Source organism: Notolepis coatsorum (assembly GCF_963971535.1).
Source record: "Notolepis coatsorum genome assembly, chromosome: 5".
In the NCBI taxonomy this organism is placed as follows: domain Eukaryota; kingdom Metazoa; phylum Chordata; class Actinopteri; order Aulopiformes; family Paralepididae; genus Notolepis; species Notolepis coatsorum.
In genome coordinates, this window is record NC_140169.1 from 9,703,668 (window position 1) to 9,825,044 (window position 121,377).

Consider the following 121,377-nt stretch of genomic DNA (forward strand, 5'->3'; position numbering starts at 1 on the left):
ACAAACGTCTCTACCTCAGTATGTAACTGTTTTTATTTAAAACATGATCACAAACCTCTCTACCTCAGTGTGTAACTGTTTTTTTATTTAAAACATGATCACAAACCTCTCTACCTCAGTGTGTAACTGTTTTCTATTTAAAACATGATCACAAACATCTCTACCTCAGTATGTAACTGTTTTTTATTTAAAACATGATCACAAACCTCCCTACCTCAGTATGTAACTGTTTTTTATTTAAAACATGATCACAAACGTCTCTACCTCAGTATGTAACTGTTTTTATTTAAAACATGATCACAAACCTCTCTACCTCAGTGTGTAACTGTTTTTTATTTAAAACATGATCACAAACCTCTCTACCTCAGTGTGTAACTGTTTTCTATTTAAAACATGATCACAAACATCTCTACCTCAGTATGTAACTGTTTTTTATTTAAAACATGATCACAAACCTCCCTATCTCAGTATGTAACTGTTTTTTATTTAAAACATGATCACAAACCTCCCTACCTCAGTATGTAACTGTTTTTCATTTAAAACATTATCACAAACCTCCCTACCTCAGTATGTAACTGTTTTTCATTTAAAACATGATCACAAACCTCCCTACCTCAGTATGTAACTGTTTTTCATTTAAAACATGATCACAAACCTCCCTACCTCAGTATGTAACTGTTTTTTATTTAAAACATGATCACAAGCCCCCCTACCTCAGTATGTAAATGTTTTTCATTTAAAACATGATCACAAACCTCCCTACCTCAGTATGTAACTGTTTTTAACCCTTTGATGCGCAAGATATGCAAACCCCCACTAATGCGCAACATGGGTCAAAAATGTCCCGTATTATTTCCTATAGTATTTCATGCATGGCTGGGTATTTCTTTGCTAAATCTTTTTAAATCAATTTATTTCATAATTTAATATTCTAATTATTCATTAAATATGTTGTTTTTGATTACCACAAATTATTATTAAAACGTTCCCTTTTTAACTTTATGAACAAACAGTTTTTACATAACTACATCAAGATTACACTAGGGATGTCCGATATTATCGGCCGATATCGGCATTAAAATGTGATATCGGAAAATATCGGTATCGGTTTTTTACATTTCTATAACCTTTATTTACCCATGCAAGCAAGTAATAACAAATTCAGATTTTATTTATTGTCAAAAGTATGCATAATGTTGTGTTAATTCCACAACAAGAGATATGTAATGTTAATTACCTGAAATTATTCCATTTTGGGGGGGGGGGGGGGGGGGGGGGGGGGAACCCTGCATATATCGGTATCGGTTGATATCGGTTGATATCGGTATCGGAAATTAAGAGTTGGACAATATCGGTATAGGTAAAAAAGCCAATATCGAGCATCCCTAGTTTACACCCATGTGTGCAAGTGTGATTTATAAATATATTAATACTTTTGTAGAAATAATTATTTTAGCAGTGATTTGGACAAAAACAATAATACATTTCATATTATAAATATGTGTATTTGTCACTTTGTCACACACCAAGTGGTGTTTCTCTAGTCACAAAGCACTGGTCCACTTGTTATCAAACCATATGAATCTGTAGATATCCTCAATTCCTCATATCTCCTGTTTTCCATGGTGGTCTTGTACATTAGATATCTTCATATCTATGTCTTCCATGGTGGTCTTGTACATTAGATATCTTCATATCTATGTCTTCCATGGTATTATTGTACATTAGATATCTTCATATCTATGTCTTCCATGGTGGTCTTGTACATTAGATATCTTCATATCTATGTCTTCCATGGTGGTCTTGTACATTAGATATCTTCATATCTATGTCTTCCATGGTATTATTGTACATTAGATATCATCATATCTCTGTCTTCCATGGTATTATTGTACATTAGATATCTTCATATCTATGTCTTCCATGGTGGTCTTGTACATTAGATATCTTCATATCTATGTCTTCCATGGTATTATTGTACATTAGATATCTTCATATCTATGTCTTCCATGGTATTCTTGTACATTAGACATCTTCATATCTATGTCTTCCATGGTATTATTGTACATTAGATATCATCATAACTCTGTCTTCCATGGTATTATTGTACATTAGATATCTTCATATCTATGTCTTCCATGGTATTTTTGTACATTAGATATCTTCATATCTATGTCTTCCATGGTATTCTTGTACATTAGATATCTTCATATCTCGGTCTTCCATGGTATTATTGTACATTAGATATCTTCATATCTATGTCTTCCATGGTATTATTGTACATTAGATATCTTCATATCTATGTCTTCCATGGTATTCTTGTACATTAGATATCTTCATATCTATGTCTTCCATGGTATTATTGTACATTAGATATCTTCATATCTATGTCTTCCATGGTATTCTTGTACATTAGATATCTTCATATCTATGTCTTCCATGGTGGTCTTGTACATTAGATATCTTCATATATCTGTCTTCCATGGTATTCTTGTACATTAGATATCTTCATATCTATGTCTTCCATGGTATTCTTGTACATTAGATATCTTCATATCTCTGTCTTCCATGGTATTATTGTACATTAGATATCTTCATATCTATGTCTTCCATGGTATTATTGTACATTAGATATCTTCATATCTATGTCTTCCATGGTATTCTTGTACATTAGATATCTTCATATCTATGTCTTCCATGGTATTCTTGTACATTAGATATCTTCATATCTATGTCTTCCATGGTATTCTTGTACATTAGATATCTTCATATCTCTGTCTTCCATGGTATTCTTGTACATTCGATATCACAATGTACTGTAAACAATGCATGCTCATTCCAGTGAGACCCTTTTTACTCAATTAGACTGGTTCCGAGTTTCCTCTTCAGAGGACTCATCACACAAGTCTTCTATGTCATCAGAGGAGAGCTGGGAGAACTGCATTCTGAGGTTTCAGACTCAGAACCAAGGATAGCCTCATCTTCCTCATCCCGTTTTTCATGCAGAATATCTATGACCATTTCAGCAGTAAATCTGCAACGACTGGGACCAGCCATACTAACACCCTGGATAATCGAAAGCACAAGAATATTTTCAAATGCACATCAATATATTGTTCTATTTTGAGTTTTATTTTGTTGACCTTTGTTGACTCTTAGCTAGCTACAATAGAACATGTCAACTATACAAGTACTACCATGTACTATACATGCTGAGTACTATTATATACTATACATGCTGAGTACTACTATATACTATACACAGTGACTATCACTATATACCAAACACACCGAGTACTCATGTACCATTTACACTAAGTACTAGCCTATTATGGTTCCCACCTCCCTAAAACAAGCCAGAGTCACACCGCTCATAAAAGAAACAACCATGAACCCCACCGTCATAGACAACTATCGTCCCATCTCTTCTTTCCTTCCTTTTTAAATCACTTGAACGTGCTGTATCCAACCAACTTACTGACCATCTCTTACAGAATGATCTCCTAGACCAGTGGTTGGCAATAGGCGGCCCGTGGGCCGAAATTGGCCCGCCGGCATTCATATCTGGTCCGTCCGATTATTTTGAGAATATGATTTATTTGTTATATATATCAGACGGACTATAGTCTAGGCTATATATTTAAGCTATAATGTCCAAACAGAGAAACTACCACCACCTAATGAATGCTTATTATACTTTGTTTTATCCATGTTGAGAGTGATTAACAGGTATAGGCAGCGAGGTGCAATGTAGCGCTTGCTCAACATGAATAAAGTCGGTGGAGAGCGCCTGGTTCTGAAATAGCAAACAGGCAGCGTGGTATGAAATTAAAACACCAGTTCAGTAAGTCATTCAAACTTTATCTTTACTTATATATGACTGTGACGGAACCACACATGTGAACAGTAACAATGCAATTAAAAGAGCAAAAAAAAGCTGAATCCGCTTCAAGAAGACGCGCTACATTAAGTATATAAGAATTACAACGAGAGATTCATTGACTAAATAAAAAATACAATTTGGCTTTTAACCCTCTAAAGCCGGGCGCAACACTAAACATGTTTTGCAAAACATTAAATATATTTGGATCCGTTTGTGATAAAGACTTGCTTTATTGTATCGGAATAGGGAGATTGTCGCCCGTGCACTGCCTTGCCCACTGGCAGTGTGCGGAAGTAAAGCATAGAATCTTGAAATATCTATATTGGTTGTTTTCTCTGGACTGCATCTAATCCGCTGTATCTATCTATTTATCATATATCTATGTCTGTCACTATAGTCAATGGAAATGCTAGAAATGGTCACGTGGACAGGGAGAACCAATGGAAAATTTCTATAGTTTCTCAATAGTCATGTCCGCTGCACAGAGCGGGCCGTCAGGCACTGGTTGTGCATAATGTGGGATAGACCGATAGAGAGAGGCGCTTGTCTCTGGTTTTATAATAGAATGGCAAAAAGACAAAGGTATAATGTTCAGTGCAAACATTTATTATATATAATAATGAAAAGTAGAAAAAACTGCTCGTTTACAGTTTATTATGCCACCTATGCAGCTTGTTTATTTTGATCCATTGTCTGCCTCTGCCACAAATGTCTGTCTTAGTTATAAGGTGGTCTGTCATAGGGCTGGGCGATATGACCAAAAACGTTATCGCGATAAAATTATAAAATTATTTTCATATAATTCGATATCGATAATTATCGTCGATATAATGTCTGTCAAGTTTAATTAACTTCTTATGCTGTTGCGAATGTCTCGAGTCGAGTTGATGTCGTCATCAGTCCGCGCACGTTAGCAGTTAGCCGACAAGCGGAGTATCTCATGACAATGTAATAAATATGACACTAAAATACTCTCTTCCGCCACAATATATTGAAACGACGTCCACTGTATACCCCACACTACTATAAACGTGGCCTCAGAATTCACGCCACACACATACTCGGCACGTAAATATATAAAACAGCGCCGTGCAAGCTAATTAGCCTAGCAAGCCTTGTTGTTGAGTGAGTCCTACCTCTGGGTCTCCTTCCGGGTCTCCTTCGCTCTCGGCCATCTCCTTCACTGATTGGTTGTTAGTGCGTGTGCTCATATCCAAGCTTGGAAAATCGATATATCGAAACTTTGCGACCACGTTTCATGTTTATTTCGAGGAAATAATTTATCGCGATAGTTATCGTTATCGTTTTATCGCCCAGCCCTAGTTCTGTCAGTTAAAAAAATGTCACTATCAATTTATTAAATTATCCATATAATGGCTTGGAAAAAGTTTGGCAAGAAGCCAAACTTAATTGCCGACCCCTGTCCTAGACCCTAATCAGTCAGGCTTCAGGACTGGTCACTCCACAGAGACGGCCCTCACAGAGGCTCTTCACTTAGCAAAAGCAAAGGGCCTCTCCTCTGTCCTGATTTTCCTGGACCCGTCGGCAGCCTTTGACACAGGCAACCATCAGATCCTCCTCGCATCCCTCGCAGGAATGGGAGTGGCTGGCTCTGCGCTGGCATGGCTGACATCCTACCTCGACGACCGCTCCTACCAAGTGTCATGGAGAGGGACCCTGTCAGCCCCCCACCCCCTTCGGATGGGTGTCCCCCAGGGCTCGTTCCTTGGACCCCTGCTCTTCTCCCTCTACACCAAATCTCTGGGTAACATTATCACGTCTCATACCTTCTCTATCATTGCTACAGTATGCCGATGATACTCAACTCTTCCTCTCCTCCCTCAGATATCCATATCTCTGAGCGAATCTCGGCCCGTCTGTCCGACATTTCCACCTGGATGACGACCAACCACCTCAAACGGAATCTAATCAAAACAGAATTGCTTCACCTGCTGGCCAAATCCTTCCCACTGACTGACCTTTCCATCACAGTGGAAAATTTAGCCGTGGCCTCGTCCCCGACCGCCAAGAACCTTGGTATAGTCCTTGGCGATCGGCTGAACTTCTCCACTCATATCACCGCAACGACCAGAACCTGCAGATTTCTCCTGAGCAATGTCAGAAGGATCCGCCCCTTTCTGACAAAAGAAGCCACTCAACTCCTTGTCCAATCAACAGTCATGTCTCGCCTCGACTACTGTAATGCACTGCTTGCTGGTCTACTGACCACCGCCACCAAGCCTCTTCAACTCATTCAGAACGCAGCCACCTGTCTGATCTATAACCTACCAAAGTCAGCCCATGTTACCCCACTTCTTAGGGACCTGCACTGGCTCCCCATCGCCGCACGAATCCGCTTCAAGGTTCTCGACCCGGCATATTGGGAACGGCTCCCACCTACCTCCTGTCAGTGGTCTCTAACTACACACCCTCAAGACCCCTCCGCTCTACATATTCTGGCCGTCTCAGACCCACTCCTATCTGAGCTCCGGGAGGGTCATCAAAGAGAAGCCGCCTATTCTCGGACCTCGCTCCACAATGGTGGAACAAACTTCTCACCACAGTTAGGACAATCTTTCGCCGTTGACTAAAAACACACTTCTTCAATCAATATCTGAATGAAAAATTACCTTCTTACTGTCTTGTACTATCATGCACTATTCCTACTATACTAATATGTCTCTACTACTATGCACTCAACACTGCAGGACCCAAGTTTCAGCAGTTTGAACATTGTTACTCAGCTGATAGAGTTGTACCCTTCCTGCTGACTTGTCGTACAGAACTTGTAAGTCGCTTTGGATAAAAGCATCAGCTAAATGACAAAATGTAAAATGTTGATTTTTGTGGTAATCAAAAACAACATATTTAATGAATACTTGGAATATTAAATGAAAAAAAATTATTTCAAAAGATATAGAAAAAAACACTCAGTCATGGATGAAATAACATTGAAAATGTATACGGGTCCTTTTTGACCCATGTTGTGCATTAGAAGGGTAGTGATACAAAAATATTTGTATTAAAAAAGGAAGGAAGGAACATTTTAATAAGGATTTGGGATGATCAAAAACAAGTTAATTGAGGAATACCTGGAATACTGGATCATGGAATTCATTTATTTTATACTTACTTACTATACTTATTTTATACTTATCTATTTTTATCTAGCACAATCTCTGGAGCAAAATAGAAAGAAGCATTTTATATAAAAGTATTCTGTACTTCTGTATGACAACTAATAAAGAAACTTGAAACTTGAAACTATTGCAAAGATATAGAAAATACAAACTCACTGACTCGGGTCACCTTTGACCCATGTTAATGTGATCTCTAGTTTTTTTCTCTTTTCATCTGTGTTTTTATCCTATTTATGCAAATGTAGGTATCCCTTTTATATGTATTCTGAACTGTTTGTATTTGTGATCTTGACGGCATTGCAAATTATCGTATGTAAAGGAATGTTCCTTTTTTGAGAATAAATAAAAGGTTTCAATCAATCAAAATGCGACTGACCCCCATGTGTCGGCTGTTTGGGTCAGTGTCCAGGAAGTGGGGGTTGATGTTGAAAGGCACCAGGCCCAGGGCGCAGAAGGAGGGAGGGAAGACTATAGGCATGTCGTTGGTGGTGTTTATACTGACGGTGGACACATTGGTCCCTGCACTGGAACCCATGTAGGGGATACCATCCTAGAGAGAGAGAGAGAGAGAGAGAGAGAGAGAGAGAGAGAGAGAGAGAGAGAGAGAGAGAGAGAGAGAGAGAGAGAGAGAGAGAGAGAGAGAGAGAGAGGAGAGAGAGAGAGAGAGAGAGAGAGAGAGAGAGAGAGAGAGAGAGAGGATAGAGAGAGCAGGCAGACAATAGAGAGAGAGACAGAGAGAATCAGGCAGACAATAGAGAGACAGGCAGACAATAGAGAGAGAGAGAGAAAGAGAAAGACAATGGAGCGAGTAGGATAGAATAGAGAGTAGGAGACACAGAATAGGAGAGAGAGAGAGACAGGCAGACAATAGAGAGAGACAGGCAGACAATAGAGAGAGAGAGGAGACAGGCAGACAATAGAGAGAAACAGGCAGACAATAGAGAGAGACAGGCAGACAATAGAGAGAGGGAGAGACAGGCAGACAATAGAGAGAGACAGGCAGACAATAGAGAGAGAGAGAGAGACAGGCAGACAATAGAGAGAGACAGGCAGACAATAGAGAGAGAGAGAGACAGGCAGACAATAGAGAGAAACAGGCAGACAATAGAGAGAGACAGGCAGACAATAGAGAGAGAGAGACAGGCAGACAATAGAGAGAGAGAGAGACAGGCAGACAATAGAGAGAGGGAGAGACAGGCAGACAATAGAGAGAGACAGGCAGACAATAGAGAGAGAGAGAGAGACAGGCAGACAATAGAGAGAGACAGGCAGACAATAGAGAGAGAGAGAGACAGGCAGACAATAGAGAGAAACAGGCAGACAATAGAGAGAGACAGGCAGACAATAGAGAGAGAGAGACAGGCAGACAATAGAGAGCGAGAAAGAAAGAGAAAGACAATGGAGAGAGTAGGATAGAATAGAGAGTAGGAGACACAGAATAGGAGAGAGAAACAGGCAGACAATAGAGAGAGACAGGCAGACAATAGAGAGAGACAGGCAGACAATAGAGAGAGAGAAAGAGAAAGACAATGGGAGAGAGTAGGAGACACAGAATAGGAGAGAGAGAGAAAAACAGGCAGACAATAGAGAGAGACAGAGAGAAACAAGATAAGAGAGAGACAGGCAGACAACAGCGCACGAGAGAGAGACAGAGAGTAGGAGAGAATAGAGAATAGAAGAGACAGAAAGAGAGTATGGGAGATGGAGAGACACAGAATAGGAGACAGAGTAGGAGAGGGGGGGAGCAAAAGAGAGAGACAGGTAGGCAATAGAGAGAGAGACAGAGAGAAACAGGCAGATAATAGAGAGAGACATGCAGACAATAGCGCGCGAGAGAGAGAGAGAGAGAGAGAGAGAAGAGAGAGAGAGAGAGAGAGAGAGAGAGAGAGAGAGAGAGAGAGAGAGAGAGAGAGAGAGAATAGCGAGAGAGAGAGAGAGAGAGAGAGAGAGAGAGAGAGAGAGAGAGAGAGAGAGAGAGATAGTAGGAGAGAATAGAAGAGACAGAAAGAGTAGGAGACGGAGAGACACAGAATAGGAGAGAGAGGGAAGAAAAGTCAGAGAGAAAGTGTAGGAGAGAGGGGAAGAGAGTAAAAGAGATAGAGAGTAATAGAGATGAGAGAGACAGAATAGGAGACAGAGAGAGTAGAAGAGACAGAGAGTAATAGAGATGAGAGAGAGACAGAATAGGAGACAGAGAGAGTAGAAGAGACAGAGAGTAATAGAGATGAGAGAGAGACAGAATAGGAGACAGAGAGAGTAGAAGAGACAGAGAGTAATAGAGATGAGAGAGAGACAGAATAGGAGACAGAGAGAGTAGAAGAGACAGAGAGTAATAGAGATGAGAGAGAGACAGAATAGGAGACAGAGAGAGTAGAAGAGACAGAGAGTAATAGAGATGAGAGAGAGACAGAATAGGAGACAGAGAGAGTAGAAGAGACAGAGAGTAATAGAGATGAGAGAGAGACAGAATAGGAGACAGAGAGAGTAGAAGAGACAGAGAGTAATAGAGATGAGAGAGAGACAGAATAGGAGACAGAGAGAGTAGAAGAGACAGAGAGTAATAGAGATGAGAGAGAGACAGAATAGGAGACAGAGAGAGTAGAAGAGACAGAGAGACAGTTATTCAGGTTAAGATAAGATACGAATGTTATTATCTCTGAGGGGAAACGTCATTGTGCTCAGAAGAACCAACCAGCGATAAAACACAATACACAACAGTGTGTGTGTGTGTGTGTGTGTGTGTGTGTGTGTGTGTGTGTGTGTGTGTGTGTGTGTGTGTGTGTGTGTGTGTGTGTGTGTGTGTGCGTCACCTCCAGGACTCTCTTCCTGATCTCTGTCACCACCTTGTTGTCGTAGAGACTCTTGAGAAGACGGAAGGTGTTCCCTCCTCCTGGATGATGAACACAAAACACCACCAACCCTGTTTTACAATACAATTTTATTTTTTATGTATCCTTTATTTATCCAGGAATGTCCCATTGAGATACAAGATCTCTTCTTCCAGGGAGTCCTGACCAATCAAATGATTTTAATTTGCCAAAGTACATTTTCACATAAACCAGGAATGTGTCCCCTACATTAAACCCACCCTAACTATTAAAGGAACACACCAACATTATGGGAAATACGTGTACCGTCCTCTCCAGAGAGGAAATTGGTATCCATCTTCTCGTCTGACTCTGAAAAGATGGTGAGCACATTTCCTATAATGTTGGCGTAATGTTCCTTTAAGGTCCTCTCACCTATAAAGATGGCCTGGGCCTTCCGGACCGCATCTACCGGGTCTGAAGACTCATGGATGCTATCCAGCTCATAGCCTGCAAAAAACACACACACACACACACACACACACACACACACACACACACACACACACACACACACACACACACACACACACACACACACACACACACACACACACACACACACACACACACACACACACACACACACACACACACACACACACACACACACACACACACACACACACACACACACACACACACACACACACACACACACACACACACACACACACACGCCTCCCATGTCTGGATCAACAAAGAGAGTTAAACTAGTCTGCAGACCTGCTCCTACCCAGAGAGTTAAACTAGTCTGCAGACCTGCTCCTACCCAGAGAGTTAAACTAGTCTGCAGACCTGCTCCTACCCAGAGAGTTAAACTAGTCTGCAGACCTGCTCCTACCCAGAGAGTTAAACTAGTCTGCAGACCTGCTCTTACCCAGAGAGTTAAACTAGTCTGCTGACCTGCTCTTACCCAGAGAGTTAAACTAGTCTGCAGACCTGCTCTTACCCAGAGAGTTAAACTAGTCTAGAGACCTGCTCCTACCCAGAGAGTTAAACTAGTCTGCTGACCTGCTCCTACCCAGAGAGTTAAACTAGTCTGCAGACCTGCTCTTACCCAGAGAGTTAAACTAGTCTGCAGACCTCCTCTTACCCAGAGTTAAACTAGTCTGCAGACCTGCTCCTACCCAGAGAGTTAAACTAGTCTGCAGACCTCCTCTTACCCAGAGTTAAACTAGTCTGCAGACCTACTCTTACCCAGAGAGTTAAACTAGTCTGCAGACCTGCTCTTACCCAGAGAGTTAAACTAGTCTGCAGACCTGCTCCTACCCAGAGAGTTAAACTAGTCTGCAGACCTCCTCTTACCCAGAGTTAAACTAGTCTGCAGACCTACTCTTACCCAGAGAGTTAAACTAGTCTGCAGACCTGCTCTTACCCAGAGAGTTAAACTAGTCTGCAGACCTGCTCTTACCCAGAGAGTTAAACTAGTCTGCAGACCTGCTCTTACCCAGAGAGTTAAACTAGTCTGCAGACCTGCTCCTACCCAGAGAGTTAAACTAGTCTGCAGACCTGCTCCTACCCAGAGAGTTAAACTAGTCTGCAGACCTGCTCCTACCCAGAGAGTTAAACTAGTCTGCAGACCTGCTCTTACCCAGAGAGTTAAACTAGTCTGCAGACCTGCTCCTACCCAGAGAGTTAAACTAGTCTGCAGACCTGCTCCTACCCAGAGAGTTAAACTAGTCTGCAGACCTGCTCTTACCCAGAGAGTTAAACTAGTCTGCAGACATGCTCCTACCCAGAGAGTTAAACTAGTCTGCAGACCTGCTCTTACCCAGAGAGTTAAACTAGTCTGCAGACCTGCTCTTACCCAAAGAGTTAAACTAGTTTGCAGACCTGCTCTTACCCAGAGAGACTAGTCTGCAGACCTGCTCTTACCCAGAGTTAAACTAGTCTGCAGACCTGCTCCTACCCAGAGAGTTAAACTAGTCTGCAGACCTGCTCTTACCCAGAGAGTTAAACTAGTCTGCAGACCTGCTCTTACCCAGAGAGTTAAACTAGTCTGCAGACCTGCTCTTACCCAGAGAGTTAAACTAGTCTGCAGACCTGCTCTTACCCAGAGAGTTAAACGAGTCTGCAGACCTGCTCTTACCCAGAGAGTTAAACTAGTCTGCAGACCTGCTCCTACCCAGAGAGTTAAACTAGTCTAGAGACCTGCTCTTACCCAGAGAGTTAAACTAGTCTGCAGACCTGCTCTTACCCAGAGAGTTAAACTAGTCTGCAGACCTGCTCCTACCCAGAGAGTTAAACTAGTCTGCAGACCTCCTCTTACCCAGAGAGTTAAACTAGTCTGTAGACCTGCTCCTACCCAGAGAGTTAAACTAGTCTGCAGACCTGCTCTTACCCAGAGAGTTAAACTAGTCTGCAGACCTGCTCCTACCCAGAGAGTTAAACTAGTCTGCAGACCTGCTCTTACCCAGAGAGTTAAACTAGTCTGCAGACCTGCTCTTACCCAGAGAGTTAAACTAGTCTGCAGACCTGCTCTTACCCAGAGAGTTAAACTAGTCTGCAGACCTTCTCTTACCCAGAGAGTTAAACTAGTCTGCAGACCTGCTCCTACCCAGAGAGTTAAACTAGTCTGCAGACCTGCTCCTACCCAGAGAGTTAAACTAGTCTGCAGACCTGCTCTTACCCAGAGAGTTAAACTAGTCTGCAGACCTGCTCTTACCCAGAGAGTTAAACTAGTCTGTAGACCTGCTCCTACCCAGAGAGTTAAACTAGTCTGCAGACTTGCTCCTACCCAGAGAGTTAAACTAGGCTGCAGACCTGCTCTTACCCAGAGAGTTAAACTAGTCTGTAGACCTGCTCCTACCCAGAGAGTTAAACTAGTCTAGAGACCTGCTCCTACCCAGAGAGTTAAACTAGTCTGCAGACCTGCTCTTACCCAGAGAGTTAAACTAGTCTGCAAACCTCCTCTTACCCAGAGAGTTAAACTAGTCTGCAGACCTGCTCCTACCCAGAGAGTTAAACTAGTCTGCAGACCTGCTCCTACCCAGATAGTTAAACTAGTCTGCAGACCTGCTCTTACCCAGAGAGTTAAACTAGTCTAGAGACCTGCTCCTACCCAGAGAGTTAAACTAGTCTTCAGACCTGCTCCTACCCAGAGAGTTAAACTAGTCTAGAGACCTGCTCTTACCCAGAGAGTTAAACTAGTCTAGAGACCTGCTCCTACCCAGAGAGTTAAACTAGTCTAGAGACCTGCTCCTACCCAGAGAGTTAAACTAGTCTGCAGACCTGCTCCTACCCAGAGTTAAACTAGTCTGCAGACCTGCTCCTACCCAGAGAGTTAAACTAGTCTGCAGACCTGCTCTTACCCAGAGAGTTAAACTAGTTTGCAGACCTGCTCTTACCCAGAGAGTTAAACTAGTCTAGAGACCTCCTCTTACCCAGAGAGTTAAACTAGTCTGCAGACCTGCTCCTACCCAGAGAGTTAAACTAGTCTGCAGACCTGCTCCTACCCAGATAGTTAAACTAGTCTGCAGACCTCCTCTTACCCAGAGTTAAACTAGTCTACAGACCTACTCCTACCCAGAGAGTTAAACTAGTCTGCAGACCTGCTCTTACCCAGAGAGTTAAACTAGTCTGCAGACCTGCTCTTACCCAGAGAGTTAAACTAGTCTGCAGACCTGCTCTTACCCAGAGAGTTAAACTAGTCTGCAGACCTGCTCCTACCCAGAGAGTTAAACTAGTCTGCAGACCTGCTCCTACCCAGAGAGTTAAACTAGTCTGCAGACCTGCTCCTACCCAGAGAGTTAAACTAGTCTGCAGACCTGCTCTTACCCAGAGAGTTAAACTAGTCTGCAGACCTCCTCTTACCCAGAGAGTTAAACTAGTCTGCAGACCTGCTCCTACCCAGAGAGTTAAACTAGTCTGCAGACCTGCTCTTACCCAGAGAGTTAAACTAGTCTGCAGACCTGCTCCTACCCAGAGAGTTAAACTAGTCTGCAGACCTGCTCCTACCCAGAGAGTTAAACTAGTCTGCTGACCTGCTCCTACCCAGAGAGTTAAACTAGTCTGCAGACCTGCTCTTACCCAGAGAGTTAAACTAGTCTGCAGACATGCTCCTACCCAGAGAGTTAAACTAGTCTGCAGACCTGCTCTTACCCAGAGAGTTAAACTAGTATGCAGACCTGCTCTTACCCAGAGAGTTAAACTAGTTTGCAGACCTGCTCTTACCCAGAGAGTTAAACTAGTCTGCAGACCTGCTCTTACCCAGAGAGTTAAACTAGTCTGCAGACCTGCTCCTACCCAGAGAGTTAAACTAGTCTGCAGACCTCCTCTTACCCAGAGAGTTAAACTAGTCTGTAGACCTGCTCTTACCCAGAGAGTTAAACTAGTCTGCAGACCTGCTCTTACCCAGAGAGTTAAACTAGTCTGCAGACCTGCTCTTACCCAGAGAGTTAAACTAGTCTGCAGACCTGCTCCTACCCAGAGAGTTAAACTAGTCTGCAGACCTGCTCCTACCCAGAGAGTTAAACTAGTCTGCAGACCTGCTCTTACCCAGAGAGTTAAACTAGTCTGTAGACCTGCTCCTACCCAGAGAGTTAAACTAGTCTGCAGACTTGCTCTTACCCAGAGAGTTAAACTAGTCTGCAGACCTCCTCTTACCCAGAGAGTTAAACTAGTCTGCAGACCTGCTCCTACCCAGAGAGTTAAACTAGTCTGCAGACCTGCTCCTACCCAGATAGTTAAACTAGTCTGCAGACCTGCTCTTACCCAGAGAGTTAAACTAGTCTAGAGACCTGCTCCTACCCAGAGAGTTAAACTAGTCTAGAGACCTGCTCCTACCCAGAGAGTTAAACTAGTCTTCAGACCTGCTCCTACCCAGAGAGTTAAACTAGTCTAGAGACCTGCTCTTACCCAGAGAGTTAAACTAGTCTAGAGACCTGCTCCTACCCAGAGAGTTAAACTAGTCTAGAGACCTGCTCCTACCCAGAGAGTTAAACTAGTCTGCAGACCTGCTCCTACCCAGAGAGTTAAACTAGTCTGCAGACCTGCTCCTACCCAGAGAGTTAAACTAGTCTGCAGACCTGCTCTTACCCAGAGAGTGAAACTAGTCTGCAGACCTGCTCCTACCCAGAGAGTTAAACTAGTCTGCAGACCTGCTCTTACCCAGAGAGTTAAACTAGTCTAGAGACCTGCTCCTACCCAGAGAGTTAAACTAGTCTAGAGACCTGCTCCTACCCAGAGAGTTAAACTAGTCTGCAGACCTGCTCCTACCCAGAGAGTTAAACTAGTCTGCAGACCTCCTCTTACCCAGAGAGTTAAACTAGTCTAGAGACCTGCTCTTACCCAGAGAGTTAAACTAGTCAGCAGACCTGCTCTTACCCAGAGAGTTAAACTAGTCTGCAGACCTGCTCCTACCCAGAGAGTTAAACTAGTCTGCAGACCTGCTCTTACCCAGAGAGTTAAACTAGTCTGCAGACCTGCTCCTACCCAGAGAGTTAAACTAGTCTGCAGACCTGCTCCTACCCAGAGAGTTAAACTAGTCTAGAGACCTGCTCCTACCCAGAGAGTTAAACTAGTCTGCAGACCTGCTCCTACCCAGAGAGTTAAACTAGTCTGCAGACCTGCTCCTACCCCGAGAGTTAAACTAGTGTGCAGACCTGCTCTTACTCAGAGAGTTAAACTAGTCTGCAGACCTGCTCCTACCCAGATAGTTAAACTAGTCTGCAGACCTGCTCCTACCCAGAGAGTTAAACTAGTCTAGAGACCTGCTCCTACCCAGAGAGTTAAACTAGTCTGCAGACCTGCTCCTACCCAGAGAGTTAAACTAGTCTGCAGACCTGCTCCTACCCCGAGAGTTAAACTAGTGTGCAGACCTGCTCTTACTCAGAGAGTTAAACTAGTCTGCAGACCTGCTCCTACCCAGAGAGTTAAACTAGTCTGCAGACCTGCTCTTACCCAGAGAGTTAAACTAGTCTGCAGACCTGCTCTTACCCAGAGAGTTAAACTAGTCTGCAGACCTGCTCTTACCCAGAGAGTTAAACTAGTCTGCAGACCTGCTCTTACCCAGAGAGTTAAACTAGTCTGCAGACCTGCTCCTACCCAGAGAGTTAAACTAGTCTAGAGACCTGCTCCTACCCAGAGAGTTAAACTAGTCTGCAGACCTGCTCCTACCCAGAGAGTTAAACTAGTCTGCAGACCTGCTCCTACCCCGAGAGTTAAACTAGTGTGCAGACCTGCTCTTACTCAGAGAGTTAAACTAGTCTGCAGACCTGCTCCTACCCAGAGAGTTAAACTAGTCTGCAGACCTGCTCTTACCCAGAGAGTTAAACTAGTCTGCAGACCTGCTCTTACCCAGAGAGTTAAACTAGTTTGCAGACCTGCTCTTACCCAGAGAGTTAAACTAGTCTGCAGACCTGCTCTTACCCAGAGAGTTAAACTAGTCTGCAGACCTGCTCCTACCCAGAGAGTTAAACTAGTCTGCAGACCTCCTCTTACCCAGAGAGTTAAACTAGTCTGCAGACCTGCTCTTACCCAGAGAGTTAAACTAGTCTGCAGACCTGCTCCTACCCAGAGAGTTAAACTAGTCTGCAGACCTGCTCTTACCCAGAGAGTTAAACTAGTCTGTAGACCTGCTCCTACCCAGATAGTTAAACTAGTCTGCAGACTTGCTCTTACCCAGAGAGTTAAACTAGTCTGCAGACCTCCTCTTACCCAGAGAGTTAAACTAGTCTGCAGACCTGCTCCTACCCAGAGAGTTAAACTAGTCTGCAGACCTGCTCCTACCCAGATAGTTAAACTAGTCTGCAGACCTGCTCTTACCCAGAGAGTTAAACTAGTCTAGAGACCTGCTCCTACCCAGAGAGTTAAACTAGTCTAGAGACCTGCTCCTACCCAGAGAGTTAAACTAGTCTGCAGACCTGCTCCTACCCAGAGAGTTAAACTAGTCTAGAGACCTGCTCTTACCCAGAGAGTTAAACTAGTCTAGAGACCTGCTCCTACCCAGAGAGTTAAACTAGTCTAGAGACCTGCTCCTACCCAGAGAGTTAAACTAGTCTGCAGACCTGCTCCTACCCAGAGAGTTAAACTAGTCTGCAGACCTGCTCCTACCCAGAGAGTTAAACTAGTCTGCAGACCTGCTCTTACCCAGAGAGTGAAACTAGTCTGCAGACCTGCTCCTACCCAGAGAGTTAAACTAGTCTGCAGACCTGCTCTTACCCAGAGAGTGAAACTTGTCTCTGGCCGTCTTGGCGTAGGACTCTCGGTCATGAAGAGCATAAGGGACAAACAACACCCGCTTCACATGTCTGAAACACACAGCACAGCGGTTCTGTAGAATAGCACAGAAAAATAATAACATAGAATTGAATAACACAGAATTGAAAATCATAACATAGAATAGAATAACATAGAACAGAATAGAATAGCATGGTATGGAACAGAACAGAAAATAATAACATAGAATAGAAAATAGAATGAAAGAATAGAACAGAATATAATAGAAAATAAATAGAATAGAATAGGATAACATGGCTTTCACACAGGTTCTGCTTAGTGTGGTTGCAACAATACTTCCTCTAGACCCCTACGCTCTGCATCTTCTGGCCGCCTCAGACCTACTCCTATCCGAGCTCCGGGAGGGTCATCAAAGAGAAGTCGCCTATTCTCAGTCCTTGACCCACAATGGTGGAATGAACTATCCACCCCAGTTAGGACAGCCGAAACCCGTCCAATCTTTCGCCGTCGACTAAAGACGCACTTCTTCAACCATTATCTGATTTTTTTTTTATTACAAAAATAAAAATAAACATAAAAAGATCATATCTGACCCTAACTAACCTTACTGTCATGCACTTGTCCTAATAAACTAACCTACACACTGTACTACTCAACACCTTGATGAACATTGTTACTCAGCTGATAGAGTTGTGCCCTTCCTGCTGTCTTGTCGTACAGAACTTGTAAGTCGCTTTGGATAAAAGCGTCAGCTAATAATGACTAAATGTAAATGTAAATACTTAATCAAATCTAGCTCTTGGGAGACATAGAAAACGTTTTAAACTAGACTACAACCTACATTTATTTGAATCGTGGTAGAATAGTTAATCACAAGAATATAGAAAACAGAGAATAAACAGTCTGTGTCACAGAGTATGATGCTAGAGAATAATATAACAAACTAACTTAAATCTTACTTTCCGAAGAAGTCTTTGATGGGCTGTTGACAGTGTTCCAGGTAGCCACCGCCATGGAGGGTGGAGTTGGACACCAGCAACAATCTTCTCTTCATGTTTGCTGCAAAGACAAGACGGAACCACTCTGTCCAAGATCTCACTTCTGTTTTTGACAGCTGGAAGCCTGGAACAGAGGTCAAGGTTCAAAGTGAGTCAATTCGCTGACAGAGCTGTTTAAAGTCTATAAATCATAGCGTATTGGTGAAGTTAACGACATCTTTCACAACTGATAACGAAGGTTATTCTATAACCCTAGTTATATGATTACTGGCAGAGCGCCTTGCTCCGCCTATTGGACTATGCACGCGCCTATTGCGCACGCTGAAAGAACTTGTCATGCACCTTACATCTACCTAGCCACGCCCACTTCCGTAGTATATAACCAGGTGTAGTGGCCATGCTCACCCTTCCGAGCCCAAATTTCACGCGAAAAACGGGCTGGGGTCATCACGGCCGAAAAAGCAAGATGCTTTGCCAGTAATCATATAACTAGGGTTATAGAATAACCTTCGTTATATTTCATACTGGCTTTGCGTCTTGCTCCGCCTATTGGACTAATGGGTGATGAGCAAGCGCGTAGCCCCGATAAATGTACCCCCTGAGGTCTCTTTAAGACCATCGAAAACGGGGAGGGTCCTAGCCCCACACTCATCCTAACGAGGAGCATAAGGATAGAACCACAGACACCGTGCGTAACAGGGCGCAGCTCACTAAAACGCACAAAATGTGAGTAAACCGTAGTCTACATCAGTGGTTCTCAACTGGTCTCGCCTCGGGACCCAACATTTTCCTTAGTCATTAAGTCGCGACCCAACATTTTGAACCACTATGATTTATGTAAAAAAAGAATATTTGCAGTAATACGCAATCTTTCAAAACATGAAATAAACACAAAAAAGTGCAACAAAAGTGCAACTATTGCTAAAAACCCAATGAAATAAAAGAATAATAAATAATGTATGCTTCTTAGCAGATTTCTTAGCTTAACATAACAGACCTAAATTTGGGGGAACTAATGGGATAACTGAGTTTGCAACAAAAGTGCAACTAGGGCTAAAACCCAATGAAATAAAATAATAATAAATAATATGCTTCTTAGCAGATTTCTTAGCTTATCATAACAGACCTAAGTTTGGGGGAACTAATGGTAAATGGCTGCTTTTTTATATAGCGCTTTTATCCAAAGCGCTTTACAATTTGTTACTCACATTTTACCCATTCACACACCGATGGCGGAGGCAACCATGCAAGGTGCCAACCTGCTCATCGGGAGCAATTAGGGGTTAAGTGTCTTGCTCAAGGACACATCGACACGCTGCCTGGGAGGAGCAGGAATCGAACCGGGAACCTCCGGATTGCCAGACGACTGCTCTACCTCCTGAGCCACTGTCGCCCCTAATGGGATAACTGGGGTTGCAACAAAAGTGCAACTAGGGCTAAAAACCCAATGAAATTAAATAATAATAATAAATAATTATGCTTCTTAGCAGACTTCTTAGCTTAACATAACAGACCTAAGTTTGGGGGAACTAATGGGATAACTGGGATTGCAATAAAAGTGTAACTAGGGCTAAAAACCCAATGAAATAAAATAATAATAAATAATATGCTTCTTATCAGATTTCTTAGCTTAACATAACAGACCTACGTTTGGGGGAACTAATGGGATAACTGGGATTGCAATAAAAGTGTAACTAGGGCTAAAAACCCAATGAAATAAAATAATAATAAATAATATGCTTCTTATCAGATTTCTTAGCTTAACATAACAGACCTACGTTTGGGGGAACTAATGGGATAACTGGGGTTGCAACAAAAGTGCAACTAAGGGCTAAAAACACAATGAAATAAAATAATAATAATAATAATAATAATAAATAATATATCCTTCTTACCAGACTTCTTAGCTTAACATCCCAGGGAACTAATGGGATAAATGGGGATGTTGTTTGCTCCTGACAAGAGTCTCAAAGTCTGGGGTGATGGTAGACAAAGCAACTCTGAGGTCGTGCTCAATGTCCAATCTGTTCCCCCGCTTTGTCTTCAGCTGGACCAGAGCTGAGAAGCCACTTTCACAAAGATAGGTAGTGAAAAAAAAAATTACTTTTTTTTTTAATCTTTTTTTTTTTTTTTTTAACACACATCCGCGACCCACTCAAAATGGCCCCGCGACCCACTTTTGGGTCGCGACCCACCAGTTGAGAAACACTGGTCTACATCACACATCCCAGCCATTTACAATAACAGCGGGATGACGATGAGTTCCCAGCACTAAGGACCACATGAGAGACAGAGCTCTCAGTCATGTCCATCAGATAGAACCTGACAAAAGGACCCAGGGAGGACCACTGCAGCGCAAATGTCCTCCACAAGACCCCTCTGAGCAAGGCAGAAGAGGCTGCCACACCACGAGTGGAATGTGCTCGGATACCCGCGGGGGAACCTGTCCAGCCAAGGTGTAACAAAGGGCGATGCCCTTGCACAACCAATGTGACAGGCATTGTTTCGACAGCGCCTTACCTTTGTTAGGGCCACCGTGACTGTCAAGTTGTATGTATTTGACCTTGTGCACTGTCCCCAACTTGAAAAGGATGTTGCTTGTTCACCCGAAGGGTTAACTGGGTTTTACTCAAAGAACCAGACCGAATGACCTTTCTCCCTTTATTGATATTTAAAGGTTTTATATTCATTCACCCATTACTTCAGCCATTTTTAGCCAGTAGGAGTGCCAGCAGGGGGGGGGGGGGGGGGGGGGGGGGGGGGGGGCGCACGATTTATCGCTTGAATGCCAGCATTTTGAGACAGATTTTCCAATATTTCATTATTTTCGCGGAGCTATTTCTATATTCTATATTATGGCTATGTGTCTAATACGCCTGTCGCTTATCAATGACTTGCTTGCAGTCAACATGTACGAAACGGATTGTTTTTTCATCAGTACATTTCCGTTTTATACCGTTTTGAGAAACTGACGTTTTTGGAAATGTATAGAAAAAAATTTAGATTCCGCTGAAAACGCCCTTTAGTGGATATCGCTAATAAAAGCAATAACAATTAAATAACAAGATTTCTCGTCGTTGGCACTCAACTCATGGCGGCGAACGACGAGATTTCTCGTTGTTGGCACTCAACGCATGACGGCGAACAACGAGTTTCTCGTCGTTGGCACTCAAAGTGTTAATAGTTCTAGCATTTAGCTTAAAAGGGACATGCATTGCTATTGCTATTCCTAGCACTATTTTGGCAACTTTACACAATTCCTGTGAGTCTATGGAACACCTCTGTAAGGTTTTATTAAAAAAAAATCATTGTTTTATATTTCTAATTGTTGTGAAGGGCCAGATTAAAACTGAGAATCTACCTTTATTGTTTGATATACTTTGTATATTATTTATATATACACGGAATATCCCTTTACCTGCGTTCAAACCAGAGTAATATTCGCTCTCCTTATTGGACAGCGCCCTAGGCGCCACCTCGCAAGCCCCCAACGTCAGGTTCAAAGACAAGTTCAGGCATGTCAGAACATGCCCGGAGACAGCGTATTGATCCCAGACAAGGACTGCGGTTTGGGACTAGATAATCACTTAAGTATATATACGGCGCAAGGTGCGCACAGCAGCAGTTCGTCTAAGCAGATCACCTGCTTGTCCATCTAAACAAGCCAACGTAGTTCATCGTGTAAATTGAGCACTCGTGCGTTGAGAACATGTGCAAATAGAATAGTAAAGTGTCAGAGTTTAATGCAGTAACGTCAAGTTCGACCTAATCTAATGTGAAGTAAATAGTCGTTCATTTATTGTATATCGTGCAACCACAGTTCGTTCATGTGTAGCATTACCCAGCGGTTCGTCGTGTTTTAGCTAGTGTACCTTAGCCAGGGTGTGTGGCCTAAATACGTCGCCCGCACCCGAGGAGGCCTAGTCGGAGAACCGTTGGACATGTGCACAGGAGAACCAGCGTCGGCGATTGCAGAACCATTACTGGTTGGATTATATTGATTTGGAACGTGTTACCCGGAGAAGAGCCTCGTTGATTTCCACTGTCGTTTGGGATTCAACCTTGTGAGGATTACAACTCGGGCTGGCCTCATGGACAGAGGCTGGCTAGCTGTCATCAGTGCTATCGAGCATTTGGATTACAATTATTGCTTTGCTGCTGATCGTTGGATTTACAAGGACCGACTCCTGTACGTGGAGTCTCTTTATTCTTCATTGAATCAGACTGAGTATCCGAACATTCCTCTACCCTCCAGGTCTTACACCCCGGAGGGAACCCATTGTCTCCAGGCGGTACCAGCGTTGCCTTATATAGTTGCTATTATACGACAGGTGGCGTCAACTTAGACCCATCGTAGGAATCCTGCTATTCTTAGTGACTCATGCTATTGACTGACTTTACGCATATTCTTCGCCATACAAGCGCAACCCTAATTCTCATTCTGTAACCTAATGTTGCATAATAATAAAATACCCTCAAATACTATTTCTTTGTCAATGCCGTGTTCTTGTGAGTGTTCACCATCTATATTTGATGTACTGTCTGGCCAGTAATTAAAGTACATAACTAGCAGTGGTTTAATCTATCACAATCTTTAATACAGTCAGGGTTTTGTAACCCCTCAGTTACAATTGGTCCTTCGAGCCGGAGGGTATAATATTTAATATAATATTAATATTGACATGGCCAGCGGTGAACACTCTCCAAGCGGCTCCCCTAAGCTAGAACGCCCGCAGCGCAAACGTCAGCTACCTCCATATCTGGAGGACTTCGCTGTCGTTTTACCCCCTAGCTTATCTAAACAGACGTTAAATACGGATAAATCGGATAGTTTAAGCATGCCCAATCCTATCGACTTGGCGACCCCGCCAGTAGAGACCCCAGTGGGTTCAAGCCAAACTGACTCACAGGGGGGACCAAGTGGGACATGACGTGACTATACCTCCAGACAGCGTCACCGGGATAGACCCCGGAGCGCTCCAGGAGAACAGATCTCCAACAAGCACTGTCAGCACCCGATCACCTCCGTCAGTGTCATCCCCCAGCGAGGCGGACCAGAGACTGGCGCAAGCCTTGATCGCCACGCTGACAGCTTCAACCGAAAGAGACCGACTCCAGGGTGAGCGCGACCGGCTTCAAGCAAAGATGCTTAGTGAGCGCGAACACTCTGCCACGGAACGAGAGCGCCTTCACGCGCAACTCCAAGCACAAGCCCTTAGTGAGCGCGAACACTCTGCTACGGAACGAGAGCGCCTCCGGGCGCAACAATTAAGTGAGCGCGAACACACTGCTGTGGAACGAGAGCGCCTCCAGGCTCAACAAATGAGCGAGCGCGAACAACGAGAGCGCCTCCAGGCGCAACAATTGAGCGAGCGCGAACACTCTGCAGCGGAACGAGAGCGCCTCCAGGCGCAACAATTAAGCGAGCGCGAACACTCTGCAACGGAACGAGAGCTCCTCCAGGCGCAACAAAGGAGTGAGTACGACCGCATCAGACTGGAGGAGAGACGCCTTCAGACGGAAGAGAACATCGAACGAGACCGCGCCAATGCACAGCGCGACGCCGCCAATGCACAGCGCGAAGCAGAGCGCGACGCCGCCAATGCGCAGCGCGAAGCAGAGCGCGACCGGCTGCAGGCACAGATGATAGAACAATTGATCGCCAGGGCGACACCCCCTCTCTCCGCACGGAGCTCCCGGAGATCATCACGACAAGGGTCTAGGGCACCGTCCCCTACCCGACAAAGCTACCCGGGACCCGGCCAACAGGAAGAACCTGCCTACGTCTCCGAGACCCCTCCCCGACCGGTCCATACGAGACCCAGCCAACGGGAAGAACCGGCCTACGTCGCCGAGAGACTAACTAGGAGACTCCAGGACCTAGAGGAGGAAGAGGAGGGATATCAAGCCCACCAACACAAACATACTTTGGACCAGGAGGCCCAGTACAGCCCCGACTTCAGCCCCGAGTCACTGCACTACAAACCCCCGACCCAACTCAAGGGTGAGTTTGACGTACAGTCAACACCGAGGAACAGCACCTGGGGACCCGGCCTCTGGTACCCACCAAGTACTAACCCACGACCACCCGTACGGGGAGACTCGCCCAGGAGGCCTCTTCCCCTACGCTCACCAATGAACCAGCCATCCATGGCATCTTACCTTGGCACACCGACGTTCCCAGACTTTACGCGCGAGGACAGAGCACAGTACACGGAATTATGTGTTTAGAGACTGTGTTTAGAGACTATGATGTGTTTAGAGACTATGATGTCCGATGTCCACGACGAGTCGTGGACAAATATGCCATCCTCCACAAGCATCTCAAGGTGCCCAGAGCGCATAACATAGCGCTGGCATATTCCAACTCAAGCACCCCATACTCCGCGGCTCTGGTGGCCCTCGACCAGCGTTATGGACGCATATGGGATTACGTGATCCAAGAAATACGAGATATCGACCGCCTCCCCCCAGCCAAAGACAATAGAGCACTGGATGACCTCTCTATCAAGGTACAATCCCTCGTGGGGATGCTGGGGTCCCAAAAGGAGAAGGGGAGATATGAACTGTATGCAAATTCTAATGTGGAGCGGATACTGGAGAAGCTCCATCCAGCCCGCCAAGAGCGTTTTCGGCGGCAGAGAGACCACCGTGACCCCAACGGCCCAGAACCATCCCTCCTAGACCTGGCTGCTTTCCTCGCAAGGGAAGTTAGCAGTCTATGACTGGACACATTCGTGTGGAGTGGCTCTAGCCCAAGAGATGGACCTCGGAGGTCCAACGATAACCGCCGGTCAGTGACAGTTATGCACCAGGCCGAGTCAGTGCCGCAGCACAAGAACCACAGCACCCCCCACGTGAAGGGGAAGTGGAAGTTTGTATGCCAGTACTGTGAAAATGAACATTGGCTGTCTCAATGTGACACCTTCAAGAAGCTGACCGCTGACAAGGTGAGTCAGTGGATCAAAGCCAACCGCCGCTGCTTCCGCTGCGCGCGCAGCCATATGGCAGCTGAGTGCCGCCTAAAGAAAAGATGCAGCAAGTGCGACGGCGCCCACTTGGAGGTCCTGCACGACAGCAACAAGAGGAGACCCGTACCCCCAAGCAGCTCGAGAGTGAACGTCATGTACATAGACCCTGCGAAGAGCGGGAGCTCCCGAGTGCTCTTGAAGGTGGTCCGAGTGCTCCTAAGCTACGAGGACAAGGTCATGGACACTTACGCCATCCTAGATGATGGGTCAGAAAAGACTCTCCTCCTCGCATCCGCCGCAGCCCGGCTGGGTCTGCGGGGGAACGAAGAAACAATGACAATCCGTACCATTAGAAGAGACCTGAAGACCATAAAGGGTGAAAATGTCTCCTTCACGATAGCAGCGGTCGAGCAGCCCGAGAAGCAGTATAGCATCACTAACGCCTTCACCAGCCACGACATAGGCCTGTCACGGTACACCTACCCCATCACAAAGCTGACGGAGAAATACGTGCACCTACGTCAACTACCTATACCGCTCATCGACGACGCCACCCCGACCCTGCTCATAGGATCCGACCATGCACACCTCATCGTCCCCACGGACCGGGTCCACATCGGGCCCAGAGGCTGTCCAGCAGCGGTCGAGACCCGCCTGGGTTGGACACTACAAGGCCCCCTCTCCGGGTCTTCCAACCGACCGACAGCCCCTCGCTGCCTCTACACGAGGATAAACGAAGACGACACCACCCTCTTGCAGCACGTCGAGAGGCTATGGACATTAGACGCGATGCCCTTTAAGAATGAAAAGAAACTTGTTTGCTCAAAGGAAGACACTTATGCCATAGCCCTCCTCGAGCAGAAGACAAAGAGAGTCGAGGTCAACGGAGTGATGAGATACGCAACTCCACTCTTGAGGCGAGAGGGTATGCCCACCCTCGACGCCTCAAAAGAAGCGACAGAGCGATATCTACTGAACACCGAGCGGCGTCTAGCCAAAGACCCCACTCAAGCCACTGTGTACCGCGCTGAGATCGACAAGCTGATCACAGCGGGACACATAAAGAAAATTGACATTCAAGAAGCCGACCAGACGACGGAATCCTGGTACGTGCCCCACCACAAGGTCCACCACAACGGCAAGGATCGCATTGTATTCAACTGCAGCTACCAGATCGGACTACATAATCTGAATAAAGAACTCTTGCCCGGCCCGACACTCGGCCCCTCTCTCCTCGGCGTACTACTACGTTTCCGCCAAGACAAGGTGGCCATCAGCGGCGACATCAAAGGGATGTTCCTGCAGGTGCGACTAGTGGAGGAGGACAAGCCCCTGCTGCGGTTCCTATGGAGAGAGAGGATCAACGATGAGCAACCATCCAATCTACCAATGGGAGGTCCTCCCCTTCAGCACCACATGCAGCCCATGCTGTGCTACGTTCGCACTACAAAAACATGTGACAGAAGACCCTGAAGCTGACGAGGAGGTCAGACAAAGTGTAGAGAGGAGTTTCTACGTGGACAACTGTCTGCAAAGCGTCTCGACGCCAGAAGAAGCCGAAGCCCTCCTACTCAAGCTCCGCGCCTCACTGATCAAAGGCGGCTTTGATCTCCGGCAGTGGGCCAGCAGTGACCCTCAAGTACTTCGCAGCCTCTCCCCAGAGACAAAGGCAGCAAGCAGCGAGACCTGGATGGCGACCACCCCAGGTGAAGCACAGGAAATGACATTGGGCCTAGTCTGGCGTTTCAAAACAGACTCGCTCCATTACAAATACACACCCCTGACCCCGGAGCAGGGAAGGTCGACCCCTCTACCGACCACCAGACGGAGCGTATACAGAACACTCGCAAGTCAATACGACCCGCTGGGGTGTATCCTACCTTACACCACTCGGGCGAAAATGATTGTACGAGAGCTGTGGGACAAGGAACAGGGCTGGGACGACCCCTTACCCGACCACCTAGCTTCCACCTGGAGAGAGTGGGAGAGAGAACTCAGCTCGCTCCAAAATGTGAACATACGCCGGAGCTACTTCCCACCCACAGTGCGGCTGGAGACGTGCCAGATGGACCTGCACGTCTTCAGTGACGCCTCGGAAGTGGCCTACGGTTTGGTGGCTTACTTGCGGGCCCGAGAGGAGGGAGGAGAAATACACACAGCCTTCATCCTGGCTCGCTCAAATATAGCCCCCCGCAAGCAACAATCGATCCCGCGTCTAGAGCTCTGCGCAGCTCTGGTAGGCGCGCAACTCGCCACGTTAATCCAACGTGAACTCACCATCCCGGTGCAAAGAACAATCTTGTGGTCAGACTCCATGACCGTACTCACATAGATCCAGTCCGATTCTTGTAGATACAAGGTCTTCGTGGGAGTCAGAATCACAGAGATTCAAGACCTGGTAGGATCAGCGTGCTGGAGGTACGTGGACACGAAACAGAACCCAGCCGATGTCATCACACGGGGGATGTCCCTAGACGACCTCACACGTCCCAATATCTATAGTGACGGTCCTGAGTTCCTCAAGTTCCCGGAGGAGGAGTGGCCTACCCCCACCCCACGGGAGGCTAGTCAAGAGGAGGCAGAGATCAAGAAATCTATGTTCTGTGGACTGACGCACACCCCAGTCCCCACTGACCCTAACATAGACGACTGCCTCACCTTTGAGAGTGCGCAGCTAAAAACATTCCTGTGGCACCACCCTGAGGTCCCCCCCACTACAGACCTTGACGCATCGAACTACGCAGAGGCAGAACTCCTTCTGCTACAGCGAGCCCAAAGAGACTCGTTCCCCGATGAGCTAGACTGCCTGCAGGGAACAAAGCCAATCCCGTCAGACAGCAGACTGCTCCACTTGGCCCCTGAGCGCGACACCCATGGCCTCATCAGGGTGGGTGGTCGTCTGAGACGGGCCCCGGACTTAACGGATGACGTCAAGTATCCTATAGTCCTCAACAGCCGACACAAGGTCACTGAGCTCATCATAAAGAAATACGACGAGGATGTGCACCACGCTGGGGCAGAGAGAGTCTTCGCTGAGATCCGACGCCGTTATTGGATACTGCAAGGAAGAGAAGCAGTACGTCGCTTCCAGCGGACCTGTCTAGACTGTCGCAAGTGGCGAGCACAGCCCAGTATACCCATGATGGCCGACCTGCCTCCCTGTCGCCTCCGACTCGGCGAGAAGCCCTTTCACTCCACGGGCGTGGACTGCTTCGGCCCGCTCTACGTGAAGAAAGGAAGAGGGACAGAGAAGAGGTGGGGCATTGTATTCAAGTGCATGACCACCCGAGCAGTACACATAGAACTCCTTCCGACCATGAGTACGGATTCATTCCTCATGTCCTTCCGGAGATTCACAGCGCGAAGAGGAAAACCGTCTACGTTGTTGTCTGATCACGGGACAAACTTCAAAGGCGGAGAAAGAGAGCTGAGAGAGAGCTTCCAGGCCATGGGCCCAGAACTTAAGACCCACCTCGCTCCCTATCAGATCGAATTCCAGTTTAACCCCCCGAACGCCCCTCACTTCGGGGGAACCTGGGAAAGAGAAGTACGTTCCATAAAGACAGCTCTGTACGCCGTGCTTGGGGCCCAGACCGTGGCGGAAGAAGTCCTCACGACAGTCCTCACGGAGATCGAGGGAGTATTGAACTCAAAGCCCCTCGGTTACGTCTCAAGTGATGTAGCAGATGTCGACCCAGTCACCCCCAACACTCTCTTGATGGGGCGGCTGGACCCTGCGCTTCCACAGACGGTGTACAGACCTGAAGAAGCGAACGGCCGAAGAATGTGGAGGTACAGTCAAATATTGGCTGACCAGTTTTGGAACAGTTTCCTCCTCCACTACCTACCGTCTCTCCAAACCCGTCAGAAGTGGGTAAAGGACAGAGACAACTTACAAGTGGACACAGTCGTTATGATCATAGACCAGTCACTACCCCGAGCTATGTGGCCGGCCGGCCGCGTAAGCAAAGTGATCACTGGTGCCGACGGAAAGGTCAGAGCGGCAGAAGTTATTGTCCAAGGGCGGACCTACACCCGACCCGTGGCGAGGCTGATAAGAGTTGCCGAGGCTCCCTGACTCCCCTGATGACGATCATGACCCACTGACTTTGTAGATTGCCCTACTCCTCACAACAGACATTGAGCAGTTGACTGGACTATTAATCTGTCTCCCTTAACTAATTAGGTGCGGACTAATTAGGAGGCGGCTGTTGTGAAGGGCCAGATTAAAACTGAGAATCTACCTTTATTGTTTGATATACTTTGTATATTATTTATATATACACGGAATATCCCTTTACCTGCGTTCAAACCAGAGTAATATTCGCTCTCCTTATTGGACAGCGCCCTAGGCGCCACCTTGCAAGCCCCCAACGTCAGGTTCAAAGACAAGTTCAGGCATGTCAGAACATGCCCGGAGACAGCGTATTGATCCCAGACAAGGACTGCGGTTTGGGACTAGATAATCACTTAAGTATATATACGGCGCAAGGTGCGCACAGCAGCAGTTCGTCTAAGCAGATCACCTGCTTGTCCATCTAAACAAGCCAACGTAGTTCATCGTGTAAATTGAGCACTCGTGCGTTGAGAACATGTGCGAATAGAATAGTAAAGTGTCAGAGTTTAATGCAGTAACGTCAAGTTCGACCTAATCTAATGTGAAGTAAATAGTCGTTCATTTATTGTATATTGTGCAACCACAGTTCGTTCGTGTGTAGCATTACCCAGCGGTTCGTCGTGTTTTAGCTAGTGTACCTTAGCCAGGGTGTGTGGCCTAAATACGTCGCCCGCAACCGAGGAGGCCTAGTCGGAGAACCGTTGGACATGTGCACAGGAGAACCAGCGTCGGCGATTGCAGAACCATTACTGGTTGGATTATATTGATTTGGAACGTGTTACCCGGAGAAGAGCCTCGTTGATTTCCACTGTCGTTTGGGATTCAACCTCGTGAGGATTACAACTCGGGCTGGCCTCATGGACAGAGGCTGGCTAGCTGTCATCAGTGCTATCGAGCATTTGGATTACAATTATTGCTTTGCTGCTGATCGTTGGATTTACAAGGACCGACTCCTGTACGTGGAGTCTCTTTATTCTTCATTGAATCAGACTGAGTATCCGAACATTCCTCTACCCTCCAGGCCTTACACCCCGGAGGGAACCCATTGTCTCCAGGCGGTACCAGCGTTGCCTTATATAGTTGCTATTATACGACAGGTGGCGTCAACTTAGACCCATCGTAGGAATCCTGCTATTCTTAGTGACTCATGCTATTGACTGACTTTACGCATATTCTTCGCCATACAAGCGCGACCCTAATTCTCATTCTGTAACCTAATGTTGCATAATAATAAAATACCCTCAAATACTATTTCTTTGTCAATGCCGTGTTCTTGTGAGTGTTCACCATCTATATTTGATGTACTGTCTGGCCAGTAATTAAAGTACATAACTAGCAGTGGTTTAATCTATCACAATCTTTAATACAGTCAGGGTTTTGTAACCCCTCAGTTACACTAATCAAGTACTCAAAAGCATTATTTTTCTCACTTTGGATTTCAGGCTGTGTTGGCCTGGCTCCGCCCATAAGCACTTTGAGTGACAGTCATCCACACAGTCTGCGACTGGCACAGAGAGAGAGATAGAGAGAGTCTATAGTCTATCGGTGAAAAAACAATCATTACAGTGGTGGCTGTTCATGTAAACATGTAAACAAAGCACTCAGAAGTTAACGACATCTTTCCACAACTGATAACGAAGGTTATTCTATAACCCTAGTTATACAACGGCATGCAAATTTCTCGATTCTGATTGGCTGAAACAGTCATTTTACACGTCTTTATTGGCAACAATTCCACGCTGCTGGCCCAGGACCCGCCCACAACCGACCCACATCACATCACTCCGCCGGATCACAAGAAGGTGGACAATAATCTTTACAAATGGATATGTTGATAGTGTAGTGATTGTTAATTGTACATAATTCACCCACGGAACTATTGTTAGGAACAAGAGTTCCGCCCGAACATTATAGGAGGTGGCACTTACTGCCACCACGGGTCAGTCTTCTGCACGCAACGTAGCCGTAGCATGTTGTATTTGTGTACTGAATAAAAGCTGTTCGCTCTACCGAGCTACCGTCTCCGACTCCCATCTCTCGGCACAACACTGGTGACCCCGACATTGGTCTCGCTGAAGTATCAGGGACCGAACCGAACATGGCAAACGATGCCGTTATTATTCGATTGCCGGAGTTTTGGGAGCATTCTGCGGCGGCGTGGTTCGCGCAAACAGAGGCGCAGTTCGCCCTACGAGGGGTTGACGACGACGCCGCGAGGTATTACCACGTCGTCTCGAGCCTCGGGAGCACTACAGCGGCGAGGACGGTAGGCTTCATAACAGCTCCGCCTGCACGGAATAAATATGAGGCGTTTAAGACGCACCTACTCAGTATATTCGAGTTGTCACAGTCAGAGCGGGCCCGACGCTTGCTGGCTTTACGAGGCTTGGGGGACAGCAAGCCTTCGGAGCACATGGAGATGATGTTAAACCTGCTGGGTGCAGAACGGCCTGATTTCCTGTTTATCGAACTGTTTCTCAGGCACATGCCGCCACACGTGCAGACGGCACTTGCCAATACAGCGGCTACGGATCCCCGGGCTTTAGCAGAAGAGGCTGACCGCTTCTACCTGGCCACTCGACACTTTGCCCCAGGGCTAATAGCCTCGACATGCGGTTACACGCCGCAGGGGGGAGGGGCGAGGAAGATCAGGAGCAGCGCGGCCGCAGGCCTGTGTTATTACCACGCACGTTTCGGCGCGAGGGCGACAAGATGCCGTTCCCCTTGCACGTTCGGCATAACGCGTAAACGCAGACACCTGCGCCCAGTAGCAGCGGTGAGCGCAGGTATGTCGAACCGGCTGCTTTTCATTAGAGACACACTCTCCGGTTGCAAATTCCTCTGCGACACCGGAGCTCAGAGGAGCGTCCTGCCGGCTACGAAAGAGGACACCGCCGGCGATAATAGAGGTCCACGCCTGACGACCGCCAACGATACCCCTATCCGCACCTACGGTACAAGGACCGTGGAACTGTGTTTTGGGGGCCAGCGGTTCACGTGGGACTGCATCACGGCCGACATTTCGTTCCCACTACTGGGGGCAGATTTCCTGGGTGCACACGGTCTCCTCGTGGACATTAGACATGGCCGCCTAATAAACGCACAGACACGGGCTTCGTTGGCATGTGTCCGCGAGGGGGCGACATACGGCGGCATTCTTACAGCTTTCACCGACCACGAACCCCTCACGACGTCTGAGTCAAAGGTAGCGGAGCCATGGTCGGCACGACAAGAGCTCGCGTACGATTCCGAGGGCGCCGCGGGACACGTCGCCGAGAAGCCCAACGTCGTCATCGGAGCTGTACAGCCGGACCTCGACTACGTCGACAGGGGCTCGGAACAGGCCTCCGACCACGACATCCAGGCCCTCGGGACTGCAGATTCCAGTCTACGCCTGGAGGACGTCGCGATTGGTCACTCGGGTCCGACGCTGCGGGATGACCTATCCACCGGACACCCTAGCCCACAGGCCCCTGAGGACTGGCGAAGGCTCGCCTTTGAGGTGGGGTACAACCACCACAAGATTGAACCCGCCCACATAGACATTTCCCAGCCCTTAGAGCTGGCCCTCTCCCCCCGCCGGGGCCGTCCGCCGCTACCCCGGGACCCGCCAACGACGGAGCCGCCGTTGGCCTCGTCGACGTCTGTGCCCCCGGGTGTCGGGGAGGACACGGGCGCTTGCGCCGCCCCTACCTCCCCGCCCCTGGCTTTCCGCACTCACCGTGGCCGGTTCATGCCCCCGGGCGCCGTGGAGGGCGCAATCGCTTGCACCGCGCCCCGGGTTGTCCGCTCACGCCGCGGCCGGGTCGTTGTCTCTCCCCGCCGTGGAGATTTTGACCATGGTTGAATTCTGGGGGGGCTTGTGTAGTGATTGTTAATTGTACATAATTCACCCACGGAACTATTGTTAGGAACAAGAGTTCCGCCCGAACATTATAGGAGGTGGCACTTACTGCCACCACGGGTCAGTCTTCTGCACGCAACGTAGCCGTAGCATGTTGTATTTGTGTACTGAATAAAAGCTGTTCGCTCTACCGAGCTACCGTCTCCGACTCCCATCTCTCGGCACTACAATAGCGACTAAACGACTAAATATCAAGCGATTCTGTCACAGCGAATGTCTTAGTCGTTTAAACAATGTTGGATGATGTAATTGATGGGTCTTGAATCATTCTGTAACAAAAGAAAAATCGCGGATTGATTGATTGATTAATTTACAATTTTTTTTCAATTTCTTTTTCCTTGCGACTGTCAGCGCTCGCTCTAGTCTCCACCCACCGCCACACACCCCCCCACACACACAAACACGCACACACACACACACACACACACACACACACACACACACACACACACACACACACACACACACACACACACACACACACACACACACACACACACACACACACACACACGCACGCACGCACGCACGCACGCACGCACGCACGCACGCACGCACGCACGCACGCACACACACACACACTCTGCCTGCAACGCGGGGGATAGTCAGACTGAGAGAGCTGGATGCTGCGCTGTTCTAAGTGAGCATGGCCTATTGAGTTGATTGATTGATTGATTGCTAATTTTATTACTGTACGCTTGGTTTCCAACTGGTTAAGTTTAGGCCCTCTACAGTAGGTTTAAAAAAATAAATAAAAGAGTAGGGCGAAGAAAACGTTTTTTTCCTATAGGGCAAAGAAAACTTTTTAATTTGTTTTAGAATGAAGTTCTATGGAAAGTAGGTCTGCATTCCCTTAACAATTGTGTGTATTGAGCCGTACTGTATTGTACCCATTCTGCATCTGGTAATAACATTTTCAATCAATCATTCCAATAATACACAGTTGGATGTGTTAGTTGGTTGGATGCACTTCAAGCTGCTTCCACATGAGGCAACTTCTCTCAATCATTCCAATAATACACAGTTGGATGTGTTAGTTTGGTTGGATGCACTTCAAGCTGCTTCCACATGGAGGCAACTTGTCTTTTTTGTAGTTGTGGGAACAACTTTTTCTGGCGGATGGTTTTTTCAATAAATCTTCGATTAATGTGTGTTTATTGTATAGAAATAAGGTTGGATGAATCTGGCAGTTGTATAAAAGCTTTACACCACTTGCAGTCGTGATTTGTGAACAATAAACCATGCCTAGGGGGGTCTAACGACCACCCCTAGGCATGGTTTATTGTTCACAAACCACTCCTGCGCGTGATGTAATGCTTAATTATATGATTACTGGCAGAGCGCCTTGCTCCGCCTATTGGACTATGCACGCGCCTATTGCGCACGCTGAAAGAACTTGTCATGCACCTTACATCTACCTAGCCACGCCCACTTCCGTAGTATATCAACCATTATCTGAATTAAAAAAAAATAAAAAATCTAACCCTAACTAACCATACTGTCATGCACTTGTCCTAATAAACTAACCTACACTGTAGCACTCAACACTTTGATGAACATTGTTACTCAGCTGATAGAGTTGTGCTCTTCCTGATGGCTTGTCGTACAGAACTTGTAAGTCGCTTTGGATAAAAGCGTCAGCTAAATGACTAAATGTAAATGTAAATGTATATAACCAGGTGTAGTGGCCATGCTCACCCTTCCGAGCCCAAATTTCACGCGAAAAACGGGCTGGGGTCATCACGGCCGAAAAAGCAAGATGCTTTGCCAGTAATCATATAACTAGGGTTATAGAATAACCTTCGTTATATTTCATACTGGCTTTGCGTCTTGCTCCGCCTATTGGACTAATGGGTGATGAGCAAGTGCGTAGCCCCGATAAATGTACCCCCTGAGGTCTCTTTAAGACCATCGAAAACGGGGAGGGTCCTAGCCCCACACTCATCCTAACGAGGAGCATAAGGATAGAACCACAGACACCGTGCGTAACAGGGCGCAGCTCACTAAAACGCACAAAATGTGAGTAAACCGTAGTCTACATCACACATCCCAGCCATTTACAATAACAGCGGGATGACGATGAGTTCCCAGCACTAAGGACCACATGAGAGACAGAGCTCTCAGTCATGTCCATCAGATAGAACCTGACAAAAGGACCCAGGGAGGACCACTGCAGCGCAAATGTCCTCCACAAGACCCCTCTGAGCAAGGCAGAAGAGGCTGCCACACCACGAGTGGAATGTGCTCGGATACCCGCGGGGGAACCTGTCCAGCCAAGGTGTAACAAAGGGCGATGCCCTTGCACAACCAATGTGACAGGCATTGTTTCGACAGCGCCTTACCTTTGTTAGGGCCACCGTGACTGTCAAGTTGTATGTATTTGACCTTGTGCACTGTCCCCAACTTGAAAAGGATGTTGCTTGTTCACCCGAAGGGTTAACTGGGTTTTACTCAAAGAACCAGACCGAATGACCTTTCTCCCTTTATTGATATTTAAAGGTTTTATATATTCATTCATCCATTACTTCAGCCATTTTTAGCCAGTAGAAGTGCCAGCAGGGGGGGGGGGGGGGGGGGGGGGGGGGCACGATTTATCGCTTGAATGCCAGCATTTTGAGACAGATTTTCCAATATTTCATTATTTTCGCGGAGCTATTTCTATATTCTATATTATGGCTATGTGTCTAATACGCCTGTCGCTTATCAATGACTTGCTTGCAGTCAACATGTACGAAACGGATTGTTTTTTCATCAGTACATTTCCGTTTTATACCGTTTTGAGAAACGGACGTTTTTGGAAATGTATAGAAAAAAATTTATATTTCGCAGAAATCGCCCTTTAGTGGATATCGCTAATAAAAGCAATAACAATTAAATAACGAGATTTCTCGTCGTTGGCACTCAACGCATGGCGGCGAACAACGAGATTTCTCGTTGTTGGCACTCAACGCATGATGGCGAACAACGAGTTTCTCGTCGTTGGCACTCAAAGTGTTAATAGTTCTAGCATTTAGCTTAAAAGGGACATGCATTGCTATTGCTATTCCTAGCACTATTTTGGCAACTTTACACAATTCCTGTGAGTCTATGGAACACCTCTGTAAGGTTTTATTAAAAAAAATCATTGTTTTATATTTCTAATCAAGTACTCAAAAGCATTATTTTTCTCACTTTGGATTTCAGGCTGTGTTGGCCTGGCTCCGCCCATAAGCACTTTGAGTGACAGTCATCCACACAGTCTGCGACTGGCACAGAGAGAGAGATAGTGCTGGTGCCAGGACAACAGCCTGCTCCTGAACATTGGCAAAACCAAGGAACTGATCGTGGATTATAGGAGAGGACAGCAGGAGACACACACACCACTGATGATAAACGGGGCTACCGTGGACAGGGTGAGCAGCTTCAAGTACCTGGGGGTCCACATCTCAGAGGACCTGACATGGTCAACACACATAGGCACAGTAGTAAAGAAGGCGAAACAGCGTCTCTACCACCTGAGACAGTTAAGGAAGTTCAGAGTATCGGGGAAGATACTCCAGTCCTTCTACTCAGGAGCTGTAGAGAGCATCCTGACCGGAAACATCACTGCCTGGTATGGAAACAGCACGGCACAGGACAAGAAGGCCCTACAGAAAGTGGTGCGCTCAGCCGAGCGTACCACGGGTATTGCACTACCCCCCCTGCAGGTTCTATACAACAAGAGGTGCAAATCCAGAGCCTGCAGGATAATGAAAGACCCTCACCACCCCAATAACAGCCTGTTTCAGCTGCTGAGGTCAGGCAGACGCCTGCAAATCCCAGCTACTAGGACAGAGCGGCTTAGGCTCAGCTTCTTCCCCCAGGCCATCAGAGCCATGAACAATGTACATTGAGTGCTCAGAACATTGAACTGTCCACACACAAGCACACATGAACACACACACGACACGCACACTGTGCACGCTCACACACGAGCAGCCACTTAACACTTTAACATGAGCGGGCACACACTCATGTCGCACACACGCACACTTATGGCCAAAGGAAAGGACACTTTAAATTAGAATAACAGGAACAGTGTATTGCACTACCAAAGCTTACAAGCTAACTAGCATGTCACACATGCGCTGTAAATAACTATGTACAGATACCGAGATGTCACTCCATGTTACCTGCTATCTGTTACTGCACAATGTTGTTTCTTCTTTTGATTCTATTATATGTACCACTGTATTGCACATCGTTGCGGGCAAGACCACCCGCATTTCATTGTATACCTGTATGCCGTGACAATTAAAACTCTTGACTTGACTTGACTTGAAATTGTCAATTCTTAAAGCTGAGGATGAGTGGCACCTTTGTCTCAATTCTTATTCAATTCAATTTGCTCTGCGGCTCTGCAGCTACATATGCTTCTAGCAAAATCCAGCCCCGCTGTTTGCAATGGGAGCAGGAGTCTCGACTCGGGACTTATTTTATTTGGAATATAATGACTTTATACGCAAAAGTAGCCTAGTTTTAAGTTAAAATATTATAAATCTACATGCCTTGAGGATGTCATTCTTTATATAGCCTGCCTATCAGGCAAAAAAAATTATTCTAACAGAAACACTGATACCGTGATATATACCGTTACCGTCTATGCTTCAAATTATACCGTGATATAAATTTTAGACCATACCGTCCACCCCTAGTAAATACTAAAAAAGCCATTTATAATGCAGTTTATAATCTAAACTGTCAAGAAGCATTTCAGTCATGAGTAAAGTTAAGAACATTCTGGATAAAAAATCACTCTACATTCTCTACTGTTCACTAGTTTTACCATATTTAAATTACTGTGCTGAAGTCTGGGGAAACACTTATAATTCTACACTACAACCACTTGTTATACTCCAAAAAAGGGCCATAAGGATAGTTCACATCGCAGGTTATTGTGATCACACAAACATATTATTTTTAAAGTCAAAAACATTAAAGTTAAATGATCTTGCGGTCAGGTGGCGTAGCGGAGATTGCGTTCGTCACCAACCCCGGAGACGCTGCTCACACCTCCGGGGTTGTCACCAGCTTGGCTGGCCGTTCACACTATACTAATACAATTGGCAGTATTAGAGGGTGGGAGAAGCTGGCGGGGTGGGTCCAGGTCGTTGTAAACAGCGACTCCTACAGTTCGGTCGGGGCGCCTGCTAAGCGCGGATAGGATCTAAGGGCAGTAGTGTGATCCTTCCACACGTTACACCCTCTCAGTGAGAGTCCGCGCTGCCAGGTGAAAAGAAGCGGTTGATTGGCTGGACGTGTGTCGGAGGAAGCACGTGAGAGCCTCCACTCTCCCAGACCGACTGTGGGGGGTAAGTGCGCAGCGACCAGGAAGGGGATTGGGAATTGGCATAACGACTAACATTGGGATAGGAGAAAATCGGAGAAAAAAAAATAAAAAATTAAATGAAAAGATTTCAAATCAAATCAAATCATGTCCCCTTTAGCTTAAAAAAAACCTTATCACAAAAACACAGAAAAATACAAGCAATAAAATACAAACAGTATAAACAGTCAAAATTACTGTCTACCATTATGCATCATGTGACTCAGCTAAATTGTCTATGCAACGTACAAAGATCACGTTTGTGACTACTGTAATGTGGGCTAGTGAATGCTAAATACTTAACAGTAAACACTTAAACCATACATAAATACACCCCCAACTTAACAGTGAACACAGCTAAACCATACATAAATAGTACATCCCCAACTTAACAGTGTACCCCATCATATATACAGTACATACACAAACATTCTTACCGGCTGCCTATCTGGGTTGTGAACAGCGTTTTCATGCACAGTCCAGCTAAGGTAAATTGCATCTCCTGTTAAAAGCAGTGTGCTTACTAGGGATGGGAATCGAAAACTGGTTCCCGTTGGGAGCCGGTTCCTAATTGTCCAATTCCTGGAATCGCATGCCTCCGTGACTATCGATTCCTCTTATCGCTGCCATGTTTTCCCGACCGTTGCGCATCCCCGGTCGCGTCGTGTGTGCACCAAACGTTCCACCCAAAAACGGAATTTATATTTTTTGCGAACGTTCGAACCCATTCATTAAAATCCAAATGCCAGTGTAACGAACGAACGTTCGAACGTTCGGGCTCAGCCTTAGTGTGTGTGTGTGTGTGTGTGTGTGTGTGTGTGTGTGTGTGTGTGTGTGTGTGTGTGTGTGTGTGTGTGTGTGTGTGTGTGCGCGCGCGCTGGTCTTCTGAAAGACAGAGGAATAACGACCAGTTGAATGCAACTACAGTTCAATATATTAAATTGGTTTAAGATATTGAACTGTAGTTGCATTCAACAGGTCGTTATTCAATAGATTAAATTAGTTTAAGAATAAAAAATTAAAAAAATTTGTTTTACGAGAATCTCAAATACATTATTTTATTTAAGTGTATAGAAGTGTATAGTTATTTCTTTTTTTACAGTTTTATTTTTATTATTATTATTATTATTTTTTTTTTTAAACACAACATAAATTTAGACATACAAGCATTAACAGTAAATATCCTAATTAAATCACAGGATTATACATTTAAAATCAATATAAATGTAGTTTACGGGATATACCTAATATTGCAATCCAATCCATACATATGCTCTTGCTCGCTCTTCTTATTTTTCTGACATGGGGGCCCAACAATAAATGACAATCAGAAATGTCAAGTTGCATGTAGTTATTCTAACCAGCTTAGTTCTGTTGCATTTCCAATTTATTTATTTAAATTATAAAGTATCAGGAATCAATAAGAGAATCGATGAAGAATCGGATCGATAAGCAGAATCGATAATGGAATCGGATCGATAAAATCTTATCAATTCACATCCCTAATGCTGACAGCTGCTGCTGATTGAACCCTGATTGGGGTGGTAGTCAGTGAGAGTCAGTTTGTGTGAGAGCTTCCTTTTGACCTGACAGTGTGTGTGTGTGTGTGTGTGTGTGTGTGTGTGTGTGTGTGTGTGTGTGTGTGTGTGTGTGTGTGTGTTAAGGCTGTCCCCGAACCCTGTTTTTAGGGTTCAAGCGTTCGCCAGGGTTTTTCGAACGGACGTTCGAACGTTCGTTTTTTTTAATTAATACTAGAGCTGGGCCGTTAACGACGTTAACGTGCTGCGTTATCGCGAGACTAGTATCGCGCGATAATATAATTGACGCCGTTAATCTTTTTCTCAACGTTGGGTCTGTATTGTCCTTAAATACTTGCCGTAGTTCCCAGCTGTGGTACCAGGAAGTGATTGCACTACCGGAGCTGTAGTCAGAATAATGTGTTAAACTAAAGTAGTGGTCCGGTAATCATTGTTATACAGGTGAGGTTAAGAAGTCCTCAGGATATAACACAATTCGGCGATGAGGACGTCTGAATCTGCGCAATGCAGGAAAAAAGAAGTCCGTTGCAAGCTTTGTTTACATTATTAACGACGCGAGTTAGCATGTTAGCTCACGTTGATACGGGCGGCACTGGGAAACATCTACAAGAGGAGGAAATCCACTTTACACACTAAAGGAAGGATCGACTGGACTATCGTGAGTGTTTACAACAGAAATGGCTTGGGTTATTGGAAATATTGGACCGTTTGATGACAATGTAGCTAGAGCTGCCGCGATTACCGCATTACCGCGGTATCGCTGTTACATCACGCCCACCGCAAGAGTAGGCTGAATACCGCGTCACTGCTGTTTTTTTTTAATAATAATAAAGTACCCTTCTCTCGTTGGGCTTGCGGCTCTGCAGATATACCCTACTCCTCTATCGAGGTTCCAAGCGACCCTATCGGGTACCAGAAAAGTCATGTGAAACATTGCAGACCACTGATTGGTCAGAAGAGAGACGCGTCACACGTTGTCTTGTCTTGCAGTGCTTTTACTGCCTGAATCTCAGCCATTGATCAGAGCTCACAGTCACAACACGGGTAATATACGTTAGCTCCCACCGGAGACCGGAGTGGATTACCGACGTACCGTCGCTCCTCAGGGAACGAGGCATAATGATTTTACTGCAACGAAATGTTATAATAAAAGCCCTTCGTTCTATACACTTGTCTGATTGAAAACTTTATTAACAGACCGCAGAATGGGTACAACTCTGCACGCTCTGAGCAAAGAAAGGAACTGAGATATGAATTGAGTAACGCTTGCCTTGCTATGGTCCGGTAAATACGAACGTAATGCCACAAAACGAATGCCTTTGTAATCATAAGTAGTAACGTTATAATAATAATAATAAGAAGAAAGGGTCGGGGGGTAACCGGCGGGCGCGCCGCTACCACCCCTGCCCGCGACACAGAGGGGATACTTCGAATCCGTGTTTCACTTTTAACGAATGCGTGCTTGCCGAATCCCAAACAATATTCATGCTGCAAAGTCATCCTCTAAAGATAGACATTTAGACTAGAGGCAGGCTATATGCTATAAAGAGTAGACAACAAAAAAAATGCATTCAAACTTTTTTTTTGTGTGTGTGTGCGGTAATAACCGCAGCGGTAGGAAATATTTCGCAAATTTGTGCGGTAAGGAAAACATCAATACCGCGGCAGCTCTAAATGTAGCCCCTTTCGTGACTGTGATGCACGGAGTGAATCCACAGTCACTTGCTCCTCAATAGGAAACTAACCTAGATTGACCATGAAGGACTGGTTCTGGCTGAACCGTTCGTTATACAAGAATCACAGAGACGTTTCAAAGGTGCTCACAGTTGCACGAGGGTTTCGGACAGAGATACAGGATGGTTTGAAAGCTCTGCGTTGCTAATAAACATTTTAAATAATTTTTATAAACTGCTCAAAACTGCATTATTTCCGTCGTTGGGTGATCACAGCGCATGCGCACCATCCCTTATCTCTGTCCGAAATCCTCGTGCAACTGTGAGTACCTTTGTAATTTCTCTGTGATTCTTGTATAACGAACGGTTCGGCCAGAACCAGTCCTTCATGGTAAATCTAGGTTGGTTTCCTATTGAGGAGCAAGTGACTGTGGATTCACTCAGTGCATCACAGTCACGAAAGGGGCTAATGACAATGTGGAGCAAATAAATGAAAATGGGGGACCCTGATGTAAACAAGACAAACGTCTTTCTCTGGTCTGCATCCCCTTAACAATTGTATGTATTGAGCCGTACTGTATTGTACCCATTCTGCAATCTGTTAAATAACGTTTTCATTCATTCATTCATTCATGGAACTGTTACACTGAGCTTGCACTGAATTTGTTGAGAAACCTGCTTCTGCAGCAGTCTGTGTGTGAGCAACCAGTCAGCAGCATTGTGAATTTAGAGATTCACTAAAAGACACATTGAGAGACAGGTTTGTGTGTGGATTAAGAAATGAAGGTTCACAGAAGAAACTACTGACAGAGAGTGATTTGACACTGGAGAGAGCTGTCAATATCAGTGTAACAATGTTAATGGCATCAAAGGAAGGGCACAGAAAATTACGATAAATCTGGTTTTAAAAGAAACACTGGAAATTACAAAAAGAAGAGACATGTTCATGCTGTTGAACAAGGAGATAGAACACCTAGTGACTCCTCAGATGAAGAGGAGAGGATAAATCTCCTCCTCCGGTCATTATTTGGGTAGAACACACCTATTTTGAACACCTTCGGCAGAATATTTTTTTTTGAGCCATTTTAATCTAGATTAATCTAGATTAATTCCAGGATTGCAGGTAGATTAATCTAGATTAAAAAAATTAATCTATGCCCAGCTCTAATTAATACATTTTATTATTATAGATTTTACGGGGGGCGGCATTGCATAGTCTATCGGTGAAAAAAAAATTGTTTACAGTGGTGGCTGTTCATGTAAACATGTAAACAAAGCACTCAGAAGAAAATAAAGGGAAAAGACAGCAGTCAAACATACCGGTAATATCATATAACGCACTCACTTTTAGTTGGGTATGCCATACGCGCCAGCCACTTCACCCAGGCGTTGCGCGATGTTTACTCCACAATGTTTTATCTCCAGTTCTTTTGTTTCCAAGACATATCCCAGTAGTTCCCACTCGTTTGAAATCGCACAGCGTCGAAGGCGGCTGTGCCAACAGAGTCACGACGACAGCGGCTCGCTCCGCTCAGCTCAGCTCCGCTCGGGCCGCGGCTCGCAGGGACCGGGAGCAAAGTCAACAAACGATGAATATTTATCTTCTGCACCGTTTGTCCCCTTGATGTGTAAATAATGCAATACTGTGCACCAAACGTTCCACCCAAAAACGAAATTTATATATATATATATATATATATATATATATATATATATATATATATATATATATATATATATATTTTTTTTTTTTATACAGTCAACATATTCGTAAATAATAGCGCTGCCGAGGCTGGGCATGATACAGTCAACATATAGCAAGAGAGAGAGCGAGAGAGAGCTCCCGTTCTACAGTCAATATACAGTGTACAGAGAGAGAGACACATTGGAAAGAAATTGAAATGCTATTTGGCCCTAAACAGAGAGTACACAGTGGCAGAATACCTGAGCACTGTGACTGAAGATCCTTGACTAGGTACAGACTCAGCGAGCACAGCCTAGCCATCGAGAAAGGCCGCCATAGGCAGACTGTGTGTGTTAGAAAGAGAGAGAGAGAGAGAGAGAGAGAGAGAGCATGTGTGTTAGAGAGAGAGCATGTATGAGAGAGATAAGCAAAGATGACCCCCTAAAGGATATTCAACTTTTAATGAAAGAACAAAACAGAAGGAAAAGATAACTTCACAAAGGCAACATGAATATACATAGATCCAAAAGGACAAAGATCAACACTTAAATCCAAAGAGAAGAGGGTCTATACCAGAGAAAACAAAGCAGCAAGGAGCCAATGGCCGACAGCTAAAGGCTAGCCAGGTAGGCTACTGACACCAGGCCACACACAGCTTTGGCCAACGGCCCAACGCTACCCAAGCTACACAAACGACCAAGACAATGAATTCACACACAGCACATGTCGTATCTCCAAATGTTGTGAAGTAACATATGTTTTGCCTGGAAAAAAACATCGTTATTAACAAAACATTCGGGAGGGGAAGGAAGGAAGAGTGGGGTAATGTCATGATTTTCATTAATCTTACCTGCACCAAGGAACGCAGGGCGAAAGGCCGCAACACAGGTCTCCACGTTGACGAAAGGCCTCTCGCTGGCGGGACAAAAATAACCCCCTGCTATTCTCACGGCTAATGTCAATGGTCGTAGCACAAGCTAACAGCTAACTCAAGGCTAACTGATAGCATCAAACGAACGTTCCCAGCCGAGCGCAGCCGGCAGCTAACGTCGTAGCTAAACAGCTAACTGGCTAACAGTTAGCTCAACCAGGCTATCGCTAACCATTAGCTAACGCAAAAGCAAGCTATGCGGCTACATACAGGTGCTGACACCAGGTCACACACCGTTAGCTACTAGTAGTACTACAACAGCTAGTCGGCCAGTTTAGATCCAGAGAGAGAGAGAGAGAGAGAGATGTCCACGGCGGGAATAGAATAGAGTTAATAGAATAGGTTAAAAACTCACCAAACGTCCAAGTGGATGGAGACAACCACGTGGAGTTGACGAAGTTCATCTGCCAAACGACCATCCTCTTCATCTTGGCTGTATGCGCTGTCTCTAGGTTAGCTAACGCTAGTTAGCCTTTAGCTAAGCTAGCTACTAGCCGACATCATCATGGCTATACCATGACAAGGCTCCGGCCATTTGTCCCGCTAGCGAGAGGCCTTTCGTCAACGTTCCTTGGTGACCGACCGACTGATAATGACCGACCTCTTTCTTCGTCTTGGCTGGCATAACTAAGCATAATAGTCAAAAGCTGCACGCGCGAAATAGTCAAACGCAGCTGACTCACGCCGGCGTAGTGTACTACACATGATGTAAGTAAAACCACTCCCTTCGTTGAAACCAATAGTATGTCTGCTGCAGAACCCCAGAGGCTGAGCTCCAATAGTGAGTATATCTGCAGACCCAGGAACAAGTCAGACACATTCTACAAACGTGTCTAATGTGAAATATATAAGCATATAAGCAAAACTAGATTTTAGGTCTGTGATGAAAAAGGGCCTCTAGGGAAGGGGGGCCTCACAAAAAAAAATAAAAAATAAAAAATAAAAATAAAAGAAATAATAAATATTTTTATTTTTTTTTATATATATATATATATATATATATATATATATATTTTTTTTTGCGAGGCCCCCCTTCCCGCGAGGCCCTGTGCGACCGCACTGCTCGCACACCCCCTGAGGCGGCCCTGTGTATGTATGTGTGTGTGTCTGGGTTCAGGAGGTTTAGAGATCCAGTTTGACTGGAAAGTGACAAACAAACAGTTGACTGTCTGGTAGCCCTGAGGTCCCATGTGCGCTCAAGACATATTGCAAGCGCACAAATATAGGACACAACATTTACATTTACATTTACATTTAGTCATTTAGCTGACGCTTTTATCCAAAGCGACTTACAAGTTCTGTACGACAAGCCATCAGGAAGGGCACAACTCTATCAGCTGAGTAACAATGTTCATCAAAGTGTTGAGTGCTACAGTGTAGGTTAGTTTATTAGGACAAGTGCATGACAGTATGGTTAGTTAGGGTTAGATAATTTTTTTTTTCTTTTCTTTTTTTAATTCAGATAATGGTTGAAGAAGTGCGTCTTTAGTCGACGGCGAAAGATTGGACGTGTTTCGGCTGTCCTAACTGGGGTGGGTAGTTCATTCCACCATTGTGGGGCAAGGATTGAGAATAGGCGACTTCTCTTTGATGACCCTCCCGGAGCTTGGATAGGAGTAGGTCTGAGGCGGCCAGAAGATGCAGAGCGTAGGGGTCTTGAGGGTGTGTAGTTAGAGACCATTGACCGGAGGTAGGCGGGAGCAGTTCCCTTTGCCCCACGGTATGCTAGGTCGAGGGCCTTGAAGCGGATTCGTGCAGCAATGGGGAGCCAGTGCAGGTCCCTAAGAAGTGGGGTGACATGGGCCGACTTCGGTAGGTTTGAGATCAGGCGGGCCGCTGCGTTCTGAATGAGTTGAAGAGGCTTAGTGGCAGTGGCCGGGAGGCCAGCGAGCAGTGCGTTGCAGTAGTCGAGGCGGGAGATGACTGTTGATTGGACAAGGAGTTGGGTGGCTTCTTTTGTCAGGAAGGGGCGGATCCTTCTGACGTTGCTCAGGAGGAATCGGCAGGTTCTGGTTGTCGCTGCGATGTGAGCAGAGAAGTTCAACTGGTCGTCGAGGACAACACCAAGGTTCTTGGCGGTCGGGGACGCGGTCACAGCTGCATTCTCGACTGTGATGGAAAGGTCGGTCAGGGGGGAGGATTTGGCCGGCAGGTAAAGCAATTCTGTTTTGCTTAGGTTCAGTTTGAGGTGGTTGGTCGTCATCCAGGCGGAGATGTCGGACAGACAGGCCGAGATCCGCTCAGAGACGTGGATATCTGAGGGAGGGAAGGAGAGGAAGAGTTGAGTATCGTCGGCATAACAGTGGTAGGAGAAGCCATGAGACGTGATAATGTTACCCAGTGATTTAGTGTAGAGGGAGAAGAGAAGGGGTCCTAAAACCGAGCCCTGGGGGACACCCGTCCGCAGGGGGCGGGTGGCCGACAGGGTCCCTCTCCATGACACTTGGTAGGAGCGGTCATTGAGGTATGATGACAACCATGTCAGCGCAGAGCCAGCCACTCCCATTCCTGCGAGGGCCGCGAGGAGGATCTGGTGGTTGACTGTGTCGAAGGCTGCAGATAGATCTAGGAGAATCAGGACAGAGGAGAGGCCTTTCGCTTTTGCTAAGTGAAGTGCCTCTGTGACCGCAATGAGGGCTGTCTCTGTGGAGTGACCAGTTCTGAAGCCTGACTGATTAGGGTCTAGGAGGTCATTCTGTAAGAGATAAGCAGTAAGTTGGTTGGATACAGCACGTTCAAGTGTTTTAGAAAGGAAGGAGAGAAGAGAGACAGGACGGTAGTTGCCTATGACGGTAGGGTTCAGGGATGGTTTTTTTATGAGGGGCGTGACTCTGGCTTGTTTTAGGGAGGTGGGGACCACCCCCGAGTTGAGTGAGGAGTTGATGGTTGCAGTTAGGAATGGGAGGATGTCTGGTGCTATGGTCTGGAGGAGTGGGGAAGGTAGCTGGTCCAGCTGGCATGTAGTCGGACGGTTCGACGTTACCAGTGTCAGGGTCTCGGCTTCTGTAATGGGAGAGAAAGATGACAGAGTGAAGGATGAGGTTCTCGATTCAGCATTTGGAATGGGTGGGGGTTGGGAGAAGGAGCTGCGGATGTTCTCCACTTTTTCCTCAAAGAAGATCGCAAAGTCTTCGGCAGAGAAAGATGAGGGAGGGGGGGTGGGGGGGGAGTGAGGAGGGAGGACATGGTAGCATGCAGATTCTTGGCAGAGGCCTCGATCCTATGGTGAAAGAAAGAAGCTTTGGCATTATTAATGGTTTTGGAGAATGTTAACAAGAGGTTGTGATATGTGTCGATGTCAGCAGTGAGGCGTGACTTTCTATACTTCCTTACAGCTGCTCTCAGGACCTGTCTTTGTTCTCTCACTAGATCTGTCAGCCATGGACTGGGTGGGGAACGGCGGGCAGGTTTCTCAACGAGGGGACAGAGCTTGTCGAAGGAGGTTGCAAGGGCTGAGAGGAGGGTGGAGGTTGCCATCTCTGTGGAGAGAGCAGAGAAGGTGTCACTCAAAGGTAGAGCGGACAGTATGTCAGAGGAGAGGGTGGAGGGGGATAGGGAGGGCAGGTTGCGTCTGAGTGAGACGGTTTGAGTTGGGGTGAAGACCTTTCGGTTAAGCATGAGAGTTAGTGAGAAGGATATGAAGGAATGGTCAGATACATGTAGGGGAGTTACCGTGGTGTTAATGATGCTGGAGTTACGGGAAAATATGAGATCCAAGGAGTTGCCTGCTTTGTGGGTGGGAGGCATGGCAGTGGGAGTCAGGTCAAATGATTGTAGGAGGGAGACTACTATGACTGACTGAGATGAGTCAGGCAGGTTGAAGTCGCCCAATAGAAGGAGAGGGGTACCATCTTCCGGTAAGGAGCTTAGAAGCATGTCCAGCTCATCTGTGAAGTGATCGAGCGGACCTGGAGGGCGGTAGAGTGTAACAATGGTGAGATTGAAAGGATTAGAGACAGATACTGCATGATATTCAAAAGAGGAGAGTGACAGTGCTGGGAGGGGTGTTAAGTTTGTAGTCCATGAAGGAGATGTCATGAGGCCAGTGCCTCCACCCCGTCTGGAAGGTCGAGGTGTGTGAGTGAAGTTATAGTTTGTAGATAATGCTGCAGGTGTTGATGAGTTATTGGGGGTTATCCAGGTCTCAGTTAGAGCCAGGAGCTGCAGATCTTGACTATGGGCGTAGGCAGTAATGAAGTCAGCTTTCTTGACTGCTGATTGACAATTCCATAAGCCTCCCCGTACTGTGACAGATGTATTAGTGGCTGTAGGAGGGTAGGATAGATTAGCTGGGTTGCTAGCAAACTGCCGTGGGTGGGTTGAATCTGTTCTGGAGGAGCAGATTGAGGATATGAGACACATTGTGGTGTCAAGAGTGGCAGGGAGGAAGTAGAGAAATAGCAGAGTGGCAGGGAAAGGGAGATTTTTCAGAGTGGAGTGAAAGATAGGACTAGGGTGTACTTAGCACTAGGTGGATCGGTGGATCCCTCTGCGAATAACTCCAGGAAAACTCCTCTTTGTCCCTCTTAGTTTCTCTACGCTTCGCTGACGCTAAGCCAGCAGGCCTTTAAATCCCTATCACTAATTAGTGCTGTCTAACACCTGGCCCTTAATGGGTCACTTAAGGAAACAAAATGGCCGCGTTAAACACGCCCCTTAATCAAGTCAGCTGGTCAGGTCAGCAATCAAGTCTCAGTTTAAAGATATTACTAAATTACTTAAAATGTCTTACCCTGATGCAGTGTAAGTCTCTCAGTGAATGAGCTGTCCTTCCACAACAGAATGAAGTACAGAGTGATTCCAGGAGAGGCTGAGGTTCTGCTTTTAAGCAGTGACAGGGCTCTGAGATCACACTCAGTACACAAGTGCTGTCTTTAAGCAGGAAGCAGCTTTTAATGGGGCACTTAAGGAAACAAAATGGCCGCTTTAAACACGCCCCTTAATCAAGTCAGCTGGTCAGGTCAGCAATCAAGTCTCAGTTTAAAGATATTACTAAATTACTTAAAATGTCTTACCCTGAGGGCCTGATGCAGTGTAAGTCTCTCAGTGAATGAGCTGTCCTTCCACAACAGAATGTAGTACAGAGTGATTCCAGGAGAGGCTGAGGTTCTGCTTTTAAGCAGTGACAGGGCTCTGAGATCACACTCAGTACACAAGTGCTGTCTTTAAGCAGGAAGCAGCTTTTAATGGGGCACTTAAGGAAACAAAATGGCCACAACAGGTGAAGGCTCCTTCCCACCTCCCCTGCGTGAGGGGGACGGTGGAAAGCCTTTAGCACAATGTCCCAGAGCGATGAGAGCTCCAGATATTCTTTGGCACAAAGGCTGGATTGGGCCTCAGAGTAACACTGCTACAGTAGTATCCCCCATATAGACAGGCACTCTGATTGAACCGAAAAAGCGCATCGCTTTGATTGATTGATTGAAAACGTTATTAACAGATTGCAGAATGGGTACAATACAGTACAGCTTAGGGCTGGGCGATATGGCCAAAAACGTTATCGCGATAAAATTATAAAATTATTTTCATATAACTCGATATCGATAATTATCGTTGATATAATGTCTGTCAAGTTTAATTAACTTTTTATGCCCGGCGCCGATGGACGGGCTATTAATAGACTTGTTTTGCTGCTGCGAATGTCTCAAGAGTCGAGTTGATGTCGTCATCAGTCCGCGCACGTTAGCAGTTAGCCATAGCAAGCGGAGTATCTCATGACAATGTACTAAATATGACCATAAAATACTCTGTTCCGCCCCAATACATTGCAACAACGTCCACCGTATACCCCACACTACTATAACAGTTACCCTCAGAATTCAAAACACACACCAACTCGGCAGGTAAACTGTAAAATAGCGCCGTGCAAGCTAAATATCCTAGCCAGCCTCGTTTCCCCAAGCGGTGTATTCCATGACAATATACTAAATATGACCATAAAATACTCTGTTCCGCCCCAATACATTGCAACGACGTTCACCGTATACCCCACACTACTATAACAGTTACCCTCAGAATTCAAAACACACACCAACTCGGCAGGTAAACTGTAAAATAGCGCTGTGCAAGCTAATTATCCTAGCCAGCCTGTTGACTACTGGAGTCCTAGATTCCGGGTCTCCTTCCGCTGTCGGCCATCTCCTTCACTGATTGGTTGTTAGTGCGTGTGCTCATATCCAAGCTTGGAAAATAGATATATCGAAACTTTGCGACCATGTTTCATGTTTATTTCGAGGAAATAATTTATCGCGATAGTTATCGTTATCGTTTTATCGCCCAGCACTAGTACAGCTCAATACAAAACAACTGCTAAGAGGACGCAGACCAGAAAAAGACTTCCATCTTGTTTACATCGGGGTCCCCCATTTTCAATTAATCAGGACATTTATGACATACAAGACATACAGTACAGATCTACAGAACTGTGTAGTAAAAAGAGACCATAAAAAATATATACTTCCAAAGAGGAAGAAACTGTACATTGGTGGGGGGGGGGGGGGGGGGGTTGGACATTTACAGGGGCCAGTTTCTAATTGCAGCCACCCGTAGGTGCTCTTTGAGAGCGGTTTTGAAGGAGGGTAGGGATTCACACTCCTTCACAGTTGTGGGTAGGGCGTTCCACATTATTGTGGCATAATTGTGAAACGTGTTTAGTCCCTTGTTTGAGCCAAATCTGGGTTGAACATGATTTGTGGAAGTCCCTCTGGTGTTGTGGCCAGGAGAAATGCAGTCTTAAAAAACAGCCGATTCAGCGGCGCACGCTCGAGTGGTTCAAAAGGGGCACCCAAAAGTCTAACTAAGACTAATTGGAGGTCCCAGCTTGGGGACAAATTACGTTTAATAGTCTCGAGATGCCGTGCGCCCAGCAAAAACATATAACAAGAGGGTGGGTGAATAGCGGCTTGCTCTCAAAGCCTCTATGACATGAAGATATAGCCGCAGCAAACACCTTCACTGTCGAAGCCGAGAGCGCCTATCCAGGATAGACTGAAGGAAGGACAGAACCGATTTCAGAGGACATGAAACCGGGTCCAAACTCTCAGCCCGACACCACTCTTGAAAAATACGCCACTTCCCTGCGTAAACAGCGGTAGTGAACGGAGCGTGTGCGCTCCAGATGGTAGTTGTAGCTAAGGGGCTACACAACCCTGACTGTATTAAAGATTGTTTAGATTAAACCACTACTAAAGAATATTAATAGCCAGACAGTACAGTTAGACAAAATGGCGGACACTCAATTGACTGCGCGGGGACAGGGATACAAGTTGACCAACTCCCGAGGGAGTTAACGGCGATCATCCTTGTAGGAGTGTATATTCCACCGCAAGCCAGCAATAGTGCCACGCTCTCCAGGCTCCACGACGAGGTAAACAAACTCCAGGCAGCGAACGTTAACGCCGCCATCATAGTGGTGGGTGATTTCAATAGCGCCAATCTGAGAAAGGTATTACCTGACTTCTATCAGCATGTGACTTGTAACACCAGAGGCGGTAACATCCTAGATCACTGTTACACGCAATTCAAGGGTGGATACAAGGCTCATTCTGCTAGTGGCTTTGGTAAGTCAGATCACGCGTCCATTTTCCTTTCACCAAAGTACAAACAAAGAATCAAAAGCACTCCCGTAGTCTCGCGAGAGGTGCAGAAATGGGATTTGACGTCAGAGGAGACGCTACAGGCTGCGTTTGACTGCACAGACTGGAGCGTGTTCCGCGACACAGATAACATTCATGTCTACACGGAGACAGTGCTGGACTATGTTCGTACTATGGTGGAAGAAACAATCCCCACTACCAAAATGAGAGTTTACCCAAATCAAAAACCCTGGGTAGACAAATCCGTCCGTGAAGCTCTGAGAGCGCGCACCAAAGCATACAACGACGGCCTAGTGGCAGGCAACATGAATGACCACAAGGTGGCGCGATACAACGTAAGGAGGACAGTGACAGAGGCCAAACGAGGCTACAAGGATAAAATTGAACTCCAGTTTGAACAGGCTGACTCTAGAGCTATGTGGCAGGGGCTCAAAACGATGACAGACTACAAAGGCGCCTCCCTCAAACTGAACAGTGACATCTCCTTAGCAAATGACCTCAATACCTTCTATGCGAGGTTTGATGCTGGTAATAACAACACCAGCCCACAAGCCACGGCAATGGGGGGGGGGGGGGGGGGGGGGTCTGTTGCTGATGGAGACTCAGTGTTCAGGGTAACAGAGCATGAGGTGAGGCGGACCTTTAAAAAAGTGAATATCAGGAAGGCAGCAGGTCCGGACGGCATCCCCGGCCGCGTCCTAAAAGTCTGTGCCGACCAACTGGCCCCAGTATTCACTGACATATTTAACCTGTCCTTAGAACAGGCTGTCATCCCCACCTGCCTGAAGAAGTCCACTATTATCCCTGTACCCAAAAAATCCAAGCCTGCTTGCCTCAACGACTACCGCCCTGTAGCTCTCACCTCCATAGCCATGAAGTGCTTTGAGAAGCTAGTAAAGGGCTACATCTGCTCCTCCCTCCCCATCAACATGGACCCCCTGCAATTTGCATACCGCCCCAACAGGTCCACGGAGGATGCCATAGCCCATGTGCTGCACACAGCAGCATCACACCTGGACAAGAGGCAGGGGAACTATGTGAGAATGCTATTCATCGACTACAGCTCGGCATTCAATACCATAGTCCCCTCCATACTCATAGCCAAGCTCAGGGACCTGGGCTTGAACTATGACCTCTGCCAGTGGGTCTTGGACTTCCTGACTGGCAGACCCCAGGTGGTGAGAGCAGGCAACTGCACCTCCTCATCCATCACCCTCAACATAGGGGCCCCCCAGGGCTGTGTTCTGAGTCCCCTCCTCTACTCCCTGTACACACACGACTGTGTGGCTCAGCGGAGTAGCAATACAATCATCACATCACTGTAGTGTAGTGGCGCCGAGGAGAGTGGCAGCCTTTTCATAGCAGCTCCCACCCCCTTTACTTCTTATCCCGTTTACTACTTTCTTACTTATTCTTTTTGTGATTATACTTACTTAATAGGTGTATAAGTGACTGTGCGTTGCTTTAGACCAAGTTAAGGCATTTGTAACAACTTCTGTGAAGTTAGCTGAGTTAGGCAAGTTCGGTCGAGCACAGCTCTGAACAATGGACACCGGCGGCGGGCTGGTTTACCCGCGGCAGGACAACAACAACAACAACAGCAACAACGGCGGGCTGGTTTACCCGAGGGAGGCTCTCCTCTGCTTTCGAAACAGAGTTGCAGAACCACCGAGGAATCTACCAGCCGAAATAAGGATTCGCAGACGGGGAAATCGAGCTGGCACGAGCGTGAAGGACAGGATAAAGGACAGCAGGAGATTCAAGCCTTACCTGCCCGCTGTCGTCATGGGGAACGTGTGATCGCTGGCCAACAAGACCGACGAGCTCTCAGCCCTGATGATCAACCAGCGTGAGTACAAGGAGGCAAGCCTACTGTGCTTCACCGAATCCTGGCTGAACGAGAACATCCCGGACAGTGCAATAGAACAGGAGGGCTTCACGGTGGTGCGCGCCGACCGGAGTAAACAGAGCGGCAAGCGGAGAGGCGGAGGGCTTGTTGTCTTTGTTAACTCCAAATGGTGCCACCCGGGGCACATCACCATTAAGGAACGTATCTGTTCCCCCGACATTGAACTATTGGCACTGAGTCTGCGGCCATACTATTTACCGCGAGAAATAACACACGTCCTGGCTCTGACTGTTTACTGTACATCCCACCCAGCGCGGCGGCGGCGCAGGCGAGTGACGTCATACACTCCACCGTTGCGGCGCTTCAGACAAAACACCCGGATGCATTTATTTTTATCAATGGGGACTTCAACCATGTCAGACTGAACAAGACCCTGACAAACTTCACCCAGTATGTCACCTGCAAAACCAGGGGAGACAAAACTCTGGACCTCCTGTATGCTAACGTGAAGGAGGCTTTCAGTGCGACTTCCCTGCCCCCCCTCGGCCAGTCAGACCACAACCTTGTGAGGCTTGTATCCACATACACGCCTCTCATTAAGAGACAGCCTCCGACCACCATGTCTGTCCCACAGTGGTCTGACGACGTCGAGGAGGAGCTACAGGAGTGTTTCAGGTCGACAGACTGGGATATGTTTGAGAGGGCCCACGGTGATGACATTGATGGACTATCCCACTGCATCACAGACTACATCAGGTTCTGTGAGGAGAGCATCGTACCCACAAAGAGGGTACGCTGCTTCTCAAACAATAAACCCTGGATTAGCAAGGACATTAAACACCTGCTAAACAGGAAAAAGAGGGCCTTCATGGCAGGGGACACTGAGCAGGCCAGGGCTGTCCAAAGGGAGCTCAAAAAAGAGCTAAGGGCAGCCAAGGTCAGCTACAAGGACAGGCTGGAGGGCAGACTACAGGCCAACAACACCAGGGAGGTGTGGGCGGGGGTCAGGAAGATCACTGGTTTCAAACAGCAGGGCACAGCTGTGGAGGGCCCTCCAGAGCGTGCAAACGAGTTCAACTCGTTTTTCAACCGCTTTGACCAGAGTGGCCTCCCCACACCCCTCCCCCCACCCATCGACACCAGCACCAGATCACACCTACAAAGCAGCCCCCCCACCCCCCACCCACCCACACCCATCAGCAACGGCACCCCACCCCCAACACCAGCAGACTGCCCACCACCCCCAACCCTGACGATCACAACCAGTCAGGTCAGTAGGCAGCTCTCCAGAATTAACGTAAACAAGGCCAGAGGACCGGACAACACCAATCCCAGGGTGCTCAAGGTATGTGCAGAGCAGCTGGCAGCACCGCTCCAGCATCTTTTCAACCTCTCCCTGAGGCTGGAGAGGGTGCCCCAGCTCTGGAAGACCTCCTGCATTGTCCCGGTGCCCAAGAAGGGACGTCCCAGCACCCCCAACGACTACAGGCCAGTCGCTCTGACGTCACACGTCATGAAGACGTTTGAGAGACTGGTCCTGCAACACCTCAAGCCCCTGGTGCGTGACTCCCTCGACCCCCTGCAGTTTGCATACCAGGCAAACATCGGGGTGGAGGATGCCATCATCTACATGCTCCACAGAGCGTACACGCACCTGGAGAAGCCGCGCAGCTCAGTGAGGATTATGTTCTTTGATTTCTCCAGCGCCTTCAACACCATCCAGCCGTCACTGCTAGCGGAGAAGCTCTCTGCGATGCAGCTGGAGCACGGCTTGGTGGCCTGGATCAAGGACTACCTCACTGAGAGGCCACAGTACGTCAGACTAAAGGACAGTCAGTCTGATGTACTGGTGAGCAACACCGGCGCCCCCCAGGGAACTGTGCTGTCACCCTTCCTCTTCACCCTCTACACCTCAGACTTCTGCCGTAACTCCAGCGGGTGCCACCTGCAGAAGTTCTCAGACGACTCCTCCATCGTAAGCTACATCACCGACGATGATGAGGAGGAGTACAGAGCCCTGGTGGAGAGCTTCGTGGGGTGGAGCGACAGCAACCACCTCCAACTCAACACCAGTAAGACCAAGGAGCTGGTGGTGGACTTCCGGAGGGGCAAGAAGAGGCCCCCCCCGATTCCCATCTCCATCCGAGGGGTGGATGTGGAGATGGTGGACTCATACAAGTTCCTTGGGGTACACCTGAACAATAAACTGGACTGGTCGGACAACACAGAGGCCCTCTACAGGAAGGGACAGAGCAGGCTGTTCTTCCTGAGGAGACTCAGGTCCTTCAATGTGTGCAACAAACTGCTGCAGTCTTTTTACCAGTCTGTTGTGGCCAGCATCCTCTTCTATGCTGTGGCATGCTGGGGAGGCTACATCAACTCAAGGGACACCAACAAGCTCAACAAGCTGGTGAGGAAGGCTAGCTCCGTGGTGGGAGTCGAGCTACCTAGACTTGAGGTGATGGTAGAGAGGGGGATGATAAGGAAGCTGGATGCCATCATGGAGAACCCCTACCACCCCCTCTACGACGAGCTAGTCAAGATGAGAAGCTCGTTCAGCCACAGACTCATCCCCCCCCGACACTCAACTAACCGCCTCGGACAGTCCTTCATACCAGCGGCCATCAGGCTCCACAACAGTGGGCAGCGACTAGCAGCCTCCAAGCCCCACAACAGGGGGCAGCGACAGCGACTGCTACCAGACATTGACCTGGGACTTATAGGAACCCAAGGGGGACAAAGTAGACTACCCTGTTACTTTGATTAATGTATACTCAGTAGATAGTAAATTATAACACTACCTCATGCATACTGCACCTTATGTGACACTGTGAATAATGTGAATATTCCTCAGCTAGTCAGATAGTAAATTATATTGACCATATTGATCAAATTGTTTACACTGCCTGTGTTGTCTTTTACTACCTGTATACTGTGTTGTTTTACTACCTGTACCCCTCCCCCCCATGCTGCTATGATGCCTGAATTTCCCCAAGGGGATCAATAAAGGAATATCTTATCTTATCTTATCTTACATTTGCTGACGACACAGTGGTGGTGGGCCTGATCTCTGCCAACGACGAGAGGGCCTACCTGGAAGAGGTCAAGGTCCTGGCGGGATGGTGCCAGGAAAACAGCCTCTCCCTGAACGTCAGCAAAACAAAGGAGATGATTGTGGACTTCAGGAGGTCGGGGGTCAAGGACTACAGCCCCCTCAGCATCGACGGGGCACCGGTTGAGAGAGTCAACAGCTTTAAGTACCTCGGAGCCTACATATCCGAGGACTTGACATGGACCACACACATTGACAGTGTTGTGAAGAAGGCACGACAACGCCTCTACTTCCTCAGGCGCCTAAGGAAGTTCCAAGTCAGTCAGAAGATCCTTAAGAACTTCTACTCATGTACAATAGAGAGCATCTTGACTGGCAACCTCACCTCCTGGTTTGGGAATAGCACTGCACAAGACTGAAGCAGACTACAAAGAGTGACACGTTCAGCCGAACGTACAATTGGAGGGGGGCTCCCCACCCTCCAGAACATTTACAACAAGCGTTGCAAGGGCAAGGCTAAGAGAATCATTAAAGACTCCAGTCACCCGAACAACTGCCTCTTTGAACTGCTGCGGTCAGGCAAGCGATACCGGAGTCTCAAGGCGAGCACAGAAAGACTCAGAAGAAGCTTCTATCCCCAGGCCATCAGGCTGCTAAACGAACAATGAACACTACACAACAACAACCACCAAACGCACATAGCACACACATCCACATGCACACACTCACTTTAAACAAACACACTGTAGCACCCACTCCACACACTTTATAGCACACACCCACTTTAAACAAACACACTGTAGCACCCACTCCCCACACTTTATATTTATTGATGAAGGATTGCACTACAACTCGTACACCTTACTGTAAATTGTACCTAAATTGTACCTCATCCCATTTCTGCTTTGCACTATATAGTACTGTACATTAGTACACTGCATAGTATTGTATATTATATGGTAACTCAGTTACATCTATTCTGCATCGAACATTGTACATACATTGTCTATACTGAACACTGTGACCTCATTTTCTACTTCTAAATTACATGCTATACTATGTTATTTGATACTATCTTGTCTAGCACAGTCTCTGGAGCGTAACAGTAAGAAGCATTTTGTATGAAAGTATTCTGTACTTCTGTATGACAACTATTAAAGAAACTTGAAACTTGAAGTTAAACAAGCATTTTAATGTTAATAGCAAACATACATATTATTTATTACGGTTCTCCTTTAATAATAGAATGTCAGTGCAACAAAGTCAACGGTAACGAATGGTTCCTAGACTACGGATACTCGACCGGTGGAGCTCTGAAGGGAGTGAGACGAAGCGAGGCGATACAGGGAAAAGCAAGATGGTGGCTGGAGACGGTTGGTTCTCTCTAGAGCTCCTGCTCCAGAGAAACTGTAGACTGGTCGGATAATCCTGTCGTCGCTAGAAGAAGGGGTCTCGTACGGAACCAGTCCTTGTATTCCTAGCGCCCGATGGCAGGGTTAATAGCTATTAATCCAAAAGCCCGTTGGCATAGATGGTAGCTAGTTAGCTTTGTTTGTACGTGAAGCTAACCCGCAGACGGTCTCCAATGAGTAGTTATATCCAAACGTCGCTGGGTTTAACTATAGGTCTCTCCACGTTACTTCGCTTACACAATTCACTATACTGTGCCAATAATGGCTCGACAATATTATAGTGGTATCTAATCAGCCATTAGCTCTCTATAACGATACACTGCTATCGGTCTGTGTACAACTGTACCAGACGTCTTTCACTCTCGCTCTGCTAGTTTTCCTGTTATGCTACTGCTGCTGCTGCTGCTTGCACCGTCTACACAATATACTCCATCTGGTTCCCTGTTGGGCTCAGCCTGCTCACCTGTACAGAATCAATGCGCTCGCTCTGGGCTTGTCTGAACATGTCTAGAAAACATGTCTAGGGGGGCGCGCGCCCTGGCACCTGGAGCGTCAAGAATGGGACAAAATAAGGCGAACGAAGAATACTGTTTAGTGTTTAGGCAAACAGATGACATAAAGATATATATCTTATATATATAAACAATATATAAGTTATACAAAATAATAAACGCAGACTTTCAGTGTTAATCTGGACCTTCAGAACAGTAGTAATCACATCAGCGTTAATACCTATTATCCTTTCCAAATTCAACCTCCCAGCAGCCAGGCCATCAGACGCTGACCCAGGGCGGGAGGCCGAAACACAGAGCCGTGTGCCTGAGAGAGGGCTCCCAGAGAGCATGGGATGATACGCCATGGTGGAGCCACTAAGAGTTGAATTAGAACGGGGAACCAACAGGCTGATCCAAGATCCATCGTAACCAGGATAAGAGTCCTGTGTTCCCGACGTACCCCAACAACGGGTGTATCAGATGAATGGGGGGAAACGCATACAGTATTCCGTGTGGCCAAGGGTATACAGAGAAGGTTGTCCTCTCCCAGAGGGGGGGGGGGTTGTCCTTCCGACTGACTGCGAACCACAGGGGGAACTGGTGGGACTGACTGCTCACGGACAGGTCCACGGTGGCCTCCCTGAACTGATTCCAGATCAGTTTGACTATGTCTGGGTCCAGTCTTCACTCGTCTGGGTGGGGACCTCCTCGTGACATTAAGTCTGCTCCCACATTCTCTTTGCCAGAAATCGCTCTTCAGCACCCAGAGCTCGACTGCCACCTGGTGGAGACGGGGGGAGCGCACCCCTCCCTGTCTGTTCACACAAGCTGCCGACGTCATGCTGTCTGTCCTGACCAGGACGTGCCTGTTCCTCATGAGAGTGATACGCTCCCTGAGGACCAAATGCAGTGCCTTCAGTACCAATACATTGATATGTAGGGTAGACAGAGCAGGCCAACTGCCTCATACTGCGTTGGCCCGACACCCCCACCCTGTGACGCTGGCGAGGGTCCCCGGCTTTCTCCAGTGGTTGAGGTCCCCTATCACCGATAAAGGGACTATCAGGCGCCTCTACTAGCCTCTCACAGGGTCGATTCTCATGCTGGAAAACCACCTCTGTATTTTCCTCTGAGGTATACGGAGCACGTATACCCCGAGAGTGAGCCTGAGGTCGTCAGCCATCAAGGGAACTGAAGTCGAGAAGCCCAGAGGCGAAACCCGCTTCGTCCCCAAGATGCCGCTGGAACCAGGGCCATGGGCCCTTCTCCTGTGAGAAGGACTCACCGCGGCCGCATCGCACTTGTATCCCTCCACCACGTCTACTCTGGACACCTGCTAGCTCTCTGTGAGAGCTAGGGCTGGGCGATTAATCGATATTATCTATTAATTCGAATGAATGATTTAGGACGATTTTGAAATGTTTAAATCGATTAAAATCATAAATGTATTTTTTGGCCATATATCGCCCAGCCCTAGTGAGAGCACGCCGGTCCCAAGTGTGATGATGGGCGTGTGATCCTCCTGCACTATGAGCGCTGCCGGCAGAATCGTCAGCAAGCGAAAGCTGCACACAGAACGGTAAGTAACTTGGCTTGCTAGCTACAGTAGTTAAATCAATGAGCCATCGACAGTCAGTGTGGTAACGTGATTATTACATCCAATATTGATACACGGCTGGCTAGGCAGTTGGTAGTCATAGTCTTGTCTTATAAAATAAATAAACAATCAGCAATGACTCGCTTGATGAATGGCCAGCAGTAGCAGTACTGCTGCTCCTTAAAAAAATCTATTGATTGAATTTTTTATTAACAGATTGCAGAATGGGTTAGGGCTGAACGATTAATCGATTTTTTATCGAAATCGCGATTTGAAAGGATGCAATTTTTAACCAGGAAGTCCCATTGAGATACAAGATCTCCTTTGCAAGAGAGACCTCCTATTCCCCGTACCTGGTTCAACTAAGTCGATCAAAAGTCCCATTATCCAGATTCAATTAACCCGATGTTTGAATCCGGGATTTCCCTGTTCCTCGAACGCTGATTCAGTCTCGTTCATTCGAACCAGACTTGATACTCAGGATAAGTGCGCACGGCCGCTTCATTAGAAAAGACAGCAGGTGTCAATCGCAGAAATCCTGATTTTCTAACGGCATTGATTGACTGATTGATTTAAAACTTTATTAACAAGATTGCAGAATGGGTACAATACAGTACGGCTCAATAGCCTCGCTGACAAGTTAAATACATAATCTATAGGCACATTTTAAGTCCCTCATTACCCCAATCAATCAGATTATATTTATTTAAATGTAACTGCTGGCAATAGGCTTAATGGAATGAATAATCGAATGAGATCTTGCTAGCGAAAATAATTATTTCAACTCTTTCAGAATAAGTATACAAAAACAAGCCCAAAGATAAAGAGTATATCTAATTGATACGAATTAATAGATACTTATCTGTACTGTATGCGCTTAGGTATCATGTAATATAATAAATACATCGTTCCTAAAGTTTTCAGGCCGCGAAATAACCGAAATAACGGTGTCAGAGAGCCGCAACCCCCACTATTATATAGAGGTGGTTGAAACATGCAAACGTTCACACGCACACATATGCATTGGAGGCTTTTAACACGCACAATAACTACACAAAATAACACAATAATCAAACAACCATAAAATGAATACATATAGCGTGTTTCATTTAGAAGGCTATAATGTTCAACTCACCTAATGAGATGGATGGGCATAGTCTGGGTTTAATTTAGGAGACAGCGACTCGGAGATCGTCCTCCAAATTCATTCAGACGTGATCTGTACTTATTTTTTATATAAGTCAGTGCAGATAATGTTTTTTTCGAATAGGTAGGTATAGCTGTGCGTATTCCCCCTCAATTGATATCTAGTCGGCATCGGAGGTGGGCAGCGATCTGGGACGCATTCTCCATCAGAAACAAGCGTGCCTCATCCCGCAGCTCAAACAGGTGTCGTGCAGTATAGGAAATCCATAGGCTGAATATGATTTATTATCAGAATTTTAGGTCTATTATTTTACATTTCAAAAGCATTTATTTTACCAGTTTAATGTATTTTAATTGTTTTTAATTATAGGCCTATTTCACACATTCTATGAAATCAATACATTCTGGAAATCATCTTGCGAAAACATTATTCAGAATGGTATAATGGGACCAAAGAGCACCTATGGGAGGCTGCAATTCTAAACTGGCCCCCGTAAATGTCCAAACACCCCCTCCCACCCACCCACCCCCTCCCAATGTACAGTTTCCTCCCCCTCGTATATATATTTTCTGTTAGGATCTCTGTTTAACAGTACTGTATATTTGCATATCTTGTATGTCACAAATGTAACAGTACTGTATATCTGTATGTCATGTATGTCATAAATGTCATGATATATCTGTATATCTGTATGTCATGTATGCCATAAATGTCATTATGAATTGAAAATGGGGGACCCTGATGTAAACAAGACGAAAGTCTTTCTCTGGGTCTGCATCCCCTTAACAATTGTGTGTATTAAGCCGTACTGTATTGTACCCCATTCTGCAATCTGTTAATACAGTTTCCAATCAATCAATCAATCAATCTCTGAGGAAGGGAGCTGCCATTTTGTTCCGAGGGCGTGGCCAGCTTATATCCAGCTAACTCAACTAAACCTGCTCTGGAGCAGGTTCAAACTTTTCGATCTGTTGCCATAGCGACTTAGAAAATCCGACGTCGGGGAACGGAAATGTCTGGCTTAAGTCAAGCTATGCTGAAAATTATCCGGCTAACTCAGTTAGCCAGGTACGGGGAATAGGGCCCTGGCCAAGATAATAATAATAATAATAATAACTTTATTTGTATAGCACTTTTCATACAGAGGTTGCAGTTCAAAGTGCTTCACAACAGTAAAAAATACAGGCATGAGCGAGCATAGCAAGGTATGGTAAATCACAGTGTTTTACATTAGGATCTAGCATCCTAATAGGTTCTCTGTTTACAGTTTCATTCAGTAATACAAATAATAAAATAGTTTAAAATGATTAAGTTTAAAAATAGTTAAAAAATTATAAAATAGAACGGACATACAACAACAGTAAAAAATACAGGAATAAGCGAGCATACAAATTAAAAATGTAAATACAAAGAGATAGAGAGGTAGCAAGGTTAGGCAAATCACAGTCCTTCAGCAATACAAATAATAAAATAGAATAGATTAGATAGAGTAAAAAAGTGCGGTTTGATTCAGTTGAAAATAGGCTAAAAATAATAAGATAGAACAGACAGTAAAAAGTGTGATAAGATTGTTCAATAAAGAAAAATATATACATATGAATTTCATTGGAAGTGTAAAATAGTCAAAAAATTATAAAATAGAACGGACATACAACAGGGTATTTAACATACAACAGCACAGTGTTTCACATTAGGATCTAGCATCCCAATAGGCTATCTGTTTACAGTTTGATTCAGTAATACAAATAATAAAAATAGCTTAAAATGATTCAGTTTAAAAATAGTCATCAGTAAAAAGTGTGATAACCGACACATGAATTTGATAGGCAGTGTATAAAAGTAGGCAGGGTAAGAATAGTGCAGGTAAGTACAATTTGTAAGTACTAATGTGCTCTCTCCTTTTGGTTCTAGTTAGCAGTCGGGCTGCAGAGTTTTGGATTAGCTGAAGCCTCTCTGTGGTTTTCTTAGGGAGACCTGTGAAAAGTGCATAGTCTAACCGGCTAGATATGAATGCATGAATTAGCTTCTCAGCATCGTTCTGATTAATAAATGGTCGTACTTTTGCTATATTTCTGAGATGGAAGAACGATGTTTTTGTCACTTTGCTAATATGAGAATTGAAGTTCAGTTCTGAATCTATAATAACCCCGAGACTAGTGACCTCAGATCCAAGGGGTTAGTCCTCCCAGGTTCTTTATTAATGTTTCTTTTTTAGTTTTGGGGCCGATAATTAGAATTTCAGTTTTGTTCTCGTTTAGTTTCAGGAAGTTCTTACTCATCCATTTATTTATTGCCAGTAAGCAGTCTGTAATGGAGCTAATCGCTGTATCATTTGGTTCAGCAGATATGTACAGTTGTGTATCATCCGCATAGCTATGGAAATCTACATTATGTTCTCTGATGATATCACCCAGCGGTAACATGTAAAGGGAGAAGAGTAAAGGACCTAAGCAACTCCCTTGTGCAACTCCATAGTTGTTGTCGTATATATCAGACATGACAGCAATAACATTTGCAATACATCACACAGCAATAAAATGTGCGATACATCACACAAGAACATAATAAATGTGCATGTATACAATATACTGTATACAATATAGGGCTGACCTTCTAAGCTTTTTTTGGCAATCGAAGCTTCGGGCCGAGCTTCGATTTTAATTCGAAGCTTCGAATTTTTTTTTTCTTTTTTTTTTTATCTTATGTTGTGGGACTTGTACAGCACTTTCATTAACGTTGTTGTTTTTAAATGTGCTCTATAAATAAAGTGGGTTGGATTAATTAATTAAGTAGCCCCTTTTGTGACTGGGCCAACAAGGTTTCACTCGGCTGTGTGATTTAATTCAAGGTGGATCGCTGTTGTCGTTTGAACAACTTCAGATTTCATGGGAACTACCAATCCCCCAAATCAAGAATGTTTAAGATGAATGAAGTAAGATTTTGATTATTTGAAATATGGCCTGTGTAGACTAAACTATGCACAGAATTATGTCAGTCTACAAGGTCCGGATTCTACATGGTCCGGCAATGTAGACCTTGTAGACTCCACTACAGACCAATTATCAGTGAATGTTCATGTAATTTTTAAGAAGGGCAACTTCCACAAAAAAACAAAGAACTCACCAAAACATCTCAGTAGCACCTTATCTAAATTTTATTTCCTATTTTGTTTATTCATCCCAGTATCTTTCTTTCTTATGTGTGGAATTCTACAAGGCATGTAGGTGTATATGTATTTGAGGATGATATCCTTCAAACAGGCAATAGTGATGATATAATTTGGGCAGTGCTGAGCTGGGTTACTTTCCTCCAGTGTATTTGTCCCCCGGCCCCACCCAATGGCCCCATGCGCACACACACACACACACACACACACACACACACACACACACACACACACACACACACACACACACACACACACACACACACACACACACACACACACACACACACACACACACACACACACACACACACACACACACACACACACACACACACACACACACACACACACACACACACACACACACACACACACACACACACACACACACACACACACATTTAGTCATTTAGCTGACGCTTTTATCCAAAGCGACTTACAAGTTCTGTACGACAAGACAGCAAGAAGGGTACAACTCTATCAGCTGAGTAACAATGTTTATCAAAGTGTTGCGTGTTACAGTGTAGGTTAGTTTATTAGGAAAAGTGCATGACAGTAAGGTTAGTCACGGTTAGATTTTTTTTTTCTTTTTTTTTTAATCATTTCAGATAATGGTTGAAGAAGTGAGTCTTTAGTCGACGGCGAAAGATTGGACGGGATTCGGCTGTCCTAACTGGGATGGGTAGTTCTCTCTCACACACACACACACACACACACACACACACACACACACACACACACACAAATCGAAGTAAAAAAAATATTGATTTCCTTTTTTTTTTTTTTACTTCGATTTTTTTTTTAATGTTCGAAGCTTGTGCCATCGAACGAAGCTTCGAAGTATTTAAGACAGCCCTAATACAATACATCACATGTAAACCAGCGTTTCCGTTAGAACATATTCGTGCCGGTCTGGATGTCCTGCAAGATTTCTATCCCCGGACATATTCCTGAAATTCCGGTCAGAGTTTTAAACAGCAGTCTGTTATAATCACATTTTTATGAGCTAACGAATTCCGTTATATTGGACATTTGTATTAATTACATCAAGCGAAGAATGAGAAATTGATTTGCAGAATCAAATTACTATCTCTCGCCTCCCAAGTTAGTGCGATACGCTACCAGCATCAAGCTCCCGCCCTGCAGACTCGCGCTGCAGCAGCTGTCACACGCACCCCCAAATGAATCTCGAGTCGACATCGCTTCACCTCGTTGTATCAGACACGTCACACATATCATAATGTTCAACTTCACACACAGCAAACTGTAGTTGATCATCACATTGCCTCGTTTGCATGCAGAGAGCGAGAGGACGAGCCACATGCTCGTAATGCGTTTGTTGATTTCATTATAGCCTACATTTAGTTATAATCAATTATATGCATTACTATGTGACACGGCAGTCAACCAACAGTTGCATTATGATTAAAAAATTTCAACACTTACTCACCCCGTCTCGTTCTGCCTATCCGTTTTGTACCTGCGACTAGATCCCCATTGCATTGGAACAGGTGGACTTCTGCGAGGCTCGCAACGGTAGCAGCAGACTGGGGATGCTCTTTGTGGTTCAATCAATAAAGTGTACTTTGTGTACGTTCAATCAATGTTATCTCTCGTACATCATAGACGCTAGACTACTAGACTATAATGTCGTACCTCAGCCAGGAGAATTTAACTTTCCACTCGGGCCGCCGCCTGAACGCTCGACATTTGTTTATTTTCCGCGGGAGCATCGGCGGTCTCTGTGACTTCAGAAGACTCATCTTCGTTGTCAATGTCATTATTATTAGACCTGCTTGTGCTTGGTTTCATGAAATATTTGTTAAGTTTAGCTTGTTTGGCCATCTCTCTCTCTCGCTCGTATAGCTGTTTGTCGTTATTATGGTGGCCAGACAGGCTCAAAAAAAGAAAAAAAAAGATTCACATCCGAGCGGCGCCATCCGCGCTTTATTAGAGCGAAGCACAATGAAACAAATGTAATGATTGTTTCGGTCATCGCATAGGCTATTTAATTTTAGCCTATTTTAATACAATTCAAATAATAAAATTGTGCTTAGAGGAATTATTTCCACCGGACATTATGACCGGAGATATTAAAATATTCGGACTTCAACATATTTTGCCAGTCAAATACCGGTAATTACCGGCTAACGGAAACGCTGATGTAAACACAAAAACACAAAGCAGAATAGTCTATGTATAGTAAAAGTGTATAATACAGGGTAATACAGTAATTTTGCAGTTGGGACCCGACTACAGAAAGCAGCAACACTCTTCTTGTAGGAAGTTATGTAATACAGATTTAAATTCACCAAGAGAGACCGGGGTGTCTAAGTGGATAATGGTCCTGTAGCCCATTCCATGCCCAAGGTGCGAAGCTTGAGAAAGCTGTTCCTAGCTAACCCTGCTCAAGACAGAGAAAACATCTGAGCTGTGTAAGGAAAGGGTGGGGGGGAGCAACATAAAAAAATGGTTGTAGGAACAGTTTGGGAGAGGGAGGTAAGGGGTTTTAGATTGTGTGTTGTGAAGTTTAGACTTCAGAGAGGGAGAGTAAAGTACAGAAAAATAGGTACCGTTGGGTACCGGTATCGATTCCCAGGTAAAAAGAAACATTTTCAGACTCGGTGTCCCGAACAGACCCACCGCGCGTAGGCCAGATGCAAGCCGCATTTTACAATAAACCTCTGTGGGGCTGCTAAAAAATTTTTTTAATCGCAAATGTAATCGCAATCGCAATATCTGTCAGAAAAATCGCAATTAGATTATTTCCCAAAATCGTGCAGCCCTAGAATGGGTACAATACAGTACGGCTCAATACACTTGTTAAGGGGATGCAGACCAGAGAAACACTTTCGTCTTGTTTACATCAGGGTCCCCCATTTTCAATTCATCATGACACTTATGACATACATGACATACAGCTATACAGTACTGTTTTATCAAGACATTTATGACATACAAGTATACAGTACTGTATAAGAGACATAGATCATAAGAAACAGAAATATATACATTCGAAGGGGAAGAAACTGTACATTGGAGGGGGTTGGGTGGGGGTTGGACATTTACAGGGGCCAGTTTTTAATTGCAGCCTCCCGTAGGTGCTCTTTGAGAGCCGAGGTCTGCTATTATGGATCATGTGCCATAGACTGTATATATACAGGCAGACGTTAAATAAATGATTGGTCCAAGTGGGAAGACAATATGTTGGTTATTGTTATCCTACCTTTAAAATGGATATGGTGATCCTTATTCTTTTTTTTCCTCAATATACTCCGGAACTGGTTCTCAAGCAGCTCTTGCCCAAATGTAAGACTAACCCTGATTCTGAATATTATTACATTTATAGAAATTAATTATGTTTTGCCAACAAGTTGATAATGACATTTTTTGGTGAAGCGTGTATTATGACTTGTTTAGGACTTGGGACTCGACTTGGGACTTGTCAGTCTTGACTTGGGACTTGACTCGGGACTTGCAAAACAATGACTTGGTCCCACCTCTGCATGTATGTCATGTATTGTATGTCATCAGTGGCGGCCGGTGTGAACTACATTTGGGTGGTCGCGGGCATCTGACCAAGCTGACCAAGCGAATACTGACTCATAACGTTACCAACGTTAAGTCGAGTTAATTGATTCATACTACACTAGTACACGTATGATCATCAATCCAATAATGAACACATATATAGGCCTATCTTGTCATTTTAAACAAGTTACCATTCATTCATTCACCCATTATGCAATACCCACAGCGAAATTAACACGCTGTGTTGAGAGAGCGAGAGAGAGAGAGAGAGAGAGAGAGAGAGAGAGAGCGAGAGAGACAGAGAGAAAGAGAGCAAGAGAGAGAGAGAGAGAGAGAGAGAGAGACAGAGAGAGAGAGACAGAGAGAGAGAGAGAGAGAGCGAGAGAGAGAGACAGAGAGAGACCGCATTAACTCATTAACTCACTGTTTAGTTGAAACGTGGTCCAGCCGGAGAGCTTGATAAAGTGTATAATGTCCACTGTCCCACAGTCCCAGACTGTTGTTGTCGATGTATATCCACTGTCCAGAGTGACTGCACCACAACACAACAGCATCGAGTAACTAACTAACTAACTTCCTAACCAGAAACTGACGTCGGCCAATCAGAGAGAGCGTCTCCAAGAAATGCGGCTATGGAAAATACTGGCGTCGGTCAATCAGAGAGCGTCTCCGAGAAATGCGGCTACGGAAAGTATAGACGCTGCTTGCTTAGATGATAATAGATCGCTTGAAAAAACGCCCGGCTTCCATCATAATACATCATATTTCAACGCACAGCGCATTACGCACTGATCGGCTGCGACGGATACAGCGATGAAACCAGTGCACGCCCACTGTAAGCGCTATTGCGTCTAGCCCGAGAGAAATGCGGCTACGGAAAGAATAGACGTTAGAATATTAACGTTATATTGTGCATTGGAAACACAAACATACTTAAAATGAGTCAATATTATTCATTTTAAACATGTTTATTTTATTTATAGGCCCCAAAAAAAAAAAAAAAAAAAACAGGGAGGGCGGCGCTCTAGCACCCCTATCGGCCAGCCGCCACTGTATGTCATATATGTTATGATGAATTGAAAATGGGGGACCCTGATGTAAACAAGACGAAAGTCTTTCTCTGGTCTGCATGTGTATTGAGCCATACTATATTGTACCCATTCTGCAGTGTTAATAACATTTTCAATCAATCAATGATTCAAGATGTAAGGTGCATGAACAACAGTTCTTTCAGCGCGTGCATAGTCCAATAGGCGAAGCAAGACGTGAAACCAGTATGAAATATAACCTAATTTCATCAATTAAAGGAGCGTGCTGTCACTGTTACAGCTCCAACACATTTAAAAATTAATGAATAAATACAAAATAAAAACCCGTTTGTAGCCTATAGGCTGGCGTTTTTATAGGTTCGTTGCTCTGTTGGTTTCATGTATTTTATATATTTTGTTTTATGTATATATATATATATATATATATATATATATATATATATATACTTGTATTGAGTGAATGAATGAATGAAAACTTTATTTAACAGATTGCAGAATGGGTACAATACAGTACGGCTCAATACATACAATTGTTAAGGGGATGCAGACCTGAGAAAGACGTTTGTCTTGTTTCCATCAGGGTCCCCCATTTTCAATTCATATAGACATTTATGACATACACAACATACATGACATTTATGGCATAGGGACATATAGGTATTTAGTACTGATACATTTGTGACATAGGCGGTATTCAAATATACAGTACTGTTACCCCTAGATCCTGACAGAGTATACATATGATGGGGAGGGGACTGTACATTAGGGGGGGGGGTGGGTGGGTGGGAGGGAAATATACATACGGCGGGGAGGGAATATATACATGCGGTGGGGAGGAGACTGTCTATTAGGAGGTGGTGGGGGTTTTGGGCATTTACGGTGGCCAGTTTCGAATTGCAGCCTCCCGTAGGTGCTCTTTAAGGGCGGTTTTGAATGTGGGCAGGGATTCACATTCCTTTACAGCTTTGGGTAGGGCGTTCCACATTGTTGTGGCATAATTGTGAAACGTGTTTAGTCCCTTGTTTGAGCCGAATCTGGGTTTAACATGATTTGTTGAGCTTCCTCTGGTGTAGTGGTTGTGGTATTCACTGACCTTTGGGAAGTATTTTGACATGTACATGGGCACCCCGGTCGTATAGTGTATCTTGTAGACCAGGCCCATTGCAAGTTGCTGTACTCTGTCGTCTACTCTAAGCCATCCTAGGTTGGCAAAGTGGGCAGGGGTGAGGTGGGTTCTGGGGTTCAGGTCAAGTAGTAGTCTGACCAGTTTGTTTTGTGATGTTTGTAATTTTGTTTTAAGCGCCTTTGAGGTGCTTTGGTACCATGAGGTGCACGCATAGTCATAGTACCCTTGAATGAGTGCTCCTGCCAGAGTCTTCAGGGTATTCTTGTTTACCAGAGAGGAGATCCGGTACAAGAATCTAGTTCGTTGGTTGACTTTTTTTATTACATTGGATGCCATTTTGTCACAGGAAAGATTTGCCTCTAGGATGGAACCCAGGTAGGTAATTTCGTCTTTCCTTGTGACAATATTGTCACCCACTGTAACTGAGAATCCGTCGGTCTTGCTGAGTTTGTTATTTGAACCGAAGAGAATGGACTCTGTTTTGCCCATGTGTAATGATAGTTTGTTATCAGCGAGCCATATGCAGATTTTGCCTAGTTCCGTGCTGAGGGTTTTTTCAACCTGCAATTTGTTCTTGTCAGAGACCAGCAGGGCTGAGTCGTCCGCAAACAGGAACAAGTTGCAGTCACAGGCTGACGACATGTCATTTGCATAAATTAGGAAGAGTAGCGGTCCTAGACATGCTTCCTTGTGGAACACCACAGCTCACTGTGAGGGGGGGGGATAGAGTACCGTTTACCTCTACCATCTGTTCTCTCCCCTCCAGGTAGGATTGCATCCAGCTCACTGATAGGCTATCAAAACCAATTGCTTTTAGCTTGTCCATTAGAATGGAGTGATTGACAGTGTCGAAGGCCTTTTGTAGGTCCAGCATGACCATGCCGCAGTATTTGCCAGCGTCCACCTCTTGTTTGATGTGGTCGTTCAAATAGAGGAGGCATGTGTCAGTGGAGTGGGACGTTCTGAAGCCAGATTGGAATTCGTAGATTAGGTTTTTTTCCGCCAGGTACTTTTCGACCTGTTCGTAGACTATTTTCTCCATGACTTTCGAGATGGAGGTAAGAATAGAAACAGGGCGGTAGTTGCCTGGGTCTAATTTGCTGCCCTTTTTGTGTAGAGGGGTCACTCTCGCAATTTTGAAGTCCTTGGGGACGTGCCCCTGTCTTATAGAGAGGTTTATTATGTGTGTGATGACTGGGGTGATGGCGGCTGCTGCGTCTCTGAGGAATTTGGAGGGGATGTTGTCATGGCCAGTGGCCTTGTTAGGTTGGAGGGCGCTAAATTTTTTGAGTACCTCATCGGTTGTTACCATTTCAAGTTTGAAGTCGTCTTTGTGGACCCCTAGGTTTTTGTAGTATGCTACTATGTGTTCTACCCCATAATGCCCTGAGTGGGAGGGTAGTTTGTTTACCAGTGTTGTGGCTATGTTTGTGAAGAAGATGTTTAAGTAATTGGCTACATCCAGCTTGTCTGTGATGAGCGTGTTGTCCGTCTTTATGTTTACGTTTGAGAATCTGGTTTTAAGTTTTTTACTGCAGCCTAGTTGATTATTGAGTAATTTCCAAAGTTCGCGGGGTTTGTTTTTGTTTTCCTCAGTTTTGTCGTTGATGAATTTTTTTTTTGCGGTTCTGATCATGGTGTTTACGTCATTTCTTAGTCTGTTTCTTTGGATTTTTAGTTCAACCACGTGGGCTTGGAGTTCACTGTTTGAGCTTTTGGAAAGCTTTGTCTGACTTTTATGAAGTTCAGAGCATTTTTTGTCTCTGTTTGAGGAGTTTCTGTTTTGTTTTCAAATATCACTTTGAAACGTGCTACATAAATAAAGTGTACTTACTGACTGGTGTAGGCAGTGGCACATAATCTGTTGTTGTAGAAGGTTGGTAGCAGCCACACAACTTCAACTAATGCAGCTGTTTCCACGGTTTGGTTTATGTGAGGAGGAGCGTCAGATCTACCGGTCACATGACTGACGTTGTGGAGTCATTCTGCCGTTAGGCCTGTAGGTGGCAGTATGCCCCAAGGCAGGCCAGAGTGATTGGTTGATTGATTGATTGAAAACTTTATTAACAGATTGCAGAATGGGTACAGTCCCCCATTTTCCTCCAGTAGTCTCTACCCAGACACTTCCTTTTGTACTCAACCTCTCATTGTATCTCTTTTAGAGAGCTCACCTATTTATGGCTGATGTTGACTTTAAGTTTGTGTTTGTAGGTTGATGGCTAAAGCAGTACAGTAGTTGACCAGCAGGACTTTGCTCCAAGAATGAGTCCAAGCAAGACATTGAAACCTGGCAAAGTTCAAGAAGTCAGGAGATCGAGATTTAGCACTTTGATTTATGTGAGCATTACAAATACAATTTATTATTGTTATTATTATCATTATTATTATTATTATTATTATTATTATTATTATTATTATTATTATTATTATTATTATTATTATTATTATTATTATTGATCTTTGGAGTTGTATCCAGTTATATGCAGTTCACTTGTTAATCAATTTGATGGCTTTGTCATTATAAATGATTTCCCATATCTTTTCAAATCTTCTAAAGGGATTTGAATGGGTAAATTTGGCTATTTAGAAATACAAAATGATGTAGGTTAGAGTTATCCTATCCCCAAAATGAACTCATATTTGAATTCCCCATTAAGAAACACATCATTTAGACACCTTGCATGATATGATTTCCTTCAGATTCATTCTGGCACCTGTGTATGACCAAGGGATTAAAAATGGTAAAAACCGCCATTTTGGAATCCAAAATGATGTAGGTTAGATTTATCCTATCCCAAAAATTAAGTCATATTTGAATTCTCCATTAAGAAACGCATAATTTAGACTCCTTGCATGATAGGATTTCCTTAAGATTCATGTTGGCACCCGGGGCGGCTACGTGGTGCAGTGGGCAAGGCGCTCACCTCGAATGCTGGAGACGCTGGGTTTGCGTGTTCGAACTCAGCTCTCCACATTGCTTTCAGTTTAGCTGGTCGTCCGCACTAATACACATTGGCAGTATTAGGGGGTGGGAAACTGATGGGTGGGGATCGAGCGTTGTGGACAGCGACTCCTACAGGTCGGTTGGTGCGCCTGCGCAGTAGAATCAAGAAGCGACGGGGGCGGTGCCCCTCCAAAGCACAGACCCCTGACGCTAAAAGATCGAGCTGCGCAGGTGAAAAGATGCAACTGCTGTTACCTCGAGTATCGGAGGGTACTCGTGCTATGTATGACTTCGTTTTGCAGCCGGCTTGTGGGAGGCAAGAAACAGCGTTCAAGACAGGGGAGGGTTGAATTGGACGATACAAAATTGGGATGGGAGAAAAATAGAAAATGGGAGAACAAGTGGATAAAAAAAAAAGATTCATGTTGGCACCCATGTATGGCCATGGGGTTACAAATGGTCAAATCAGCCATTCTCAAATCCAAAATGATGTAGGTTAGAGTTATCCTATCCGAAAAATAAGCCCATATTTGAATTCCTCACTAAACACATATTTTAGACACCCCTCTCGATTGATTTTCCAGGGGGGGAAAGTATGGCCCGCCCTAATGTTAGATGCACATGATAGAAGCATGTTAGATGCACATAGAGGCATGTTAGATGCACATAGAGCCATGTTAGATGCACATGATAGAAGCATGTTAGATGCACATAGAAACATGTTAGATGCACATGATAGAAGCATGTTAGATGCACATAGAAACATGTTAGATGCACATAGAGGCATGTTAGATGCACATATAAACATGTTAGATGCACATAGAAACATGTTAGATGCACATATAAACATGTTAGATGCACATATAAACATGTTAGATGCACATAGAAACATGTTAGATGCACATAGAGGCATGTTAGATGCCCATATAAACATGTTAGATGCACATAGAAGCATGTTAGATGCACATAGAAACATGTTAGATGCACATAGAGGCATGTTAGATACACATAGAGGCATGTTAGATTTCTCTAATGTAGAAACATGTTAGATGCACATAGAGCCATGTTAGATGCACATGATAGAAGCATGTTAGATGCACATAGAAACATGTTAGATGCACATAGAAACATGTTAGATGCACATAGAAGCATGTTAGATGCACATAGAAACATGTTAGATGCACATAGAGGCATGTTAGATGCACATATAAACATGTTAGATGCACATAGAAGTATGTTAGATGCACATAGAAACATGTTAGATGCACATAGAAACATGTTAGATGCACATAGAGGCATGTTAGATGCACATAGAAACATGTTAGATGCACATAGAAACATGTTAGATGCACATAGAAACGTTAGATGCACATAGAGGCATGTTAGATGCACATAGAGGCATGTTAGATTTCTCTAATGTAGAAACATGTATCATACATCCATCATCTTTGTCCAGTGACGCCAAACTAATGGGCGTAAGCAGACTGCAGAGAGTGGCTCGATCAGCCGAACACACCATCGGAGGTGGGCTTCCCACTCTCCAGGACATTTACACCAGGCGTTGCAGGGCCAAGGCTAAGAGAATAGTCAAAGACTCTAGTCACCCAAACAACTGCCTCTTTGCACTGCTGCGGTCAGGCAAGCGCTACCGGAGTCTCATGACCAGTACAGAGAGACTCAGAAGGAGCTTCTATCCCCAGGCAAGCGCTACCGGAGTCTCATGGCCGGTACAGAGAGACTCAGAGGAAGCTTCTATCCCCAGGCAAGCGCTACCGGAGTCTCATGGCCGGTACAGAGAGACTCAGAAGGAGTCATCAGGATGCTCGATGAATCTATGCAACACTAACCCATCCATTCTACATTCATTGCACACACATCCACATGCTTTAAACATTCACCTTAACATTCAATTTAGACACTGTACTTTTTAACACTACACCATGTGACAGAGTCAGCTATGGGGCGACAATAATATGTTCAAGAGGCACGGTTTCTATCTTTAGCCATTAAACGGCGTGGTTTATTTCACATTAGTACACAGCAGTACATGAGAGTCCTTCTCCTATGAGAGCAAAGATGGAAGAGACAGAGGGGGAGTCGACATCTCCTATTATACCTCTATACCTGGTGGCAGCATTAACAGCTCCGACTATAGCGCCCTCTTGTGGAATCAGTTAGACACAGTTAGACAGTTACTCAGTTACTTGCAATCATACATAACCTCTAACTTTAACACTCCCACTTATGGTTGTCTAGTACACTGTACAACTTCTTCAAAAACAATTTTACAAAGAAAATAATACAGTTCAGAGCATCAAAAAGGATATGACAGTCAATACTACATAACAGTCAATATTTAGACACCAAACATGACCTCTGAAAATCTTCTCAATTTCAGTTTGGAAACAGGCTTCGTCATAGCGTCTGCTACCATGTCGTCTGTTGGACAATAAATCAGTGTCATTCTTTCTTCTCTGATGACAGATCTGATGAAATGATATTTTATATCGACATGTTTACACCTCTGTCGGCACACAGGGTTTCTAGCAATCGCAATGGTTCCCTGGTTGTCTTCATAAACAACAGTCTTCTTATATGCATAGGTATCCATTCCTTCGAGCAGTTGTTCTAGATAAATACATTCCTGTATTGTCATAGCTAGAGCCATGTATTCGGCTTCACAAGTTGATAGTGCCACTGTGGGCTGCTTCTTTATTTTCCACGAAACCAGTGAGCTGTTTGTGTTCAAACTCACACAATACCCTGTGGTACTTCTTCTGTCTGTGGTGTCTGCTGCCCAGTCTGCATCACTGTAGGCTTTAAGCCCTAAGCCTTCGCTGCTCTTTCTGAAACAAAGCTGTTTATCTGCTGTACCTTTGAGATAACGAAAAACATGTTTTGCTGTAATCCAGTGCTCCTCTGTGGGGTCAGCAAAATGCTGTGACAATTTCCTCACTACAAAACATAGGTCAGGGCGAGTACATGTTGTCAAATAAATTAGGCTACCTACAGCTTCTCTGTACATTTTTACATCTGTCAATTTCTGAGCATCCTCTTGGTAGTCTAGTTTTTGATCACATGGTGTTTCCCTTGTTCTACATTCTTGCATGTCAAAACGTTTCAGGATCTTTTCCACATATCTCTTCTGGGATATTTTTACACAATTGGCAGACTGTAAAATGCTTTAACCTTCCAAGGTCTTTCATTTTGAATCTGGTAAATCATCCACCTCTGTATTTAAACATAGAATCCATTTCTGTATTTAAACCTGGAATCCACTTCTGTATTTAAACATGGAATCCACTTCTGTATTTAAACGTGGAATCCACTCCGGTATTTAAATCTGGAATCTACTCCTTCTGTATTTAAACATGGAGCATCCTCCTTCTGCATTTAAGCATGTAGCTACCCTCCTTCTGTATTTAAACATGGAGTACCCTCCTTCTGTATTTAAACATTTAGCTACAAACCTGGCTTTGTACTTGTCGTGGCCTTCAATACCCTCCTTGATTGAGTGCACCCATTTCCCTCCCACTGTCTGTCTGCCCTCTGGTAACTTTGTTAGAGTAAAGGTGTGGTTGTCCTCTAGGGACCTCATCTCCTCATCCATTGCTCTCTCCAATTTACTTGATTCAGGGGACACTATGGCCTCTTTTTTCTTTTTGATCAAATTCTTTTTATTATTAATTACATGAAACAAGACAACACATTAACCACAATCACAATACACAGAACTTCACAGGAAAATAACAAAAACAATAATAATACAGAATAACAATTTATAAATTATAAAGACAAAAAGAAAAGAAAATAGAGTTCAACCTTTTTAAATTTTAAATTTCAAAATTTCAAAATTTCAAGGTTTCAAGGGGGGCTATCTAATAAATGACCAAATAGTGAAGAAATAGCTAAATAGCTGCCCCCCAATAAAATCCCCAGTTAAATTCAAGACATAACAAAAGACAAGACAGACAAGACATTTCCTCCTCCCCCTCCCATGAGACCGCCGGACTCCCCCGAACAAGCACCCCAACCCCGCTCAGCCGCACACGGCGGTCCTGACCTTCTCAGCTGCTGCGAACCACAGGTCAATCCCAGCCTGCCCTATCCCAATCACCCGCGCCGTGGATATCTCAAGATAAATCACATCCAACAGTGTTAGGGAGGGACACTATGGCCTCTTTAAAGGTCTGAGGTACTCCACTGACTACTCTGTAGCAGTAATCAATGCTGGTAAGTGTACTGTCATCCTCGTCACTTTCTCTCCGGGCATAGTCTGTCAGATACTTTGGGGGTTTGTGTTCCTGTGAGGGATACCTCCCACTGCTTGGTGCTCCTCGTCATCATCCTCTGGGGGTTGCTGACTGTCTGTCTGCAGCTGTGGGAGAGGCTCAGCCTCCTTTCTCTCTGTCAGCTGTGGGACAGGCTCAGCCTCCTCTCTCTGTGTCAGCTGTGGGACAGACTCAGCCTCCTCTCTCTGTGTCAGCTGTGGGACAGGCTCAGCCTCCTCTCTGTGTCAGCTGTGGGACAGGCTCAGCCTCCTCTCTGTGTCAGCTGTGGGACAGACTCAGCCTCCTCTCTGTGTCAGCTGTGGGACAGACTCAGCCTCCTCTCTCTGTCAGCTGTGGGACAGGCTCAGCCTCCTCTCTCTGTGTCAGCTGTGGGACAGACTCAGCCTCCTCTCTCTGTCAGCTGTGGGACAGACTCAGCATCCTCTCTCTCTGTGTCAGCTGTGGGACAGACTCAGCCTCCTCTCTCTCTGTGTCAGCTGTGGGACAGACTCAGCCTCCTCTCTCTGTGTCAGCTGTGGGACAGACTCAGCCTCCTTTCTCTGTCAGCTGTGGGACAGACTCAGCCTCCTCTCTCTCTGTGTCAGCTGTGGGACAGACTCAGCCTCCTCTCTCTCTCTGTGTCAGCTGTGGGACAGACTCAGCCTCCTCTCTCTGTCAGCTGTGGGACAGACTCAGCCTCCTCTCTGTGTCAGCTGTGGGACAGACTCAGCCTCCTCTCTCTGTCAGCTGTGGGACAGGCTCAGCCTCCTCTCTCTGTCAGCTGTGGGACAGACTCAGCCTCCTCTCTCTGTCAGCTGTGGGACAGACTCAGCCTCCTCTCTGTGTCAGCTGTGGGACAGACTCAGCCTCCTCTCTCTGTCAGCTGTGGGACAGACTCAGCCTCCTCTCTCTCTGTCAGCTGTGGGACAGACTCAGCCTCCTCTCCCTGTCAGCTGTGGGACAGACTCAGCCTCCTCTCTCTCTGTGTCAGCTGTGGGACAGGCTCAGCCTCCTTTCTCTCTGTCAGCTGTGGGACAGGCTCAGCCTCCTCTCTCTGTGTCAGCTGTGGGACAGACTCAGCCTCCTCTCTGTGTCAGCTGTGGGACAGGCTCAGCCTCCTCTCTGTGTCAGCTGTGGGACAGACTCAGCCTCCTCTCTCTGTCAGCTGTGGGACAGACTCAGCCTCCTCTCCCTGTCAGCTGTGGGACAGACTCAGCCTCCTCTCTCTCTGTGTCAGCTGTGGGACAGGCTCAGCCTCCTCTCTCTGTCAGCTGTGGGACAGACTCAGCCTCCTTTCTCTCTGTCAGCTGTGGGACAGGCTCAGCCTCCTCTCTCTGTGTCAGCTGTGGGACAGGCTCAGCCTCCTCTCTGTCAGCTATGGGACAGACTCAGCCTCCTCTCCCTGTCAGCTATGGGACAGGCTCAGCCTCCTCTCTGTGTCAGCTGTGGGACAGGCTCAGCCTCCTCTCTGTCAGCTGTGGGACAGGCTCAGCCTCCTCTCTGTGTCAGCTGTGGGACAGGCTCAGCCTCCTCTCTGTGTCAGCTGTGGGACAGACTCAGCCTCCTCTCTCTGTCAGCTGTGGGACAGACTCAGCCTCCTCTCCCTGTCAGCTGTGGGACAGGCTCAGCCTCCTCTCTCTCTGTCAGCTGTGGGACAGACTCAGCCTCCTCTCTCTGTGTCAGCTGTGGGACAGACTCAGCCTCCTCTCTCTCTGTCAGCTGTGGGACAGACTCAGCCTCCTCTCTCTGTGTCAGCTGTGGGACAGGCTCAGCCTCCTCTCTGTGTCAGCTGTGGGACAGGCTCAGCTTCCTCTCTCTGTCAGCTGTGGGACAGACTCAGCCTCCTCTCTCTCTGTGTCAGCTGTGGGACAGACTCAGCGTCCTCGCTCTCTGTCAGCTGTGGGACAGGCTCAGCCTCCTCTCTCTGTCAGCTGTGGGACAGACTCAGCCTCCTCTCTGTGTCAGCTGTGGGACAGACTCAGCCTCCTCTCTCTGTCAGCTGTGAGACAGACTCAGCCTCCTCTCTCTCTGTCAGCTGTGGGACAGGCTCAGCCTCCTCTCTGTGTCAGCTGTGGGACAGACTCAGCCTCCTCTCTCTCTGTCAGCTGTGGGACAGACTCAGCCTCCTCTCTCTGTGTCAGCTGTGGGACAGGCTCAGCCTCCTCTCTGTGTCAGCTGTGGGACAGGCTCAGCTTCCTCTCTCTGTCAGCTGTGGGACAGACTCAGCCTCCTCTCTCTCTGTGTCAGCTGTGGGACAGACTCAGCGTCCTCGCTCTCTGTCAGCTGTGGGACAGGCTCAGCCTCCTCTCTCTCTGTCAGCTGTGGGACAGACTCAGCGTCCTCGCTCTCTGTCAGCTGTGGGACAGGCTCAGCCTCCTCTCTCTCTGTCAGCTGTGGGACAGACTCAGCCTCCTCTCCCTGTCAGCTGTGGGACAGGCTCAGCCTCCTCTCTGTGTCTCTGTCAGCTGTGGGACAGAGTCAGCCTCCTCTCCCTGTCAGCTGTGGGATAGGCTCAGCCTCCTCTCTCTGTCAGCTGTGGGACAGACTCAGCCTCCTCTCTCTCTGTGTCAGCTGTGGGACAGACTCAGCCTCCTCTCTCTCTGTCAGCTGTGGGACAGACTCAGCCTCCTCTCTCTGTCAGCTGTGGGACAGACTCAGCCTCCTCTCCCTGTCAGCTGTGGGACAGACTCAGCCTCCTCTCTGTGTCAGCTGTGGGACAGGCTCAGCCTCCTCTCTGTGTCAGCTGTGGGACAGGCTCAGCCTCCTCTCCCTGTCAGCTGTGGGACAGGCTCAGCCTCCTCTCTCTGTCAGCTGTGAGACAGACTCAGCCTCCTCTCTCTCTGTCAGCTGTGGGACAGGCTCAGCCTCCTCTCTCTCTGTCAGCTGTGGGACAGACTCAGCCTCCTCTCTCTGTCAGCTGTGGGACAGGCTCAGCCTCCTCTCTCTCTGTGTCAGCTGTGGGACAGACTCAGCCTCCTCTCTCTGTCAGCTGTGGGACAGGCTCAGCCTCCTCTCTCTGTCAGCTGTGGGACAGGCTCAGCCTCCTCTCTCTGTCAGCTGTGGGACAGGCTCAGCCTCCTCTCTCTGTCAGCTGTGGGACAGGCTCAGCCTCCTCTCTGTCAGCTGTGGGACAGACTCAGCCTCCTCTCTCTGTCAGCTGTGGGACAGACTCAGCCTCCTCTCTGTCTGTGTCAGCTGTGGGACAGGCTCAGCCTCCTTTCTCTCTGTCAGCTGTGGGACAGACTCAGCCTCCTCTCTGTGTCAGCTGTGGGACAGGCTCAGCCTCCTCTCTCTGTCAGCTGTGGGACAGACTCAGCCTCCTCTCTCTCTGTCAGCTGTGGGACAGACTCAGCCTCCTCTCTGTGTCAGCTGTGGGACAGACTCAGCCTCCTCTCTCTGTCAGCTGTGGGACAGGCTCAGCATCCTCTCTCTGTGTCAGCTGTGGGACAGACTCAGCCTCCTCTCTCTGTGTCAGCTGTGGGACAGACTCAGCCTCCTCTCTCTCTGTCAGCTGTGGGACAGACTCAGCCTCCTCTCTCTGTCAGCTGTGGGACAGACTCAGCCTCCTCTCTCTGTCAGCTGTGGGACATGCTCAGCCTCCTCTCTCTGTCAGCTGTGAGACAGACTCAGCCTCCTCTCTCTCTGTCAGCTGTGGGACAGACTCAGCCTCCTCTCCCTGTCAGCTGTGGGACAGGCTCAGCCTCCTCTCTGTGTCTCTGTCAGCTGTGGGACAGACTCAGCCTCCTCTCCCTGTCAGCTGTGGGACAGGCTCATCCTCCTCTCCCTGTCAGCTGTGGGACAGGCTCAGCCTCCTCTCTCTGTCAGCTGTGGGACAGACTCAGCCTCCTCTCTCTCTGTCAGCTGTGGGACAGACTCAGCCTCCTCTCTCTGTCAGCTGTGGGACAGACTCAGCCTCCTCTCCCTGTCAGCTGTGGGACAGACTCAGCCTCCTCTCCCTGTCAGCTGTGGGACAGACTCAGTCTCCTCTCTGTCAGCTGTGGGACAGGCTCAGCCTCCTCTCTCTCTGTCAGCTGTGGGACAGACTCAGCCTCCTCTCTGTGTCAGCTGTGGGACAGACTCAGCCTCCTCTCCCTGTCAGCTGTGGGACAGACTCAGCCTCCTCTCCCTGTCAGCTGTGGGACAGACTCAGCGTCCTCGCTCTCTGTCAGCTGTGGGACAGGCTCAGCCTCCTCTCTCTCTGTCAGCTGTGGGACAGACTCAGCCTCCTCTCCCTGTCAGCTGTGGGACAGGCTCAGCCTCCTCTCTGTGTCTCTGTCAGCTGTGGGACAGACTCAGCCTCCTCTCCCTGTCAGCTGTGGGATAGGCTCAGCCTCCTCTCTCTGTCAGCTGTGGGACAGACTCAGCCTCCTCTCTCTCTGTGTCAGCTGTGGGACAGACTCAGCCTCCTCTCTCTCTGTCAGCTGTGGGACAGACTCAGCCTCCTCTCTCTGTCAGCTGTGGGACAGACTCAGCCTCCTCTCCCTGTCAGCTGTGGGACAGACTCAGCCTCCTCTCTGTGTCAGCTGTGGGACAGGCTCAGCCTCCTCTCTGTGTCAGCTGTGGGACAGGCTCAGCCTCCTCTCCCTGTCAGCTGTGGGACAGGCTCAGCCTCCTCTCTCTGTCAGCTGTGAGACAGACTCAGCCTCCTCTCTCTCTGTCAGCTGTGGGACAGGCTCAGCCTCCTCTCTCTCTGTCAGCTGTGGGACAGGCTCAGCCTCCTCTCTCTCTGTGTCAGCTGTGGGACAGGCTCAGCCTCCTCTCTCTCTGTGTCAGCTGTGGGACAGACTCAGCCTCCTCTCTCTGTCAGCTGTGGGACAGGCTCAGCCTCCTCTCTCTGTCAGCTGTGGGACAGGCTCAGCCTCCTCTCTCTGTCAGCTGTGGGACAGGCTCAGCCTCCTCTCTCTCTGTCAGCTGTGGGACAGACTCAGCCTCCTCTCTCTGTCAGCTGTGGGACAGACTCAGCCTCCTCTCTGTCTGTGTCAGCTGTGGGACAGGCTCAGCCTCCTTTCTCTCTGTCAGCTGTGGGACAGACTCAGCCTCCTCTCCCTGTCAGCTGTGGGACAGACTCAGCCTCCTCTCTCTGTCAGCTGTGGGACAGAGTCAGCCTCCTCTCTCTCTGTCAGCTGTGGGACAGACTCAGCCTCCTCTCAGTGTAAGCTGTGGGACAGACTCAGCCTCCTCTCTCTGTCAGCTGTGGGACAGGCTCAGCATCCTCTCTCTGTGTCAGCTGTGGGACAGACTCAGCCTCCTCTCTCTGTGTCAGCTGTGGGACAGACTCAGCCTCCTCTCTCTCTGTCAGCTGTGGGACAGACTCAGCCTCCTCTCTCTGTCAGCTGTGGGACAGACTCAGCCTCCTCTCTCTGTCAGCTGTGGGACATGCTCAGCCTCCTCTCTCTGTCAGCTGTGAGACAGACTCAGCCTCCTCTCTCTCTGTCAGCTGTGGGACAGACTCAGCCTCCTCTCCCTGTCAGCTGTGGGACAGGCTCAGCCTCCTCTCTGTGTCTCTGTCAGCTGTGGGACAGACTCAGCCTCCTCTCCCTGTCAGCTGTGGGACAGGCTCATCCTCCTCTCCCTGTCAGCTGTGGGACAGGCTCAGCCTCCTCTCTCTGTCAGCTGTGGGACAGACTCAGCCTCCTCTCTCTATGTCAGCTGTGGGACAGACTCAGCCTCCTCTCTCTGTCAGCTGTGGGACAGACTCAGCCTCCTCTCCCTGTCAGCTGTGGGACAGACTCAGCCTCCTCTCCCTGTCAGCTGTGGGACAGACTCAGTCTCCTCTCTGTCAGCTGTGGGACAGGCTCAGCCTCCTCTCTCTCTGTCAGCTGTGGGACAGACTCAGCCTCCTCTCTGTGTCAGCTGTGGGACAGACTCAGCCTCCTCTCCCTGTCAGCTGTGGGACAGGCTCAGCCTCCTCTCTCTGTCAGCTGTGGGACAGACTCAGTCTCCTCTCTGTCAGCTGTGGGACAGACTCAGCCTCCTCTCTGTGTCTGCTGTGGGACATACTCAGCCTCCTCTCTCTCTGTCAGCTGTGGGACAGGCTCAGCCTCCTCTCTCTCTGTCAGCTGTGGGACAGACTCAGCCTCCTCTCTGTGTCAGCTGTGGGACAGACTCAGCCTCCTCTCCCTGTCAGCTGTGGGACAGGCTCAGCCTCCTCTCTCTGTCAGCTGTGGGACAGACTCAGTCTCCTCTCTCTGTCAGCTGTGGGACAGACTCAGCCTCCTCTCTCTCTGTCAGCTGTGGGACAGACTCAGCCTCCTCTCTGTGTCAGCTGTGGGACAGACTCAGCCTCCTCTCCCTGTCAGCTGTGGGACAGGCTCAGCCTCCTCGCTCTCTGTCAGCTGTGGGACAGACTCAGCCTCCTCTCTCTCTGTCAGCTGTGGGACAGACTCAGCCTTCTCTCTCTCTGTCAGCTGTGGGACAGGCTCAGCCTCCTCTCTCTGTGTCAGCTGTGGGACAGGCTCAACATCCTCTCTCCTCCAGATAAATAAATAAAAAAGTAAAAGGAAAGACATTTTAATAAAATTATTGAATACAAAGAATTGAACGAAAAATACATAGGACATCAATCATACAATATATATCCACAATACATTTATATAATATGGATACCAAATTACATATAAGTATATTGGGCATTTTACCTTTTTACTCTTATTGAGATATAAAACGCATCAATGTCAGAGACAAAGACACTGATTTAATAAAAAGGTTTGTAATATATTCATATGTATAGTGAATCAGCTGAATCAGATTTACTTCCTGTTAATCGTATTGATTTTATTATTTTTGATTGATTTTATTACAATCATTTTAAATGCTACTAATTTTTATATTGTTTTGAATTCTTATTTGAGTAATTGTATTTGGAATGGTATTTAATAATAGTAATATTCCATTTTGTATAGATTCATTGTGTATTGTGTATAATTGTGTTATATTCTTTTACTGATACGTTGATGTTATATTATTCCATAATATCTTTGAGTGTATAGAAAATTCCAATTATGAAAAAAGAAAAAGGGTTTCGTGGTTAGGCTATGTGTTATATAGCTGGATGGTTTGTGGTTATAGGCTATGCGTTATATAGCTGGATGGTTTGTGGTTATAGACTATGTGTTATATAGCTGGATGGTTTGTGGTTATATGCTATGTGTTATATAACTGGATGGTTTGTGGTTATAGGCTATGTGTTATATAGCTGGATGGTTTGTGGTTATAGACTATGTGTTATATAGCTGGATGGTTTGTGGTTATAGACTATGTGTTATATAGCTGGTGGTTTGTGGTTATAGACTATGTGTTATATAGCTGGATGGTTTGTGGTTATATGCTATGTGTTATATAGCTGGATGGTTTGTGGTTATAGGCTATGTGTTATATAGCTGGATGGTTTGTGGTTATAGGCTATGTGTTATATAGCTGGATGGTTTGTGGTTATAGGCTATGTGTTATATAGCTGGATGGTTTGTGGTTATAGACTATGTGTTATATAGCTGGATGGTTTGTGGTTATAGACTATGTGTTATATAGCTGGATGGTTTGTGGTTATAGACTATGTGTTATATAGCTGGATGGTTTGTGGTTATAGACTATGTGTTATATAGCTGGATGGTTTGTGGTTATAGGCTATGTGTTATATAGCTGGATGGTTTGTGGTTATAGACTATGTGTTATATAGCTGGATGGTTTGTGGTTATATGCTATGTGTTATATAGCTGGATGGTTTGTGGTTATAGACTATGTGTTATATAGCTGGATGGTTTGTGGTTATAGGCTATGTGTTATATAGCTGGATGGTTTGTGGTTATATACTATGTGTTATATACATTTACATTTACATTTAGTCATTTAGCTGACGCTTTTATCCAAAGCGACTTACATGTTCTGTACGACAAGCCATCAGGAAGGGCACAACTCTATCAGCTGAGCAACAATGTTCATCAAAGTGTTGAGTGCTACAGTGTAGGTTAGTTTATTAGGACAAGTGCATGACAGTAAAATTAGTTAGTTCGTTTTTTTTTTTTTTTTTTTAATTCAGATAATGGTTGAAGAAGTGCGTCTTTAGTCGACGGCGAAGGATTGGACGTGTTTCGGCTGTCCTAACTGGGGTGGGTAGTTCATTCCACCATTGTGGGGCAAGGACTGAGAATAGGCGACTTCTCTTTGATGACCCTCCCGGAGCTTGGATAGGAGTAGGTCTGAGGTGGCCAGAAGATGCAGAGCGTAGGGGTCTTGAGGGTGTGTAGTTAGAGACCATTGACCGGAGGTAGGCGGGAGCGGTTCCCTTTGCCGCACGGTATGCTAGGTCGAGGGCCTTGAAGCGGATTCGTGCAGCAATGGGGAGCCAGTGCAGGTCCCTAAGAAGTGGGGTGACATGGGCCGACTTCGGTAGGTTTGAGATCAGGCGGGCCGCTGCGTTCTGAATGAGTTGAAGAGGCTTAGTGGCAGTGGCCGGGAGGCCAGCGAGCAGTGCGTTGCAGTAGTCGAGGCGGGAGATGACTGTTGATTGGACGAGGAGTTGGGTGGCTTCTTTTGTCAGGAAGGGGCGGATCCTTCTGACGTTGCTCAGGAGGAATCGGCAGGTTCTGGTTGTCGCTGCGATGTGAGCAGAGAAGTTCAACTGGTCGTCGAGGACAACACCAAGGTTCTTGGCGGTCGGGGATGCGGTCACAGCTGCATTCTCGACTGTGATGGAAAGGTCGGTCAGGGCGGAGGATTTGGCCGGCAGGTGGAGCAATTCTGTTTTGCTTAGGTTCAGTTTGAGGTGGTTGGTCGTCATCCAGGCGGAGATGTCGGACAGACAGGCCGAGATCCGCTCAGAGACGTGGATATCTGAGGGAGGGAAGGAGAGGAAGAGTTGAGTATCGTCAGCATAACAATGGTAGGAGAAGCCATGAGACGTGATAATGTTACCCAGTGATTTAGTGTAGAGAGAGAAGAGAAGGGGTCCTAAAACCGAGCCCTGGGGGACACCCGTCCGCAGGGGGCGGGTGGCCGACAGGGTCCCTCTCCATGACACTTGGTAGGAGCGGTCATTGAGGTATGATGACAGCCATGTCAGCGCAGAGCCAGCCACTCCCATTCCTGCGAGGGCCGCGAGGAGGATCTGGTGGTTGACTGTGTCGAAGGCTGCAGATAGATCTAGGAGAATCAGGACAGAGGAGAGGCCTTTCGCTTTTGCTAAGTGAAGTGCCTCTGTGACCGCAATGAGGGCTGTCTCTGTGGAGTGACCAGTCCTGAAGCCTGACTGATTAGGGTCTAGGAGGTCATTCTGTAAGAGATAAGCAGTAAGTTGGCTGGATACAGCACGTTCAAGTGTTTTAGAAAGGAAGGAGAGAAGAGAGACAGGACGGTAGTTGCCTATGACGGTAGGGTTCAGGGATGGTTTTTTTATGAGGGGCGTGACTCTGGCTTGTTTTAGCGAGGTGGGGACCACCCCCGAGTTGAGTGAGGAGTTGATGGTTGCAGTTAGGAATGGGAGGATGTCTGGTGCTATGGTCTGGAGGAGTGGGGAGGGTAGCCGGTCCAGCTGGCATGTAGTCGGACGGTTCGACGTTACCAGTGTCAGGGTCTCGGCTTCTGTAATGGGAGAGAAAGATGACAGAGTGAAGGATGAGGTTCTCGATTCAGCATTTGGAATGGGTGGGGGTTGGGAGAAGGAGCTGCGGATGTTCTCCACTTTTTCCTCAAAGAAGATCGCAAAGTCTTCGGCAGAGAAAGATGAGGGAGGGGGGGGTTGGGGGGGAGTGAGGAGGGAGGACATGGTAGCATGCAGTTTGCGTAGATTCTTGGCAGAGGCCTCGATCCTATGGTGAAAGAAAGAAGCTTTGGCATTAGTAATGGTTTTGGAGAATGTTAACAAGAGGTTGTGATATGTGTCGATGTCAGCAGTGAGGCGTGACTTTCTATACTTCCTTTCAGCTGCTCTCAGGACCTGTCTTTGTTCTCTCACTGGATCTGTCAGCATATAGCTATATAGCTGGATGGTTTGTGGTTATAGGCTATGTGTTATATAGCTGGATGGTTTGTGGTTATAGGCTATGTGTTATATAGCTGGATGGTTTGTGGTTATAGACTATGTGTTATATAGCTGGATGGTTTGTGGTTATAGACTATGTGTTATATAGCTGGATGGTTTGTGGTTATAGACTATGTGTTATATAGCTGGATGGTTTGTGGTTATAGGATATGTGTTATATAGCTGGATGGTTTGTGATTATAGACTGTGTTATATAGATGGATGGTTTCTGAGCACTATACATACTTGATAACTGTTATATTAGGCCACACTGGTATTGAGATTAAAACAATGCAGCTTATAGTGTATGCCGAAGTTGAGAGACCAACCCTGATTTTTCTACTTCAAATTCTGACTTTGAGAGCTGTTCCACTGGAGGTTGGATCAAGTTCAAGTTTATTTTGTCACATGTATGTGCGCCAATGACGAAAAAAGTCGGGTTAACTCGCCATGCGTTGAGCGCCAATCACGAGAAATCTCGGGTTTTAATCGTTATTTATTTTATTAGCTATATCCATTCATTTTTCATCCATCCAGCCTGATGTTATCAATGGGTCTGAGCTCGCAAAGGGCAAATGCCGCCGCCTACGCCTTCCACTGCTTCCAGCTGGTATTGCACTCCATTTGAAACGATGGAGTTTGTTTTCTGGGCCGAGCCGTGCGGGCGGGGTTTAAATACACTGTTGCAGGACGAGCGTTTACAACGATACATCTACAAGGCTTCCCCCCCCCCGCCCCCCCCCCCTCCTTCATATGCAATGCCGGACAACGTGGGACAGACCTCCGTGACCAGTATTTGGAATGGCGATCAGATAATTGGATCAGAGACAAGGTAAGAACACTATATATCAAACCTTGGTGATGTGTGGGCAGATAGGTCTCCATACAGGCTGTGATGCAGGCAGAAAGGTCTCCCTACAGGCTGTGATGCAGGCAGAAAGGTCTCTGTACAGGCTGTGATGCAGGCAGAAAGGTCTCCATACAGGCTGTGATGCAGGCAGAAAGGTCTCCGTACAGGCTGTGATGCAGGCAGAAAGGTCTACAGGCTGTGATGCAGGCAGAAAGGTCTCCATACAGGCTGTGATGCAGGCAGAAAGTAGGGATGCCCCGATCGATCGGCCACCGATCGTTATCGGCAGATAATCAGTATAAATATGCGATCGGTGATCGGTGATAATGCTTTATTTTCGCCGATCGTCAAAACCGATCTCACTCGCTCGTCTCGCTGAGTTCTGTCTCAGACACCGGGAGCTGTGCGGCGTCTGCTCCTCCCTCCAGCCCCTCCCGCGCGCATGTAAACACGGGTCTAGTAGTCTAGTCTAGTGGGACGGGAGGACGGCGTCTCCCTTAGCTAACGTTAGCTACCGTTACAAAATGACCCAGTCAACCATTCACTTCCAGTCCAATACATGATGAGGCATTGTCTAACCGAACGGTATTGAAGTGACAAGGGTGAATGGTTCTGATATACAGAACCAGCTAAGCTACTCTGCGTTGAGTGTTTGTCCGTTCTACTTCCCTTGTACTTTCAAAGACCCGGAAATGGCCTTGTTCGACGGCAGCTAAGCAGGAGAAATGAAGAGGAGAAGTTGTCTCAGATCTGTCTTTACTTCAAAGTAAAAAGTGAAATTACAATGATTCTGGTTCAATAAAGTGTGCTCTAGTTTTGATATACGAGACACTATGCCGTCTGCAATCAAAACTAGACTAAAAAAGTAGATTAAAGAATAATAATCTTCATCGTTGAGTTTGTTGATTGTCTTTGTTGTCTTGCTGACAACAAAGGGATTCTGTTCTCGTTCCAAAAAGCTTCTTCTCCGTGTTCCTCTGCTTGCTGTTTTCGCCGTCCTCTCTGTGTGGGTGGGGAGGTGTGTTCTCTTGTCCGTTTCGTTTCTGTTGTGTCTCACACCCCCCTTTTTATCCATGAGAGAGAAACCCCGGTGTGACGTCACCAAGTGACCTCACCCCTATGATTTCACCCAATCGCAAGCTTCCATAGTTGGTATTTGAAAAGGAGGTGGCCCTTAAGACCAACAGTTTTCTCGTTTCATTGTTTCAAACCTAGGTAAAAATAGTCTTAATATTTTTGGGATTAAGTCTTCAAAAACAGTCTTTCTGGCTTAAATTGAATAGCTACAAACAGTTTATATTTAGCTTTAATTAAAATATGTTCCCACATGATTTACCAAGACTCTTTAACCTATAGACCACATTGTTTCATCTCATTTTTAAACACAGACATATCTGAGCTAGTATAATCACAGCATATGTCATATCATTCTATTCAGCATCATCAGTCCAACATAATAGTAATATATGCAGGTATTTCACATTGATGGTAACCATCCTAACTCAGTAAAAACACATTTAAGTTATTTAGAGATGTTCTATTTGAAATCTCCTCCATAATCAGACCAGTTGGGCTGGCCTCCTGTTCCCAGGAGATAACGGCTACCTGTGATGTGGTCATCTCATTGTTTTAGCTGTTTGCCCACACCCATTGTAAACAGTTTCCGTGTAAGGAAACCTGTTCTTTGGCCGTTCTCAGTAGATCCCAGAAGAATGTAACTTCTCCCCCTACTGTCCCAACTGCTAACAACACTTGTATGTAAATCCACCTTTGTGGTGAGCACACTGTTAATCAATCTCTGTAAACACATACACCCTATCCTGAGAACAGCCCTTGATGACACCCTGTTCAGAGTTTGGCCCTTTACCTGAATGTGACAGCTGTTGTCTGACCAAAGCTTAATCTTATGACCTTTTCTATTAGGAACATTTTCCAGTACATTTTAGGATTTATGGTTATCAAATAATACTACAGTATCTAGCCGGCCAGCTACCGATAGCTCCTGACATCAACAAACGCTCCAGCAAGTCTAGTAGAGACGTGTATGATACCTCAGCTAGCTCATGTTAGCTGACGCCAGCTCACTGTTCAAAACAAAATGTCCCACTGAACTAAATAGTTCACAGAGGCGCTGTATCAATGTTATATAGCCGGCCAGCAATAGCCACAGATAGCTCCTGATATCAATGTTTTATAACACTCATTCGATGCGTATTCGAGCTGAGGGCATGTTGTTGAATATGATCAATAGGTCTAGCTGCAGCTCCGGAGGATCCTGGCCGTAGCTGCAGGCTACTCGAGTATAGGGCCTAGCTGCAGCTCCGGAGAATCCTGGCCGTAGCTGGAGGCTACTAGAATACACACAGACAGTGGAGCTTGTTGCGTGGTGGCGATGTCTTGCAGATAATACAAGTACAAGTCTAATTATATAATATATATATTTTATAAAAAAAGAAAAAAAATTATATAAAATAATAATAATTTTTTTTTTATAAAAAACGATCGGTATCGGATCGGTATCGGCCGATATGGCTCACGACGATCGGTGATCGGTATCGGTGGCAAAAAATTGATCGGGGCATCCCTAGCAGAAAGGTCTCCATACAGGCTGTGATGCAGGCAGAAAGGTCTCTGTACAGGCTGTGATGCAGGCAGAAAGGTCTCCATACAGGCTGTGATGCAGGCAGAAAGGTCTCCGTACAGGCTGTGATGCAGGCAGAAAGGTCTCCATACAGGCTGTGATGCAGGCAGAAAGGTCTCCGTACAGGCTGTGATGCAGGCAGAAAGGTCTCCGTACAGGCTGTGATGCAGGCAGAAAGGTCTCCATACAGGCTGTGATGCAGGCAGAAAGGTCTCTATACAGGCTGTGATGCAGGCAGAAAGGTCTCCGTACAGGCTGTGATGCAGGCAGAAAGGTATCTGTACAGGCTATGATGCAGGCAGAAAGGTCTCCGTACAGGCTGTGATGCAGGCAGAAAGGTCTCTGTACAGGCTGTGATGCAGGCAGAAAGGTCTCTGTACAGGCTGTGATGCAGGCAGAAAGGTCTCTGTACAGGCTGTGATGCAGGCAGAAAGGTCTCTGTACAGGCTGTGATGCAGGCAGACAGGTCTCTGTACAGGCTGTGATGCAGGCAGAAAGGTGTCCCTACAGGCTGTGATGCAGGCAGAAAGGTCTCTGTACAGGCTGTGATGCAGGCAGAAAGGTCTCCATACAGGCTGTGATGCAGGCAGAAAGGTCTCCCTACAGGCTGTGATGCAGGCAGAAAGGTCTCCGTACAGGCTGTGATGCAGGCAGAAAGGTCTCCATACAGGCTATGATGCAGGCAGAAAGGTCTCTGTACAGGCTGTGATGCAGGCAGAAAGGTCTCCATACAGGCTGTGATGCAGGCAGTAAGGTCTCCGTACAGGCTGTGATGCAGGCAGAAAGGTCTCTGTACCGGCTGTGATGCAGGCAGAAAGGTCTCTATACAGGCTGTGATGCAGGCAGAAAGGTCTCCATACAGGCTGTGATGCAGGCAGAAAGGTCTCTGTACAGGCTATGGTGCAGGCAGAAAGGTCTCTGTACAGGCTGTGATGCAGGCAGAAAGGTCTACAGGCTGTGATGCAGGCAGACAGGTCTCTGTACAGGCTGTGATGCAGGCAGAAAGGTCTCCCTACAGGCTGTGATGCAGGCAGAAAGGTCTCCATACAGGCTGTGATGCAGGCAGAAAGGTCTCTGTACAGGCTGTGATGCAGGCAGAAAGGTCTCCATACAGGCTGTGATGCAGGCAGAAAGGTCTCCGTACAGGCTGTGATGCAGGCAGAAAGGTATCTGTACAGGCTATGATGCAGGCAGAAAGGTCTCTGTACAGGCTGTGATGCAGGCAGAAAGGTCTCTGTACAGGCTGTGATGCAGGCAGAAAGGTCTCTGTACAGGCTGTGATGCAGGCAGAAAGGTCTCCCTACAGGCTGTGATGCAGGCAGAAATGTCTCTGTACAGGCTGTGATGCAGGCAGAAAGGTCTCTGTACAGGCTGTGATGCAGGCAGTAAGGTCTCCATACAGGCTGTGATGCAGGCAGAAAGGTCTCTGTACAGGCTGTGATGCAGGCAGAAAGGTCTCCATACAGGCTGTGATGCAGGCAGAAAGGTCTCCCTACAGGCTGTGATGCAGGCAGAAAGGTCTCCGTACAGGCTGTGATGCAGGCAGAAAGGTCTCTGTACAGGCTATGATGCAGGCAGAAAGGTCTCCATACAGGCTGTGATGCAGGCAGAAAGGTCTCCATACAGGCTGTGATGCAGGCAGAAAGGTCTCCGTACAGGCTGTGATGCAGGCAGAAAGGTCTCCATACAGGCTGTGATGCAGGCAGAAAGGTCTCCGTACAGGCTGTGATGCAGGCAGAAAGCTCTCCATACAGGCTGTGATGCAGGCAGAAAGGTCTCCGTACAGGCTGTGATGCAGGCAGAAAGGTCTCCGTACAGACTGTGATGCAGGCAGAAAGCTCTCCATACAGGCTGTGATGCAGGCAGAAAGGTCTCCGTACAGGCTGTGATGCAGGCAGAAGGGTCTCTATACAGGCTGTGATGCAGGCAGAAAGGTCTCTATACAGGCTGTGATGCAGGCAGAAAGGTCTCTATACAGGCTGTGATGCAGGCAGAAAGGTCTCCGTACAGGCTGTGATGCAGGCAGAAAGGTCTCTGTACAGGCTATGATGCAGGCAGAAAGGTCTCCATACAGGCTGTGATGCAGGCAGAAAGGTCTCCATACAGGCTGTGATGCAGGCAGAAAGGTCTCCATACAGGCTGTGATGCAGGCAGAAAGGTCTACAGGCTGTGATGCAGGCAGACAGGTCTCTGTACAGGCTGTGATGCAGGCAGAAAGGTCTCCATACAGGCTGTGATGCAGGCAGAAAGGTCTCTGTACAGGCTGTGATGCAGGCAGAAAGGTCTCCATACAGGCTGTGATGCAGGCAGAAAGGTCTCTGTACAGGCTGTGATGCAGGCAGAAAGGTCTCTGTACAGGCTGTGATGCAGGCAGAAAGGTCTCTGTACAGGCTGTGATGCAGGCAGAAAGGTCTCCATACAGGCTGTGATGCAGGCAGAAAGGTCTCTGTACAGGCTGTGATGCAGGCAGAAAGGTCTCTGTACAGGCTGTGATGCAGGCAGAAAGGTCTCTGTACAGGCTGTGATGCAGGCAGAAAGGTCTCTGTACAGGCTGTGATGCAGGCAGAAAGGTCTCTGTACAGGCTGTGATGCATGCAGAAAGGTCTCTGTACAGGCTGTGATGCAGGCAGAAAGGTCTCCATACAGGCTGTGATGCAGGCAGTAAGGTCTCTGTACAGGCTGTGATGCAGGCAGAAAGGTCTCTGTACAGGCTGTGATGCATGCAGAAAGGTCTCTGTACAGGCTGTGATGCAGGCAGAAAGGTCTCCCTACAGGCTGTGATGCAGGCAGTAAGGTCTCCATACAGGCTGTGATGCAGGCAGAAAGGTCTCCGTACAGACTGTGATGCAGGCAGAAAGGTCTCCATACAGGCTGCGATGCAGGCAGAAAGGTCTCCGTACAGACTGTGATGCAGGCAGAAAGGTCTCCATACAGGCTGTGATGCAGGCAGAAAGGTCTCCCTTCAGGCTGTGATGCAGGCAGAAAGGTCTCTGTACAGGCTATGATGCAGGCAGAAAGGTCTCTGTACAGGCTGTGATGCAGGCAGAAAGGTCTCCATACAGGCTGTGATGCAGGCAGAAAGGTCTCTGTACAGGCTATGGTGCAGGCAGAAAGGTCTCTGTACAGGCTGTGATGCAGGCAGAAAGGTCTCTGTACAGGCTGTGATGCAGGCAGAAAGGTCTTCATACAGGCTATCATGCAGGCAGAAAGGTCTCCATACAGGCTGTGATGCAGGCAGTAAGGTCTCTGTACAGGCTGTGATGCAGGCAGAAAGGTCTCTGTACAGGCTGTGATGCAGGCAGAAAGGTCTCCATACAGGCTGTGATGCAGGCAGAAAGGTCTCTGTACAGGCTGTGATGCAGGCAGAAAGGTCTCTGTACAGGCTGTGATGCAGGCAGAAAGGTCTACAGGCTGTGATGCAGACAGAAAGGTATCTGTACAGGCTGTGATGCAGGCAGAAAGGTCTCCATACAGGCTGTGATGCAGGCAGAAAAGTCTCTGTACAGGCTGTGATGCAGGCAGAAAGGTCTCCATACAGGCTGTGATGCAGGCAGAAAGGTCTCTGTACAGGCTGTGATGCAGGCAGAAAGGTCTCCATACAGGCTGTGATGCAGGCAGAAAGGTCTCTGTACAGGCTGTGATGCAGGCAGAAAGGTCTCTGTACAGGCTGTGATGCAGGCAGAAAGGTCTCCATACAGGCTGTGATGCAGGCAGAAAGGTCTCTGTACAGGCTGTGATGCAGGCAGAAAGGTCTCCATACAGGCTGTGATGCAGGCAGTAAGGTCTCTGTACAGGCTATGATGCAGGCAGAAAGGTCTCTGTACAGGCTGTGATGCAGGCAGAAAGGTCTCTGTACAGGCTGTGATGCAGGCAGAAAGGTCTCTGTACAGGCTGTGATGCAGGCAGAAAGGTCTCTGTACAGGCTGTGATGCAGGCAGAAAGGTCTCTGTACAGGCTGTGATGCAGGCAGAAAGGTCTCCGTACATGCTGTGATGCAGGCAGAAAGGTCTCTGTACAGGCTGTGATGCAGGCAGAAAGGTCTCTGTACAGGCTATGATGCAGGCAGAAAGGTCTCTGTACAGGCTGTGATGCAGGCAGAAAGGTCTCCGTACAGGCTGTGATGCAGGCAGAAAGGTCTCCATACAGGCTGTGATGCAGGCAGAAAGGTCTCCATACAGGCTGTGATGCAGGCAGAAAGGTCTCTGTACAGGCTGTGATGCAGGCAGAAAGGTCTCTGTACAGGCTGTGATGCAGGCAGCAAGGTCTCTGTACAGGCTATGATGCAGGCAGAAAGGTCTCTGTACAGGCTGTGATGCAGGCAGCAAGGTCTCTGTACAGGCTGTGATGCAGGCAGAAAGGTCTCTGTACAGGCTGTGATGCAGGCAGAAAGGTCTACAGGCTGTGATGCAGGCAGACAGGTCTCTGTACAGGCTGTGATGCAGGCAGAAAGGTCTCCGTACAGACTGTGATGCAGGCAGAAAGGTCTCCATACAGGCTGTGATGCAGGCAGAAAGGTCTCCATACAGGCTGTGATGCAGGCAGAAAGGTCTCTGTACAGGCTATGATGCAGGCAGAAAGGTCTCTGTACAGGCTGTGATGCAGGCAGTAAGGTCTCCGTACAGGCTGTGATGCAGGCAGAAAGGTCTCTGTACAGGCTATGATGCAGGCAGAAAGGTCTCTGTACAGGCTGTGATGCAGGCAGAAAGGTCTCTGTACAGGCTGTGATGCAGGCAGAAAGGTGTCCCTACAGGCTGTGATGCAGGCAGAAAGGTCTCTGTACAGGCTGTGATGCAGGCAGAAAGGTCTCCATACAGGCTGTGATGCAGGCAGAAAGGTCTCCCTACAGGCTGTGATGCAGGCAGAAAGGTCTCCGTACAGGCTGTGATGCAGGCAGAAAGGTCTCCGTACAGGCTGTGATGCAGGCAGAAAGGTCTCTGTACAGGCTGTGATGCAGGCAGAAAGGTCTCTGTACAGGCTGTGATGCAGGCAGAAAGGTCTCCATACAGGCTGTGATGCAGGCAGAAAGGTCTCTGTACAGGCTATGATGCAGGCAGAAAGGTCTCTGTACAGGCTGTGATGCAGGCAGAAAGGTCTCTGTACAGGCTGTGATGCAGGCAGAAAGGTCTACAGGCTGTGATGCAGGCAGAAAGGTCTCCGTACAGGCTGTGATGCAGGCAGACAGGTCTCTGTACAGGCTGTGATGCAGGCAGAAAGGTCTCCATACAGGCTGTGATGCAGGCAGAAAGGTCTCCATACAGGCTGTGATGCAGGCAGAAAGGTCTCTGTACAGGCTATGATGCAGGCAGAAAGGTCTCTGTACAGGCTGTGATGCAGGCAGAAAGGTCTCCATACAGGCTGTGATGCAGGCAGAAAGGTCTCCATACAGGCTGTGATGCAGGCAGAAAGGTCTCCATACAGGCTGTGATGCAAGCAGAAAGGTCTCCCTACAAGCTGTGATGCAGGCAGAAAGGTCTCCGTACAGGCTGTGATGCAGGCAGAAAGGTCTCTGTACAGGCTGTGATGCAGGCAGAAAGGTCTCCGTACAGGCTGTGATGCAGGCAGAAAGGTCTCCATACAGGCTGTGATGCAGGCAGAAAGGTCTCCGTACAGGCTGTGATGCAGGCAGAAAGGTCTCTGTACAGGCTATGATGCAGGCAGAAAGGTCTCCATACAGGCTGTGATGCAGGCAGAAAGGTCTCCATACAGGCTATGGTGCAGGCAGAAAGGTCTCCATACAGGCTGTGATGCAGGCAGTAAGGTCTCTGTACAGGCTGTGATGCAGGCAGAAAGGTCTCCATACAGGCTGTGATGCAGGCAGAAAGGTCTCCATACAGGCTGTGATGCAGGCAGAAAGGTCTCCGTACAGACTGTGATGCAGGCAGAAAGGTCTCTGTACAGGCTATGATGCAGGCAGAAAGGTCTCTGTACAGGCTGTGATGCAGGCAGAAAGGTCTCCATACAGGCTGTGATGCAGGCAGAAAGGTCTCTGTACAGGCTATGATGCAGGCAGAAAGGTCTCTGTACAGGCTGTGATGCAGGCAGAAAGGTCTCTGTACAGGCTGTGATGCAGGCAGAAAGGTCTACAGGCTGTGATGCAGGCAGACAGGTCTCTGTACAGGCTGTGATGCAGGCAGAAAGGTCTCCATACAGGCTGTGATGCAGGCAGAAAGGTCTCCATACAGGCTGTGATGCAGGCAGAAAGGTCTACAGGCTGTGATGCAGGCAGACAGGTCTCTGTACAGGCTGTGATGCAGGCAGAAAGGTCTCTGTACAGGCTGTGATGCAGGCAGAAAGGTCTCCATACAGGCTGTGATGCAGGCAGAAAGGTCTCCATACAGGCTATGATGCAGGCAGAAAGGTCTCTGTACAGGCTGTGATGCAGGCAGAAAGGTCTCTGTACAGGCTATGATGCAGGCAGAAAGGTCTCTGTACAGGCTGTGATGCAGGCAGAAAGGTCTCTGTACAGGCTGTGATGCAGGCAGAAAGGTGTCCCTACAGGCTGTGATGCAGGCAGAAAGGTCTCTGTACAGGCTGTGATGCAGGCAGAAAGGTCTCCATACAGGCTGTGATGCAGGCAGAAAGGTCTCCCTACAGGCTGTGATGCAGGCAGAAAGGTCTCTGTACAGGCTGTGATGCAGGCAGAAAGGTCTCCGTACAGGCTGTGATGCAGGCAGAAAGGTCTCCGTACAGGCTGTGATGCAGGCAGAAAGGTCTCTGTACAGGCTGTGATGCAGGCAGAAAGGTCTCCATACAGGCTGTGATGCAGGCAGAAAGGTCTCTGTACAGGCTATGATGCAGGCAGAAAGGTCTCTGTACAGGCTGTGATGCAGGCAGAAAGGTCTCTGTACAGGCTGTGATGCAGGCAGAAAGGTCTCCGTACAGGCTGTGATGCAGGCAGAAAGGTCTCTGTACAGGCTGTGATGCAGGCAGAAAGGTCTCCATACAGGCTGTGATGCAGGCAGAAAGGTCTCCATACAGGCTGTGATGCAGGCAGAAAGGTCTCCATACAGGCTATGATGCAGGCAGAAAGGTCTCCATACAGGCTGTGATGCAGGCAGTAAGGTCTCCGTACAGGCTGTGATGCAGGCAGAAAGGTCTCTGTACAGGCTATGATGCAGGCAGAAAGGTCTCTGTACAGGCTGTGATGCAGGCAGAAAGGTCTCTGTACAGGCTGTGATGCAGGCAGAAAGGTGTCCCTACAGGCTGTGATGCAGGCAGAAAGGTCTCTGTACAGGCTGTGATGCAGGCAGTAAGGTCTCCCTACAGGCTGTGATGCAGGCAGAAAGGTCTCCATACAGGCTGTGATGCAGGCAGAAAGGTCTCCATACAGGCTGTGATGCAGGCAGTAAGGGCTCTGTACAGGCTGTGATGCAGGCAGAAAGGTCTCTGTACAGGCTATGATGCAGGCAGAAAGGTCTCTGTACAGGCTATGATGCAGGCAGAAAGGTCTCCGTACAGGCTGTGATGCAGGCAGAAAGGTCTCCATACAGGCTGTGATGCAGGCAGAAAGGTCTCTGTACAGGCTATGATGCAGGCAGAAAGGTCTCTGTACAGGCTGTGATGCAGGCAGAAAGGTCTCTGTACAGGCTGTGATGCAGGCAGAAAGGTCTACAGGCTGTGATGCAGGCAGAAAGGTCTCTGTACAGGCTGTGATGCAGGCATAAAGGTCTCCATACAGGCTGTGATGCAGGCAGAAAGGTCTCCGTACAGGCTGTGATGCAGGCAGAAATGTCTCCGTACAGGCTGTGATGCAGGCAGAAATGTCTCTGTACAGGCTGTGATGCAGGCAGAAAGGTCTCTGTACAGGCTGTGATGCAGGCAGAAAGGTCTCTGTACAGGCTGTGACGCAGGCAGAAAGGTCTCCGTACATGCTGTGATGCAGGCAGAAAGGTCTCTGTACAGGCTGTGATGCAGGCAGAAAGGTCTCTGTACAGGCTATGATGCAGGCAGAAAGGTCTCCGTACAGGCTGTGATGCAGTCAGAAAGGTCTCCATACAGGCTGTGATGCAGGCAGAAAGGTCTACAGGCTGTGATGCAGGCAGAAAGGTCTCCGTACAGGCTGTGATGCAGGCAGAAATGTCTCTGTACAGGCTGTGATGCAGGCAGAAAGGTCTACAGGCTGTGATGCAGGCAGAACGGTCTCCGTACAGGCTGTGATGCAGGCAGAAAGGTCTCCGTACAGGCTGTGATGCAGGCAGAAAGGTCTCCGTACAGGCTGTGATGCAGGCAGAAAGGTCTCCGTACAGGCTGTGATGCAGGCCCTCAGCAAGCTCTCAATGGTGCACTGAGGATGCTGGCATGTGATGAGTTCCAGGATGGTCATGTTGTCGGCTTCAAGTTTCTTTAATAGTTGTCATACAGAAGTACAGAATACTTTTATACAAAATGCTTCTTTCTGTTACGCTCCAGAGACTGTGCTAGACAAAAGATAAGTATGTAATAAAATAAAATAGTATAGCATGTAAAAATAGAAGTAAAATAGAAGTCACGTATGTAGACACAGTGTTCAGTATATACATATGTACAATGTTCGATGCAGAATAGAGTAACTGAGTTACCATACAATATACAATATACTATGCAATATACTAATATACAATACTATATAGTGCAAAGCAGAAATGGGATGAGGTACAATTTAGGTACAATTACAGTAAGGTGTACTGAGGTATGGGTTGTAGTGCAAATCCTTTACCAATAAATATAAAGTGTGTTTAGGTGTTCTAAAGTGTGGAGAGTGGGTGCTGCAGTGTGTTGTTTCTTTAAAGTGAGTGTGTGCGTGTGGATGTGTGTGTTGTGAGTGCATTTGATGGTTGTTGCATAGTGTTATTGTTCGTTGAGCAACCTGATGGCCTGGGGATAGAAGCTTCTTCTGAGTCTTTCTGTGCTTGCCATGAGACTCCGGTATCGCTTGCCTGACCGCAGCAGTTCAAAGAGGCAGTTGTTTGGGTGGCTCGAGTCCTTAATAATTCTCTTAGCCTTACCCCTGCACCGCTTGTTGTAAATGTTTTGGAGAGTGGGAAGCCCCCCTCCAATTGTGCGTTTGGCTGAATGTGCCACTCTCTGTAGTCTGCTTCGGTCTTGTGCGGTGCTATTCCCAAACCAGGAGGTGATATTGCCAGTCAGGATGCTCTCTATTGTTCATGAGTAGAAGTTCTTAAGGATCTTCTGACTGACTTGGAACTTCCTTAGGCGCCTGAGGAAGTAGAGGCGTTGTCGTGCCTTCTTCACAACACTGTCAATGTGTGTGGTCCATGTCAAGTCCTCGGATATGTGGGCTCCAAGGTACTTAAAACTGTTCACTCTCTCAACCGGTGCCCCGTCGATGCTGAGGGGGCTGTAGTCCCTGACCCCGACCTCCTAAAGTCCACAATCATCTCCTTTGTTTTGCTGACATTCAGTGAGAGGCTGTTCTCTTGACACCATCCCGCCAGGACCTTGACCTCTTCCAGGTAGGCCCTCTCGTCGTTAGCAGAGATCAGGCCCACCACTACTGTGTCGTCAGCAAATTTGATGATTGTGTTGTTTTTCCGCTGAGCCACATAGTCATGTGTGTACAGGGAGTAGAGGAGGGGACTCAGAACACAGCCCTGGGGGGCCCCTATGTTGAGGGTGATGGATGAGGAGGTGCAGTTACCTGCTCTCACCACCTGGGGTCTGCCCGTCAGGAAGTCTAAGACCCACTGGCAGAGGTCATAGTTCTTGATGATGGCTTGATGATGATATTGAAGTTGTGCTTGGCAGCACAGTTGTAGGTGAGCAGGGACTACAGGAGGAGGCCTAGCACACTGCCCTGTGGTGCACCATGTTAAGGGTCAGTGAGACAGAGGCGTCTGCCTCACCACCTGGGGCCTGCCTGCCTGTCAGGAAGTCCAATATCCAGCTGCAGATGGAGGTCTCCAGTCCAAGATCAACAAGCTTAGATACACATTTGGAGGGAATGATGGTGTTGAATGCTGAGCCATAATCAATGAAGAGCATTCTCACATACAGTATGTGTTCTGAGAGGGCATACATACCAGGGTAAGTAAGTAAGTAAGGTTTATTTATATAGCACCTTTCACAGACCAGGGTCACAAAGTGCTTCACATATAACAACATCAATAAAGTGCAAGGATAGCAGCATGTTAAAAAGCAAGTAATTAAAAACGTGAAAGAAACAAGATAAAAAGACATAAAAGATTTACACAGACATAGTTAGCCAAAAGCCTGTTTGAACAACAGTCTTTAGCTGCTTTTTAAAAGTTTTTACCGAGACCACACCGATGTATCCTAGTTCCCACTTCAATGGAATGCATTTAGAAAGAAGAAAGAATATTCTCCAAAATGTATTTTTGTTAGTTATTATAAATAGTAATTTTGTGTAAACCTCCCATTTAGTGTACCTTCCGCAAGTACAGGAGGCTGCAATTCGAAACTGGCCACCGTAAATGATAACCCCCCGCACCCCCCACTAATAAACAGTCTCCTCCCCACCGTATGTATATATTCTCTCCCCACCGTATGTATATATTCTCTCCCCACCGTATGTATATATTCTCTCCCCACCGTGTGTATATTTCCCCCCCCCCTCCTAATGTACAGTCAGTCTCCTCCCCACCGTATGTATATATTCTCTCTTAGGATCTATGGGTAACAGTACTGTATATTTGCATATCGTATGTCACAAATGTAACAGTACTATATACCTGTATGTCATGTATGTCCCTATGTCATAAATGTCATGATGTCATGTATGTTGTGTTACGTCATAAATGTCACAATGAATTGAAAATGGGGGACCCTGATGTAAACAAGACGAAAGTCTTTCTCTGGTCTACATCCCCTTAACAATTGTGTGTGTTGAGCCGTACTGTATTGTACCCATTCTGCAATCTGTTCAATAAAGTTTTCATTAATTAATTCATTCATACAATGACTGCGTTTCGGGCACCCTCTACTGGCAGCACTAGAGTTGGTCCTCTCCTTTATAGAGCTTTGAGGCAGGCCCCGCCCACTGGAAATGACGTCAGACACTCGCTCTTTGTGTACTGTAGCTTCACCTCGTTGTCTATGGCTAATAAACTAATGTTAATCTAATTCTCTGATCATATCTAGAACTATGGCTAATAAGCTAATGTTAATCTAATTCTCTGATCATATATAGAACTATGGCTAATACGCTAATTGTAGCTAAGGGGCTACACAACCCTGACTGTATTTAAATGTTTAGATTAAACCACTACTAGAGATATTAGTTAGCCAGACAATATAGTTACACAAAAATGGCGGACACTCCATTAACTGCGAGGGGACAGTGAAACCGAGTTAAACAATCACTTTAATAGGGATAGAAAGCATACATAGAATATGAACACAGATCTCCTGTTATTACTTTAATATCAATGCCACAATGTCCGCGGTAACGATAGTTCCTATACTACGGGTACCCGACCGTTGGAGCTCTGAATGGAGTGAGACGGAGACGAAGCGAAGCAGTACAGGGAAAAGCAAGATGGTAGATGGTGACGGTACTTCTCTCTGGAGCTCCGACTCCAGAGAAACTGCAGACTGGTGGGATAATCCTGTCGTCGCTGGGAAAGAGGGTCTCGTACGGACTGGTCCTTGTATTCCTAGCGCCCGATGGCAGGATTAATAGCTATTAGTCCAAAGCCCGTTGGCATGGATGATAGCTAGTTAGCTCCGTTTGTACTTAAAGCTAACCCGCAGGAAGTCTTCAATGAGTAGTTATGTCCAGAACGTCGCTGGGTTCAACTATAAGTCTCTCCACGTTACTTCGCTTACACAAGTCACTATACTGTGGCAATAATGGCTCGACAATATTATGGTTGTATCTAATTAGCCCTTCGGCTCTCTATAACGATACGTTGCCTTGCCGTCTTGTTTACAACTGCTCCAAAACGTCACTTCTCTCTCACTCTGTGTTACCTGTGGACTGAGCCTGTTCACCCACACAGATCAATGCGCTCTCTCTGGGCTTGTCTGGGCATGTTCTGAAACATGTCTAGAGGGGCGCGCCCTGGCGCCTACGGCGTTAAGAATGGGACATATACAAAAGGCGAATGATAAATACTGGCACGTAAAACAGATGACGTGAAGATATATATCTTATATATATAAACAATATATAAGTTATACAAAATAATAAACGCATACTTTCAGTGTTAATCTGGACCTTCAGAACAGCCGCTCCCCTAATTAGTCCGAACCTAATTAGCAAATAAAATGTGGGGCACAGATTAATATTAAGGGTCAAGTCAATTTCTCCATAATGGGCTATGGGAAGTTGGAAGTAACCTATAAAGTCGGTGGGTTATCATCTGCCGCTCTGACCTTCCCATCCGAACCATTGATCACTCTGCTCACACGGCCGGCTGGCCACGTAGCTCGGGGTAGTGACTGGTCTATGATCATCACGACGGTCCCCACGGCCAGGTTGTCCCTGTCTTTCACCCATTTCTGACGGGCTGGAAGGGAGGGTAAGTAGTGTACGAGGAAGCGGGCCCAAAACTGGTCGGCCAGTACTTGGCTGTGTCTCCACATCCTCCGTCCGTTCATCTCGTCCTGTCTGTACACAGTCTGAGGAAGGGCAGGGTCCAGCCGCCCCATCAAGAGGTAGTTTGGGGTGATGGGGTCGATGTCAGCGACGTCGCTTGAAACATAGCCGAGGGGCTTGGAGTTCAGAACTCCCTCAATCTCGGTGAGGACCGTAGCCAGGACTTCATCGCCCACTGTCTGGGCTCCAAGTACGGTGTACATAGCAGTCTTTATTGATCGGACCTCTCTCTTCTCTTCTCGAGCTCTCAGGTAGGCCACTGATCCGTACGCCACTTCAGAGGCGTCGCTGAAGACGTGCAGGTCTATCTGACACGTCTCCAGCCGCACTGTAGGGGGGAAGTAACTCCGCGGGATGGCCACCTCGCGGAGTAAGACAAGTTCATCCTCCCACTCTCTCCATGTGGTGGCTAGGTGCTCGGGTATGGGGTCGTCCCAGCCCTGCTCCTTGGCCCACAGTTCTCTCACCAGCATCTTCGCCCGGGTGGTGTAGGGGAGGATACACCCCATTGGGTCGTACTGGCTGGCGAGTGTTTGGTACACACTCCGCCGAGTGGTCAGTCTAGTCGTGGACGTCTCCTGATCCGTCCTCAGAGGTGTGTGTCGGTAGTGAAGCGAGTCCGTCTTGAAGCGCCAGACGAGGCCCAGAGTCATCTCTTGCGCTTCGCCTGGGGTGTGCGCCATCCAGGTCTCGCTGCTCGCAGCCTTAGTCTCTGGAGGGAGGTGCCGGAGAACTTGAGGGTCGCTACTGGCCCACTGTCGGAGGTCGAATCCACCTTTGGCTAACTAAGCCTGTAGCTTCAGTAGGATGCTCTCTGCTTCTTCTGCCGTGGATACGCTCTGTAGACAGTTGTCCACGTAGAAACTTTGTTCAACGCTGTGTCGGACATCATCGTCGGCTCCGGGGTCTTCGGCCACGTGCTTCTGTAACGCGAACGTGGCACAGCGCGGGCTGCCGGTGGTGCCGAAGGGGAGTACCTCCCATTGGTATATCGAGGGTTGTTCGTCGTCGAGCCTCTCCCTCCACAGAAACCTCAGTAAAGGCTTGTCTTCCTCCATCAGTCGAACTTGTAGGAACATTCCCTTGATGTCGTCGCTGATGGCCACTTTGTCCTGACGAAAGCGTATCAGGACGCCGAGGAGGGAGGGTCCGAGTGTCGGGCCGGGCAGGAGTAGGTTATTCAGATTCTGCTGTCCAATCTGATAACTGCAATTGAACACGATGCGGTTCTTTCCGTTGTGGGTGACCTTGTGGTGGGGCACGTACCAGGACTCTGTCGTCCCTTCTGCCTCGTGGTCATCGATTTTCTTTATGTGGCCGGCCGTTACCAGCTTCTCGATCTCGGTGCGATAGATCGTTGCTTGGGGGGGATCCTTGGCGAGGCGCCGCTCAGTGCTCTGTAGGTAATGGTGCGTCGCTCCCTTAGGCACATGCAGAGTGGGCATCCCTTAATGCCTCAAGAGTGGGGTTGCGTATCTTAGCACTCCGTCGACCTCGACCCTCGTAGTCTTCTGCTCTAGTAGAGCGATGGCATACTTGTCCTCTTTGGACCGAACCATCTTGCGTTCGTTCTTGAATGGCAGCGCGTCTAGTGTCCATAGCCTCTCAACGTGCTGTAGGAGAGTGTTGTCTGTGTCGCTCACCTTGGTGTAAAGGCAGCGTGTGGACGTTGGTCGGCTGGAAGGCCCGGAGAGGGGGCCCTGGAGTGTCCACCCCAGTCGGGTCTTAACCGCGGCTGGGCATCCTCTGGGTCCGATGTGGACCGCATCAGTTGGGACAATGAGGTCCGCGTGGTCGGAGCCAATGAGTAGGGTCGGTGTAGCGCCGCTGATGAGCGGTATGGGCAGTTGGCGTAGGTGGTCGTACTTTTCCCTCAGCTGTGGGATGGGGTAATCGTAGCATGACAAACCTATGTCGTAGCTCGTGAATGCCTTGCTGATGCTGTACCACTTCTCAGGCTGGTCGATCGCTGCAATGGTGAACGAGACGTTCTCATCTTTGATTGTCTTTAAGTCTCGACGAATGGTACGGAGGGTCATGGTCTCCTCTGGGCCCCGCAGGTCCAACTGGGTCGCGGCGGAGGCGAGGAGGAGTGTCTTCTCCGACCCGTCGTCGAGGACGGCGTAGGTGTCGAGTACCTTGTCCCCGTGACTGAGGAGTACTCGTACCACCTTGAGGAGCACCCTGGAGCTCCCACTCTTCGTGGGGGCGATGTAGAGTACTTCTGCTCTCGAGTTGCTTTGTGGAGCTGGGTTTCGCTTGTTGCTCTCGTGCAGTGCTTCGAGGTGAGCGCCGTCACACTTGCCACACTTCTTCTTAAGGCGGCATTCTGCTGCCATGTGGCCGCGCGCGCAGCGGAAGCACTGTGACAGCCAGTGTACGTTGTCGCAGTATTGACATGCGATCTTCCATTTTCCCTTGGCGGGGGGGTTGTGACTCCTCTGCCGTGACACCGACTCGGCCTGGTGCATCACTGTGATGGGCCTGCTTTGGTCTTTAAACCTCCTCGGTCCCTCTTTAATGTTCGAGCCACCCCATGCGAAGGTGTCAATTCTTAGGCTGCTAACCTCCCTGGCTAGGAAGTCAGCAAGATCCAGCAGTGACTGTTCTGGGCCATTCGGGTCACGGTAGTTTCGTTGCCGCCGAAAGCGTTCTTGGCGGAATGGGGGGAGCTTCTCCAAGATGCGCTCCACGTTGGAGTTGGCTTACAACTCGTACATCCCCTTCTCTCGTTGGGACTCGAGCATCCCTACTAGGGACTGTACTTTGACGGATAGGTCGTCCAGGGCTCGGTTGTCTCTAGCCGGGGGGAGACGTTCGATCTCACGTATCTCCTGAATGACATAGTCCCATGTGCGTCCGTAACGTCCGTCGAGGGCCGCCAGGGCGTCAGAATAGGGAGTCTGTGAATTGGAGTATGCCAGCGCAATGTTGTGAGCTCTAGTTACCTTGAGATGCTTAAGGAGAATGGCGTACTTGTATGACTTGTCTTGTACTCCTGACATGATTGTCTCTAGGCACATACGCAGCTCGGTATACTGCGCTCGGTCTTCTCTTGTGTCTGGGAATGTGGGTGTCCCAATGTAGGGTGCCATGGATGGCTGTGACACTGACGCACGTGGGGGGAGAGGCATCCGCGGCGAGTCTCCCTGTACGTTGGGTCGTTGGTTCGTGCTGGGCGGGAACCAGGGGCTGGGTTCCCAGGCACTATTCCTCTGTGCCGTCTGGTGCTCGAACTCCCCACTGGGACGTGTTGGGGGTTCATAACGCAGCATGTCGGGACTGAGACCGGGGCTGCGCTGAGCCTCCTGGTCTGAGATGGAGTAGTGCGGGTGGGCTTTCTGTCCTCCCTCGTCCTCCGTCAGGCTTTGTAGTCGCTCGGCTAGCTGCTCTGCAAAGTAAGCAGGTTCTTCCCGTAGGCGGGTTCCCGTGTAGCTTTGTCGGGGAGGGGAGGGTGCCCTCGACCCTTGTCGTGATGATCTCCGGGAGCTCCGGGTGGAAGAGTGGGGTGTCACCTTCTGGAGCGCTTGCTCCATCATTTGTGCTTGTAGGCGGTCTCGTTCTGCCTCGCGCTGCGCATTGGCGCGGTCTCGCTCCATGTTTTCTCCAGCCTGGAGGCGCCTAACGTGTATTTTCAATAGATTCTATGTAGCTATAAGTCTCAAGTTGTATAGTGGATAGCTACCTTTACTCTGCGGTGATATTCACATGTATTTTAAAAAGTTCATTCAAATGATGGGTCGAAATCAAGTGGAGCCGGAGGCAGAGCTACAGGTGAAAACAGACTGACTGTTGTTTTATTGAAAAACAACAGCTTAAATTATCGGGTTCATCAGTAGTCAGGGGTTGCGTCTCGGTTTGATGTCTCCAGGTTTCTCCGTCTCAGGCTGTCAGTCTCGTCCTGCTGTGTGTCCGTTTTCGTCTGAGCGTTGCTTCTCCTTTTCTCCACCCTGCTTAAAAGGAAAAACTTTCCCCCCGAGCCTCCGGAGACGTCGTGACGTCCCCCAGGGCTCGGGCTTCTCCTATTGGCTAAAGCTCTTTCTGCTGCTTGACACGTCATCCTAAATCTTGCGAAACAGCGTTACAAGGTGACCCTGACGCAGTCTGCCTTACAGAGGGGACAATCCTACTTTCTATAAGCCGTTTTACTTCAAATCACTTGGTTTACTAAATGCATTGTTTTATCTGGAATATTGATGTTTAGATGACTTCTTATTTAGTGACTTAGAGTAATACCATTCTTCCTCCCGTTTTCCTATAGGCCAGTATATGTCTTTTAACCTATTTTATTGATTCTATTGGGCAGACTATTTCCTGATTCTTCTGCCTTTATTATTTCTCTACATAACTTAAAGTGGTAATATTTAGTTTAGTTTTTACCTTTGTTCAAATACTCCAGTATTATAATCCAACATCTAGGGTTTATTCTATAATGATTATAACTTAATTTACCTTTGTTTTCAGCAGACGGTTACTGTTGATCCAATTTTAGACACTTACCTGAACTAGTTTCTCTTAGAATGATTTAACCAAGTGTCCCTGAACGCGGCCCCCATACAGATTGAAATATATTATCTACTCAACCTAACAGTGGGTATCCCAAAATGGCCTGTTTGGTCTGCTAGCTAAAGTAAACAGAACTCTTCCCTGCTATCTCCTCTCCGGCCTTCAGGCTGTCATTTTCTGACTTAAAGTTAGTTATTGGGCCCACCATCCCACTTCGTTGTGTGGGGGAAGATGTTTCATCTGTTTGCCATTTGGTCTGTTTTTATCTTTATGGCACTCTGGGCCTTTTCCTATAGCTGCTAGGTGAAGGGTGAATGGTTGCACTGTTAGCTTTTGACTGAGGTCTCCTGTGGCCTTCTCCAGAAACCGCTAGATGATTTTGATCCCTCCTGTAATGCTTATACGGGTCATTTTGATCCACTTAATTTACGACAATCCCTTCTCTGAGGGGTCTACCCTCATTATGTAACCAGTAAATTTCAAAATCAAAATGATATAATATTTCCTATAATACTTAAACATTTTTCAACCAACCTAAAAAATTAAAAAATTAAAAAATTCATCATTTCATTAACATTTTCTTCTGCACAGTTGTACAATCTTTCACTCACAATATCAGTTATTGATATAACATCCAGTCTAGGTCCGTTTCTTTATACAAAAAGAACATCGTACCATTTATCAGCTTTTCTAATTATGACTATACATTATCCATGTAATTAACCAAATGTGTCTATTTTGTGTAATTGATTCTGCAAGAAAAGATTATTATCATCATTACATCATTTTTCAATTCCAATTCATGATCTCCTCTGTCTGGCTCCTGCAAGAATCCTTCATTTCCCCCAGAGGGACAATCATGTTGCCCCCTGCCTGGTTCCCCATAATTGTCTTCATTTTCCCCTTCGTTGTGCATTTCCTCCTGTTCTTGATCAATGAACAGGGGTTCGGATTCCAATTCTTGCCCATCTTGCAGGGCTTTTACGCAATGCGAAAGATGAAACCACATTGGTGATCCTTTAACCTGTAGAGCTTTTTCCGTAGCTCTTACGACCTCATACGGTCCTTCTCGCCGCGCTCCGTACCACTTGCGTCTGAACACTTTTACATAAACGTAATCTCCTGGTATTATCTGAGGAGTACTCCGCCTATTCTCCTCCTCTTCTGTCTCTTGTTTACTAGAGACATAATCATAGATTGCCCTATGGAGCTTTGACATGTACTTCACGTACTCACGCATCTCGTGGTCCAGGATGTCCAAACTCGGACCTTTGCCTGCTGCGCGCAAGCCTGGCACAACCATACAACGGCCAAACAACATTTTGTGCGGTGTTAAACGCAGGCCCCGAATTTCGCTTGAACGACACGCCATTAATGCTAATGGTAGCGCACTTAGCCAATTTAGACCTGTGTGTTGACAGATCTTAACCAATTTGTTCTTGAGTACTCCGTTCATGCGTTCCACCGCCCCCTGGCTCTGAGGGTGGTACACGGACCCGAAACGCTGTTTTATCCCCATTTGTTGGAGTACTAAACTAGAGAATATCTAGACAGCGCCTCTATAACAGACGGTCCTGCACAGTAGCGCAGCGACCGGAACAGGAAGTTGAGACGCTAATTGTAAATACACCTGCAGTCGTCCGAGACTTGTTTGTATATTGTTTTCTTCTTTTATTAAACTGGATGGAACAAATGGAATATCGTTCTTATTTATAAACGTACAGTCTTATCCACAAATTCTTTTCCATTATCGCTGCAGATTTTGTCTGGAATTCCATGATGACTTATCAAATCACGGCATAAGAACTTAGCCACTGAGGCAGCATCTTTATGCTTAGTCGCGCAAGCCTCTACCCACCTCGAAAATCGACACACCACGACAAGAATGTACCTCTTTTGGCTAATCGGTTTTATCATGTCTATATAGTCAATCACAAGTTCTCTCATTGGGCCATTTTGTGTGGGGATGTGTCCTGGGGACACAACGATCCCTCTTCGTGCATTATTTTTCAAACAAATCGCACATCTACTTATCACACAATCAATCTGCTGTAGCAGGTTTGGCGCCCAAAAACCATACTCCGTTATTTTCCTACTCACCTCTCTCCGGTGTGCATGACAGAAATCATGCGCAGTTTGGATCATCAGTCCGACCAGGCCCGTTGGTGCAACCACAAGTCCTTCATGGTTCCGCCACAAACCTGCCCCATCCCTACTAGCCCCTCTTGCTGACCAGAGATTTCTCTCCACCTGACTCGCCTCTTCCTGAAAGGTCAAAACATCTTTGTAAGTAATCTTATCTTCCAACTCCACCTCGTGTGTGATAACCAATACCTTACCTGCTCTGTCCGCACCTGTCACTTGCTTGGCAGCGACATCTGCCATGTTGTTACCTCTGGTCACCGTAGACTCATCAGACTGATGGGCAGCACATTTGATAATCGCAATTCGTTTGGGTTTCATTATTGCTCCTAACAATTCGGTTATCTGACTACAGTGTCGTATGGCGGTACCATCTGCTTTCCACACCGCTCCGTAGAGAAAACTGATATTTTGTGCATAGCTGCTATCCGTATAGATATTAATGGTCTTGCCTTCTGCCATTTTGCATGCTTCAGTCAGAGCGACTAGTTCTGCCAGCTGAGCTGAGCAGGGTTGTGTCAAGGCTTCGGCCTTTTCTACGACAAACCCATCACCTTGTGATTTTACTACAGAGTAACCTGCTTTTAGGTCCTCTCCAACTCTGTAACATGAGCCGTCTGTCCATAGTTCCAAATCAGGACTGCTAAACGGAAAAGCCTGCAAGTCAGCTCTAAGTCTGGAGTACCTCTCGGCTTCAGCCACGCAGTCGTGAGGGTCTCCATCCTCAGGCTTAGGAAGGGTCTGCGCTGGGTTCACTGTGGAACACCTAGTCAAAGTAACATCTTCCTGTTCCAAAATCCTGTAATAATTTTTAAGACGGGGTATCGTTAGTGCAGATTTACCAGATTCCAACACATTTTTTACTGCATGTGCTACCATAATATTAACTGGATACCCCATCATGATACTTGCAGCTTTCTCGTACATCAAGAAGACCCCGGTGCAATCTCGGTAGCACGGAGGCATTCCCATTTCCACCTCTGAATAGGCGATGGAGTAGTATCCTATTGGTTGTGGATGGCTCCCCACTCCGGTGTTTTGGGCCAGAACCGCGCATGCATACCTCTGATCTGAAGAGGAAGAGACATATAGTATGAATTGCTTGGTATAATCAGGCAAAGTCAGGGCAGGGGCAGCTAACATACGGGTCTTTATGGTCTCAAATGCCCGCAGGCCCTCCTCAGTCCATGTTAATTTAGCACTCAACTTGTCGTTTCCGCACACTTTTATCATGGCTCTTAAGGGCCCTACTAGCTCTGTGTAGTTCTCCACCCAAGTGGAACTATACCCCACGATCCCCAAAAAAGCCATCATCTGACGTACAGTCACTGGTTTGGGAGCTTTCTTAATAGTCACCAAATGTTCCTCTGAAATAGCTTGATGGCCCTGTGAAATTGATTGGCCTAGATATGCTACCCTAGGTCGACAGTATTGCAATTTTTTCAAAGACACCTTGTGTCCCTTCTCTGCTAGTAGTTGCAATAGTTTGATAGATTCCTTATGACATGTTGTCTGATCGTCGGCACACAAGATAATGTCATCCATATACTGAATGACTCTGGATTTTAATATCAGGTCTAACCCGTCTAGATCTTCTCTTAAGATCTTGTTAAATATATGTGGAGAATGCTTTAATCCCTGGGGGAGCCTAGTGCACTTGTTACGAAGGGTCAGATTAAACTGAATATATATATTTATTACTTGAGATATATTGTATAGTATTTGTATATCGTCTGATATCCCTTGTATATTCTTTGTACATATACACGGAATATCCCTTTACCTAGTACAGGCCAGACCATAATATTCGTTCTCCTATTGGACAGCGATCCCCTAGGCGCCACGGCCATACCCCCAATGTCTAGTTCAAAGTCACCGCTAAGACATGCCTGAACATGCCCAGTTTTGCGCAGGAATACGAGACAGAACTGAGGTTGGCACTAGATTATTCACCGTACGTATAAATACGTCGCAGGTGGATACAGCAGTTAGTTACCCAATAAGTTGAAGCCTCACACCACGATACAACGTGCTGTGAAGTGGGCCCGTTTTGCCCCGAAATAGAGCCTTGAGACCGCGTGCGAATTGATAGCTGAAGTGTCAGAGTTTAACGCTGGATCGTCGAGTTCGACCTATTCTATTATTAAGTAATAGTCTATTATGTATAGTGTATCGTGCGGCTACCGTTCTACAGTGACCAGCATTACCAACGTTTCATCGTACCGAGCTAGTGTGCTTATCCAGGCTGGGCGGCCTAACCTGGTGCCGTCATCCGAGGAGCCCTAGACGAGAACCGTGTGGATATGTACACTGGATAACCTACCCCGACAACTACAGAGCCCTTTTCGGCTGGATTATATTTGCTTTGGTCCTGTAGCTTTTGGAGCGGAGAATCGTCTACACCCACTGTTGTGTGGGATCTACCCTGTGAGGAGCACCGTCGAGCCCGCCTCTAGTACTCTGAGGCTGGCTAGCTTTCCTCCATGCGGCACTGCATACCGGAGAATAGCTGTTGTTCGTCTACGGATCAAGGGATTATTGCACTGTCTCCTGTACCTGGAGTCTCCTTATTCCTCGTTGACCCAGACTTTCTGCTACCGACAAATCCTCTCCCCTGCTGGCTTACAACCGGAGGGACCCCTTTAGTATCTCCAGCTGATCTACTAGTGTTACGAAGGATCAGATTAAACCGAATATATATATTTACTACTTGATATATATTGCATAATATTTGTATATCGTCTGATATCCCTTGTGTATTCTTTGTACATATACACGGAATATCCCTTTTACCTAGTACAGACCATAATATTTCGTTCTCCTATTGGATAGCGATCCACTAGGCGCCACTGCCATACCCCCAATGTCTAGTTCAAAGTCACCGCCAAGGCTTGCCTGGACATGCCCGGTTCTGCGCAAGAATACGAGACAGGAATAAGGCTGGCACTAGATTATTCACCGTACGTATAAATATGTCGCAGGTGGATACAGCAGCACTTAGCCTAAAGTCAAGTTAACCTAGAAACACGTTACCCTCAAACGTAAAGCCTTCATCACGAGTCAACGACCAAGTGAAGTGAGCAACCGTGCGTCTAAATAGAGCACTTATAACCGCGTGCGAATAGGATAGTAAAGTGTCAGAGCTTAGTGGAATAACGTCAAGTTCGACCTTGTTAATGTGAAGTACCACGCACCGGAGAATCTACACCGGTGAATGCAGAGCCCTTTCTGACTGGATTATTGCTTTGGTCCTGTGGTTGTTGGAGCGGAGGAGAATCGTCTACACCCACTACTGTGTGGGATTTACCCGTGAGCTGGATTACAGCTGCTGCTTTCGTCTGCCGATCAAGGGAGTAATGTACCGACTCCCGTAGCTGGAGCTTATTGATTCCCCGTTGATCCAGACTTTGCATTCGAACATTTCCTCCCCCTGCTGGCCTACAACCGGAGGGACCCTACTAGTATCTCCCGCTGCCCTACTAGTGTACCATAGATATAATTCCTATTGATACAGGTGGTATTTATTATCTCCTGCGTACTATTCTAATGGACTTACGCTCTTGACTTACTCACGCACATTCTTCGCCTTACAAGCGCGACTCTAAGTAAAGTAATGTAATATACTATTATTGCTGCTAATAAATATTATTCTAACCAAGATTTGTGTGGAACCGTGTCATTGTGGAGGTGTTCATATCATATACCTGTGTACTGTATGGCCAGTAGTAATGTACATAAGACAGTAGTGGTTTAATGATACCATACTTATTAATACAGTCAGGGAATTGTACCCCTCAGTTACAACTAGTGTACCATATATAATTCTTATGATACAGGTGGTATTAATTATCTCCTGCGTAATATGCTCATGGACTTACGCTCTTGACCTATTCATGCACATTCTTCGCCTTACAAGCGCAACTCTCAATCTTGATAAGTAATGTAAGATAATCTTCGTGCTGCTAATAAATATTCTTCTAAACCGTATTTCTTGTGAAGCCGTGTCATTGTGGGAGTGTTCATCACATATACCTGTGTACTGTATGGCCAGTAGTAATGTACATAACGCAGTAGTGGTTTAATGATACCATACTTATTTAATACAGTCAGGGAATTGTACCCCTCAGTTACAATTGGTCCTTCGAGCCGGAGGGTAATTAGCGTAATATTAATATAATATTAATATTGACATGGCCAGCGGTGAACACTCCACAAACGGCTCTCCTAAGCTAGAACGCCCGACGCGCAGACGGCAGCCACCTTCTTACCTAGAGGACTACGCTACCCAGTCTACTACCTAGCTTTATACAGACGTTAAAGGCGGATAAAATAAGTAAAGCGGATAGCCAAAGTATGTCAAACCCTACCGACCAGGCGACCCTGCCAGTAGAGACCCTAGTGGGTTCTAACGTAACTGACCAAGCTCACGGGGGGGACCAGGAGGGACATGACATGACTTTACCCCCCGACAACGCCAACGGGACAGTCCCCGGAGAGCTCCAGGATAAAGAAAGCGCTCCAGGGACGGAACCCGACCCACTACCAGAAGAGACGCACACCCAGGAGATGGACCTCCTCGGAGCGCGACAGGAGAACGGATCTCCAACGAGCACTGCCAGAAGCCGATCACCTCCGCCGGTGTCTTCCCCCAGCGAAGCGGACAAGATGCTGGCACAGGCATTCATCGCCACCCTGGCAGCCTCCACCGAACGCGATCGACTTCAAGCGCAACAGACGAGCGAGCGCGAACAAGCTGCAGACCAACGAGAGCACCTTCACGCGCAACTCCAAGCGCAAGCCCTCAGTGAAGGCGAACATTCTGCAACCGAGCGAGAGCGCTTCCAGGCGCAACAAAGGAGTGAAGACGACCGCATAAGACTGGAGACCAGACGCCTTCAGACGGAAGAGAACATTGAAAGAAGCCGCGCCGATGCACAGTGCGCCGCCGCCAATGCACAGCGCGATGCCGCCAATGCACAGCTCCACGCCGCCCATGCCAGCGCCAATGCACAGCGCGACGCCGCCAATGCCCAGCGCGAAGCAGTGCGCGACGCCGCCCATGCCCAGCGCGAGGCAGAGCGCGACCGGCTGCAGGCGCAGATGATGGACAAATTGATTGCCATGGCGACACCCCCTCTCTCCGCACGGAGCTCCCGGAGATCATCACGACAAGGGTCTAGGACACATTCCCCTACCCGACCAAGCGACCCGGGACCCCGCCAACAGGAGGATCCTGTCCACGTCTCCGAACCCCCTCCCCGGCCGGTCCATACGAGACCCAGCAACCGGGAAGAACCGGACCACGCCGAGAGACTGAACAGAAGACTCCAGGACCTAGCAGAGGAAGAGGAAGAGGAAGAGGAGGAATGTCAAGCCGACCAGCAGCAACGTACTCTGGACCAGGAGGCCCAGTACAGCCCAGACGTCAGCCCCGAGGCACTGCGCTACAAACCCCCGACTCAACTCACGGGGTGAGTTTGACGCACCGTCAGCACCGAGGAACAGCACCTGGGTACCCGACCCCTGGTACCCACCAAGTACCAGCCCACGACGACACGTACGGGGAGACTCGCCCAGGAGGCCTCTCCCCCAACGCTCACCGATGTGCCAGCCATCCATGGCATCGTACCTTGGCACACCGACGTTCCCGGACTTCACACACAAGAACAGAGCACAGTACACAGAGCTACGAATGTGCTTAGAGACAATGATGTCCGATGTCCCCGATGAGACGTACAAGTATGCTATCCTACTCAAGCACCTGAAGGTGCCCAGAGCGCATAATGTAGCGCTGGCATATTCCAACTCAAGTACCCCATACACCGCGGCTCTAGTAGCCCTCGACCAACGTTATGGACGCATATGGGACTACGTGATACAAGAGATAAGAGACATCGACCGTCTCCCCCCAGCCAGAGACAACAGAGCATTAGATGACCTCTCTATCAAGGTACAGTCCCTGGTAGGGATGCTGGGGTCCCAAAAGGAAAAAGGGATATACGAACTGTACGCTAACTCTAATGTAGAAAGAATATTAGAGAAGCTCCCTCCCGTCCGACAAGAGCGTTTTCGGCGGCAGAGAGACCACCGCGACCCCAACGGCCCAGAGGCATCCCTCCTAGACTTATCTGACTTCCTCGCGAGAGAAGTCAGCAGCCTACGACTGGACACGTTCGTGTGGAGTGGACCAAGACCAGGACCTCGGGGATCAAATGATAACCGCCGGTCGGTGACCGTTATGCACCAAGCCGAATCAGTACCGCAGCACAAGAACCACAACACCCCCTCGACGAAAGAGGAGTGGAAGATTGAATGCCAGTACTGTGAAGGGGAACATCGGCTGTATCAATGCGACACTTTCGGGAAGCTGACCACGGACGAGGTGAGTCAGTGGGTCAAAGACCACCGCCGCTGCTTCCGCTGCGCGCGCAGCCATATGGCAGCTGAGTGCCGTTTGAAGAAGAAGTGCAGCAGGTGCGGCGGCGCCCACCTGGAGGTCCTGCATGACATCAACAGGCGTCCGCCAGGACAACAGAGTGGGCCCGTCACGGTAATGTACCAGGCAGAGGCGGTGGCACCAGTACCGAAGAGCCACCAGACCGCCCCCTACTGTACCTACTGCGACGGCGGACACTGGCTGGCACAGTGCGCCGAATATAAGACACTGAACCCAGTCCAAGTTGACCAGTGGCGTGAGGCGGCCCAGGCGGGCGCCGCTTACCGCGCAGCACTGTGCGGGGCCCACCAGCAAAGATTAACTAAACAAGGCAACCGGCCAACAGGAGTGCTCCACATAGACCAGCATAGCGAGACCCCCGAGTGCTCATCAAAGTGGTCAGAGTGCTCCTGAGCTACGAGGACAAGGTCCAGGGCCCTCATTCATCAACGTGTTCTACGCACAGATTTGTGCTTACCCTGTGCGTACGATCATTTCTAAGCAAAGAGTGGGATTCATCAATTTCAACTTGAACTTGACTCCGTGCTTACGTCTACGCACAGGTCAGACCATGCGTACCTGGCGCCCAGTGGTAGAATATATTATTACAACAAGGAAATTAGCTTCTGTGCATAATAACACTGGCATGTTCTGTACGAACCGTAGTTCATTATAGTTAATTGTAAAATAGCAACAGTAGTGTAATTATGGTCAAAACCCTATAAATAGCATTTGGAATAATAGATCTTTCTCTCAGAATGAATGCAGCATGGTTTATATAGCGTTATCGGAATATACGGGGTGTAGGCTACTGACTGACTGCGCTCCGCGTAGCTTGATTGATTGATTGATTGAAAAGTTTATTAACAGATTGCAGAATGGGTACAGTACAGTACAGCTCAGTACATACAATTGTTAATTGGGGATGCAGACCAGAGAAAGACTTTCGTCTTGTTTACATCAGGGTCCCCCATTTTCAATTCATCATAAATCATAAAGCTCAACTCGTTATTATTTTGCGCAGACCGCAGAAACACGGGAACGTTTTGATTATATTTAAAAGACTTTACGTTAAACGAAACAAGTGGAATTTCGAAGCTGTAAGCAGAATACAAGTCATATGAATATAGTGTTCTTCCCCCTTTTTACTGTATAAGAAAGAATAGAAAACGCATTGCAATGACACCAGATAGTGGACAGACTATGTATATGATGGGATTCAAGTTCGCGTTTGTATTGATCACATATAGGCAGGCTACACATGGCGTATCTGCTACATCATACATGGCAGTAAGATTCATTGTTCTTGTATATGCTCTCGTATTATTGTTTATGTAGGCTACCCAATACTGACATCAAAATAGATTGTAGTATGCCTCTAGAAATCATATGCAGCAGGTAGAAAATTGACGGGAGATCCATCGCGATTTGGAATAAAATTGAGGAGAACTTTAATCCCTGGGTATTAATCAAACAACACAGGAAAAGGCAGTTATATTCCAGCGCGGTCTTTATTAGCCGACAACAAAATAGATGCCTCTAAAAATCATATAGCCAATCGAACACAACTAATAAAGGCATTCATATTACAGCACGGTTATAATGACACACAACCAACGCCAAACAGTGGTCAACGAACGGTCTTTATTAGTATTTTGAGCTGTCCAGGCAGAATTGCAGCAATGGTCTTAGGGAGCCGTTGATATCTGACATCACCGTTTACAAGTCCGCCTTTTATTTATCCCATAATACGCGATAGTGTCTTCTTGGTTCGACAGCAGTGAACAATCTTCGTGGAGTTTCTCAGAGTTCCGCTCGGGTCAGTCCATTATTTCACATCCCATGGGGGGTGTTTCCTCATTTTCATGACCATATATGGATAATCATGCACGAGCATTGACGGTAGAACAAAGTGGTATTCATCAACACGGAGGAGCATAGAGCCTGCGTACGCACGTGTGATGAATCCCGACTTCCCTGTGCGTACACTGGTTCTACATTCCGTGCTTACGTGTGGAAATAGAACATGTTCTACGCACACATTGATGAATGAGGGCCCTGGACACTTACGCCGTCCTGGACGATGGGTCTGAAAAGACTCTCCTCCTCGCTTCCGCCGCAGCCCAGTTGGGCCTGCGGGGTGCCAAAGGTACCATGACAATACGCACCATCAGAAGGGACCAGAAGACCATAAAGGGGAAAATGTCTCCTTCAAGATAGCAGCGGTGGACCAGCCCGAGAAGCAGTATAGTATTACCAACGTCTTCACCAGCCACAACATAGGCCTGTCACAGTACACCTACCCCATCCCACAGCTGATGGCGAAGTATGTGCACCTACGTCAACTACCTATACCGCTTATCGACGGCGCCACACCGACCCTGCTCATCGGCTCCGACCACGCGGACCTCATTCTCCCAATTGAGGCGGCCCACATCGGACCCAAAGGATGCCCAGTCGCGGTTCAGACCCGACTGGGGTGGACGCTCCAGGGCCCCCTCTACGGACTTGACAGTCAACCCACGTCTACACGCTGCCTACACACAAAGGCGAGCGACACCGGCCACTCCCTCGTACAGCCCGTTGAGAGGCTATTGACATTAAGCGAGAGGCCTGTGAGAGAACCGTGGGCACAAGAGGGAGTTCAGAACTCCACCCCCCTCAGCTGCGCTCCAGACGTAGCTGACCTCGAACCCAGCACCCCAAGCGACTCCTTGATGCAGCCAAGCACAGATCAAAGCAGTCTCAGGCCCGCTTCCTCCTAACCCCCCTACCATCCCTTCCAGCCCGTCAGAAGCGGGTCAAGGACGGGGACAACTTAAAAGTGGACACAGTCGTCATGATTATCGACCAGTCACTACCCCGAGCTATGTGGCCGACCGGCCGCGTAAGCAAAGTGATCACTGGTGCCGACGGAAAGGTCAGAGCGGCGTCCAAGGGCGGACATACACCCGACCCGTGGCGAGGCTGATAGAGTTGCCAAGGCTCCCCGACTCTCTTGATGACGACCATGACCCCCTGACTTTGTGAACTGCCCTTCCCTCACAACGGACATTGAGTAGTGGACAGTGCGGTTAATCTGTCTCTGCTTATCTAATTAGGTGCGGACTAATTAGGAGGCGGCTGTTACGAAGGGTCAGATTAAACCGAATATATATATTTATTACTTGAGATATATTGTATAGTATTTGTATATCGTCTGATATCCCTTGTATATTCTTTGTACATATACACGGAATATCCCTTTACCTAGTACAGGCCAGACCATAATATTCGTTCTCCTATTGGACAGCGATCCCCTAGGCGCCACGGCCATATCCCCAATGTCTAGTTCAAAGTCACCGCTAAGACATGCCTGAACATGCCCAGTTTTGCGCAGGAATACGAGACAGAACTGAGGTTGGCACTAGATTATTCACCGTACGTATAAATACGTCGCAGGTGGATACAGCAGTTAGTTACCCAATAAGTTGAAGCCTCACACCACGATACAACGTGCTGTGAAGTGGGCCCGTTTTGCCCCGAAATAGAGCCTTGAGACCGCGTGCGAATTGATAGCTGAAGTGTCAGAGTTTAACGCTGGATCGTCGAGTTCGACCTATTCTATTATTAAGTAATAGTCTATTATGTATAGTGTATCGTGCGGCTACCGTTCTACAGTGACCAGCATTACCAACGTTTCATCGTACCGAGCTAGTGTGCTTATCCAGGCTGGGCGGCCTAACCTGGTGCCGTCATCCGAGGAGCCCTAGACGAGAACCGTGTGGATATGTACACTGGATAACCTACCCCGACGACTACAGAGCCCTTTTCGGCTGGATTATATTTGCTTTGGTCCTGTAGCTTTTGGAGCGGAGAATCGTCTACACCCACTGTTGTGTGGGATCTACCCTGTGAGGAGCACCGTCGAGCCCGCCTCTAGTACTCTGAGGCTGGCTAGCTTTCCTCCATGCGGCACTGCATACCGGAGAATAGCTGTTGTTCGTCTACGGATCAAGGGATTATTGCACTGTCTCCTGTACCTGGAGTCTCCTTATTCCTCGTTGACCCAGACTTTCTGCTACCGACAAATCCTCTCCCCTGCTGGCTTACAACCGGAGGGACCCCTTTAGTATCTCCAGCTGATCTACTAGTGTACCATATATAATTCTTATGATACAGGTGGTATTAATTATCTCCTGCGTAATATGCTCATGGACTTACGCTCTTGACCTATTCATGCACATTCTTCGCCTTACAAGCGCAACTCTCAATCTTGATAAGTAATGTAAGATAATCTTCGTGCTGCTAATAAATATTCTTCTAAACCGTATTTCTTGTGAAGCCGTGTCATTGTGGGAGTGTTCATCACATATACCTGTGTACTGTATGGCCAGTAGTAATGTACATAACGCAGTAGTGGTTTAATGATACCATACTTATTTAATACAGTCAGGGAATTGTACCCCTCAGTTACAGTACTCATAATGCTCATTCTTATAGGTAAAACCAAATTTTTTTTGGCACTCCTTGCTCAAGGGTACACTAAAATAAGCACTACACAAATCTATAACCGTAAAATACTCAGCTTGCGGCGGAATGAATGTCAGTAGTGTGTGGGGATCTGGGACATCGGCGGGATAGTCAATTAAAACCTCATTGACCGCCCTCAAGTTGTGTACCAGCCGGTACGAGGTGTCAGGTTTCTCCACTGGAAGCAACGGCGTGTTGTTCTTGGGGTTCTCTGTTCTCTGTAGTACTCCGGCTTTTAGAAGTCCTCTGAT

The 121,377-nt window shown here is 47.1% G+C and overlaps 1 protein-coding gene across 1 annotated transcript; it reads right to left on the reverse strand.

Annotated features, from left to right (window-relative positions):
- Window positions 1–5,684: 5,684 nt before the first annotated feature.
- LOC311229259 (alpha-aspartyl dipeptidase) lies at window positions 5,685–72,177 on the reverse strand (the record flags this gene model as incomplete). Its single annotated transcript, XM_084315326.1, has 7 exons — window positions 72,088–72,177; window positions 18,032–18,194; window positions 17,055–17,143; window positions 10,266–10,340; window positions 9,834–9,913; window positions 7,400–7,573; window positions 5,685–5,777 (listed from the first exon to the last, which is right to left on the reverse strand). Exons 2-7 carry the CDS (start codon window positions 18,124–18,126, stop codon window positions 5,685–5,687), a joined length of 606 nt encoding a protein of 201 aa, XP_084171452.1. The 5' UTR covers window positions 18,127–18,194; window positions 72,088–72,177.
- Between the last annotated feature and the right edge of the window lie 49,200 nt (window positions 72,178–121,377).